We start from the raw sequence: 144,179 nt of genomic DNA on the forward strand, positions 1-144,179 counted from the left end.
ACCTCATCTCCACTGGATGGCCCATCTTTGCTCTTTATATCTTAGGATTTCGGCTACAGAAAGTGGTATTTATCCTCCTTCCTCCTCTCATTCTGTTTTTCATTGCTGCATCTAGCCTTTGCTTACTGAATAATGGAGACGCCCGTATCCTATCTCCATGTTGTGATGTTATCATCTGTAGCAAACTATATTCCATTAAGCAAGAGGATTTCCAAGAATCTTCCTGGTCACTGATCATCTCTGAGAGTCCCTTTCCTCCACGTAAAAATCATAACTCAGATCTCAGCACTGACTTTAATTCTCTTTTGTTCTCCCCCTTCAATTTGTCTCAATGCCAGTATGTGTATGCTGAGATCACGTCCAATTTGTTTCACCAGAAATACTGTCTGTGATTCTACCATTTTACTACATTCCTCAGAGGGATAAAACATGTCTTATTCAAAATAATTTGTTAAACTGACTGCTCCGTAAATTACAGCATTGTTTCAAATTTTGGACCAGGTAAAACCAAAGACTCTGGAGAATCATACAAACTCTCTGGGTAGGGATTGAGCCCAAACAGGATCCCCAAGTGTGATCACTCAGACTTGGGAAAATATCAAACCTTGGTCCTGGTTCTGAACCACAGCAACACGGAGGAAATCTTGGCACTCTTTAGGTAAGAGTCAGATTCACTTGAACTTCAAGGGTCCTTTGAGATATATTGAAGAGAGCAACAATTAGCTGGTGATTATGGTCTCCTGTATATTCCCAAAGGTAGAATAAAATAAAAACTGGTGTATAGGAGCAGCCGTAGTAGTAACTTTTGTTGCCTACATTAATAAAGGGTAGTATGAAAACAGCAGATCAGCTATCCAAGATCATAACATTAAAAGTTTTTAAAGCAGGACAGTGATGTGACAACTATTAATTTCAATCAGGCCCCTTGTCATTCTGTATTTGTTGCTTAGTGCTGTTAATGGCACAGACTTCAGGAAACATCTTGAATATAAAGCCACTTTCTGGGCTGGCGAAGGGCAAGCTGTTCAGTAGGGCTGTGTGAGGCTTTGGGTGCAGATTTGGTTCGGAGAAGATTCAGCCCAATTTGGCGGCCAAATCTCCAAATCCTAATTAAATCAGAAGACTAATAAAATGGTCCAAATTGATCGAAGCTCTCTGGATTGATTCAGAAAAGATTCGTAGAGCTTCAGAGAGATTTGGAGATTCGGGCAGTCCCTGCTCACTGCCGCAGGGAGCTGGACCCAGACTCTGTGCTGGTAAGTGCGAGAGGGAGGAAGGGACCATGGGCGGACCCCTTCCAGGCCCCAACCCCTGCCTGCTCCCTCAGCCCCCCTGAGTATCCCCCTGAGTATGCCTGCCTGCTCTCCCAGCCCCGTCAATGGCTGCCCCACTCAGCCCCTGCATCCCAACTCTAAAAAAAAATAAAAGCCTGTACTCATTGGCAGCTGCAGAAGCCATTGGGACTTCTGGGAGCTCTTAACATAGCCCCCCCACACAGTGCGGGCAGTGCGGGGCGGTGGGGGGCAGTGGGGATCGTCCCTCACCAGGCAGGAGCTGGTAAGTGTGGGTGGTTGTTTTTTTTTAAAGCCCCGGGGCGCTGGGGCCAGGTGGGGCAGCTATTGACAGGGCTGGGAGAGCAGGCAGGGGATGGGGTCTGTTTGATTCAGAGATTCGGCTGATTCAGCGGCAGCCAAATCTCCGAATCAGATTTGGCCAGATTGATTTGGGACAGTGATTCGAATCGCCAAATCAAATCACTGTCCCCTGAACTGGCCAAATCGAAGTCCAAAGCACATCCAAAGCTTCACACAGGCTTCCTGTTCAGTACACATGGTTGGCTCAAGGCTATGAATGCGCTAAAGTCAAATTGCAGCCTCTTGCCAACCACTCTGGCAGCCACAGTGATTTCAGTATAGTTTTTTGATGACACTGTGAATCTGAACTGAATTTGAACTTTTTTCCTGGCAATTTTCACGCAATCACGTTTTATCAACCAAAATGATCACAACATACCACATCTACTCAGACAACCAAACATTTATGGTTATACGATCAAGAACGAGAAGCGATGCCATGTGATTTGTGTGACCAGTCACAACAAAACAATACAGTTTGCAATCCAGAATTCAAATACAAAATAGCAAGACACAGAGTTATCTAAATGGGGGTGGTGGGGAGGGGGTTCATTAATTTATTTGAACGATGCAAAAATTGGAGTTTCCACAAAGAGAGAAACAGGGAAAATTCATTCATTGCAATCGTCATGTTACAGATTTTTTGCTCAGATCTCTCAAGAACCTGGCAAAACAGATATGTAAGGAAAGAGTGATCTCAGTGACAGGCAAGCAAAAGGAAAAGGACACTCTTATGGAATTTTTATTCATACTGAGCCTCACTTGACTTCTGCCATTGCAGAGCACAGTAGTGTCCAAACTGCAGATTTAAGGATAAGATTTCAGTATCTGAGAGTACTGAAACCTGCCCTATCAAAAGAAGGCAAGGGAAGACTCCTCATCTGTGTTTCAGACTTTGACTCCTTCCTGTGCGAGCCCATAGAAAACAGCAGCAAGGCAATGTGACTGCCATATGATATATAGGCACTCTGAGACAGCTTCACCATTCAGAAACAGCCTAGCCATATTTGCCCTGGTTCTGCCAATCTGACTCAAGACCTGTCTATGAATTCGTTGACCCACTTCTCCCTCATTCTGATGCCCACCCTGCCCACCACGTATGCCATAAATCCATCGTGCGGTATGCTGCACTGCTCTTCTGTAACATGAATTTATGCTAATGGCTGTCTGCATATGCTTATATCACATATCTATATTAAACTTAATAGTCTGTTACATTGCTTCTTAACCCTGTGTCCACACATGATTAACTCTTCTGATTTCTTTCAAAACCGTTATTAACATAGTGTAGCATTTCACTCAACATGTCACTAACTTTCCCTGCCTGGCGCGGGAGTTGGGGTAATTATGCTGCCATCCAGCTTTTACAAGTCAAACAGTACACAAGGAGTTATGAGTTTATTCAGGGATTTGGTGGGGCTTTTTTGTTATGTCTTGTTTAAAGCTAAACCTGCACTGACACAAGCTAAGAGATGTTCTGTCAAAGAGGAAGGTGATTTCTACATTCATCCTAACTGAGGCGTGATCCCACTGGGCCTAAATCTCAAAATGAGAGGAGGGTAGGGATTTGAGTGTCTGTATATATGAAGCTGAGTTTCAAGTTTCTGTTGACACCAAACAATAACTCATGTGTACGTGGGAACTTGTGTGCGTGAGGTATATGTAGGTTCCTCTCCTACCCTTGGAAAGATTCAGGGTTATTAATCCAGCAGTATTAATCCAGTTGACACTTTACAAAGTAAAAAGCATACAATATCACGATCTGCGTGTGTGTGTGTGTGTGTGTGTATGCACATGTGTGTGGATGCATCTACACGTGCAATTAACAGTAGAAATCAACTCTGGCACAGTTTGCATCAGTCAGTGGCTCCCAAGCTCAGTGTATACACATGTGCCTTGGACCACAGCAGTTAGAGCAGGGGTAGACCAGCCCTGGGCTGGCAGTAGGCTTGGAGGAGTCAGCCCTGGGCTCCAGGTCACGGCATCAGGCAGCAGAGGGGCTGGCTGGGGCACAAGAGTGCTACAGTACGGGGCTACCAAGAGGGCACCCCCTGCACTGTGCATCCTTGTGTCCCAGCCAGCCTTGGTCACTGTCTACATGTGCATTGAGGTGGTGTAAGTTACTCCACCTTAGAATAGTACAGGCAACCCTTGCTTAACACTCTTTTGCTTAGCGCTGTTTTGCTATAACGCTCATTTTACATTGATATCCGATTCCACTTCATGCTCAGTGAGTTTTGTTATAATGCTCATGGGCATCGTACACCTGGCAGCAGGTTTTGCTTAATGCTATTCTGATTAGCGCTCTGTTCTTCGGGAACCAATTCAGAGCACTAAGCAGGGGCTGCCTGTACTTGTCGTGGACAGTACTATCCTAAAGCAGATTTAGTTATTTTACCGTGGTCTAAGACAGGTGCACGTGCAGATGGTGATGCTTTAATGCAGAGCTAATTAGTCAACTCTGCAGTAAAGTGCACTGTGAGTTTAAGACTGGTGAAAGGCTCGTTTCTCCCTGTGACTTACATTACAGTCCTATATTCAGCTGTGCAACACTTCCAGCCTTGATGGCAACAATGGACTGTTCCAAACAAGCAAAATCTGCATTTCAGAGCAACAGCACCACAATCGTTGGTTTTCCATGTAAAACATAAGGTAAAAAAGCAACTGTTTTCTAAATCCATGAACCTATAAGGTTGTGCTGGTGGTGAAGGTTGTGTCATAAAGCTCTATCTGTATCCATTACAGTGCAGAATTGAGTGGAAGTTTGTATGCTTTCTGGTTTTATCTTGCTATAACTCATGGGAAGACAAACATGATCAGTCTCCACATGTAAAATACACATGGCATTGTAATTTAATGAAAGTCAGTTGGACACAAATGGGGAACTTGCCGACTTCAGGCAATTAATGCTGGCTATGTTAAAACTCAAGCAACTGGCTCAAACTAACAAACCGATCAATTAGAAATCCTAGCTTGCAGTTCAGTGCACTAGCCCACACTGTCTCTATATGTAATAACCATGTGGGAAGTAGGTTTTATAGAGGTTAAAGCAACAACAAAACTGCTTAACACCAATACTGGTAATAAAACAATAACTCAAGGACTTTGTAATATATCTCTCTATGGATCTGTAGATAGATGTGCGTTTAGTGCTGGAAAAATCTCCACATCCTATTTTCTTAACCCCAGTGAGATGGCCTCAATGTGGTTTTGATTCACTCTTTGCACCTTTATCACTCTGAACCTCCTGTGTGCGCTGCATGATTTCATGCAAGACAAATGCTCTTGAGAGATTTTTCACACAACATTGCATTAATGGGGCCATAACTTTTTACAGAGTTTTCAAATGGCTGCATGCTAATTTCAAAGTGTCTTTCAAATTTCCTGTTTATCTTGTTTTAAAGCCTTTTGACATCAGGGCAGGATAGCACAAAAAATAATAATTGTAGCGGTACTGGCAATAATTATAATGGCACAGAATTAGACTCAATAAATCCCTGTGGATGCTCAGCCACTGCCGGCCATGCTTAATACATTTAAATCTGGTGCTTACAGACATGAAAGTTGCTCATAATTCATACAAGCAAGATACTGGTGACTGGACTAATAGGACAAGGCTGTTCCAATACCTGCTCCCCTATAAAGTATCACAGAAAAAGTCACTTTCTTTTAATACTAAATAAGATCATCTTTAAACTGCCCCTGCCCCATTGGAAAGACTTCGCATGGAGCCCTCCAAAGCCTGAGAATTGCCTCTTTTTTTCTACATTTGCCAAAACAAATAAATACATACAAGTATACATGCTCTCCTGCACTCTGGCTGGGATATTATCAGAACAACACATATCAACTCTCTCTGCTGATGTTTTGCAGCACGTGTCACTGGGCCCGATTCTATCCCTCCTACTAGGTGTCTAAGTGAACGTCGGCACCTAAGTGTCATTCTGTTCTACCCTATTCAAGTCCCTAAAATCCCTGAATACATTTTTTTGGGTAACAGACCATCATGTCTCTCTTAAAATTGTTACAAAAGAGCAGCAAGGACCCACCCACCTGTTGTTTTTCAAGGACAGAAGCCGGGTGGAACAGAGTTGAATGTAAGTGGACACAGGTGCTGAAAAGATAGCCCTTGGTGCCTAGGAATGCGACAGGAAGCTTGCCACTGAAAGCATTAAGGTGAAATTTTCAGCATTTTGCCAATTTAATCGCTAGGATGGATAATTGCTAATATGGCTACCTGGACAGGCCTCCTCATGCCCTGAAAAATCAAACATGCTTTACCTACTGTTATGTAGTGCTGACCAACGATGACCTCCTCAACTATCATGTTACAGGGGCATGACTGTACCCACTGAGAGCGGTAGGCATGCTAACAGTGGCAATGCTGGCAATACCATCCTGTGATAAATATGCTTAATTAAGAGTAGAGCTAGGTTCTTTATGAAGGAATTCCCTAAAGACAGCATAAAAGTAAAGGAAGCAGAAATGGGAAGTAATGAGCACCCAGGACAAATTAAAGCCAAGCATATGCCCTTGCTTGGCTCTTTCCTCATCAGTTTAGATTTGTATTATTTGTGGATTTTGAAGTTTTTCAGCTTTGTTCTATGTTTGCTCAATGTGATGTTGACTCTGGAAACCTAGCATATCCAAAGTGGCATGCTCAAAAATGACAAGGGACAAGGATATTTTTAGAAGAGAAACTCTGTTTTCCAGCCTTCTCCACCTGCTGCTAAAGCATGGTTTTATCTGATGACCATGCTAGTATGAATTAATTATAAATATACACGTAAAATGCACACATACATATGTACCTACATATATACATGTGTGTGCGTCTGTGATAGAATATATAATAGAATATATATAGGTTTACTAATCATAGATGAAGACGTTTGCCAATGAAATTAGAGATGGGTTTGATCAAAGGTGCTCCATGTTCCCCCAGTACTGAAAAAGGGTTCTGATCCATTTCAGCGTCATATTTAAATATGAAGCACGTTGCACTCAAACCTGTGCAAGCTCAATAAAATACTGTGCAGTCTTTGTGCAGGACATACAGCAGTCATGAAATAGCTTGGTAGCAGAAGGGCTAAAATTGAGTGAAATACCTGAATATTCTCAGGATTGATCACATCATGTCGGTGAACAAGGAAAGGGAAAGGACTTTTACTAGTGAAAAAAAATAACTTGGCAACTCTGGGACGAGCTACAAGAAGCACCTGAATAAAATAAATGGGGAGCATTTTTCAGGCTATGGGGGTTGAATGAAAGCAATCAATCTTCCCTCAGCTGGAGCTGCATCGCTCTTATCCACAGCTCCCTCTAGTGAATTAGAATCTCATGGTAACTCAAGCCATAAACAATGCAGTCAGGCTAGAGCAATGAGCCTTTATTGAGTATATAATATATATAAATAATATCATAATAAATCCCTGAGCTAATCCTGCACCATGGTTTTCCATCCCTCCTTACTTGTCATGCCTTCTATTTCTTCACCCGCACTCTAATTTTCTCTTGCACTCAACGTATTAGTTGAATTGTCTTCTACAAAGGCTTTCTCTTCTCTGCACTAAAGAAACCATGCAAAACATTGCACTAAGAGGCAGGGCTGAAACCATCCAGATCCGGGTCCACTGATTTCAGTGCATCTCTGGATCTGACCTATACTTTCCGCCTTACCAAGTTTACCCCAGAGCCTGAAACCATCTAACAAAGAAGACTCTCATCTCCTTTTGAACTGGAATTGGTAGGTGGTGGTTAGCACAAGGTCTATGCTTATTTGAGCAAAAAGTCTATATTTAGGACTTCAGAGCTCATTTCTCAACTTGACAGTCCCCCCCCTACCAGGGAAGGTTACTCCTCAATGGTGTACTTATATTCCTATCTATATTAGGAGGGACGTGTGATGGCACTAAATTCATGAGTTTGAGTACACAGTCACAACAAGAACACAAGGACTATTGCTGTTACTACTGTTGCTGTTATTAGCATTACTATTATTAACATTATTATCATTATTTCATATTTGTATTGAAATATGTATTGTAGCAGCCTGGACCAGGAAGCTCTCGACAAAAGCCTTTTTATTATGGGTTATCCTATTGGTACCCAAAACTACAAGGTGTCATCCTGGAGTCAGCCCTTTCTTCAGCAGGATGGGAATTAATTGAGCTGCAAGATGTGTCTATTCCAAAGAAACCACCAGATATGAGAGGAGGCCATGGCAGGAGAGTCTGTCTTTTCTGCACACTAAAGGGCGATGTTTGAATCATTCAAAGCTAACTCTCAGGGTCTGGTAGAGCTCTGTTTTCTATGCCCTTGCAGCTGATGAAAGTGAAGAGGGTTGGGAGAAGGAGGAGAGGTGAAGCAGGTGGGAAGTGGGTGGTCAGGAGTTCAGCTACAGACTCTGCAGGCAAAGTGCTGGCAAATATCAGACTTCCCCCGCTTCCCTCCCCCTTTGGCCATGATCATCTGACATTTCCATCAAAAGATACCCCGGCTCTCCCCCTCCTTCCTCTTAGCTCCCTTCTCCCTCCCCTTCTTTTCTCATCCTCTGCTCTTTTTTTTTTCTTTCCCCCTATATGTGAATAGTGAGAAAATAACTGGAAACAATGTGCCAGTTTACAGCACTTTACACTGAGGCCCTTTTCTCTTCGCCTGTGACTCGTGAATGACTGAGAGTTGTTTTATTGTCAAAAAAAGGTTCTCAGAGAAAAGAACTTTTATTTTACCCAAAAACACAAGAATGGGCAGTGGGCAAACAGTCAGAGCCTTGTTCCCAACTGCCAGTCAATCCTCCGACCCTGGAATCCTTAATGGGGTCTCTATGTTGCTGGTCTCTCTCTCTGGTTTGGATCCGTCCACGGTGAGGGGGAAATGCTTCCAAGATAAGCCCTTCCATTGATTTTAATAATTCCACCTTTAATTTGTCAGGCAACATCTTGGGGGTTTTAGCATCAAACAGAGAGGCTCAAAAGCTAAATGCCTAATGGTGCAAGACCAAGGAGGTGTGAGGAGGGGGACCCTCCAATCCGTCCCCTTGCATAATGAACATTAGGATGCAAGAGGAGGGAAGAGCTAACAGGGGGTGCCCGTGTTAAAAAAAAAAAGCACTTGCTGAAACTCGTTTATACTAATACTTTAGCAGCTGATTCATACTTGATATCTAAATGTCAGCCAGTTATAGCCTAATAAGGCCTTTATTTAACCCCTTCCCAGAGGAAGAGGTGCTGAAGGGGGGAAAGAAAGGACAAGAGGAGGATTGGAACATGGTAAGCCTGAAAAGTGAATAGGGTCATGTAAAAAAAAAAAGGAAAAAAAGAAAGAAATGAAGTAAAGACAAGACAAACTGGGAAAGAGGGGAGGGGGGAAAATATAATTATGCCATTGGCTACCTAAGCGTTTGATATTCTCAGCAGCAAAGTATAAAGTGCGGCCTCTGGAGAATTGGAGAATTAGAAAGAAAGAGAAACGAAATTCCTACTTAGTTTCATCTATAATAGGCAACGCTCATCTACCATTAAGAAAGAATCCTACTTACTCATTATATTTTTGTGCCTCTTATTATAGCTAGGATTTTCAGGCTCTAATGAAAGGCACTAAAACTTAATGGGATTTGCTCACCTAAATTCTCTGAAAATCCAAACCTAATTTTGGTTGGATGAATAAATTGCTCGTATGTTTTTCCCTATCATCAACACCATCGGAGTAAAAAGCCGCCCTAGGTTCTCACGCTTCCTGTTCCCCTCTATTTTTCAGCCTTTTTTGAGAAGAAAAATTACATTGTTTTGCCTTTGGTGCAATTGTGCAAGCTTTGTGCCACTATTATGTTTTCACCTTTCCCCCCCTCCCCTCAACTCAGTGCCCAGGGCAGTGCTCCAGTTATTCTGCCCCAGTTATGCCACTGGCATCCTTGTGAAAATTAGTGCAGATTTGGCTAAATTCTGAGCCTCTTGCAATTTGCATGGGCTCAGTGGTAGAGTTTTCATATATTCATAGATGTTAAGGTCTGAAAGGGACCTCACAAGATCATCAGGTCCAGCCCCATTGCATTTGGGTGGGAAAGACAGCAGGGGTCAGATGATCCCAGCAAAATGGGTGTCAAGACAATTTTTGAATATCACCAGGTTGGCTGACTGTACCATTTCAGCAGGAGTCTGTTCCAGACCCGTGGCGCTTGATTTACAAAGAAGTTTTTTTTTCCTCTGCATGTAAAATCTGTGCCCTGTGCTATGCCACTGCTTGCAAGGTAATGCTGTGACTCGGATTCGAACCGAGGTTCCTGCGGCCACAACGCAGAGTACTAACCACTATACGATCACAGCAAGCTACTAGGGCTACAGAGCTGCTGCTCTTTGGCGGTGGCATCCTCTCAAGCTTTGATGTCTCCTGAATAGGCTCTGTTCCAGGGTGTTTCCACATGTCACTTTATTGCTCCTTCACCTTTTTATTGTTGAGAATTAGATACAGCAGAAATGCAAAATCATGAATGGTTGTCTCTCAGCTGATACATGTGGGATCATACGTGGGACATTCAGAGCTAAAAATCTGTACTGCCACTGCTTTTGTGCTAAAACAGCTAGCGACTGTAATCACTCATTTCCCGTGTTCAATGGGAGAGAGAGGGGCCTCATAACAACACATTCACTGATGTATTAAATAGGCACCGGAAAACGGGGTGAACAAATCATAAAAGTTTTGTCAAGAGTAAAATCTACCAATCTCCCACTAAATAATTACCAGCTCACTTAGTCATCAAGTTAAATAATAAATATGGTTCAGATTTCCTGGTGTGACTAAAATACCACCCCCCCACCTCAGAAAAAGTAATACCCCGGTTAAGTCTCTGTCCGAGTTTCTTTTCTAAATCCTGAAAGAGCTGGAACGTTATTACCACAAAAAATCAAAGCTTACTGGAATAAAACTTGCTTTAGGCCAGGTAAGTCTCTCTTTTTTTTTTCCCCTTTAGAGACATAAAGGTTGTTTAAATATCTTAATCCATTTTTGAAATGCAGAGCAGGTCTTCTCTACCTCACTAAACCCTCAAATCCTTAGTGGTCCAGATGCTTTATTTTCAGTGAATTTTTAAGTGCAAAATATGAAATGTTGCCATTTATCTGAACTAATGTGACCCTCCTTCCTTATTGTGAATGTAAAACACTTTTCAAATTAGAAAGACATATGCCATATGTTTGAATAGAAAAGTGGGAAATCTACTGACTAGACACAGCCTGTGTCCTCTAACTGGGTACATTGATTCTGTTTGAATTTTTATGCCGTTCTAGAGACTGGAGAACATACCATTCATTTAATTGCTGTCTGATGTCAGATTTCTTTTCTTGATGCATATCTCCAGCAGAATGTGCTGTCATGAGTGTAAGGAGTGGCCAGATTATATTGCCTTTTGCTCAGTTAAACACATTTTAGCACAGGGCGCGAGTAGATTTGGGTAGACCTCAGGCTGGAATGCAAACAGCTAAATGGCTCCCTTTTCAGGCTGGAGCATCACTAGAAATTAATGCAGTTGTAGCAATGCCCAATCTTTCAGCATAATTCTCAGGGGAAGGAGAAAAAAAATGGAGTCTCATTTTGCAGGTGCATTTTTGCCAACAGTACCTTGACATTGCAATCAGACCTGTACAGCTAAGACTTCAGTAGGCTCTGTAGGCACAGAGGGCTTTCCCTAGGTGGATCTAATGGCAGGTTCAGGTCCAAAGTGGGTACTAACATTTGCATGGCTGTGCAAATCTGAGGCTTTTTGCCCCTATATGAGCAAGGCCATAGTCAGCTACTACAGGTGCTAGAATGTGTTCCCATCATTTGTATTGTTTTGCTGTAGCCTAAATGAAAATGTAGGCCAAAATATCTACAAAGGTACTAGAGACAGCAGGTATCATGAATCCAAATTAAACCCTGATTCTCTATCTGGCACATTTCCCCAGGTAAATGCAACGATATTGGCCTAGCCACTTTTCCTTTCCTGTTCACACTTGTGATGATTTCCACAGTGAGCTTTTAGTTAACTGTTGCCGAGGCTGTAACTCACTGAAGGAATTCGGACTGTAAAAGCAACATTTCAATTATACGAATAATCACATTCAAAATGTTATTTGAATAATTTGAGTTCTTAAATTAAGCAGGCACTTTTTTTTTTTTCCTCAAGTGAACTATAAATTACATTTTCCGCTACATTGGCAGTAAACGGGTAATTAATATCTCAACTTTTCCTTCTTAATGTTGATTTAAGAAAAATAAAATAAGCCCAGAACATAAATGAGCTTTGCTCTCACAGCTCAGATCTTATTGCCCTTCCCTCTGAAGCTGCATCATTCTAAGCCAACTTCCTTAATATGTGCATAGCAAGGCAGTTACATGGCCTTGCATTTTAACATAAATGAAAGCAAGAGAGGACTAAAGCAGTCAGAGCCAAGATTTTTACGGCTTGTTTTTTTATTGCCAAAGAAAAGTGTTCTTCATCTCCCAAACAATGACATTTCGCATAGTATTTTTTGATGCAGAGCAAAGAAGGGAGTTTGGTGAATTTGCCGTAAAGTAAATATTTGCTATCTTTGCAGCTTTCTTTCTTGCAGCAAAATAACAACAACCAAAAAAAGCCATATTTTCTTGCAATTTCATAGCTGAAGAGAATACCCTTAGAAAAGCTTGATCCAGATCCTCAGCTAGTATCAATTTGAGTATTTCCATAAATGCTGGTTATGTATTCTGTATTCTGGCCGTGTATTCTGATGGATGGGGGGACTGTATGTGATGAGTGATACTGAAAAAAGTGCCAATATTTCTCAAAACAAAACAAAAAAGCATGAACCCGCTGGCTGTAAGGCAGGATCTTCACTGACTAAATCATCTCAGCCTGCCCGACCTGCTCTTGAAAATTTTCAAGGATGGAGGTCCCACAACTTCTCTGTATAGCCTCTTCCAATGCTTCACCACCCCGAGAGTCAAACAATTCCTCATATAATCTTCAACCTCAATTTCCCCAATAGTAAGGCCATTGCTCCTAGGGCTGTTCCCTGCAGCCACAGAGAAAAGCCCATCTCCATAATTGTCCTTCCATTATCAAATCCCCCCTCAATCTTGTCTTTTCCAGACTAAACGTCCCTAGCTTTTTTAGTCTTTCCTCATAAGTCATGCTCCCCTGGCCGCTAAACATTGTTGTTACTCTGCAGTGCACTCTTTCCAATCTGTCCAAATCCTTCTTGAAATGTGAGGGTCAAAACAGTACTTCAGACTGAGGCCTCACCGGTGCTTAAAAGAGCAGAAGAATCACTTCCATGGATTTGCAAGTGATGCTTCTGTTAATACAGCCCAGTATGCTGTTGGCTTTTTTTTTTCGCAACAGGAGCACAAGGTTGGCTCATATCCAGCTTCTGGTTGACTGTCGCACCGGGGTCCTTCTCTTCATTGCTGCAGCCCAGCCAGTCATTCCCCAGTCTGTGTTTGTGCATGCAGTTATTCCATCCCAAGTTCAGGACTTCGCACTTGTCCTTGTTGAATCTCATTGTATTGACTGCAGGCTAGTTTTCCAGTCTATTCAGACCGTTCTGGACCATAGCCCTGGCCTCCAGAGTGTCTTCAGCTCCACCTAACTTGGTGTCATCAGCAAAGTCACTGCACGTGCTCAGTTCCACCATCTGAATGCCATCATCATAATCCAGTACAATACCTTAGACAGCTAAATAAACTTTATTACCAGTAAATCAGAATATGCATGCATTCCTCACTCCCACCTAACATCGGTGAGAAATGTGATGTTTCAATATTTTTTTCTTGGGTGTTCTTTCCCTCTCTTTCTATCACTAAAATCTGACATTATAATCAGTGAGAAGACTCATGCTATCAGTCCCTAGATAGGTTTTAACAGCTGGGGGTCACGTGTTTTAAGTGTAGGCTTTTGACTCTAGAATTTACTTCTTTCCTATATTTTTGTATATGTTGACATGCAAACTGTATCAGGCCTTCTCTTTTAATGCTTTATCTAGAGGTTTTCTGGGTTGGGGTACCCATTCTTTTCTTGATAACATGGGATTAGTAGAGTATCTCGGTGACTGTGAGATTAGCTTCATTGTTAATTAGTTCCCATATATATTACAGGACGCAGCTCTGGGGAGCTCAGATGGTGGGGACAGACTGGGACATGCCTGGATTGGGCTGGGAGCATGGTCACAGCTATGACTCCCTTCTGCAGGGCACAGCAAGGAAAAAGCGGTTACATCTTTTGAAAGTGCAGCAGTTGTTCTTGCCTGACATATATATATATATATATACCTATCATCCAGGAGGCATTGGGATGCCTTTGACAGCTGTAAATATCTGGCATAGCTTGAATACTAGAGGTATTGCTCCAACTGAAGCACTCTGCAGTTTCATACAGCCACTATTTGGCCCAGTGGTCTGAAGTTTGATGTTGGCTATAGCGCCTTCAATGTAGAACAAGTATTTTGACTGCTATAGGGAAATCCTATTCCAAATGAAATCAGTGGGAGGTTCATCACCAACTTCAGTGAAGTCAGGATATTATCCCTGAGAGTACTGAAGTCGGAATCTAGGCTGCAGTTCAATGAGCTACTTAAACAATATCCCTCACTTCAAGCATGTGTACAGCCTTATTCCTTTTAATGTGACAATTCACATAGTTAAGGTTAGGCAAAGAACAAGTGCTCAGTTGTCAGCCTCGTTCTTGGGAAACATTGAGATTTTTCCACCTCCTTCAACAATTAACAAATGCATTATTCATAAATACATTTGATTCATTATTTGACTGGATGCATAGATGGTTAAATAATCATCATCAAATAAATTAGTCTCAATTTTTTACTATTAATCAGCAAATGGATTATTTACAGATAATGTGCTTTAATTATTCAGCTGCTTCTGGTATTTAACTGCAGTACATGGAAACCCTTATTCCTCAGTCAAAAGATTTTACTTTAAAGGATAACGGATTGACTTTTGGGAACAGTTTCCTAGTGAGTGCTAGTGTAGTGTTGTTTGGGGTGTGGGGTGGGCGTCATGTTTGGGTTTTTATTTTCTTTTTATCCCTACTTTTTTCATTTCAACTTGTTCTTTTATTTTTTTTTCCCCATTGTCCTTCATTAGAAGACTGTTGTGTCTACCACATAGATGATATACAGCTTGCTGAACTGTAATGGCAAACTGCAATTTGTTAGTACATATCAGGCCTTTCTTTTGTCCAAGTTGTTTCCTTGGCGTTTTTTCTCCACAAAGCTATATAATTAACCAGGGTCACTTTCCTCGTTCTGCATTTTGCTATTTTCCACAAGTATGGGAATGTACTATGCCCTCCGTGACTTGGATAAGTGCTTTATACAATCTCATCTTTGACAACTATCTTTTATAGTGTAGCACAACCAAAGACGTAGTCACTTAACCAGTAGGCCTTTAACTACTGTGGGATTGGACAAAAGGTAAAAGTCTTGTAATAGTGGTATCTATCTCTGAGTTTGCATTATCATTTCATAAGGCAAAACAGAAGGTGATATAAGCCCACTGCCATTCCTTAGTTTTTGACGGAACATATTCATCAAAAAAGCATGCAGTCCCCTGAGCTTGCAGCCATATGCTACAGGAAAATGTCACCAGTTAAAGATGTATTCATTTGCTGTTTTGAAAACTCTGTTTGATATTCATACATTCCAAGTGTTTTGACCTAGATTTCTGTAGAGGCATTAGATCCTGTACTGAACAGGAAGCTAGACAGCTGTTGCTTGTGTAGTCAAAGGAAGAATCTAAAGTAAAAGAAAAAAAAGAATAAAAAAAATGAAAACATTTATTAATGCATGCCAACATTTTGCACAGCCAATATGTTTAATACTAGATTAACTAATATAAGCATATGGGGATGCATTTGTTGCAAAGCTTTAAAGAAAAGAACAAAGAAAAAAGTTGGATGTATCTAAAGTTCACACGGAATAGAATTTGCACTTTCTCCTATAAATGAAAGCCTGGTGAAATGGCAACATACTTTAATTATAAGCTTCTTGCTAATGTCACAGCATTTAGGGTTTTTCAGCTATATGATAGTGTGAGCTTCTCAGCACACATCCTGGCTAATGTGAAAACCTACAGGTAGTAAATATCCTTTTGGGCTTCTACAAGCTTTCAGAGCCTATTTCACCTCTAAGACTTATGGAGGATTTATTCATTGCACATGTGGCTTCATTTCAGATTAATCCAGCTACAAGTTAGACTTAATAGAAAAATATCTCCTTGGTCATTAAACTGTGGTATTCAATCCTTAACAGTAGTACCTAGGCCACATTTTTATGTTAGTGAGTTTACACTCCTTTGACTTGAACAGCAGTGCTCCTGCTTCACAAGGGTTAGAGTTAAATAGATGTGCAGGAACATTGCTCTGCTAAACACAGGCAGTCCGTGCAGTTGTAAGAACTTGGTGCGCATTAGAAAGAGCAGGCTAAACTCTTCATTCAGAGGGTACTTGTCACAAATTTCAACCTCTACTGTCTTGATTGCATCAGTATTCCAGCAATAGGCAAATATAATGACAACTATTTTCATCCAAAATGCTATACAAAATTGTAAAAATGTTTAGATGGAAATATTCCAAGAACTCTATTCATATGCGCCCGTCCAATATTTTATGCAAACAGATTTCTGCCTCTGGTTTCTTTTCAAACCGTTCAGCTTCGCTCTTTAACAAAGTATGTGATTGATCAACTAAGTCATCCTTTTTTTCTGGTCTCTGCTTGGATGATTGAAATTTTTTTTAATATGAGATTCACAAATGAAGAAGAAAAAAGAACCATGCAATTCTTCAAGAATAAGGGACAGTTTCTCCCCACTATTGATACTCCAGTATTTTGATGAATGTTCTCAAGCAAATAATACGAGGCAAATTCAACATTCCAGTTACAAAGACCCTGAATTGTCTTTTATATAATTTGACCAGAGAATCTGCTATATGCATGCTATGCATTTGTGTTCTCCATAGGAACACATGCTATGATTGGACATGGTCCCAAACCATGCCGTTTGTATCTGAGCCTGCATTAGTTGTAAATTGAAAGTTTTTCTGCTGGGCTTCAATTTTTTTATTCAATCCACTATTAATTTAGGCTTTCACCATGAAGTGTCGCCTGGCATCTGAGTATGGATTTGAACTTTCCTGGGGCTTGGTAGCTGGAAATTGGCTTAATATCCCATCTTTAAATACAGTCAAGCCCAGAGACTTTATACCACAGATAGAGCAAATGGAGAATGAGGAGAGTTAAGAAGGGACATGGAAAGGTCATGACAAAGTCGGGAAGGAATTCAGGAGTGGTGAGAAAATAAGCATGAGATGGTTGGGAATGTAGGAGTTTACAGAAGGAATGTTAAGAGCAAGGAAGGTCATAAACATTTTTTTTAATTAAGGAAAAGTAAAATAAATATACTCTAAACACAGCTATCTAGCTACCAGCCATATCCTCTTCTCTGCTACTTATGAGTGCAGTATAGAAGTTTTGCACCTTTCATCCACAGGGCAAAATCTTTGTATTGGCTCTTATGTACGTGCAACTGAAATCCTAAATTCTGTTCCATATCGAATTCTGGAGCAATGAAGTTGAAGTGTGCCCACTGCGTGCAAATCAAACGTGCGTTTCTGCTCCCTCTCCCAAATCAAAGAGCAGGTTGCACTGCAAATTGCCATTCCTTCAGTTTTTATAGTCTACTTCTGCAAAATTGTTCCATATGGTTAACGTTAAAATTTATGGAGGGTAGAAATGGTTGGGCTGCTCTTTGTATTAATCCAAAATGTGTCACTGTGTCAGGAAACACTAACTGTTTACAGCAAAGCATTAGCTAAATAATGGTTTTAGTCCTTCACTAATAACAGTCCTGACACAACTGAAATATCTTATTACCCAGCGTGCACCAGTTAAGAACTCAAAGTAGTATGCTGTACTGCAGCCAGTTTGAACAGATGGATTTAGATGGATGCAGAGTCAAATATATTCCTTTTTGGAATTTGTCTGCCTAATTTACTCATGTTACTATTACAGAGATACCAAGATAGCTGATGAAGCTGCTCTGTACTGTATTTACTCTGCTGCATTGCCACACATAGATGTGATTCATAGACTCACAGGAATTACAGATGGAAGAGCCATATTAGATCATTCAATCCATCTCCCTGCTGATGCAGAATTGCTGTCTACAGCTACAGTACATTTTCTCCTGTTTTGTCTGGTCTAGTTGTAAAAGCTCCCTAACATGGGACTTCCACAGCTTCCCTTGGGAAACTACTCCACAGTTTAGTAATCTTCAATTCTCATCTTTCAAAATTGCCACTGTCAGAGACTGGCTAGAGAACTAGATGGGCCATTGATTTGTACTGTGATGGTAATTCCTCCCTTCCTAATCACTAGGTGTCCCTGTACGAAGATGCTGCACTATCAAAATAGCCTGGTGCTTGTGGGCACATCTCAACTTCGGAGCAATGGTCCTATTCCCCACTCCCCCACCCCTTGCAAATTATACTGAGGCTTTGCAAACCTAACCTTTTCTATAGTTTTCCTTTCTGAATACCCTGCCACACGTGTGATTCCCCAATTTAGTTTGCACAAAGCTTGTCATGAAGATTATCTCCGGGAGAATATCATCCTCTTTGCATTGTCCCACTGGCACATCAAGTTCGAGTTTCTTGTCCTTACAGTCCAGCCCCTGCATAACTTTGTCATCCCCTCCATTCTCTCTTTTTCTGCTTCTTCATTACCCCCTCACTTCAGTCAGTGATACCAGGTTTTATGCTTCTTTAGCTTATTTCGCCTACAATTGCTTTTATGTTCCCTGCAATGTCAGGAGAGCCTGACAAATAACTGATTCTTTTCTTTCCCCATGCCACTGTCGAGTCTAAGAAATGGGGGCAAAAATGGTTTCAGCTGAAATGAAGCAAAACACTTACAAATTTTCACAAACCAAAAAAAAAAAAGCAGAAAAAGAAAAACATTTGTGGAATGATGCATTTCATTTACATTTTGAGACGTTTAACCTCTTTAAATAATATTGAAAGAAAATGCTGAAGAAAAAGCTGATTCAAGTGTTTTGTGTTGTTTTGTTTTAATGTGTCAACAAAGTGTTTTGATTATCACCTTTTTGCACCAAAAAAAAATCAACAAATCTAAGACAAATGCGGACAGTATTTCAGTGTAATTGAATCTGCACTTAAAAATGTTGGACAGTGCTCTACGTTACAGCTGTACATGAAACAGCTTCCCTGAGCTGGTCCATAGGGTCACATTTCCCTGTATATTTACTTAATTCCTAAAGCCCATATTGTGACATCTGTGCAAAACTAGCTAATTAATGCTGGCAAATTTGAGAGGTAACTGGTAGCAGCCCGTATGCTTACCTATCATAGAGCATTAAGGCTTAACTACTAGTGGCATTTGTAGATTCTTCAGCTCCCACTTCAGTCACTGGGAGTTGTACTTGATTATAAAAAGCTGCTTTTTCCCCCATCTCAGAAATAACTAGAAAAGGAAAAACGACCCTGGATAAAAGAAGAATCAACTTAAAGGTTGATAGCAATCCTTCATGCAATGCAAGGGAATGTAGATAATTTTGTGTGTCTGTGCATTAATGAAATGATAAATACACATTTTTATGGTCACTTCTGGTCGTCTTTCTGAGGGCTGGGACCAGGAGTGAAAGTGCCAAGTACCAAAACAAACACAGTTAGGCTACTAATACCAGCTCATCTGGAAGCAATAACTACAGTCAATCACAGAGTATATCTTTATCTGATGAGATTTCCAGCCCCATTTTTTTAGACTCAAGAGGTTCAGATAGTTCAGATAAGGTTTGGCAGCTGAATTGGTACTTGTCCCAAGCAAATCTCCCGAGGTTCACAAGTCACTAGTAATAAATGAAAGTCATTACAAGGTGATGGTTGTTTCGTGAACTACATGAAATAAATTGGTGGTGCCAGTCCTGGTCCTAAGAGACATATGTCTATATTCCAAAGCTACCATGGGCCTGTTTGAGATATCACAATGGAACCAGTCAATGACTATATTGGGGGCCTCACGTGACCTCCCATCTCTGATTGTGCTGGGGGAGCATGAACTGGTACACAAGGGGTAAGTGGAGAGAAGTCTTCAAGGGCTCTTGATATAGCACCTTCATGCACTGGAGCAAAAGAGTCCTCATAGGGTATGTCAGCAGAAGAAACAAGCTGATTATTCGGGCACAGTATGTGTAGCGAGAAGTGCATCCATCTCATCTTTTCCCCATTAGCTTGTTCACCTGCTATGCCAGGTGTTCTCATTAGCCATATGTATAAATATTTGTCTAACTCTTTTTTTTTATCATTCTGGTTTTGTATGTGTAAAAAGAAATGGAGCCAATCTGTATGTGAAAATCAGCTTTTGGAGATTTCCTTTTGGCTGCTGGGAGCTGGGTTTCTTTTAAGAGCCCCTTTTTGCAGTTGGCTGCTGTCTCAGAGACACATTTCCAACAAGTAAGAACTAGCTTATTACAAAAAAGCTAAGATATTGATGAGTTATTGACCTTCCACATGTTGCATGTTTGACCAGTATGTCTGAATGACACCAGCACTAAGGAGTATAATCTCCTCTCAATGAATCAATATGGATCCCATTAACACTTGATGGAAGGATAAGAATGCTTTCAAGGGCCTGACCCTACATTCATGGTATGCACAATACTTCCATTGAAAGCAGAGGAAATCTCACTCATGCTAGGAGCATATACATCATATTTTTTAATAAAACAAATAGTATCAGACCCATAAAACGTAAGGCACGCCCAACTGATAAATGAACTTCAGGAGGTTCCAAGATCCCATTCCAATTAGTATATGAAAGTTTGGGTGCTTATTCAAAGCTTATCCAGCCCTCTCTTCTCTGGAAACAAAGGAAAATTCAAAAGTTCAGCCCTTCCTGTGAGGTTTCTACTATGCCAGAGGTTTCAAACAGATTAGGAATAATAACCAGATTAGGTACAGATGTACAGGAGGTTAAATGGAATGTTTCAAATTCCCAAGGAATGGTTGGATCTTAATATTTAGTTAACTCTTTTCTTCCCCTACCTTCCTTTTCCTACATCTAGTAATCTGCCTATCCCAGTTCTGCTTTAGAGAGGTTTATACCCCTTGCCTGGAGCCCCTAAAGCCAACTCAGATGCTAAATGCAACAACAGACACGGCACTGCCTTAGGTAGCCCAACAGTGAGCGAAAGACACTTTGATAGTCCTCGCTCGTCCGCCAAAGGTAAGTAAGCACCGATTCCTATTGACATCTCTAAGCACCAATTCCTATTATCAATGGGAATCTCATTTCTTTCTGTGACTTGGAAAGTTTCCCCATAAATCTGGACTCACGTCGAGATTTTCAGGCTAAAACGTCCCTTTTTGTTTCCCTGATTAGAAGGTCCCCTCCTACTATTGCAGGATAACTGAGAATCTGGCGATGAAACACACTAAGATAAAAGGACAGTAGGATCTGAGGATCCTCCAAATAGTATTTCACAGTGACACTTCATTATATGTTAAACATGGAGTGCTCTCCAGAAAATGAGGGACCAATGGCAAATGTTCACATAAAAATTAGTCTTAAAAGCTCTTAGGGCTGATTTTTATTTATATACTTATAAATCATATGTACGTCTATGCTGAGGCCTCTCACACTGCTAGAACACTATAAAGCAGCCTTTGGGTAACTTCTGGGCCCGTGACAGAAGAGTCTTTATTAAATACTGAAAACTACCGATAACCCTCCAATGCTTCCCATCGCTTGTGCGTGCAGATGATAGAAATGAATCCCACTTTTATAACAGGATTATGCAGATTTTTGTCCAGATGGATTCAGTCTCCTGCATGCAAAGGGTTCAAAAAGAGCAAACCTAATTCTGTGCACCCCTATTCTTCCATTGCCTGCTTTGCAAACTTTGGGGGTTTAGCCGAAACTGTTTGGATCAAGCCACAAGTGTTTGCAATTCAATGTAGATTAAACAACAACTTTCACTGATGACCTATTCTCACATAATTTAGGGGAGCAAAAGATATATGCCATTATCAGGTCACCTGTCAAGAGGGTGCAGTCCGTCCCCCACAGAACATTTTTCAAATGCCCAAGTGAAGTGTAACAACAAAGGCTGTACAAGGATGGGGGGGGGTTTCCATCTCTCAGAAGACCAGATACCTTTCTGGAATCTAAATTTTAGCTAAATGCAAGCTATTAGGCTCAAGACGAGAGGAATTAGGCAACAATCTATGGGCCTGAATTTTACAGGTTAGAGCACTTAACTGAATGCCTTTCCTGGCCTTTAAAATCCAAGAGTTTAGACCAGAGAACTAAATGTAACGTATATACAGACAAGATGCAAACACATGTGTGTTTGTCTATATGTATATGTATATATGAACCAGAACTTGCTGCAGCTTGCTGGGTTAGGGTGCCTCAGAGAGACAGGATCTTCACTTCTTCATTTATATACAGCAGCCAAAAAAAACCGAAAAAAAATTCCTTTCCTTTAGGGATAGAGAGGAGCTAAATAAAGCAATCGCCTTGTTTTTCTTGAAATGTCATCTCTTTCAGAAGAAAACGAAGAGTAGAAAAAATTTAAGTGTCTGGCCAAGAAAGGGGAGGGGACGTAGAGAAGGGATATATCAGTCATCCGCATCAGACAGACTGCACTGTGCACAGATAAGAGGGGTATGTGAGAGCACAGCCCCGGGACACTGGGGCAGGGGAGATACCTGCGGCTCACTACAGAAACTACCAAACAAATAAGGTCTTAGTGGCCCACGAGTAAGATCATGGTGTCAGTGATAAGACAGAGGGATAAGCCAATTCTCCCAGCCATGCTTCGGCTCGCCCAGCCTGACGGATTTCACGGGTCCAGCAGTTGCATCAAAAACACCCTTGGCCTTTGATGAATGAGCTGTTTGTTTTTCTTGCTGATGGCTTGATAAGAGGTCACAGGATGTGTTCAATATTTTTTTCTCTCTCCCTCTGTCTCTCGCTCTTTCTTTTTTCTTTTTTTAATTAAACAATAGGGCAAGAGAGAAAGCCCCGGCCCAGTCCCAATAGGTCTCTCAGGTCCCCCGTGCTGCCTCATTTCCTGCCTTTTTGAAGCAGACATCCCCCTTTTGTTTTCCCACTGCCTGGCCAGCGCGTGTCAGTGCTGCAGCCACCAAACAAATATTTTTTTGTCAGCCCCACCTCCCCTCCCGCCCCACCTACAGCCGCCCGCCACTGCTCCTGGACAGCCTGCTTCCTGAGGACAGGAGGTCGCTGCCGAGCCGCCGCCACCCTCGCAGGAAGAGATAGAAGGCCTGCGCCTGTACAAGCGGAAGCGACGGGAAACCCCTGCAGCTGCCAGATTGTGCTATTTGTGGTCAGCGGGCAAGCGTCGGAGGCGCTCCATAGGCCTGCAATAGAGCCTTCCTGTTAGGAGGGCCTTGGCCCCGCTGCTACTTGCAATTAATGACACATCAACGCCTACACACACTCGGGAAGTGCTGGGATCAAAAGATAAGCCCTCCCCTACTTGACCCGCCACAGGGCTTTGCCAGTTGAATGCATCTGAAACTTCAGTGAAAGTTGGAAACAAAGTCAATGCACCCATTGGCCTAGCTTGGCTGGTAAATGCTCCCCCCACCCATAGGCCCACCCAGTCTTTTTCCTTACCTGGAAGATGAAGCTTCACAGCAGCAGGCTTTGTCATTTGTTGCCTCCCTCCCCGTTTTCCAGGAAGGACGGAAGCTCATCTTCCCACTGGGGCCTCAACAAGCAAATGCTCAAAAAAAGCTGTGTTGAAAAGATAGATTTCATAGTTTTTTAGGGTTGGAAGGGACCTCAGTAGGTCATCGAGTCCGACCCCCTGCCCTAGGCAGGAAAGAGCTCTGGGGTCAGATGACCCCAGCCAGGTGCATGTTCAGTCTCCTCTTAAAGATCCCCAAGGTAGGGGAGAGCATTACCTCCCTTGGAAACCCGTTCCAGATTATGGCAACCATCACCGCAAAGACATTTTTCCTAATGTGCAATCTAAATCTGCTCTCCGTCAGTTTGTGGCCACTGTTCCTAGTAATCCCAAGGGGCACCCTGGTATACAGAGTATCCCCTATTCCTTGCTGCCCCACTTCCCCTGATGAATTTGTAGATGGCCACAAGATCCCCTCTCAGCTCTTGGGGAGGCTGAAGAGCTTCAGGACCCTCAATCTCTCCTCATAGGATCTTACCTGTAGGCCCCTAACCATGCAAGTAGCCCTCCTCTGGACCCTCTCAAGGTTATCCACATCCCTCTTGAAGTGCATGGCTTTCCACATCCCTCTAGAACTGGATGCATTACTCCAATTGCAGCCTTACCAGTGCTGCATAGAGGGGAAGTATAAAAGGGAAGATGTTTTAGGAGGAGAGTCATCAACTAATCCCAGCCTCTAGCTATGAATTTTGGACTCAGATTCTATGTATTCTCCAAAAATGTGGCCATTTGCAGCCAAGCTTGTTTGGTTCAAACTTCACATTTTAGGGGTGGAGGGAGGGGGTTGGCCCAAGCCTTTCTTGCTGATCTATTCCCTGTGTGGAAAAAGGCAGCCTGTATGGTGGCAGTGGCCAAAGAATGCAGCACGGAGAAAAGGTTTGTCTAGCTGACCTGCTTCTATGGGGATCTTCCTAAGGGTTGGGAAGTCTTTTGACAACACTACTTTTGCCAAATAGAAAGGTGTGCTCTGAACATCCGTCCAGTAACCACCTTGCACTGCAGTTTACAGTGGTCCTAAATTGTTAGAAACTGTAAAAAAGCAATTTGCCCCCTGAATGGGAAACCAATTCCCTATCTCCTTCCTTTTGATCACTTTCCAATGGCCCCTCCTTATAACCTCTTTGCAAAGCTAATGGACTGTTTTGTGCAGAGGTTCCAATGTACATCCAGAGGACTAGAAAGAGTTAAAGGAATTATTCATATAGGCAAATCTTAGCACTAAAATAAACCCATCTTCCTGAGGTCAACGACTCTGCCCAGCAAAGTGGAAGAAAAGGTGTAGGAGTCTGATGCTGATTAAGATGCCACATGCTGGGAAGGTATCAGTTTAAACACTTTAGACTGTTACCGGCTCAGCAGGAGAGATCTGAATCCGCAGTTGATGATTAGGCCATATTTATGCCTCATCTCAGCGAGTTTCTATCCACGGGCTTGATGAGCAGAGTGTATAAAACTTACACCAGCGTCTTCATATTAACCTGCGGGGTGATGAAAGGTTTCACTGGTAATTTGGATTTCTGAACATGTGGGTGTCCAATGCCCGTTTACCAAAGGATGTATTATGGGTAGGTGACAATTCGCCCACTCTGCCTCCTTACCCATTTGAGATGAGTCATGCAGCAGGCATGGTCATGTCTAATTAATACTCATCTTGTGGCACAGGCAACCAAAGTGATAATCTGGTGTCTGAGAATAGGAATTTTTCTTTGCATATATAGAAAGAAATATACACCCACACAGAGAACTATACACTTGCATGCATGCATACATACATTAAAGCCGTGATGATAGGTAAAGCTGTAAGCTATATATTTTCTGCTGTAAGAAGATTTAAGGTCCCTTTACATTCTGTTCAACACACACTTTTTTGGGGGTATTACACACACACACACATACACACACTATAAAGGATGCCATCCCTGGGGTGGGGGGAATGAAATCAGATCATATACGTTATTTTTTTCTTGACACTTCAAGAGTTTCACTAAAAAAAAAAAATCTGAAATTAAAAAAAACCCTGATTATATAATGTATAGTTTGCAAATTCTCCTTTTGTTTATGCTTGAGTGAGTTCACGTGTAACTGAGAAAAGCATCTGGCCCATTAAGTCCAGAAAAGTAAGACTCCCAAGTAATTGAATTCGTGCAACTTCTACTTATGGTCCTGTGTGCCTTTTTAAAAGATCCTCCCATTTTTAGCCATTAAGATTAAATTCTATAAATCTTTATTGTTAACATTATTAATATAGCATTAATATGGATTGTGTGGGGTTGCTTGTTTGTTTGGTTTGGTTGATTTTTTTTTTTTTTACTGCTGGCAGTACTGGGGATAATACAGGTGAAGAAAAGTCAGGCTATACCAAGCCTAAAACAGATAATCAGGTCAAGCAACATTTCAAGGATTTTTTTTTCTAGTTCTCTCTCACCAACTTTCCTCTGGAAACAGCCCTATTGCCCCACTCTTGATCTTGAACCAGTTTTTCTGGCTAATACCATGGAGATATAGCCATCTTCTTAGATGGCCCTTGTTGAGGAATGTAGTTTAATGAGAGTCAAGGAAATACAGGAGCAAAGAGTAGGAAAAATATCCTCATGAGAACTGGATATGGGTTTTTCCTTTTTGGGGGGGAAGGGTCAAAAACACTGCTTCATTGAAACCATAATTTGTTCCTTTTTTGTGGAAAAAGGGATAAATGTGAGAGACAAATATATGCTGTAAATCAAGGCTCTCTCCCCCCTCCCACCCGCTTGTCATATATAGTATCAAAAACTTCAAATGTGTATATGTGTGTGTGTGTACGTGTGTGTGTGTGTATACATATATATACACACACACACATACATATTTGAAGTTTTTGATACTATCTAAACAAAAATTCTTTCTTCTTTTCATTGCATATTTTTTTATTTTGTTTGGTTTAGAAAGGTAATGAAAAAAGTAAACTTTTAAAAGGGCCAAAAGACTGAGAGAACCATTTAAAAAAATGTATTTTTATTTATTTCCTTTTTTGTTTTGCAAAAGTCATCGAGATATTGACTTTATGTCCTGATTTAAAACTGAATTAAAAAAAAATATTTTTTTTTTCCAGAAGAGGAAAACTATATCCAACCCTCCTCTCCTCCCTATAGCAAGCAGGCCATGCACCATGTGCCTCCCATAGCATTAGCACAGTAGTGATGGACACTTTAGAATAGCTCTTATTTGTCTAGAAATTTTCATTAGATGTGGTGGTAGCAAATCACTGGCCCCCTCCATATAGCTAAATAAGAACGAGCCCTGGCTAGAAGCAAGCAACATCAAGAGTCCTACTATGGAAAACATTAAAAAAAACCCAACCATGCTTTAGTAATGCAAATATAGAGGAGAGCAGACAGGCATTGAGATGAACAACTATGAAATCTATATTTTGTATCTCTTTGTCTTCCAATTCCATCTGTTCCCTCTAACCACCTTGGAAAGGGCCTCTTTTTTTACTACTTTCTGCACTTCTGTAAGTAGAAAGAATATTTATTTCCAAAGCTGCACAATGAATTTGTTCAGGAAGTTCCTTCTGTGGAATTTCATAGCTACCCAAAATGTAATGCCATGTTGAACCCTTAAGCTATAAAATGAGATTGCCTTCCTTGTCAGGGGCTATCATGATGAGACAACAGGATCCCTATTAAAAAAAATTCCACTGAATCTCCTCCTACCAGCCTGGAATTATTCTCTGTTTACCTCAGGGGTTGCAGACTGGCAAGGGACCCCACCATCTGACTATGGGACATGCCAGGTCTTGCAGACTTGCTGTTGTAATAGAGCTCTTGCATGGAAAGTTTACGTTCCACACAGCACAGCACTGAATGGAGAATCATCCATGAGGCTTAGTGATGGGTGACCCAACCACAAATTTTCTTTTTTTTCTCTTTCTGGAAATGATACAGTCGCTTCTGTGTGCATAACTAGGCTGGAGGTTTCTAGGGAATAGATGTCACCAAATCTTTCATACTTCCATCCTCTGGTCTGGCCATCCATACAGTATTTCATCCCTTCTTTTTTTTTTTTTTTGGTGTCATTTCAACCTGAACTCTGCAGAAAAGTTCAAAATAGAAAAATGTGTGTATATGGATGTGTGTGCGTGTGTGTCTACATCCACATCTATGTCTATGTCTATGTCTACGTCTACGTCTATATCTACGTTTATGTCTATGTCTATGGGTGTGTGTGTGTGTATGTATATATAAAGGAACAGAGGTTTAAAATATCTTAGTTAACCCTGGTCCCTACCTCCCTATATACCGCTTTTCATTTTCTATTCTGGCCAGGTTCGTCTACAGACAACATTTCCTAACGTTGTCAGTTTATTGAGGCCAAATAAATTCATCTGCCCATGTCTAGTTCAACTGTCCTAGACTTCCTGTGATTTCTAGGAAACACTGACACCGGTCCCCTTCTCCCCTTCTACTATATTTCTAAGAGGCTGGATTCTTATCTCAGTTACCCTGGTAGAAATTAGTAAGGATGCAATAATTACAACAGAGTTCAGGCCCTGATTGAATGTTTTTAAAGGTTTGTGCACCCATTTTGTTCATTACAAATAGGCAGAAGCAAACTGTTTTAGTAGGCAAGTTGCATCAGTCACTTTACCCACTTGTATAGAAGGCTGCTTCTTTCCCTTTCCACCTGCCCATCAGGCAATCTACCCTTGCGTAACCAGAGGGAGGCATCTGAGACATATCTACATCTCCCAATAATTCTCATGAAGGAGCAAAAAACATGAATTAATAAAAATGAAAACCCTAAAGAACAAAACGTAAAGTCTTTACTCAGTTTCTATCTTGTCTCTGCTTCAGATATACTCTAAATGAAGTGCAGGGGGAAGAGCAAAGACTGTGTAATTGTTGAACAGAAACATCAGCATTTGACTAATCAGGATTCTCTCATCTTTATTGATCTTCAGGAGAGAAACCCTCAGATAGTAAAATTTTACTGCAAAATAGCAATTTATCTTTAACAATGAAGCAATTTGTACAAAATATTAGGGAAGTTCACTTCTGAGAAGCATCTCCCTGAGTGGTCTGAAGTATTCCTGGTGTAGCCAGTTGTATGGTACAGATCTCACTGTATTGCCTGAGGCGCTGAAGTATGCCAAGTAATAACCTATAAAGAGAGAAGCAGGACTCAAGCAACACAAAGATGCAAAGCAATATTTTCCCTTGACACCCAAGGTCACGGCATAAAGAAACGTGGAACAAGAGAGCGTCAATTTTCATTGAGGATGCAAGGTACAGTGCTGCTGTACCAAGCTAACAGAAATAATTTAACATCATGGCAAACTTAGAGTGTCCTCTCCAAATGTGTGTGTGGGTGTTGAGGAGAGGGAATGAAGCTACATTAAATTGTATATTTTCAGGGCTGTGTGAAACAAGCATCCCAAATTTAAAGAAACACATTTTCCTTTTTTTCTTTTCTCTTTTTTTCCCCTTTAAAAATGGTAACTTAACTATGTTCTATAGGCTACAAATACTGGCTCAAGGTTTGGAGTATGCAACTGAGAAAAGTAGATGTATTTTGGTGCTCTGCTTATGAGATACATGGGCTTGGCATAATTGCGAGCTTTCACCCAAAAAGTAGGCTCTAATAGAACTCTTGGACTCCAACTCTACTACATTTTTTGCCTCTATCAGTCTGGAATACCTCTAATGGCATTAGCAAACATGCACCTTTATATTTCCATACCTCACAATAGGTGCTAAATACAGCTAAACCTGGTGTTGAATAGGCTTTGCTAACTGTAATGGAGTCACCGTAGTATAAATACGGAGTAGGTTAGAAAAGAGTGGGGGGGGGGGGGGGTCTCTGGTCACTTTGTCCCTAGTCCAGAGCACACAGGTGTCAACCAGAATCTCTCAATACATTTTGGACCAGGCCTTTAAATACCTTTCAACTAGTGAGGAAGTATTCATAGTGTTCTCCATATGGCTCTCACTCACTTGAATTCTTTACCTAGCATTTCAGAAATGCAGCCTGTAAGGGAACGTTCCTTTATAGTTTAGGAAAGCACAAGGCGCTTAATTTTAATGGAAAACTCTTTTTTAAACACAGACAGATCCTGCTGTGTTTGACAAATATGTTCCAGAAAGAAGCTCAATCTAGATGTTATGTGTAACTTTATCTTATTCCCCTTTGAGCACTACTGTTCTTGCAAAGTGATCTCTCAACTGCCCAAAGTCATTACACTTTTTCCCTTTCACATTGTACCTCTGTAAATGTCAGGCATAACTACATTTTTATTTGCAGAGATACCACTGCTATGAATGAGTAAAAATTTCCTGCTCCCCCGCCTCCTTCTCTTTACCCTGTGCGCTTTCTGCTAATATGATTTGTTGAACAAATTGTTCCATTAATCTGGGGCTGTTTGACAGAGTGAGAAAATAAGTGCCAAAGTGAGAAGATTCACAAGAATCGGAAATCTCAGTCCCTCTTTCTCAAGGTAAATAGTTATTATATCAGAGTGTCAGACTGGTGAAATGGATGTGCTTTCATTCTCAGTTTGTAAATGTCACTTTTCCTCAGCCCATCAGGGTGACAAATGAGGTGTGGGTTACAGTACGAGTTCATTCCTTGACAAAGTTCTTGCTGCCTTGTTTCAATAAGATAGTATCCACCTCCTCTGCCCCACACCCAGAAAGGAGAAAACCCCCCCCCCGAAAACTCAGGCAAAAGAAATGAGACAGTTACCATTTGAAGAAGTCTCTGTTCAGTTTGGAGCCCTGATTGCAAATTGGGACTGAAACCTGAGAAAAGAATCCTGAAAAGCCCGGCATAATGCTGGGAGCTTGGTTTTTCTCTCCCCCCCCTTAGTTGTGTTTTTTTTTTCATCTAATTCGCAAATGACATACTCTTACTGATGTCTGTGTCAATATTTATTGAGCAAGTGGTCAACTGAACTCCGTTTTTAAGCTCTTGTAATTGGCAGTTGTTAATTGCCACCGTGAAACACGTTAACGGGGTGGCACCCCCTCATTTTCTGACAGATAATTGATAAGACATCAGGAGGCCTGACAAGAAGCATAAAATGACTGCTTTGATTGCCCCACAGATCTCTGCACTGGAGCAGTAACAGGACTAAAGACTCGAACTGAAACAGCCGGCAAAATTTCGCACAGCCCTACTAAAGGGGCACTGACAGCGCTCAACGGGGGGAAGTCGTTCCAGTGTGCAGACCTCAGGAAAGAAGGACGGTGAAAGACTTTTCTGAGCAAACCGAACAAGCACAGCTGCTGGTGCTATCCAAGCATCCTGCCTTCCTGGCCTTCTGAGTGATGTGCAGGGCACGCTTATTGCCCTTCTCTTAATTGGCCGAGTGGCAATAAGAGCAAGCTGCCATTGCCTGAAACCGAAATCTTCTGATTAGTGTTGGTAAAGCTGGGAAGAGACGCAAAAACAATTCACAAAGAAATCATTTATTTGCTGGATTCCATCCCTTTCCTTGTGTTTGTGAATGTTCTCATTATTCAAAATTATTTTCAGACTAATTACTGTGACTAATTCCTGGCCTGTGGGCTGTTTGCATGCAGACTCGTCGTATGCGTTACTCGCAAGGCAAACTGTTATGAGCAGTGCTTCTCAGAAGTTGGAATTTTGTTTGTGCAGGAAGTTGGGAAATTCTAATTAAAAAAAAAACGCTTTGCTTTTGGAACAAACAATAGAATTTTTCCACAGAACAGACAAGCCATGGACTAAAGTGGGAGGGCATCAAATATTCCATTTAGAACATCTCAAAATGAAACTGTATCTAGGAAGTCAAGATCCAACCAAGCCAAGATGCAACCAAGCTCCACCATGGCTTCCCAGAACAACTTTTGGCCCATAGCTCTAAGAACCATGGCTGGAGCTGCATTTTTTCTTCCCCGCCCTGGTCTTCTAGGCTACTTGTGATAGAACTGAGAGCTAAAGACACCAGTAGAGGCAGATCACTCCTGGCAAAGAGACCCAGCCTTAAAGGACAGGTCTTGGAAGTCTGTGTTTCATCAGAAGTTTGTCAAAACTGATATGTTTTTGCAAAACAAAAATCTGTTCCAGCAGACAGTTCTTGACCATTGTCTACAGATGATTTGGCACGTCAGCCTCTTAAGTTTGTGAGTGGCAAATAGGACCTCTGGATCTACTGCTTGAGCTAACGGCACAGCTAGCGGAAGAGTTATAGTAGACTCATCAACCCCTGCAAGTTGTCCAGTTCCTCACGGGAGACGGAGGGAACTCTAAGGGAGCAAACAAGCACTCACAGGACCCAGCTGAGGTTAAGCTGCCTAAACCTGAGCCAAGATCCAAGCATGTAAGCATTTGCCCGTTGCCAGGAGAAGGCATGGACAACTGAAGGCAAGTGAGTCTCTCAGATAACTGTACAGGAGGAGCTGCGGTTGTGGGTTGGGAGCTGATCCATGAATGTGTGCAGGTATTTGCTAGGTCAAGTTAACCCCTGCTAGGTCAGGTTAACCCCATCCCAATCTAAAGTTAGTTCACCTCTGACCAGAAATAACTTTAGATGAGGCGTGCCATTTTTACAGCAAGTTAAGCCCTGCAACCATTTGTATACCAAGCCATTTAGATTGTTCTAACCTTGCTTAGGGCAATCAAAATGTAACACTTGTACATTCCCTAAGTGAATGAGAGTTTCTTTTTCCCAATTGAAGAAATGTGCTTTGATTTAGGCTGCCAAAATGGATGCTCAAATGGAAGTCTGCCTCATCAATATATTTTCCCATATGTGCTTAAAAGTAGCTATTTTAACAAATATTTTTTGTTATTATTGTGCTAGAATATTTATGAAAAATAAAGCATAAAAAGGTACATGGATACAATCAGAGCTAATTTGTCTAATTCTCTATGAGTGTATGTAGTTCTAATGTATTTATCTTAGCAATATCCAGACACTATATAATACTGAATTTTGTGACATCATGCCCATCTCAAGCAGATAACAATCTCATAGGCATGAAATTATGCCTAAAGGATCAGGGAATAAGGGAGGCTGCTTTGACTAAAAGCCCTTATTAAAAGAAAATATCTGAAATAATAGGACAGAGAACAAGAAAAAAAAAATATCCACTAGGTAAAGGTCTTTCTGTACAAAATATTCTTTTTTTCCTCCCAAGCTTGCTATTGCATCTAAATTGTTCTTTAAAGACCTATTTTCTATTATACCAGCTAAAATAAGCTGGGCAGTTAGTCAACAGAATATGCTGCCCACTTTGCAAGATCTTTCATAATTTATGTCTAACCTGGATAGGAAAAGCCCTTATAAATTTCAACAAATGTCTCATTAATTAACACCCCTTCTCCCTAAGCCTCAGAGCAGCTGGTGAGAAGAATTGTGTAGGTTGATTCTGTAGATACAAACTAGGTCAACAAAAAGGATCCATACTCATTCTTGCAGACTGATATCCCTCTGGAAGTTATTAATAGTTGTTTCTTGGGTGTTTCAGCCCAGCCTCAAGACTACTGAAAGTCAACTATGTAAAGCTTCTATGCCTATGCACTTTGAATTTCACATTGCAGGAAGGCTTTGATACAATAAGGTCTAATGGGCCAAATCCTGAAGTCCTAATTCAGTGCTTGATTCAGTCCATATTCTATCTAGTAAAATGGGAGCCTCTCTATAGATTCAAGTTGGCTTTGTGTTGGGGCCTTTTTCTAATCACGCCTTGATGAAGTAAATTGATTGTTTAAGTGGTGACACTTCATTAGTGATCCCATATATTTATGGGCATTTTAAAGTCCTTGTTTACTATTTGCTCATTCCTTATTGAGACAAACTCTCATCGGCATCTTGATAAGCTGCCAATGAAGCAAGCATCTCTGTTCACAGCCAAACATTCCTTATTGAATAAAACACCCTGACTTGAATGAAATGTATTATTTACATAACCATGAATGATGCTTCACTGAGTGAAAATTTATATATATAAGAATGATGCCCTATGAGCTGATGATACTTTGAGCCAACTCTGAGGGGTGCACACAGAATGTGAAAATCAGGAGAGAAAGAAAAATGCTGGAGGAATATTTTGTTCACCTTGTATGCAGAAATGCATGCTGCAATCACTTGAAAAGACAAGTAGCATTACCCTGTTAATGTCAACTTGTAACGTATCAGGGTCCGGTAGAGGTGTAATGTAGGTCACGGGTGGAAAGCCAGCCAAAAGAGCTGAGGTTTTAGGAATGATCTGATGGTAAAAGGAGGCAGGACCCAGAAGGAGGAAAATGACTCCTTAGGCAGCAGTTTGAAAAATGATGTGGACTTGTGAATGAGAGGAGGAAACAAATGAGAGGACGAGGTGTTAGGAGGAGGCGAAAGCAAAGAAGCAAGCAGGTGCAGAGTTATGAAGAACCTTGAAGAGGATAATCTTGGCTCTCCTGAAGTCAATGGGATTTTTTCCATTGACTTCAGCGGGGTCAAGATATCACCCAGGGAGTGTTAATACAATGTGGAAAGAGATAGCGAGACAGTGGAGAGAATAGGACCTACATGGTCATAGTGTACAGCATGAGCATGTTGATGAATATGACTTTCTTATTATGCTGCTCTTTATGAAACTTACAGACTATAGGAACTTCAAGAAAACTAATATGTCATCTCATTAACTAATGCACTGGCCCTCAAAATGAGAGGTATTTTTCTCTGTGATTTCGAATGAGTATTGCTCTGGTCATAGAACAGAACTATCAGAAAGTTCAAGTCAACATAGTAATGGGAAAAAACCTCAGAATCAATATCAGAATGCCAAATAAACATGTTGGACTATGTGACCTCAAGTGAATGGCAGTGTTCAGTTATAGATAAATAATTAATTGTAAGCAGGGAATGTAATTGTCTTTTCTGAATTAAGTTATGACGACGTTTTTGTTCCAGATAAGGCACATTTACTCTCAAGTAACATCTTTATGAGAATTTCTCTGAGAACGCGCTTACAAAATACTCACTGTTTCTTCACCAAAGTTCTGCACCAGCCTACCAGTGTCATAAAAGCCTGTAGAAAAAGTGCAAACGTTTGCTGCTGCTTATGCATCTCTGCTTTACCATTGCTCGGGGTAGGCAAAATGTGGCCCAGGGGCCAGATGCGGCCTGCTAGGCCATTGTATCCGGCCCGCGGGGCCCCTAAAATTTTAGAAAATTAATATTTATCTGCCCCAGCTACCTGTCATGCAGCCCTCAATGGCTCGCCAAAACTCAGTAAGAGGCCCTCTGCCCAAAATAATTGCCCACCCCTGCCATAGTTAGACTATAAGTGCAAATTTACCCTGCATTCTGCCTGACTTCTGCCTAACATTGGTAAACGACCTCTCCCCACTGCTTTACTTGCCAAGCACCTAGTGCTAAGACTAGTCTGATAAGAATTATCACAATACTTTAACTTCATCTAACCCCACCATGTCAGTCACTGTAGAGAGAGAGCTATGTAATGCAGGGTGAGAAATCAATGGGGTTGCTTGCCACGCTTCAGCATGCCACTGCATATGTACTTAGGACAAAACCAATGGAAAGACTTTAATGAGTCAGTGATCAGACCCTTAAATCATATCCAAACAGCTGAATCTGCCACTGCTTTAAAGATGCACAAGTCACCCGGCATTCCCCAAAGCCCAGCTGCCTCCCTACAACACCTGTCTGACAAGACTACAGAATATAATGCATCAGCTTCGCAGTGTCTTAAAAAGGCTGTGAGCATCAGGTTGTTACCTAGCTCTGCTGCGGCAGTACATGGGACTACTAAAAAATCCATAATCAGGGATGGTGCTGCGATAAGAAATGCAAGTATCCCATCTGGCCAAACAGAGTAACTCTCAAGACATTAGCCAACTGCTATGCTATTGCTTTTCTTCAATCTGAGTCATCACACATTCCACTGGGTTTTAAATGATTGACAGGGGGAAAAAAGCTAAGAGAAACAGCTATTTCTTTACACTTAGCTGGTTTGTCAGGGCATTTGAAAACTTCTGGATGAAGGTGAAAACGCTTAAGGATTAAGTGGAGGGGTAGGAGGGCCCAATCAAAACAGCCTAGTGCTGTGAATTTAGAAGTCAAAGAGGTGCACTCAAAGGTGTTAGCAAGACCTTTACAAATGCATTGTATTTAATCCACAGTATTATTTAGTGGTTTAGAGAGAAAAAGGACCATCTGATGGTTTTCTCCAGCCACTGCCATATCCCTTCAGGGGTTCAAAACACGTAGCCTGCGTCTGACAAGGAGATGTTCCACAGAGTCTAGGGTCAGACATGCCCCAGATGCCCAGTCCATGCACATGACAGTAGGGCTGACTTCACCAGTAGGACCCTGCAATGACTCACTGTAGTTCACAGGGGCATGAGGGAGAGGAACGGATAGGACCCGGACGATAGGAAAAACTTCTTCATGGTAAGGGTGGCCAAAAGTTGCAATGGACTTCCAAGGGAGGTAGTGCTCTCCCCTACCTTTGGGGTCTTTAAGAGGAGACTGGATAGACATCTGGCTGGGGTCATGTGACCCCAGCACGCTTTCCTGTCTAGGCAGGGGGTTGGACTCGATGATCTGTTGAGGTCTCTTCCAACCCTAGCATCTATGAATCTATGACAGCAAGACAAGGCTCATGTAAACTGCTGAATGGTATTAAAGCAACAGTTCTCAAGCTTTTCAGAGTCTCTCCACAACTTCTTTTGAATGTGGTGGCATCTCCAATTGAGATGAGAGCCACTGTTGTGCTCAGCTTACTTTAGGCAATCAGCCAGATGCTGCTGCCTCCAGCTAAACCTGTCCCACGTGCGTGCGGCACAGACAGACTGGGAAGGGCTGTGGTATGCATGCAAACTCCTCCAGCATTAGGGTGCTCTGGTCAGCCCCAAACAGGCAGGAGAGCCTGCTTATGCCATTGCCCTTCCCTGTCTGACCCTGCATGGTGTCTTGCGGAAACAGAGGCAGGTGAGCTGGGAGCAGCATGGGTGGGGGGAGTGGACCACAAAGAGCTACAGCCCAAGCCAGCTCTTCTGCCTCCTTTAGTATCATTGGAGAGCCCTAATGCAGGAGCCGTTTTACCTGCCTACCACCACGGCCCCCACAGTGCTTGAATCACAACCCCTTGACAGGCTTTGCCGGCACCCGAGAGTGCTGTGTCACCCCAGTTGTGAACACCCGCACTGGGGTAAGGTTTGTTGTGTGATGAAAGTCCAGAAAACTTTGATTCTGTTCATAAATCTGCTACAGACATCCTCTGAAGCTTTGAGCACTTGTTCCTTTATGCCTCAGTTTCCCCATCTGTGATACTGGCAGGCCAGTACTTACCTAGCAGGATTAAATGATGAATATATGTAAAGCAAATTGCTTTTCTGTTGTTGTTTTCCGTCCAACAGCCTTACAGCATTACGATGAGACACTATAATTCTTCTTATGTGCTACGTCTGATTTTTCTTTTCTCCTTCATTTCCAATTCAGCCAATCTTCATACCTTTAAAGCAACAAATAAATACACTAAGAAGCAGCACATTTTAGCCATTTATGAATTGTCATGGAAGGTTAAAAAATAAAAGAAGAACAATTATTTTTCTCTGGATGGGGTAATATGACTGCAAACATGTTGAACTAAACTGCAAATGATGTCAGCCTTGTCAATAATTACCTTACAACAGCTTACAAAAAAAAGTGAATGCACATAAAATATCTGTGCTTGACAGCTTGCTAGCTAATTTCATCATTTCTATGGGGAAAAGAAAAGCATGGAGAAGATCTGAAACGCTCAACCTTTCAGGATGTACAGGAAAGTCTTGGCAGGTGGCAGAAGAAGTAGAGGGGAAAAAAAAACATATTTTCAATTAACCATGGAAACTCAAAAGACCATAGGAAAAAAATGGAGGAAGTTCTTCAAATGCTTGGAAAAAAGTCCAGTAAAATAAAATGGTCACAAAAGATGGGGTGGTGGGAAGCCATCCACATTAATATGTGAATTTTTGAACAGGTCATGCAGGGACTTTTTGAACTTGGAGCTTCATAGAACAACTTTATTCATGCATTTGTTCCTAAATGCAGCTCTCCCCTTGACATTTGCGATCATGAATAAGTACCATATGCTTTGGTGGTGATTGAAAATGCAGTCACATTTATATTAGCATCAAAATCATAACTTTGGTGATCCTATTTTAAGATTTGCACATAGAAAGATTCCTCCCCCCCTTCCCCTCCCCCACAGCCATACTTTACCAACCCGTATCCAGCCATTACAGTATCTGTGTTTGCAAAGTAGCCATTTCTGGGGTAAAAGACAGAAGATACTTAGCCCAAGCCCTGCAATTTCAGACAAGAAAGCAAAGAACAATAAAATAGCATTTGTAAGCATAGGAGGTATTTCCATTCCTAAATAACACACCTGCCCTCCATTTGTTTTGTTCCCTAGAAGGAACAAATGGAGAGCTCCAAAATGAAGCACTCTTAATATGCAGTGTAACATCTGTTCAGTGGGATGCCACCTTGAGAAGCAAAATAATCCAGCAGTGCCCCAAAGCTAGAAAAAGTCATAAGTGGCAATAGATCCACTTTATTCTGGGATGGCTCTCCCACCTGCAGAAATGTCCAGATGTTTTTCGGTTATACCCAGTCAATCTCTATTCCGGTACAAGTAATACTTGACCATTAAATCAGTGTTTTTGTCTCTTCCAGCACTGAATACTGCATCAAATTCTTCTTGAAACACTTGAAGACCACTTTGTAGCTCAGATGTTAAAGAGTATGGCTGTTGACCTTTTACAGGCAGTATTAGTCACAGGGAACATATCACACTAGTTCTTCAGGAACTACACAGGTTTCCTCTTTGGTTCTGGGCACCATCCAACATGCTGACCTTTATCTTTAAAGCCTTGTATGGCTTGGGTCCCAGATTCTTGAGTGAGCTGCCTCTAACTCCATCTGCTGCCCTGGGAGTAGAGGAGAGCTAGGCTTTAAACATCTGCAGTCGGGAGACTGCAAGGTATAGTCTGACCTGATCATTTATACAGGTGGAAGGGAGCTCGAAATCTACCCCATGGGTTACGTATCAAAGGTTTCTTGCCTCTGTAATTCTCTTCTGTCATAATCCAATAGAGCCTGATAACCTGACTCTGGTCTTCCAAAGGTTGGCATGTATGCAATTGCAGTGGCCTTATTCCCAATTAACGCCAGTGCATAAGTAAGGCTTGGATCAAGTCTAGCAACTGCTGACCTTTTCCTTCAGCTCAAGCGTTCATTTGAGGAAGGGGAAGTGAATCGTACACATGAACAGGAAATTCTTCAGCTTTGGGGCTGTTCCTTTGCTTTTGACCAATATGGTTTGGATTTTAATATACCAAAGAGCAAACATTTGTATGTGTGTTATGGGTAAGGATTGTAGTTTGCTGTTTTAATTTGGCACAGTAAATGCACCGCTGGATATAGGCTATATCACCAGGACATATTACCCGAATGAGAACTGCAGCAAATGTTTTACCCATCATATGGGTGTGATTTATCGGCTAGTGAGTCTTTACAGCAACCCTGGAAAGTTCATTTAGGTTAGCATTATAAAGCACTATTTACACGTAGCCCGATTTGGCTGCTTACTGCATGCTTTTGAATGGGACCTGCGCTCAGCCTGGGGTTTTGTGTTTGTTTGTTTTGTAACTTTTTTTTCGGGACCCACAAAATATTACTGGGTTCACCTTGTGTGATTTAGGAGTGTAATTAGCTGTTCCCATATGTAAGGTTCTTAGTCATTTTCACTTATCTCTCCCTTTTTTTTGTTTCCTCCCAGGACATTAATTGCACATGCACTTAATTTCAGGTACAAAATTGCCTCCATAATTAAGTGTAACTTTGATGAAAGGCTAGAATTTTAAAATGCGTTTCTCCTGTCCAAATCCACAAAAAAATACGTTAGTGGTACTTTTGTTTCTGAGGTTTCTTAACAAGCATGCCATACGATAGCCCTTTCTAACTCAGTGTTGCATTTCTTGGATTAAACAATGTGTTTCAGTCAGAAACGGCACAGTAGGAAATTAAAGCATGTTGATAGATTGGAAAGTTATTAAGCTTCCTTACAGTGTTAAACAAGGATTTACAAGAATTTGCTCTCCAGATTTATCAGGGATATATTTACAGTACTTGAGTGTGAATATTACTCATTGGAGATATTTAGTCGCATACTGTATCTCTCTGAAGGGAAACCATATTGCAATAAATGTCTCCACCATGTTCTCTAATTTAAAAGATAAATCTTTGAGTGCTGTTTAGTCACATATTGATACAGAGCATCTATTATTTGGGGATTATAAGAAGATTTTCATCTCTGTAATATTAATTTCTTAGCTATCATCATGGGTTTCTGGAGCAACTATCTTTCATCATCATCACTTAGGCCACCCAAAAATTGTTGAATTTCCTAATGTACAGTGCCAGCTTATACTACTGAAGTGGAGAAGGCAAATCCTACTTATATTAAGTGGTTTGATGTGGGGAAAAACTAGTAGCACACGCCAGAAACTTCTCCGTTTTTGTGTGGCTTTTTCCACTGCCTCACTTTGGGGCCTTGGGTAAAGCATTTTCTCTCCCTGTGTTTCAGTTTCTACATCTGACAAATGGAGGTACTCATTTTTATCTTCTCAGGGACATTGCCCAGCACTGTGCTTCTCCCAAAATCATTATGATTTATTCCTATTTCTATTGAAATTGAGCCGAAAGGTTCAGATCCAGCCTCCTAACTTGCATTGATTTCAAATCCCTAAATATCTTTGCAGATCTGAGCAAGCATTCCCTGAAAGTCACTGGTCCTGCATTGCCATCCTGAAGAGCTTGCATGTGTCATACAAGGGGGTGAAGTGAGCGGGGTAGAATTATAACTTAACAAAGGAAGTGTTATCATCAGTGAGAAGGCTTAAAGGAGGTTTGATCATGGCTTATAACTATCTATACAAGGAAGAGATACGGAGACTTTAATCTGATACTTAAATCCGTAAGAGCTGGAAGTGGAAGGTAGAAAAAAAGAAATCAAACTGAAAATAAGCAACAGATTTTTTTAACAACGAAGGAAATGAACAATTAAAACAGCTAGCTTACCAAACACTCGGGTAGATCCCCTGATACTTGAAGTTCTTTAAATCATGACTGGGCGTGAGGTTTTCAAAGTCATACATAGGACCTGGGAGCTAAAATCCCATTGTAAATTCCTTAGTTACTTGTTATTATCGATGAAATTGATGATTATAGATGAAATATGTACCAGTCATCTTCACCAATACTAACCACATCCATAACTGTAGGAATTACAATTTATTGCCCTGCAGGTTTCCTAAGGTGGATATTTTCCCCACTCTCATACAACCATAGAGCCACAGAGAAACTCTTCCTGTAATCCTGGAAACCTTGAGATTCTCAGACCTCATTATGCAAGGCTCACCCACACAGACAGCATCATTTATTTCTCTCCAATATGAGGGACAAATTTAGTGTTTCTGGAGGGTGAAGATGCAAGGTCTTGATTTATGTGCAAAAGAGGTGCAACAAAGGCACTACTAGAGTAGCGTATTTCTCCTAGCATGTCCTCCTAGCATGCCTCATCTGGAAGCCGGAAGGTTAAACGGTACTTCTGCTTGCCTTTTCAGTATTGGTCTCGTTAAGGTAAAAGCTAACAGAAGACATAATTACAAAGAAAAATTTTCTGTGCACAATATGATCAGTTGTCTGGTAGTAATTGATAAAGGAGAAGCCATTAATTTCTTTTATAGGTGACTAGGTTTAACCCAAAACCCAATGAAATAAATGGCAACGCTCCCATTCTCTCAATGTGGTCTAGTTTATAGCCTGTGTTCCGATATAACCAAAGAAGGAGCCCATGTCCCCTGGCCGGCTGGTCTGCAGGACAAGTTCATTGTGTTTTTATCCGTGTTTGTGCTTGTCCTTTTGGTTCTCAAACATAGACTCTGTGACCTGATTGTGCACTGGGGTTTTCCCCACTTCTCTGCTTGCTGAGGCCGGTTCTGAACTTGCTACCGCTTACGTACAAATACGTGCAGCTGCTTCACTTAAGCGTCTGGCCCCATTTGAGCTAGAAAATGTTGATTACAACTGAGCTGGGCTGCATACACACTAATAACCCCGGAGTCGCAGACTGCTGAGAGACAAACAATTTGTGAAAAATCATAAACTGACGCATTGCTGTCAGTTGCCCTTGGAGCAAAGGGAACCTGTCTGGATCTCCTTGGATATAGAGGGAATAGAAGACCTTAAACCTTTAGTTTCCTGTGGTCCCTCAACCCCCAGATAAATTAAAATATTTAATCAAAATCAAATGGCAGTGATCTTGTTTGTACAAATGCTTTATTATCTTGTGCATTTTAACCACAATCTGCCTGGTTCTTAATGTGACCTAAAGAACCAGTCGGCATTTATTACAAATGCAAGGCAGTAAGCTTCTGGCTCAGCAATTAATCACTGACATGGAGGAATTTCTTCTCTCCAGGTGGGGAACCCATCCAAAATCTAAGAAAAATAATCGGGCTAATTAATTCTTATCTGCAAAGAGCAATTAGATAAATGACCTAAAAACAGGCCTGTCACCCCTAGTGAGGTGCTCAGCTTCTAAATAGAATAATGTCTCTTTGCCAGGCCATCTCTGCAGTGAAGTGGAGCTCACAGAGATGAATAAAGGCATGTGGGGAAGGGAGGCATGATAGGGGAGTAGGTTAATTAGAGCTGAGACCAGCCTATGATTAAAAAATAAAATAAAACAAAGCTGTGTGCTCTCAGATAGATTTGGTACCATCCCCTCACCTTCATCTCTGCACCTCTGTGCATCTAAAGGTGCTGAAGAGAGTGGAGTCATTTCTCCAAGCCACTTGCCAGGAGCAGAGCAGCTCACCTGGCTCGTTTGCCATGGCGCGGCATCTTGCACCAGTGAGTGGCATCTCTGATGCTGCACTCTATTAACTTTGAACTGCACGGCTCCAGCACAGAAGGACGGTGCTGAAGTGAGATGCAGAGTACTGCGTTTCAATTAGCTTAGTCTGTCAGTCTTTTCTCCGTTAGTGAGGGGAAGGGCAAGGCCTAAATCTTTCCAGTGGATCAAGGTAATTGAAATAGCACAACAAACAAAAGCAAACATACACGTACTCATGCACAAAAAGTTTTCTTGGTTTGTTTTTTTATAAGCCTTTTGCACTGGCGTGAGTTTGCACAGCAAATCCAACAGCCCTGTTGAAGCTCTGGAGAGCCATCCAAGGCCGTAGTTGGTGATCGGTGGAGGGAAAAAGCCTACTGATACAGCACAATGTTCAGAAAACCACCAGGCAGTACCTATCACCGGTGCTGGGGTTCGCTTTCCTGGAGGTGCTAAATAAGAAAATAAAACAGTGTAAGACTGACTCAAATATCAGCAGCCATGGACTTAGCTGGTGGCTTGCTCTGGGTCTCGCACACAACTTCCTTGTTCCGTTTGTGCAAAGTATCGTATCCCTGATCCCCCTGTTCTGCCTGCTTATATCATGACACTACACCATTTCTGATGATAGGAGACAATGGGAGACACTGGAGTAATTGATTCAAGCTTATCTAAGTATTTACAGAAATAAGCCTGAATGACTAGACATAAAATACTGGAGCAACCAGATTAAGACAATCCACTCCAGCTATAGTTAATCAGGGCTTTAGCCTCCAAGGAACTGATCTGAGACTAACAAAGTGTTTTCAACCTCCAACCCCCATGTCAAATCACATTCCTCCTGCCTCCGAGCCATTAACACAATACTGAATGCTAATGTAAATAATAAGTCAGCAGGTAGTTCATAGATTTGCTGTGTTACTGTTTCCAAGATCCAAAGCCTCTTAAAGTGAAACAAAATCACCATCCTAAGAGCTACAGATGTTGGTAAGAGGACCTTTGTCTCTCATTGAAAACTTGTGTGACCAAAGTTAGTATAATTTATACAAAGCAGATGCCTACTCAAACACTTTCCTCAAAGCTGTCACAAATGCTAGATCCAAGCAGCTAACAATAAATTATGAGGGCTAATGGATTAGATCAAGATGCATGAAAATACCGGATTTATTCTTAAGAACTTTACTTCCTTTACAAAAAAGGCGGGGGGTGGCAGGAGGAGAGCGATACATATATCTGAGTTAAGTAGTTTGCTGCTTATACTGAATGAGATGCTAGGACACAACAAAAACACCATCTGTGATGAAAGGAGGAGGAGGAGACAAGCCATTTTATTTAAATTTAGATTTTTTATTTTTCCTGAAGGATGACATTAACATCGGGTTTAAACCGTAACTAAGCACTCAAAGATGCCGGAGAATCGGTCCCTAAGTTGCACAAGACAGTACGTGCATTCAACCCATGCTGCTAAGTTCAGCCCCAGTTGTAAACTTCCCCAGGGCTTTTTGGTATTGGGATGTTAACAAGGGTGTTGTTTTACACCTTATAGCATTAGGGTCCAGTGCCATGTTTAGGGCTAGAGTCAACTGTTCCTAAAGTTCATGGATGGTCAGGTCACTGCATTTGGTTCTGGCACTCTGCTGTGTGTCAGAGATGGGCAAAGATCAAACACACTTCAGCGTTCGGTTCTAGCTTGGATAATATGGTGCAGCTCATATGCTTTGTCTTCAAACTCTTGAATAGGGCAGGAAATCCCTGGAGAACATCTGTTCTTCAGAGAAACTCGTCCTACCTGAGTCCGTTCCTGCTGGGACTTCTGTGTAATACAGCTGAAAGGTGATCTTTAAAATTTTCACTGAAAAATTGAAACATTGCATGTGTTGGGGTTTTTTTTCATCCAGCTGTAAAAAAATTCAACCTGTGACCCTTCTTCTTCAAGACTCAGATTTAAAACTGTGGAAAAGCAGTAATAGAACTAAATAATGAAGCCAGTAATTTTAGCAAGATTTTTTTTTAAAATAGTTGAGTGTTAAAAGATAAACATTCAGGAAAGAAAGTTCTCTCTTTTTTTTCAAACTTGTTCACCCATCCTGCATGGTGTCCATGCAGTGGAAGGAGAAGCAAATACATGGAAAGCAGAGAACTTCCCAACTTAAGCCCTTTGGTCCTGCTTTTTAACTTACTTACACTCTTAGTAGTAGTATTACACTAACTTATACTGTGTGTGCAGCAATCTGCTGGCATATCCTACAGATACTTTTAGTTGGAGGTTTAGAGGTGGTTTGAAACAAAAACGTTCAATGGTGGGAAATTAGCCAAAGATATGCAAACATCCAGAATGGCTCAGTTTGATATAATGGTTTGGGGTTAGGAGAAATGCTTGTTATTTCATCTGCACCGGGTCACTCATGTTTAATTTATACAGAGGTAGGTACAGCCTCAGCAATATTAGGGTGTTTTTAATGAATAACTTATACGAAGCAGTCACCTACTAACAGGTCAGCCTCCCTTTGTGTTTCATTCCAGTTCCATTATTAAAGGGGAAAAAAAAGGCTTTTGATTGGATTAATGGAAATAAAACCACAGGGACTAAATTATAAAGTATCCAGTGGTTATTTGTAGCTCCTGCTTACAAATGGGACCGTGATTTTTATCATTGCAGACTCAAAGCTTTCATATGTAAGTGCAGCTGTCGTGGACTTGAACGCGGAAAAGGCTTTTTGCCTTAGCAGGAACCACATTTCATCTTTATCTCTCCATTTACGAGCTGATTAGCCCCTGTTTTTCAAGGGTATCACCCTCATTTGATTTCCAAGAGGCTTGGAGAGCGCTAAACAAAAACAGGTTGTTGACTTCGGCGCGGTGTCAGGGTTTTTTGGGGGGGGGTCCCTTCCTCCCCCTTTTTTTTCCTCCTCCTCTTTTTCCAGGGGTTATTTGTGTGTGTGCGTGTGTGGTGGGACTATGCTTCAGTGATTGAAATGATTGGAGATGACTCAAGCACTACAGGCAGGCCTCAGAGCCACATGCTCGGCCTATCTCATGTAAACATTGTCCTGGATGACAGAGCTCCTTTACCCCATCTGCAGCTGCAAGGGAATCCATTATTTCCCCAGTCCCTGGGGAGGGAAAGTTCTTGGGCATTATTACTCCTAGGCAAATGTAACAGAGTCTGCCCCGCACCCTAATTTGCCTGCCGTAATTATAGGTCGCTCACCCCTTTTTTATTTATTTTTTGTTCTTATCAATAATAAATGGAGCCAGTGAATCATGGAGCTGTAATATTTGAATATTATGAAAATGCTAATAACAAGGTATTATAGGCAGTGGCACCCAGGCCTTATCAGCTGGTCAGATGCTCTATTAAGCAGCCAGTGAGGAGTTCAAGCAAATTGGTTATGTTAATGTCCTGTACTACTTGGGAAAGATGAGGAGTCGGCAATTAATTTTTTTCCTTTTTTCCCAGGCCACAAGCCGACAGGGCAAATTTATATTCCTCCTTCTCCATGGGACTGGGTGCAGACGGTGCGAGGTGGAAAAGCGAGCTTCTACCGGGAGCTTTCTGCAATCTAATTGAACGGTGCTAAATAGACGGGAGAGGAAAATAAATAAATAAGTGGAACCCACAACAATGGGAGTGCAACGTTCTTCCCCATTCATTCAGCTGACAGTGCTTTTGCAACTTAAACCTGTTTTATTAATTATGTTTGACATTTCCTTAATTAGTTTCATTTACATCCCATCAGCCCCTACCAGACGATTGCCCCATACATCATTTCAGCGCAGGACTGAGATGCCTACAGAATTACAAAAAAAAAAAAAAAAAAAGCTTGCTACCGTCTGTGTAAACTGCACAGAATTAGTGGCTGAGGACTTTTGCTTCCTCTTCCCTTCCAAATCTATTCTTTACCGTGTCTTCTGTGTGTGGAAGTAGTTTTCAAACCTGCGAAAAAGAGCCCAGGTTGAGCTGATTTTTTTTTTTTTTTTTTTTTTGCTTATTCTCAAATCCTTTTCTTGGCTTCAGGGCCCATAGCCTCTCCCATGGGTATTTTCAAACTCTGTAATAGGGACCATATAAGAAGTCTGCCTATGCTCTTTCCCCTGACACAAAGGCGTGCTTCTAAGTTTTTGATCAGGCCCCAAAAAAGGCAGCTGTGCTGAGCCATCACTGAAGTTGCCAAGTGCCTTTTCCAGGATAACCCCACAGCAGAATGCACTGCAGACACACAGGAGCGTTGCCGTTTACAGCCAGTCTGTTGTGATTGATACCGTACATTTTATATGGTAACATATGTGCATTTGTATATACATTGAAAATGTTCCCCTCACCCTCCACCCTTTGTATGATGCTCATCTTAGGAACCACAACAAAATAAGTGAATGGCAGGCAATGTGCTAGCATCAACCCAACCGATCCGGTTGCACGTTGTAGCCTTTGTCCATTCCTTGAGCCTGATGCTTTCTGGGTCTGCACTTTGAGCAGTCTTCAACGGTGGTGTAAAATGGGTGTAAATAATTCCCTTTCTCAGCTGGGAACATTTTACATCTAATTGGCATTAGTGAAAAATGACAGAGTGCAGAAAAGAAAATAAGGTATTTTGCACGTTTGAACTATATCCTGAGTTAGAGACTGAACCTTCCCTTTTGCCTGGCACCCAGTATGAAATGGATTAAGGGCTACTAAGTTTCAATACTGCTGATAAAGCCACTGGCTCTTCTGGCTGACTTCCAAACTGGCAGCCATGAGGTGCCTTTTCAGTCTTCCCACTCAATGGCCATGCAGGAGTAATGGGCCATTATTAAGGAACACAATTATTTTCAATTCCTTAATACAAACACTGGGTGGGGGGAAAAAATGTCTCGTAGTTTTGGGATATTTTCTTCTAAGCATCCTCTTCCTTCTAGTTGCTAGTGCAGGAGTGCTGCACGGTACCAGGAATGGCTGTTGATTTAAAGGAGTTTTTGTACAGGGGCAGTGGACCCACTGCATGGTACTTGCTGGCATGGAAGAGGCCGACTGGGAGACGGCAAAGGAGCTGGTACTCAGCCATGTGGGGAAGTGACCCAATAAAGACTTGCATGCTAGGCTGGAACTAGTTGGGAATTTTCCCATGACTGCCCAGGGCTAGAAAGCTCATATAGGGGCTCCCCAGATGTAGACTAGGATGTTCAGAGCTTCAGTTCCCAGCTTCACAAGTGGAACCCTAGCCGCACTGGAAGACTTGGCTAGTTGGTTTTCTCTTGGCTGTTTTGGTACTTACTCCCTCTCTCTCTCTCAATTTCCTACCCCTCCTTTCCTCTTTCTTTACTGGTCTAGCAGGCTAAGTCCAGACCTCAGTATCTGCTGCTGACCCCAGTGCACTGAATAGCTATATATCATTAACTCTAAAATGCCTCCACCCCCTGATCCAACTGCTCCCAGATGGTGAAGGGTGAAACGACCTTGCAACTTGCCTAAAAGATTAAGAAATCTCTTGGACCAAAGGAGAGTTGTCAGTATGAGTTATGAAGTTGCACTAGGAATACTGAAAATACTCGCAATTTGTCCTAAAGTGAGAAATATCATCCTATTTGGGAAGCTTCCCAGCCAAAGCCAGGTCTGGGACCCCTTCCAGATTTTCTGCAAAGCAATGGCTATTTCGTTTCCAGATCATCTCAATCCTCAAGATCAAAGGAAGCGTGCTTTTCAAAGCAGGAATTAAGTGGTAGTAAAGAAGGCATGGTAACTTTATTGTAAGCAGGCACATGATTCACAGAGGAGTCGAACAGAAAAGTTTGGGGTATTTTTGTTTGGTTTGGTTGTTTGTCTCTTTCTTCCTTCCTCTCCTTGTTCTCTCTTATCTTTGATACGAGCATTTCCCCAAGACACTGTGAGAACCGGGGTGTGAAAGGAATACAAAAACAGATTGTAAGGGAAAAGGTTGATAAGATGCACTCGGTTGTTGGTGGGTTTTTTCTCCCCTTGTCTTTTTCAAGCATGCAGCTCAGGAACAGTTCAGAAGAAATTTAGAGAGATGAAGACTGGTGATGAAATGCATATCCCTGTGGGACTGCAAACAGCCCTGGGTGGTGTTCTGTGGGCTTTTGCTTCACACAGTGCTTCTTTTTGAGTTAGGTTGGCTGCTTTTTAATAATGTCCTCCTGGGTCATTGATGCTCTTTCATGGCATGTTAACCTCAAAGGGTTTAGATCACTCCCCAGCTTTCCTGTTTGGATTGCACTACAAACAAATGAACAACACTGCCCCCTCCTCCCCACCCCCTGCCAGCCCTCCTCCCAAAATGTTCAGTTCATTTATAAACATTTAAAAAAGCTCTGCTGAAATAGTTTAGGAGATTGAACAGATGCCATTGGGGCTTAGAGATATCTGAAATATCATCAAATGGTCAAAAATCAAAATATTTTGCTGTCACATGCTGTCATATATTGTCAGAGAACCTCACGCTCCAGCCGCAGTGAAGTTGAATCTGATTAAAAGATCAGCAAACAAGGCAGGTTTAGGGGAATTTGATCTCATCATTGCTGTGCTTGGAAATACCTGTCAACTTCTAGGTTGTCTTGCACTGTGACACTCTTCCTTATTCAGTTTGCCAATGGACATCCAGGGTGACATCCCATGCAGGGGATGGAAAGAGCAGAAGTGATGCATTAGGATTTTTATTTCCAAGTCCTGTATTATTAGCCCTCTGAGATCAAACCTCAGCATACATACCAATTACTAACACTACAGTCAAATAAATAATTTGATGTAAAACGATCCTCTTTTTTCAAGCGACGGGAAAAGTGAAATTACCGCTACCCAGGATATTATGTTGAAAAAGCAAAAACAGAAAGGAAGAAACCAAACTGTCTAATTTTAACATAGTGTTGTTATCTATGATTAATGATTTCCTTGGGTGTATAACTCTTATGTGAAAATGCCATGTAATCATGTACATATTTGATTAAATAGCTTAATTTGTGTTCATTTAAAAAAAAGAAAATAAAGCCAAATAAGCTAGATAATGAGTAGGCGTGTTGTAGGAAAAGCAGATGGGGTTTGAGGCACTAGCTGTGTTCAAAAGAAGCCACCAATTTCACTTCAAGAATATTTGCGTATGAAAGCTGATATTTTCTAGAAACATTCATCAGGAGGACACAGTGAAATTTTGCCAAAATCTGCTATTTTTTTCATGGAGATGCATACCAAGTTAAATGTGATCCATTGGCAAATTGCACTTCCCAAGAGAACGATCTTTTTCTGTTCTCTAAATGCTGAGGCTCGGGGCTTGGCTTTTTCATAATGAAAACTAAAAAAAAAGGCCTCTGAAAATGTGGCTTGATATTTTTTCTAGTTTTTAAACTTCTTCCTGATCAATAAGAACCTTTCTCTTCTCCTTTATCACCTGTGGAATTAAGTACTTATTTCTCTAAGGCACTAGACAGTTTAAAAAAAAAAAAAAAGAAGATACTTATACAGACTGGAAGAAATGGAGATTTCTTTGTAGGTAAATCTGTGTAAATCACCATGTCAAATAAATGGACACGGCTTTAATGAGGCTAATGAGCACATTGCTCTGTATCAAGCGCGGGGAATATTTTTAAGAAATTGATCAAATAAAGTAATAAAGAAAAAGGGACTTTCCCTCTGGGTTTATAAGCTTTCTCGTTACACATCATGTATGACACACTGACTGGCAGAATATATGATGGACTGTCATACATTGCAGAATGACTTCAATTAGGGTGATAAGATGACAAGTTCCCATAGTTCATATCTGGGTTGCCTTTTTTTTTTTTTCCAATGGGCTTTTATGTGACCTTTTTCTTTCTATTGTTGATACTGAATTTAAAGGGCTGGTGAAGATCGCAGGGGGCGAAAATGGACTTACCTGTGATTTAAAAAAAAAAAAAAAGATTTTACTCTTATATTTCTTTGCAAAGTCCAGGTAATTCACTGCTCTCCTGCTCTTGATAAAATCGTCATTGCCAGCGGTTCAACTTAGGTGAGCAACCGTACAATAAGAAGCCAGCGCGTGCAGCCTCGCACTCCCGACTGACCATTAAATTGCACAACAGCATAGGCAGCTAAGTATGCATGAATGACCTGACAGTTGTGCCACAATACACACAGCCCAGCACGCTTGTCAGTAGCCCTATCACCATCACGCATCATTTATGCAAAGCTAAAACAGCAATCTACTATGGGCTTTGGTGATGGCAGAAATACTTTCAGTTTAGTAGGAAAGAAATGAATTTCACTTGCAAGTCCTCAGGGGGTTATAAGAAAGGAGGTGACAATTAATGCAATACCGATTATGGAGGCCCACCTTGCTTTGGAAGGCCGTGAGAGGAGACACAAAGTTTCAGCAGAAGCTAGCAGCGCTTTGCTCTTGGAAGCAGCGACCACACAGTAGCTTCATCCTAGGTAGAAAGGAAGATGATGACAGTTTGAACTTGTGAGAAAAGCTATAAAGTACAAGGCAATAAGGAGACACAAGCATCCCTGAGGCTTCAGATGGCTGTGAGATCTCTCACACCCACATACACACCATATTTAAGATGCCTTGTTAGTATGCTACATTAATATCTTTGTAAAGTATACGTGTTTTGGTGGAGAAGACCAGTTTTTCCCCTGGGACCTGCGTGGAGTGCTCCATGTTCAGGATTACTCTCCCTATAACTAGAAGTTCAGTGGGCTATAGACAAAAGGATTTCCTTAGCATCACCTGCTCTCTTCAGGCAAGGAAGCTCTGTGGATTTACATCAGGTGAGGATCCGGCTCAGAGACATGCCATTGTGATATAGTTTGAGACGGTCCAGTGACCAGGGAAAGGTAAATGTTTTCCGGGGGACGATCAAATATTTTCCAAGTGGCCTGGCCTGCACATCCAGGTGTATTCTAAAGGATTTGCCTTCAAGTAAAACTATCACTGTATATGAGTCTCAAAAGCAAATCAGCAAGTGGAAGAAGCAGAATAATGGAGGCACTTACCGATGAACAAAGACATATGTTTGGTCTGCATAAACTCAGATGGGAACAATCCTGACATTGCCTGCTATGTATAAGACTAAGACCTGTCTTGTATGCAGCAAGCTATGTTTCTGCTCCGGTAGAACAGTGCAAAGACTATAACTCCAACAGGGTTACAAATGAAAGCCTCTCCGGGAGGAAACTGAAAAGCAAGTAATGACTCCATTTATTCTTAGCTCGGGTGACCTCCCAAATATCAATAGTCACAAGTAAGAATTTCCCTAGTATCTACCTCCTGGGATAAAGTCTCTTGTGAGGGCATGTTAAGTTCAAATGCCCAGGGAGAGCCTTTTACAGGGATGGGAGGGAAGGAAAGAAAGAAAGAAAAAGAAAAGAATAAAGAGGAAAAATCCTGCTGAGTTTAATCTGAACAGTGTATCCATCACCAAAAATGATACAAATCAGCTATTACTGGATCATGCAAAAGCAACTCCACTACCTGTGATCCTTTCTTTGCTTTCTAAACCTCTTTTCAGCCCAGCCTAATGAATTGTCAGAACTGTCAGACAGCTCTAAGGAATGACAAATGTCTATGATTTGCTGCTGCTGCTGCTACTTTGCTGAAAACACCTGATGTATGTAGTCTTGAATTCTTCTGTTTTGTATTAAAAGCAAGGGAAGCCAAAAGAACCTGTATATAGCGGCAGTGTTGTTGTTTTAGCAGTGCTGACATATAAGTCTAATGAAAAGAATATGCTAAAAAAAAGTGCAGCTGTTAAGGTAAAGTACTCTAAAGTTTGGAAATGGCAAGTGTGGGGCTGCAGTGACAACCTTAACTCTGCCCTACATTGTGTGTGCTGTTCAATGTGGCTTTTAATTATGTGGGCTCATCATATGTCTTAAAATTTTCTATCAGTAATGCAGTGTTGTGCGTCTTTTCTTTAAGTGTCCTAAAATGCATCTTGTATGGGGTGTCACACACACACACACACACACACACACACACACACATCTACATATATATCCATTCATGTACATACATATTCATATTCAGAGTAGTTTCATTGCCATAATTACGGCTATACCTGTGTGACTCATTATGGCTCAGGATATCTTTATTAACACGGGGCCTGATTCTTTCAGGAATCTGTCTGTTGAGTGAAATCCTGGGCTCATTGATGGTTGTGCAAGTTTTGCCACAGACACGAATGCATTTCCCTTGTAGGGCAGTCACATAGATCATGTCGACACAATAAACTTAGCATGCTTGGGACCCTCAGGCATGCTGCAGTGCTCTATGCAGGCTGCCTCCTAAACCAGAAGCCATGTGGCCAAGACCATGCAGTGCTTTTGGTGGGCTAATTAGCACAGTGTCAATTCACCCCATGATAACTACACAGCCCCAAGCCCACTTAGTGGGGGCCACTGCTAAACACCGTGAGCTTGTTGTGCAGGCAGGGCAATGGGCTCTCAGGGATTTGTAGTCTGTAGTGATGCCACACTTTATGGGCTATAGCAGATTGGTACTGTAGGGAGCCTTCCACATAGAATTGCCTCCCTATGAAGTTTCCCTACACCAACCTGGCTAAAGAAACTGCTTAGAGTGTGCAATGGTTGTGCAGTTGCACCCATACAAGTAGGCCCATCTGGCACACAGGCATTTATGCCTGTGGGTGTATCTGCATGTGCATTTACACCAGTTTAAATTTACTCTCCAGTAAATTATTGCGCAGTAAGTGGGAATAGCTTGGCGTGTACACATGCAAGCGTTAAAGCGCATTAAAGCTGTGTGTGGACTAACTTGGGACAAAAGGGACACACACAGTGTTACTGACTGACTTGGGACGGACACACACAATGTTACTGCACAATAACTAATCAGGCATAAATGTGATACCTGCATGATGCAGGGAAGTCGCCATATTTACTGTGCGGTAATTTTGGTTACTGTGCAGTAAATGTGCACATGTAGACATGCCCTGTATTTTCTAAGGACTGCTGTGGTTTTGTTTTCTTTGTTTCCCCTCCTCCCTACCACCCTTCCAGGAGGAAGATGACCCGCAGCAGCTCTAGCGCTGGCTAGATTTATCATAGAAAGACTGAAGTCACCTAGTCCAACCGCCTGGTCAAGGCAGGTACACCCCTATCCCAACCATCCATGCAAGTGCTTGTCTAACCTATTTCAAAAACTCCACAAACACGTTACAGAACTACAAAGCAGATTGCCCAAGGACACCACAAACACCCCAACCTTCTTCAGGTAAAGCAGTTCCTAGGCACTTCCATGACTTTGGGGGTGGAATAAGGGACGAGAGTCACCTTGTGGGAGTGTAGAAAGGCAGCTCTGTAGGTCTGATGAGAGTGGAGTCCTCCCAGCCATTATTCTGCATCACCTGGCATGACGGCCACAGCCAGCGACTGGAACGGTGGAGCAATGGGTCATAGGAATTAGAAAAAAAGGTTGAACTTGATCTTCCCCGCATGTAAAAAATTCTCTTTAGATGCCTAAATAGGAGGTAGGCATTTAAATACTGGAGATAATCTGGGCTTCTGTGACTTGACTAAGGTCCCAGGAAGTCTTTGAGGGACAGTGACGGGAATGCAGGTCTCACCAGTATTAGACTCGTGCTCCAACCGCCAGACCTTACTACCTTCCTGGCACTGACTGCCATCTTTTTACACCGAGGAGTGAATATGCCTAGTGACTAAGCTATCCTTACCCTAAATGTCGAAAGCAAGGCACACTGAGATGAGACAATGGGTGAAAATCTTGTCCTGCTACTGCCCTTATGGCTATCTAGAGGACTTCTGGAGTTCAGCTCAGTATTAGAGTTAAATTTCCACAAACAGGCACAAATCAGACACCCCCCCCCTTTCCCCCCACAGGAGGCAGACATATAAATCTTTCTTTGATCCCAGAGATGCACTGCAATTGGAGTAGTGTGTATCCAGGAAGGGAGGAATAAAGAGAAATAAGAGCTTACAGGTTTCCTCTCTCAGATTAACTGTAGTTTGGCAACGGCCAGGCACGGAGCACACTTCCATGATTTAACAAAAAAGAATTCCACTCTAAGTGGCCTAAAACTCGCTGATATATCATCACTTGCTGTTGTCAAATAAATAATCATGCGAAATCAGCTGCAGAGAAAAGTCTCCTGTAGAACAGAGTTCATGCATGACATATGATATATCTTTTCAAAGGGACAGATACATCTTTCTTACAGCCGGCATGCTGCTTCCTTCACTGCACCTTCCCTCCCGTCCAAATCACCTCAAATAAATGTGAGTTCTGCAGTGTTCACAGTAATTCCTTCATTTTTAAACACATAATGGAAATGTATAACTAGTCCTCATAAAAATTTATATCTCAATTCTTCCTTTTAATTTATAACAGGCCCTCCAGGCAGTTATTATTCAAACATTAATAAAATGCCTATGGATCACCAAAAGCATCAATTTCCACATTCACCTCTCCTCCTATTTGTACATATATAAAACCAGATTAGAGCTAATACCACTCCTGCGTCTAACAACAATTACGCCTTTAATAAGATAGGAGCAAATGATATATGGTCTTAATCATGTTAGGAATTTGGGTTCCTTTCATGAAACAAAGTTGAATTTTTTATGCCCTTTGTGTGACAATTGTTACTTAACGGCCTGTATGTTTGGATATTGCAGTTTATGCAAATGTTCATGTTCTATAAATTTTAGATTTATCTCCATTCATCATCCCATGTGTTCTAATATACACAGATTATGGCGTGGCATGTGAGTGTACACGCAGGCTAAAATATGATTAAAAAACATTTCATTTATTTATGCCAGACAGGAGAAGATGGATAAAATACCCTTAAAGAAAGGGTGTATAGATAGATAGATACAGATATATACATATATATGTATATATGAATTACATTATGATTAATTATATATATAATTAGGGCAGATCATCAGGTGCCATAAATCAGCACGGCCCCTATGGCTCTAGCAAGCCAATTTTAAAGAATGATGCAGTAAACGAAAAATGCAGACTGAACCTTACTCACAGGAGTAATGCTTACATAGCCATGTTTTTCCATTGATATTAGTCGGATGATTCACAAGAGTAAGGGTTTTTTGGTTTTTTGTTCTTGTCTCAGGCAAAATTATGCCTGTGAGGTCAACAAGGTAGTTCAGGATAAAATTCCCTGAGATTTGTCATTCTTTCTAGTGGGATCCTTAATCTTTTGAATCTGAGGAGGAGAAATTGGCCATATCCTGGTCTTGGGTATGGCACAGTCCTAGTGGCATCAGAGGAACAGCACAGATTATTTCAGTGACAAATCTGACCCTTTGCAGGGGCCAAAAAAAAAAGCTCAGAGGAGCTGCTTTTTTCAATCTCATCTTCGCTTATAGACATCTGATCCTCCACTGCCATTAAATTCAATGATGTTCCAAAGACATGACAGGAGAGGGAAAATTACCAGGAAATAGTTAGTGGTGGTCTCACTATCATTTATTTCCACAGGTAAACCCAGTTAGGGATGGGTAACCCATTTCAGTCCCTTGACTATGGGAACAACATTCGTAAGAGCTTCCCAACTAAAGCAGTACTGCTGGGGCAGTTAAGGAGACCTTTATTCTCTGGAGAATTTGCAGCAAATGAAATGGCACATGCTGCCTGTGCCCATGTCAGCGTCCCACTCCTGTGAGCACCGTACCAAAATTCTGGCTTTTTCACATGTACTCCACATTTGGGGTGGAGACCCCCACCCCGCAAAAAAGCCAAGGAAACCAGCTTGCAATTCTGAGCCGCCTTCCTGCTTGCTTCATTATTAGTGCTGAGTTCAGTTACTCTCATTTCTTCTGTTGATGAATTTGTAGCACCAGAACCAGGTCCCCAGCTGAGACTGGTTTGTCTTTGGTTATAATTGCTAATGTGATCCTGTACCTTTAAAAATCAAACTCCTGCTTCAGTCACTTTATATCTTTGCAACACTAACTGTCTTTCCACTAATTGGTTCTGTGTAAATGAAACAAGATGAAAAACACTGTGGCACCAATAAATATTAATAAGTTATTGTTTGTTTTCTTTACCTTGCTTATGAATTCATACAAAGACAGTGCTAAGACATTAACTCCAGTCTATTAATTGCCACCTGATAATTGCCACCTGATACTTTTCTCCTGGATAATTAGGTACCCATTAGTTCTAATCAAGTAGTTACTTAATTATTGCAGTAATTAGTCTAATGGACTAGCAAATTGAAGCTTTATCACTTTTGGATACTTAATGTTCCTGACAGAGTACTTCACAAGTGTCAGGGTTCCTGATTCAGCAACCTGTCATCTATGAACCCCCCGCTGCCACCTCCACCCCACCCACATTGTCACCCCAGCCTCTGTCAGAGATAACTTTGATATGTGAAGCAAGAGGCAACATAAATTCAGGTCCCCTCCTGTGGTTTTATTCACTCTGCTTTGTTGTCCCCCACATTCCATGGCAAGAAAAAAAAGAAGACAAAAACACAAAAAAAAACTTTGTTGGAAAATTAAATAACATCTTGGCATGGAGATTACATGCATTAAACTGTATAGAAGTGTGATTCAGAGAAAGGATTTAATGTTGGCAGGTGCAGACAAAAAGCAACTGGCAGGGGGGAAAGAAAAGAGTATTCTTGAATGCTCAGATACAGCAAGGGCTTGAAAAGGAGTAAGGTAGGGAAGTCGGTCTATTTATGGGGAGCAGAGGACAGGCAAGAACTGGTAACGGGTTGCAGAACTTTTCCTCTCCAGATCAGTGGTCAAAGCTAAGTCAGGTTTTTGGTGACCAGAAGTCAAGCCGTTTCCACTGAATGGTTGCTCGGAGAGTTTGTTTGAAATGAATGTCAGGGAATTCGCCGCCGTGGTTAGCACTCTTTGACAACCAAAGAGCAGATCTGCATCTGAGGAGTCAGAGCTGCCTCATCTCCTTCCAAGTGGACCCCGTAGGGCAGAACTGTGGGACTTGAGGAGTAATTTTCCATTGCTTTGACCCACATCTTCTATATATTACAGGGAAATAGGACACCCTGCTCCAAAGAGCTTTCCGTCTCAAATTTACATGCCCATATTATGTAAAGAAAGAAGTTTGTTGGTCCAGGGTTCTTACCCCTTTCCTCTCCTACAGTTCATAGATCACCCACATTTTCTAGCAGATCCTAACACCTTTCTAAGAGGAAACTGCAAAGCACAGATGTAGCACAGTGTCACGGTGTTAAACCTGGACTTTAACTCTCCCATTGATCATCTGATCCGGATTCTCTCAAGCCTCCTCATGTCAGATTTGTATCTGAATTGATCATCAAGCCTTTGAAAAGTGTCAGCTGCCATGTGCATTGCAATTCATAACATTTAGGGCCTATTGAACTGGAAAAAAAAAGATTGATCCTGCATGAAAATAAAGATCCCTATTCCATTTAACAACATTAGACAATGGGTCAATTTTTATGCTGTTCTAAATATATGGTAGAATTACTTATTCAGAAATAGCTCTATGTAGATAGACACTTAGATACACATACCTATAGATCTGTATAGATATATACATACTTCTATACACATATATGTGTAAACCTGTCCCTATATAGAAAGATATTTCTCAATTAGATATATCAGAAATCAGCAGGATACACTTTTGCTTCTCTTATTATTTATTACTGTCGTTGTTATTATGATTCTTATGCCTAGGATCCCCATCTCGGATCAGGATACCCTTACGTTGCACAACCCCAGAACAAAACAACGGACCCAAAAAAGCTTAAAGTCTTTCAAATCTGTTGTTGTCCTTTGCAATGTCTTTTTATGTTACATGATTATTAGGGCTACCAACATTTTGTCCAGGGGTACTTGAATTACAGAAGGTATACAACTAATTTCATTTTCTCACTGCCGTGGCTTCTCCTCATCTTCAGGAGTCACAGTACAGATGATTCGAACCAAATCATTGCTGCCCCATAAGCTGTGCCCAATCTCCACGTGCATTGTGTTTCAGAGATTTCTAGGGTCGGAAGGGTAAATCACCAGGCCCGACCCCCTGCTCCAGGTAGGAAACGTTTGTTGGTTACAAATGTTTGTTTCCCGTTTTGGAAACAATCAATAACATGCCATGCAGCTCCCAAGAAAGCACGCAGCAAAAAGTGCTTAAACACCTGTTTGAGGCCACTGAGCAATCAAGTCCCTATGAACCCAAAGCAAAAACTATTCAAATTACACATGGCCCATTAAGGAAATATATTACTTTAAATTAAAATTCCTAAGTATGCTTATAGCTCGCTCCCAGTGCTGGCACATCAGTAGGGGTGTGAAAGCCCATCTAGGACATGAGGTCCTTTGAAAGTAAATGCCAGTTTCTGAAAACCCAGAGTCTAGTGAAGCTTCCCTGTGAGAAAAAGTCCACAGGAGGGGCGAAGGGGATGATGTGATGCTGAAGGAAAGCCATCACATTCCCCTGCATCAGTTGCCCCAAGTGGTAATTGCCCTTGTAAAGCAAACAGAGCCACCTTAATAGCTCATTAACAGCTTTCATTGATTGGGCATCCATGACACTATAATCAAGCCCTTCTCCCCAACAGATATCCTAATGAATGAGCAAGTAGCAAAAAACACTATCAGCCTGCCACAGTGGTGGGGGTGGGGGTGGGGGGCGTGATTCCTTCTCTGAATCCTGAAGGTCTAAGCAAGTCACGCACACCAGCCTAGGTGAAACTAGGCCTACATACAGACATTCAAAAAGCCCAAGGCAGAATCAATTTAAGTTACGCCGCTTTCTGTAAGCGGCGTAATTTAGATTGGAAGCGAACAGAACATACGTTCGCCCTTTGGCAGGGGAGGGAGGAAGGCAGGGGAGATGGAAATCTCACACCAGGTTCTGCCCTTTTTAAACCAGTCTATTGGTGTTGAACTTCTGTTCTGCTGTGGGTGTCGACAGGTTTTCTGTGCAGAACCGTTCTGTTACGAGCACGGACTGGTTTCTAATCACTCGTACTGGTACAAGCAGAACGTCTGTACTGGCCGAAGAGACTCCACTCTTCTCAAAGAGCGGTCCCTTCAAGGGCAAACTCATACTCATTGGTGAGGTGGAAGGGGCATGTCGCAGCTACCCAAGCCATACCAGTCCTCCACGCTGTGCCTATTCTGAAGCAAAAGATAAAACTTCAGACTCCAGGGCTATCGATCAGCACATGCATTAAATTCACTTTAGAGAAGCAGAGAATGAGGGAGAGAGCAAACCATACATGACAGATGTTAGTCACGTTGCTTAATGTGCTACTCGAAGGTGTTCAGATGCTATGGTGATGAGAGTGATATAAGAACCTATATAATTAGAATAGAATAGAACAGACGAGAATAGAAAGGGAGTCCTGTGAGATTATAATGACTTTGGGGGGAAGCTAATGTCATAGGATCCATGTCACCAATTTTCCCCATGGATTTGATTTCTAAGCATTTCTGCAGATCTACTGCAATGACATGGCAACAAGCAAATTAGATGACAAAAGAGGGTGCCTTTTATGTTTGAAATACCACTAGAAACAGTCCAATGGTTATTCAGAAGGAGTCAGAGAAATCATTATGGCAGGATTGCTTAAAGTGTTCATGATGGTGTTGCATCCAAAAAAAAATTTTAAAAAAGCCCAAAAGGAATAAAGAGGCAAAACCCTTATCATCATTACATCCTTCCCCATTTCGCTTTATGCACATTCCAGCGCTCTAGTTCACAAGCTCCGCTGCAATCAATTTTAGCTTGTAACAATCCGGCAGTTTAAGATCTCTATAATAGTTTAGACCACTGCTGTTCAATGGCTTGTATAGCTTCTGGAAAAGACGACATGTTGTTATGAGAAGGGGCGTAAGTAGGGGAGCAAGGCAGGGAAATCTGGACTGTCAGACAGGCTGCTGCTAGTTTCTTCATCGGGTTCTAACCTTATTAATTTGGCTTTGATTATTCGTGGGTAGGTCTCATTCAAAACATTTTTTTTCCCCCTTTTTTTATTGCATTTCCTAAACTAGCTGCCTTGCTTGTTCTCCTTGCTTCTTGTGCATGGGCCCAAATGCAACAAGATTGAGGCTATAAAGCAGCCCAAAAGGCGTGTTCAGAAGAAAGAGTGCAGTACACAATAACACAGGGTGGCATGTTTCACGGTCCCAACAACTCTGTGACATGTTGTGAGCTCTGCGAATGTCTATGGGGGTGCTGAAGCAAAGGCGCTTGAAGTGTGTGCTTGTCAGAGCAGCGGCAGCAGAGTAGCTAGCGAGCTGGGAATCTTCTCACTTGCCGTGAACTAACTTCCACCAAAACTCTACTGAAGTAGGAGTCACAGGCATTTGTGCCCCCCTGAAAATCAAGCCCATTGCTCAAAGTCTGGATTTAGGTGCCCAGCTTCTGGCAGGGGAATTTGAGTTTGTATAAGGCGGGGATACTGCTCTTTACCTAGGCCATAAGAGTATGGGGAGCGTTTGGTTATGCCACTTCTGAAGAGCACCTCAGTCCTCATCCTTCACTTGGCATGAACTGGGCTGCTGGGGAACAACGGGAAGGAACAATCAGGTTACACTGCTATACGGCTCCACCCCAGAGCAGGCCCAGCCCAGCATAATAATTGAGTTACTTTCCCTCCGCCATGGTGCTTTCCTGGAGGTAAGGCATGAGACTAGAGGGACTTAATGCCTGGTAAATTCAGTACTCTGGAGACAATCCCTAGATTGTCCTTCTCCCAAAATATGTACTCCCCTCTTTAACTAACTTCTGAGGGATTGGGGAGAGGGAAGAAGGAGAAGGCTGTACACACAGGCCTGATTCTGCACTGACTTTGCAGCCCTTGATATTACGGAAAGCCCACACACACAGACTCGAGTGCTGAATATTCCTGGGCAGCCCTTCCCCTTGCTGGGAGCAGGAGAGGCTGGGGTAGGAATCACTATGCTGGTCTATCCATCTCTCCTACGAACTTTGGTAGAGTATTAAGGATTTAACTCTTCAATGGCACCTGCAGCAGCACTTGGGGGTGGAAACTGTAGTTTCAGCATAGCTTCTTCATCACGCTCAACCCAGGATAGCTTTCAGGGTGGTGCTGGCAGCAATCGTCCAGCAGAAATCCTACTCGTAGTATAAAGACAGGGATGTCCGTGAAGTGACATTAGGACAAAACAGGGGTGAGATCAGACTCTGGCCCCCTGAGTATGGCGTCCTTGAGCGGTGCAGGGATCCCCGGTTCTGTCTGAAGCAGCAGGTCAGTTCCCCCGGGGGTCCTTTTTTATCTATGCAGCTCCTTCTCCGCTGCTTGTCAGGCAGGGCCAGCAATATAACCCAACATCTTGCAGAGCCATAAAATGGAAAACAGGCAAGCCATCAGAAAAGTAGCAGCTGTTTTACACCACCACAAAACAAAATCATCATACACTAAAAACTAGATTTAGCAGCTTAAAAGAGCTGCTAACACAAAATTAGCTGGAGACAAGAGTGTGTTTTTGTAAGTGACATAGCTTCACTCAAACCCCCTAATTCATGTAAAAAAAACTTAGAAAAAACATTAAGTGCCTGATGGTTTTGGAAAGCAGAGGAGCTTTCAGCCATTCAGCTCCTGTTTGAAAGAATGCACAGATTTATAACATCTCCCCCCCACCCTTTTATGAATTTTAAATAAGCATTGTGTCAAAACTGCCACTTCTTAAATAACAATGGTGCTGCAGTCCTCCAGACTGAAGAGACACCAGCTTTTACAGGCAAGTTGGCTATATTTATTGTAGCTTGAGAGTCAGCGCAAGGCAGCCCAAACTTTTGCTACACATGCAATGTAACCATGAGGTATTGGGATCATTAAAGGCACTTGTAAGCGTGTGCAGATGCACGCACAGACACGTCAGAGTGGGTGTGTGTCTGCACAAGGTTTCTCTTCTCTGTTTCTCTTCCTGTGAGCTGCCCTGAGCCTTTTGATACATCAATATGATACATCAATATGATGTATCAATATATATCAATTGTATCAATATGATACATCAATCAATCAATAGCAATAAATCAATCAATCAAGATGTGAAGCCCACATCCAGCTTTGAGAGTGATTGTCTTACATTTATGAACCTGGATACACTTAGGGCCTAAGTGAGCTTATAGCATGAACAACTTATAGTGGCCTAAATAGCTGTCCCAAGGGTTATCCCATTAGCCCAGGATGAGCTGAATTCAGCATGCTCCATCTACATCCTCTCATTTACCCAGCGTGGCCTCTGTATGTTTCTCATACTGGAGGTGCTTGGGGAAGGATGAAGACAGAGGTTTCTTCGACACGGACAACACATAGCTAGCTTTCTGTTTGCACTGTGCTGGCAGAGTGGCACACAAGGCATGGAGCAGGGCAGATGATCTATAACTATGATGCCAGAAAGTGCTCATTACTGGTTATGTACATTTAAATTAGCTGGGTTTACACCAGCCTGAGATGGGAAGCTAGTTTCTTCCCTCTGTGTTGCTAACTGGAGTCTAGGTTCTTTACCCCTCTGCAGGTGCATCTACATGTTCATTAATGCACTGTAATTATGGTGCATTAAGTTTAGTCCCTGTAATCACAGGTACTACTACTACTTCTACTGCACATCAGGACTAGTGCACCCTTTTTCAGCGATGGTTGTGTGTAGTAGACAAATTCTACTGAACATTAGTACGGGGGTTTTTTGTACCACATCAATGTGCAGTAGAATTAGACCAGCTGTTCGTGTCTTGTGTAGACATGCCGTGCTTCAGTTTGTCTGGCTGTGAAATGGGGATAGCACTCCCATATAATCTCAATGGTTGTTCTGCAGGTAAGGCATATAAATATCTTGGAAAGCAGTCCTGTGTAGTTCTGTGATCCTGATGACATAGCAGTATGTCGCTTGCCTTAGTAAGTCCAGGTAGTTTCCAGGGGAAGTTACTTTCTTTCCCTGTCCTGCATTGCAATGTGTGGTCACTGTGTTCTGTAAAACAGGTGCCATGTTCCACCGTACAGGTGGCTCCAGGAAGCAAACTCTTGAATCTAAGTCTGACGCTACCTGCAGCTTTCCCATTGGCTTCAATAGTATCTGTGCACGAATCACGAGCATGTGCACGAATCACGAGCATGAGACTGGCTTTGTCTCGTAGGTCCCAATTTTGCAATTCGGTGCAAGCAGACAAACAGCGATGCTCCTACAGAGTCCCACTGTGTTACATACATTGAAAACATAGCACTACAAAGCCCCTTGAGATTCTTCAAGAAAAAATATGAATCTTTAACATGGCTTAATATGTTCCCAACTGAGTGCCTAAAGTTGCTCTCTTCAATCCCTTCTGAATAAGAGTGGCCTGATTTTCAGAGGCATTTTGTTTATGTACAATAATTGGGAACTTAAATATGAATTTAGGAGTGTAAGTTTAGGTGTCTAGGTTTGAGAAGGTTGCAAACTTTTGGAGAAGGTTAGGGCCAAGGCACACAAAGAAGTTAGCATGGGGCAAAATTCAGGTGATCTCACAGGCTGTCAGCTCCTCCCTGGGGAGAGCGGGCAGGGGTGGGAGGATGTTCAGGGGGGCTGGGGGAGCAGGCAGGGGCTGGGATCTGGTGGGGGTCCCCCCTTGGTCTCCTCCCCCCTCCTCCATCCCCTGCCCCCTACTTACCGGCACAGAGTCGGTCCCTGCGGTGGCAAATCTCCGAATCTCCTCCAAATCTTTCTGAATCAATTCAGACCTTTTTATTGGTCTCCTGATTCGATTCAGATTCAGAGATTCGGTCACCAAATTGGGCTGAATCTCCTCCGAATTGAATCAGGACCTGAAGCTTCGCACAGCTGACTACAGCTCTGTACTACAGATTGGGAACCGCTGGTTTAGATAGTCCCTGCTGCTGCTGTTAACATTCAGGGTGTGAACATCAGCTCTAAAACCTACAGCAAGGCTGCAAAAAGCCATGCAGCCTCTGCAAGCCCCTCTCCAGACTTTTAAAGTGCCTCAGGGGAAAACCAGGAGCAATGGTCATAAACTCCTAGAAGAAGGTTTCAGACTGGATATAAGGAAAAACTTCTTCACAGTTTGTATGACCCGACTTTGGAACGGACTCCTGGGTGGGCAGGGGGGGCCAGCACCTACCCTGATCTTCAAAAGGAGACTGGACAGACACCTTGCTGGGGTTATTTGACCTCAGCAGTCTGTTCTGCCCAGAGCAGGGGGGCTGGCCCTGATGATCTCACAAGGTCCCTTCCAGCCCTAAATGTCTGTGAATCTGTGAATCACTGCTACAGCCCAGAGAGAACGAACTGGGGACCTAAAAGCAAGTGAGGCACAGCGCTCAGCCGAGAGACTGCCTCTGCAGATCCGATGGATGGGTCTAAATGACCTGCAAAGACATTCTCGGAGCCCTGGGCCACCACATTAAGAGCCAAGACACCACTAGCACTTCTGAAGTAGTTATTAGTGACTGAAGTAGCACTTGTCAACTGCGACTTCAGTTTCAAGTAATGGTTTAACAGCGTCAACTTGAAGAAAGGTTATATCTCTCTGTGTCTGGTGTGTGGCTGACACTTAAAGGAAATAATTGGTAGATATAGAGCAGGGGCAGGTGCCAGTGGTGGAACAGAAGAGGTGGTTGGAAACTTGGAAAAAAACTTCAATGCTATTGTGTGAAACAAGAGCCAGGAATCCCTCCTAAGCTGCCGCATAAAAGGCATGAACAACCTGTAATCCAATCTCCGAGAAAGAGCTCTGTTCTTTCACCCATGAGCTATGCTGCTGTGACATTTTAAGTCATCTACAGTTGCAGCTTGCAGCTCTGTCCTAACAAGAGGGCAGAAAAAAGGTGGTGCCTTGCACTTCTTGGCGGTGTCTCTGGAGAACACATGGCATGCAATCTCCAGCCAGTTTTTGGCTCCAGTTTGGGAGTACCCAGGAGAAAGTGTGCATGAGGAAAGAAGGGGAAGAAAAGGAGGTTGGAATCAGGTGATCAATCTCATTTTACCTGTTGCTCTGTTGCGGGACACTAAAGCAGCCGACTTAGCGTGCAAATCCAGCAGCTGCTGGGCTGTCATCGCTTTCCAATTAGCTGTATGTGATTTGGGTAGGTGCTGATGGCTTGTGTCGGCAGGTGAGAGGGGCGTCTGAAGGGGAGGTTGCCTGCCACGGGGAGGAGGAGCATGCGTAAGGGGGCCTTTTTCCCCCTCCATGGTGTCCCCTTGAATGATGCTGCCTTGCCAGAATAAAAGTACTACCTTTATTTACTGGGGTGAGGGACAGATCCTGCTCCTGGTACACCTGATTGTAGGCTTAGTATCACTAGAGTGGTGTTACTGCAGCGTGGCTAAGGCCAGCTGGACTGCTTTACCCCTACATCTTTACACTGATTGTACACAGATAAAATTCTAGTCAAATCAGCAGCTTGAACTCATGAAGCTTAAATCAACCAAGCCTAGAGACTGTTACTGTGTCTCTTATTAATAACAGCTCTTTCTATCCTCCCCAACAGCCTTCCAAAGCACTTTGTCAGGCTGTATTATTTAGTACTTGCATTGTAATAGCTCCTAGGAGCCAAATTTGCAAAAGTTTCATTTTTGTCATGTTCTTCTTCTGATAATAGTTTGGTATCCATGGGGAGAGATAGGAAACACAGGCCAAGATTTTTGCATGGACGGGAGAGAGATCTGAAGCACACAGCTAGATCTGAGAGTCACTGTCATTAAGAGGACTTAGGCAACTGGTAGGGGGTACATGGGGTGCACGTGCCCCCCCCAAAGGGGCCGGTGTCCCCCCGACAGCCAACTCTGATGCTGTCAGTAGGGCTGGTGCCATCAGCAGCTTCTGCAGGTGCCTCCCCCCCTCCCCCCAGCTTCAGGGGGCACCAGTCGCTCATGAAGGAGGATAGCTGAATTTGAGCAGAGGAGGTCCCCCAGGAGAGGAGGAAGGGATGAAGAATATAGCCCTGTGGGACACAAGTGTTGGAAGGGGTGAGAAGTTTCCTTGAAATGAAATGCTAAAAAAAGTAGATCACAGCAGGTGGCATGGAAAAACGCTGAGAAGTTGAGGAGCTTCTGAGCTCTGGACTCAGTTTTCCAACTTCAGTGAAAAGTTAAGTTGCTCAGCTTTGCATTTGGCTATTCAAACACTCATATAAAGTGCCTGAAGTTGGCCACTTGAGGGTTGTCGAACTCATCAATGCTGCAGTTGTAGGAAAACCAAAACTAGTAGTTGCTTGGAGATCTCTCTTATCTTTGAGAGCATTTACTATGCAATGAGAAAAAAGGTCTTTTTTCCTGCAGTGCCCACAAAGTGTTTTAACTACCATACAATAGGATAGGTGTTGTTTGAATAACTTTTCAGCTTTTCTCTTGAAACTGGCTCACTAGAGGCAGAGACAGGAGCCATATGCAGTCCCAGGAAGAAGACAAGCCAGGAAAAGACCACAGCAGGAGGGCCTCTGCCTTGCAAGGGAGCAGCTCTGGGTTCTGGACCTGTCTCCCAAAGATGTTTCTGCATCTTGCGTTTAACAGTCCTTAGATAAACTAGATATACAGACAGCAATAAGGTGTTGTCTGCTGTACTCTAGGTAGGCTGATCTCAGGTCCCCCCTTCTCCAGGGCTGCATGCTTCTTACAGAGCCGAACGCCTTTTTGGCTTGCTCTTTCCCTGGAGACTCATTTGCTTTTCCCACTCTTGGATGCTCAGTAAGCTAACTGCAAGAGGAGAGTTGAAGGATGCTTTAGGCAATAGGTAGCCTAGGGCTTAGTACCTCCAGCACTTTACTAAAAATCCAAGGATCCAGGTTCAAATCCTGTAAGCAGAAGGGGCTGAGAGATGGATTTTCCCATTCCCTGGCCAAATGCCCAGCCACCAGGCTTTTGGGCTAAAAGGTGGGAGGGTGCTCCTTTTCCTTCTTCTTCCTCCAAGTTACTAGTCAACTAGGGGAAGTTGCCCACATGTCAGGAAGCTACGTGCTTACCCAAGTGATCCTGACCTGCCACAAAGCGTGAACAAACAGAGCAGAGCCTTCTGTGTATGTGCAAAAGGGCCAACATAGCTAAAACCTGCATAAATGCCAAAAACGACAGCTCTATTTGGATGCATACAAAAAATACTCGGGCATATAAGGGTCAAATTCCCCAGACTTTGGGGTTAAGGATATGGATTCAATGTATAGCCTAGGCTCAGCTCTTGAAATACGTATATATGTCTTGAAAAGGAACCTTGAACTGGCCATGGTAGACCTCCAGCATCTTTGTTCTGCCATCCTCTGAGATCTTTGCCAACCCTACCTTATCTACAGATCTAAGAACATTTTTACAGGGCCCCATAAGAGTGGTTTCCATTCACCCATTAGTTCTACCAGCCAGCTAATAATGAGAAAGAAACATTGTTTGAGCCTTCCCAAGGACAAAGCAAAGCAAAAGGAGCATCAAACCATTTGGGGACTAAGCATCTTCACGCCAGAAGACAAATCAAGCCACTGACAAAGCTGTCGTGGGTACTCAACAGATTGAATCGCATGCCTTTTACATCAGGGTTATGCAGACAAAGAGCTGTGTCACAAACAAGACACTCACCTGAAGTCAATGAAGTCTTCAGTCTGGTGGATGTTGGGTGTATCTGAAAGACAGTAGGACAAACTGGTATGGTAATATTCAATGACAGTCATTTTGCCACAACCGCTATAGCGAAGACAGTGTCTGACCCAAAGAGTCCTACCAAACCAACTTTATCTAAACCCTCCATAATAAGTGCATTGTCATATAGGGAGGCCATTATGGATGCTTGAAGCAGAGTGACAGCTTAATTCCTCGAAATGGTAACATCACTACTTGGGAGTACAAGGAATTTTACACCTCACATTTCGGAGAAAAGAATTTGACACGAGTAATGAGTATGTCATTAATAGGTAAAGAAAAAAACTCAAGAAGAAAAATCAAACTACAGAGAAATGCTGAAGCTGCTTATATTTTGGTGGAGGATACTTGCCAGACATGTCAGCTGATAGCATCCATAGAACTGGAAGACTGAAAATTAACTGCATTGCAACAAACAGAGATTTCACAACTGAAAGCAGCACACTGACATTTATATTAGCTCAGTTTGACATGACCTGATGGGTTGGGATTGGATGAAGAGAAACTGTCTGCAGCATCCACCCACCTCCCTTTGCTGGAGCTCCTGACTCTTCCTATAACGTGCGACTTTCAGACCTGCCCGGTGTGGGTAATAGATCATGTGAAAAAACATTGCCATTTTCAGCACTAGCTTCTGCAGGAGTGCTTGGAGTTTCCAGACCAGGTTAACGCTGAAGCCTGCACATCTGTTCACAGAAACGATAAAATGAATACAAGAGGTGTGCATTGATTTTTAGAGAATGGGCTACTGGGACCTACTGTCAGTCACAATCAAGGAGTACTTAGCAAAGCTGACTGGTGGAGGTACAGAAGTGACTTTGGACCCTTTTATTTTCCCTGGACCTGGGGTGTGCTGTGGCTCTTGGTCAAGTTAAGTAGCCTGGCAAACTCAGTCAGCAAAGGACATGGACACAGCAGTGCTGCCTCCATCACTCTGCTGTCCTGTGTACCTTAGCACCAAGCAAAAGGATCCTTTTAACATAGCCAGACAAGTTCAGTGCCCGCGGCCTTTGCACTACTCCGGGTGTGTACTGTTGTGGCGTTTCTCTCCTGTGCGCCACTTGTCTGATGAGAGGCACTAAACTGAGAAGTGGCTCATTTCTCGCAGACAACTAGAATGTGCTAACTGTCATACTTAGTAAGCACTCAGGTGTTGAGATTGTCGAGAGAGAAAGCACTGGGCCTTTATTAACTGCATAAGCAGTCAGATCAGTCTGAGTCTGCTCAGTCTGCATCTGCTTAGTCTCTTGGAAACACATAGTTCACGCTGGGCAGTGCTCAGACGCGTAACGCAGGTATTGCCATTGTGCCTCAAGTACTAACATCACATCATCAACGTTGCATAATCACAACTACACTGGTTACCTTGATCGCTGACTTCCGAGCTATAGTTCATCCAAATCCTTGGAAAATCTAATATTATGCAAGTCATTAGTACCCAGTGCCCTAGCATTAAGTACAGCAGCAACATTAGATAGATAGATAGATATAGATAGATATATATTAAAACAACAGTTGGAATTCTTTCCTTGACCATTTTCACCATAGAAAAGCCCTGAGAAAAGCATGAAAGCAAAAGGCTGCCTGGGTCAAAGAAATTGTTCACGGCTGGCTACAGTGCGGTATTTTGTTTCAGACACACTAAATAGCCTCATGCATCAAAAGAGAGGAAGAAGTGGAATATGCAAGGCACACTGGCCACAGCAGTGGACAAATCTATCGCCTTTTACATGGTCAGTGATGCTCGTTTCCCTCTCCGAATGAAGTCCTGCCTGTGGCACCATATGAAATGTAGAGTCCCGCAGTCATGCATTTGATTCCCTGGTTTATTGGGTGGCTGCAGGCAGCACATATTGAGGACAAGTGAAGTGGCACATCCTGTCTTTGGAAAAGGGTCAGTCAGCTGCACAGCAGTTTGTGCCCTTAGCAGGTGCTTCAATGTCAAAGGTATTAAAGCTCCTTATTTTCAGCTCTCTGCTGGGTGCAGTCTGGCTTGTTCCCCTGCCACCCCCCGATTAAGTTTATAGTCATTGACTACTAGCTGGCCTAAGAGTTGAGCTGTCAAGCTAAGTGCACAGCCAGCAGCAAAAATCCTTCCAGCTGGAAACATAAAGGTTTTAAGGGTGGCCACATGCTTTGGCTCTGTACCCTACACACACACTATATTGTCCTGCTTTGGTGGACTTTTATCTATCCACATAGAAAGAAACATAAAAAACCCAAAATCAACTCAGGGCCAAACCTTACTAGCAGGTCCAGCAGTTCAACTCAGATCTCACTTGGGTCACGCACAAATATCTCAACTGCCAGCAAAATTTGGCCCTGGATGTAAGGTCTCTTCCGATTTTTCAGACCGAGTGTTCACACCACTGGCTAGAGTTAATAGGAGCTCTGAGTGCTCAGCCCCCTGACAAGCAAGCTGCCTACATACATTAATAAGTATTAAGGTGTACAATATGCAACATTTAAACCATTATGTTTTTCACAAACACTTTAAGTGTCCCTCTAGTAATCTTCACAGCATCTCAGATAAGTAGGTGATTAAATGTCATTATCCCACTGATGGAAACAGGATGGTAAATGACTTGCACAAGTCCCTAACAAAAGTCAGTAGCGGAGCCAGTGGTAGGCCTCACAGGTCACTGTCTCTCAATCCACCAGCAGCTTCAGAAAATATCATTTAATGTTACGTTTTCCTCTCTACCTCCTTTCCTCGCCCTCACAGCCATTGACATAATTACATGTTCTGTAAGGCAACCCCTTTTCTAATAAACTCAGAAAACCTCCCCCCTCTTCCATGGGCTCGTGATGATATACATATAACTTTAGAAAGGGACACTCATTACTGTAGTCATTATAATATGTAAGAATTTCACAGCCATTCAGGTTTTGGGTTTTTTTTAACTGTCATGTTGCTGCTTCCAGTCTCCCACAGTAGCCAGGAGCAGAGATAAAGCAGAGATCTCTTCGTGTCTGAATAGTGGCATCTAAGTGCAATTCTCCAGAGATGGGTTTGAGTCTGTAGTCTGTCCCAGGACTATGTAGCTCAGTAGGCTAATGTGTTTAAGACCCACTAGCCAAAAGCATACGTGGGAGCGAATGGGATGGACATTGATTCCCTTGCAGCCAGGTACTTCCTTACACCTGGGTTGATGGAGGAGAGCCCCCAATGGCTAGATGCAGACATTCAAAAAGCCCGAGGTGGAATCAATCTAAGTGAAGCGGTTTTTCTGTGAGTGGTGTAGTTTACATCAGTAGCAAACCGAACACACGTTTGCCCTTTGGTGGGAAAGAGCTGAGGACAAATCTTTGAGCAGGTTCCACCATTTTTAAACCAGTCGACATGTTCCAAACTTCTGCTCTGTTACAGATAAAGACCAGTTTCTGGTCACTTATACTGGTTAAAGTGTAATGTCTGTACCCGGCCAACATGAGACAAGAGCAGGGCTCAGTCTCATGGTTTGGGATCCTTAGCTGTTCTCCCACCGTCCTGTCTACATTGAAGACACTGACATTTAGGACCAGCCTGGGTGGTCACATATTGTGTACGACCAGCACGGGAGATTTGGGGCAGACAGATGCATTTAACTTGCCCATGCTGGACTTTGACAAGGACATTGGCTGTATGCCCCTGCTCTTCCAGTGCATGTTGGAGCTACCACTGGGTAGATAAAGGCCTGGGAGTGACCCAGTGATACCACTGCCTACGTGTGTCCAGATCATTCATGTTTGCACTACCTGAGGTTGGCATTGGGACAGCTGCCATGCTACTGGCCCTACTCTTGCTGCCTTTACCATTACCTTTTACTTTATCCTGGGTTCGGATACACCACTGAAAGGACAACGCAAACCGGGATTCACCAGAAAGCAGGAAGGCCTCCAAGAGATCAGCTTCCACAACAAGGCCTACAACCAAGCAGGCTTTGCATAGTGTTGCCCTTGCTCATTGCCACTTCATGCAGCTCACAGCATTATGGCACCACTGGAAGATGGTATTTGTAGTGACACAGTGTCTCTGCTCACCAGCCTGAGACAACTCACTATTCCCGAGTGAGGACTCCCACTTACGGATGGTCTACCCCAAAATCTGCAGCACTTGCTTTCTCCCTTGATTTCCCATTCAAGAATCTACCTGGTCTAGCCCAGCTTCACTTGCAAAACATGAGGGGATCACAACTGTGTGATCCCCTGCATGTAATGCAGCAGCATGCCAAGCAAATACATTTTCTACGGCCCTCCTGAGGAAAACTTGAGCACGACAGCTTCAAGCTACCGTGTGTTTTTGCCTGGGCTCCCTGCGGGGAACCTGTGGAGAGTATTGGCTGGTCTCTGCGTGGCACAGCAGTACGTTCATCCAGTTCATTTCCCACATTCAGATCGGAGAAGGATAACGATTATGATAACGCTCTCCCATCCTGGGGCCGCTCATGAAATCAAATGGGAAGGGCTTGGTGGAGATTTGTAATGTGCTGTGTTCCAGTTGGCTTGGAAACAAGTTAAACAAGCATGGAAGAGACATTTTATTACAGAGCCCCATGACACTCCCAACACACTTTCAGAAGAAAGTTGAAAGGACAAATGTGAGAGACTCCTATTATGGGACAAATATGAGCAGAGTGGCCTGGATAAGTCTATATCATTATAACTCTATTCTGCCCCTGGTAAAGCCACATCTGGGGTGCTATGTTCAGTTTTGGGCCCCCCAGTACAGAAAGGATGTGGACAAATTGGAGCGAGTCCAGTGGAGGGCGACAGAAATGGTTTGGGGGCTGGGGGACATGATGTATGAGGAGAGGCTGAGGGAACTGGGCTTATTTAGTTTAGAGAAAGGGGTGATTTAGACTGAGAGCGGATTTAATTACAGCCTTTAACTGCCTGAAGAGTGGTTGCAAAGAGGATGGAGGTGGACTGTTCTCAGTGGGAGCAGATGAGAGAACAAGGAGCAATGGGCTCAAGTTGCATCAAGGGAAGTTTAGGTTAGATATTAGGAAGAATGTTCTCACTAGGAGGGTAGTAAAACATTGGAGCAGGTTACCCAGAGAAGGTGTGGACTCTCCATCCCTGGAGGTTTTTAAGACCCAGCTAGATGAAGCCTTGCCTGGGATGATGGAGTTGGGACTGGTCCTGCTTTGAGCAGAGGGTTGGACTAGATTTGGCCTCCTGAGCTCCCTGCCAACCCAACCCTCACTTTCTATGATTCTAACTCACTTTTCAAATTTTTTTAATATATATTTTACTGGAATGGAGGTCGCTTGTATGTGGCAGCTCATAGACTAGCAAGAGAGCAAGCAGCCTTCCTTCCCTTGCACAGCTGTGCTAGGCTCAGTGGCAGTCCTCTTGCTCAGAGATTTCTCTGCCTCTTATGAATATGTCTCCGAAAAAGAAGATGGGACACTAGTTTCCACTCCACCAGCCAGTAGATTGGGGCCTGCATAGTTGGTGGGAGAAACCTGATGTATCCTAACACCTGTAGCCATTCACATACCCCTGGCAGCCGTGGCTGTTGGTGCTTCTATTTTGGTGTTACTCTTTTAGTGTGAATCAGATGCTAGGCAAGAGGCGATAAAACACATGTGAAACCTCTCATTCCTAGAAGGTAGACTCCCATGTCATGGTTCATGGTTGCTCCCCGTGCCATATCATTCCTGTTGATTAACACTGGGCCTACCCTGGCAACTCTCACTAGGCAAAAAAGGATTCAAATATTGGCCCATCCTTGTCTTGGCCTAATCAATACAATGGAACTATAGAAGTTAACAAAAGTTAAAAAATACTGAAGAAAACCGGTAAGCGAGAAAGTTGCCATCGTCTTGGCCAATGTTAGAGATGGGCTGGGGCCATTTGCTTCAATGGCTGGGGCCACTGGAGCAAAAATCTTGAATCTCTGCAATTTTAGTGAAAGCTAAGGCTGTCTAGCTGAGTGGTGTAACAGCCTCACATCCTCAGTGGAGTGAGGGGGATGTTCAATGGACAAACTGATCTTCTCAAAAGAACAGAGACTTGATTCATTTTTCTGGGAGAAGCTCCGAGGACTTTTATTTAATCCAGCTGACTTTTTCCTTCTCTGGCTGGCATTGACATATACTGTATCACTATATAAATAGTATTGATGTACTGGTACAATAAATAGTATCGATGTGTAGGCAAACGCAGAACTAAATCAACCCTGATTTCTCTCATATCTTTCCTGCCTCCAATTCTCAAGCCAGATGCTTTTAATCCAAAGAAACTCCTTTCTGAATTACAAATAAGAATCTGGGTTTTGGGCGTCATGGTTAGGGGGTGAGGTTTGATGGGAAAGGGGAGTCTGCTCCTCAATTGACAGGTAGTATTTTAGGAGGGGGCATTGCTCTAGCATTGCAAAATCTATGCCAGCATCTGCCATTCCCAGAAATTCACTCCAGGAACTCTGCAAAGAACGGGGAGTGAGGGGTGGTGCAGGTGGCTTGCGAGAAGTATATGGTATGATTGGCAGAATTACAGTCTTCCCTCTTGGGGGCCACCAGTAGGTAAGGCAGGGCCATAGTTTAATTTGATCCACTGGTATCCTCTTAAAAATAATCAAATCACTGAGGATCTGGGACTAGCTCAGGTGTCTTCATCTGTGTTAAGGTTTAAGATGCTCTGAGACGTAATCTAAACAATTTGTCATCCCTTCCCCCCCTATTTCTAGAAAGGATAATTAATGCTATAAAATACAGTAGGCATGGTGCACCTCCTCTCCCACCCCCACAATGTCAGGGGCCCATCTCAAGGTCGATGATTGAAATGCTCTGATGCTGTCAAGTCGGCTCTTGTGTTGGCTGCCTGGATTTTACTCACAGAGCATTTTTGAAGGCAATGTCTGAAAGTCCTTCACTCGTTAGCTTACAAAAAGGGATATAATTACCCATCCAAACTGTACCATGTTTCATTTGCTACTAACCTTCCAATTCACCCAGGTAGGTGGCGATGATGGTGAATTTGCTAACTGGTGATTACCAAATTAGTTGCATGATAAACCTTTTTCAACACACTTTTTTGCAAAAATAAAATGAGTAATGAGTTGATCTTTTCCTCCAACATGCTGCAATTTTTATTAATTTAACTTAAGCCAATTTATTACGAGCAAGCGGGACCGAGAACAAGAGAGCGCTGGTGTGCTTCTGCACTCGTGCTGCAAAGGAGACAGCTTTGAAAAGCAAATTGAGAAAAATTCCTGGATGTAGTTATATTTTAAAATCCACATTAATTATAGATCTACTTATTCTTCGAAAAGACAGGAGCTGCGGCGGGGCTGGGGGAGGGAGGGGGTCATGTATAAATTGTCTCCCAAGGACCCTACTGAAATTTCCATAACATTCACCATATGACACTGATGTGTGAAAATTGACATGAAGATTTGAAAATTGGGACTGAGGGAGACCAAGCATAAAATAACTTCAATTTTGCGCTCTCTCTGTCTCTCAGAGGAATAGTGCGGCAGACTGACCAACACAACACAAACAAGCGAAGGGGAGAGAAAAAAAATATTCAGGGAGAAGGATAGGAGTTATTAAAGAGAAAACACACTCCTCACTCACAGAGAGAAAGGATGATCAATGGATTTAGTCACAGAGAAATTCAAGCAGAAAATTGCTGCTGTTTTTTATCTGAGAGGCAGAAAGTTTAACCAAACCAGAATTCTCCCAACTCTCTGCGAGGCGAGCGGGGAGGGCAGCGACTACCTGTCTTCCGGACCAGCAGGGGAGAGGCATATGCATGGACTTTACAATTGTAGGAGGCCCAGCCAATTGCTGGATAAAGTCCTCACCTCCAAAAGTCCTTAATTCTGGTAGATTTTATAATAGCAGTTTTCATTTTTCAAACCTCATAGTCTACACACCAGTCTCAGAGGAGAGAGTTCCTTGCAAGCGAAATCTTTGTATTGTCCCCCTTGGCCACAGACAGGCTGGACTTGGACAAAGCCAGTTTATTTGACTATCCGGGCCCTGACGTGAGTTGCTTCCCTGCTTTGACACTTTATCCCAGTATGCGTACCTTAGATATTGCATGTCACCTGAATCCACCTGCCCAAACTGAGGGCCTATCCCCGCTGCAGAAAGAGGATCAGGACCTTGACTGAAGGAGGGTTAGAAAGGAAATAAATAAATGAAAGATCAGAATTTCTGAAGAACAATTTGGGATGGATCAACTACCTTGGTAGCTCTGAGCTGACTAAATGATACCCCATTGAATGGAAAGCAGAAAACCTGTCCCACCATCACTAAAGCTGAGAGCCAAGCATGCAGAAGAATCCCTAGTGTCCCCGGAGGCCGAGAAGCCATCATCCAGGGCACTACAAAACACAGTGACACACCCAAAAACTAACCTGGAAACACTTTATGAAGAAACTTCTGTAGATCCCTTTTCAGCCAAGCTTTTGACTGCTGGATGTTGTCCCTTGTTTACTGTTGCCTGGGGTTAGCCCTTGTCCCCTCCAATTGCGGGATAACTGGGCAAAGAGAAGAGTTGGAGATTAGATCCCTGAAGTAGGGAGTCAGTGGAGGCATTTATTTCAAGTCCATCTGCCCCCGAGGGAAATGGTCACTTAAACAAATATTCTGGCAGAAAATGGCTCAGGCCCCTGACATTAGCACTCAGGGTCAAATCTCACCAGGGCTTACTCAGCCCTGCTTCTTTTTGTCTCAGGTACCGTGCAGTAAATCAAGTGGAGGGTTTTCTAATGAAACTCTAAAACCTAAGATCCTGCCGGCTCTAAATGGACATTACTGGTCCTCTGATTTTCTTATCCTAGGGCATTTCTCCTCCTGATGCTATTGTCCATTTTATGGAGTACCAGTTCATTGCCACCTGCCCATTCCAGAAACAGCTCCACTACAGCTCTTCCTATATGTGCATATGCTTTTGCTTTGGATGAAAGCCACTCTATAGAGGTGCAGTGATGCCATATTTGCTAGCATGCAACACGCCAAGGATTATAATACACACCTTGTTTTTGAAAGGCAGAATGAAAGAAAATAAATGTTTCCCAGAGTTATGGCTATGAATAGCAGGGCCAGAGCCTCATCTTCAGCGGACTCGCCCTCCCCACCTGCTGCTGAAGACTGATGTCTGGCAGTGGATCTATGAAATTGTAAAGCGTCAAACAGTCTCCAAGGTGGTGAAATAGGAGGGCAGAGACTGGGAACAACTAGCAGACAACAAAATTGCCCTAAGAAAGATTTGCTGGATTACCTCCATCAAGACTATTAAAAAGGAGACACAGTCGTTAGCACTGCTGCAGTGAAGAACATCTACTGGCTCCCTCAGCTGCCTGCATAGTAATGCACCAGCATCTGCTCGGTAAGGGATGCAGCCAAAGGAGAATGCTTCAGTTCTGGGCAGAACATCAGTATCCCTGCTTAAATATGCACCCCAGTTTTGGAGGGCTGATTTTTTGGGGAAAGGTGTGTGTTGTATGTGAGAAACTAAGATTTCACCTTTGAAATCAGTAGCCCTCCAGTTATGGTGTCCCCAAGGTCAATTTGAGTAGGGGAAGATATATTATATAGTACTGAGCACTGCACTATCTCACCAGACTATTTTTCTTGGGCTTGTGTGCTTTATTTTATTTCAGTTTGTGGTGCATTAGGTTCCTGATGCTTGCGTATATGATGATCTACAAGACCGAGTGTTCACAAGCTATGGATCTCATTTATTATGAAGTGAAGTATATAATCGTGAAAAATAGCTACAGCTATTCCCTCTTTCTCTAGGGTATCTCCGCACCAGTATGCATGACTGCACACATAGCCAGCACCATAGAAACAAATGGAAAGGAAATGGCAGCACAGTGTTCAAAGCTTCTTTGTACCTGTTGGATGACTTTCATCGGGAAGTGCACTTGATGAAGGGCTCTTTGAAGCATGGGCTTCACAACGATTCAGACATCGTCCTGAAAAGGTTTGTGCAAATAGAAGAAGGAGGGATAAGGGAAAGAGCAGGAAGGAAGAAGAGTTCTCCGTGTTGCAGTCTGAAGGATGCATTTATCAAAAGCACCTTAAGGATTTCCAATAGCAGCAAGAGAAAAATGCCCCCAAATTCACAGGCAAACAGAAAAGCTGCCGTCACTGTCTCTTCATGCTCTGCTGCACATCAAAACAACAGTCCATGAAACATCTTTGCAGGATTGGGGCCATAGTGGTCACTCTAGGCAGGTCGTGGTTACCATGAAATAATAGGGAACGTAGGTTTTGTTCCAATCAGTGGACATAGATATTACAGTTTGTGTAAAGGGTAAAGTCTCTGTTGAAGAGACTATACTTCCAATGAATTCCTGATCTGAAGTAGCACCTACCTCCAAACAAGCCAAACAGCCACAACCACAACTCTGAGGCCTTGCTCTTTGCTGTCTGATTTTGGAACCTAAAGGCTGAAGCTGGCAGCTGTTTCCGAGAGGTCTCCTCAGCCAGGGCGACTAGAAAATGATCTTTTCTTAACAAAATCCAAAATAGTTTCCAAAAAGTCACAATGCATGAGAAATATATGAGATCTGACAATAGTGGGTGCATCTACATGAGACCCTTACTGCACAGTAGCCTAACATTGCACGGTAGTGTGCTTATCAAAAACCATGCCAATATGTTACTGCACAGTGATATTAGGCTACTAAGCAGTGAGCATCACAAAAAAAAGGCGTGTCAGCGCTACTGCGCAATAACTGTAGTTACTGCACATTTAGTTAGTACGTCATTAAGCAAAAGCTAAAGTAAATGCAGAGTAACTACTGTGCATTAATGAATGTGTAGATGTGCCCACTGTAATGATAATGACAATGATAATAATGGTGTAATAGTCCATAGCCCTATCCCCTAAAAAAAAATACCACTTTTCTATGCCTTTTCTGGTACACTCTATTAGCTACAGTTTAGCACTTCCCATCTACAATTAGGAGCTGTCTCCTATTTAAATACCTGCATTTTTGTTTGCAATGCCCAAGCAATCTCAATCCCCTTACACAGCAGTTAGGCTGTTGAGTGCATTGGAAGTTGACTACGGTGAGAGAAACATTTCTTTCCGTGTTTTTCTTATTGCTTTCAAATCACCTGAGGAATTGTTTCAAGGATTCATTTTCCCATGGAAGACTGTCTTCTGTCCTCAGTTTTGCTTTAGTGCTTATGTTTGAAACGTAGTTGAATTTATTACATGTAGATCTCTCCTGACATTTGTGTGATCTTTATGGTTTTTTCCCTGTACAAATGCTAACGTGTGCCAATAATGATAATAAAAGATGATTCTTAAAAGACAATCTTTCCCTGTCTTTTTAATCACAGGGTAAATTGAATTGAATACTTTAGAGCAGACATTTAAAAGGCTCCTGACTGGTTCCATGCAGTTTGGAGATATTCTTTCTGTGAAGATTCAGATTAAAAAAGAAAGGCTCACTTACCTAAAAAAAAAAAAAAGTCTTTAGCAACCCGCTGGGGTATGAGTTGAGGGGGAAAGATAGTTTAAGCATTTCAGAGAAGAATTGGGCACTCATCACAGTTATTAATCATTTTCAGGGCTACTTTTAACTCCAGAGCAAAAGCAGCAAAGAGGTTTGCAAGGTATTCTGAAGATTTTTAAGAAGAAAAGTATTAAACTCAGCAGAAGAAAAAAACCCAGAAACCACCAAGCCCATTAGGTAGCAGGTAATCAGCACCTGGCAACTGGTCTGCATTACAAAGTTGGGAAGTAGATCAGAATTCCCCCTCCACCCTGAGTTTGGAGTTAGATCCATTTAAAGGGAACCACATCCTCCCACAACCCACAGGTGTCTGAAAAGTAAAATGTTACACAAAATCCGTTCACAAGAAAAACAGGGGAAATGTGTCAACACCGGCTGAAACATCTTTGGAATGAAAGACTTTGTTTTCTTGCTTGGCAATCCCGACTTGCCTTTTTTTCTATTGTATTGGAACAAAAATTAAAATCAAAATAAAATGTTGGTCTACTTCATCAACTCTCTTTATGCCACTTATAAATCGCAGGTATGAGCTCATTAAATCTTTGTAATGTTATGTAATCGTTCTGCGTGGAGTATGTGTAGCAATCAAAGATGTCAAAAACCCTGGCACAAAGTGGTAGGGACTTTGAGATGTGGTTGGAGCATTTCCAAACCCTAGCATAGGCAAAGAGACTAAGCAGGATCATGGAAATGAACCTCCTCTTTTTCTCTGGCCGTTGGAGACTTTACACCCAACTTTGAGCTTCCCAATAACAGTTGCAAAGCAGTATGGGAGCAAACAGCACTGACAAAAAGCATTTACTATAAGAAAATGAATCTTTAAGTTGATTCCACTAGAGATTGGAAAGCACTAAGGAAAATCCTGGGATAAATCCTGATCATGCAGTAGTTTAACTCAACTGCAGAACTGCTGTGTAAGGGAACTGAGGCTGCTTGGACAGTGCAAACGAAGATTTTGGTACATACATGGAAGACAGCTCCCATTCTACTGTAAGCTGTAAGTAGCACTGGGATGGATGCTGCTGCTGATTTTCCTTTCTCTCTTGTCTCTTGGGCTGAGCAAAGATTTGGTTTGCTCAACCGCCTACCAACGGGAATGTAAAATTTGTATTCAAGTGTTGTGATTTAAACCAGTCCATGTTACATTTCAACTCCTTGATCACTGGCTAGATTCTTCAATTGTCTAATTGGAATAGAAAAATATTTTTTTCTCCCTGGCTGCTCAGTTTGCTATTTACACTCATCCCCCACTCAGCCCTTCTGCTCCAACCATTTCTCCTTTGATTTTTCCCTTTTGCCTTTCTTCTGGGTGATTGCCTATACCACTTCTCCTGCTCCTGACTGTCACCAGGATGTTGCAGAATGCTCTTCTGTTTTCTCTGTTGTTATATTCACTGTCTTTTCCCCGCTCTTTTAATCTGAGCCCAAGGTGAGATGGACTGAGCGATGATGATGAAGCTTTCAGGATGTTAGAAAGTAAACTGCTGGAAGAGGTCAGCCGGAGCAGAAACCAATAAAGCACAAGAAGGAACATAGATAGGTATGGGCAAAACAATTGGTAAAGATCTGAAATAATCAGGTCAACCCAGGGCTGTGCACAAATGAAAAGATTCACCTCCAAACACCTGGGAAGTTTACCTGACCTGCTTTTCCTTGGTAGGAACATGTCTCTTGCCATGAACTGCTGCTAACAGCTTTACAAGGTGCTTTCATTTGCACATTCCCTGCTTCAAATGCACATCCGACCAGCAGAAGTGGGTGGAATTTTATTTCTCAAATGAAACCAAAATTGAATAATTCCTTCCCTGTCTCATCCACTCCTAATATAAGGTCAGCTTCTAGTAACCTTCTTTACATTAGGTAGCAAACTATGAACCACCAAATAGTGAATGGGACTGCTTTTGGTGTGTGAATTTATGCAACCTTCCATGTACCCCATATCTGTTCAGGGCTTATTTGTACTATGCAGCTTATGGTTTCAAGGGACAGGGAAGATGTTTTCTCAAAAGTGGTTCTCCTTCTGGACCTGAATTCTGGCTTGAAAAAGAGGATTAGAGACATGTAACAACTGGGATAAAGCCTATTTCCAGGATCAGTCCAGAACCAGTTAGGCTTGGGTTGAAATATGCATTGTATGTAGATGAATGATCATAACCTCCCCTAGATATACAAAGCACGCCCTATTGGCTCTCCACTGTGGGCACATGTACACATTCATGAACGTGTTTTTGCTACTGCACATTAAATTTAGTACCTCTAATGCGAGGTTAAAATGCGCATTAGGCTGCCCCAATGCGCAGGAGTGAAAGTGCATGCTTTTTTGGTGACACTTAATGTGCAGTAGCCTCTTTTTACTGCATATTCTCATATTAACACGATTTTTGATGTGACGCTCTAATGCTCAGTAAAATAGGCTATTGCACATTAAAGCACATGTGTGGATGCACCCTGTATTGGCTCCTGTTATCTGATTGCATTTCTCTAGGTGCTATGACACTTCAGGGACAGACGCTGGGTAACAACACGAACACAAGCAAATCTCCATGTATTTGCTCAGCCTTCCAATCCAGCATGCCTTTCTCCTTCTCTGGGAAGGCAGCCAGCCTGGCAGCTGCAGCCTGTGCCACCCCTTGGCAGACCTGCAGGGCACTTTTCTAGGCCTCTGCTAGGGCAGTCTTTATTAAAAAGAAAATTACAATATTAATAGGAAAATGATTTTTTGGTAATGACAAAGGACTCCATCCCTTCAGACTTGGAAGTAGTTATGTATCCAGCCATGCCACTCTCAATATTATCTCAGATGGGTACGTGTTCCCTGGAGGCACATAGGGGATAACCTTCTGTTCTATCTACCTTTGATAGGGTACTGCATGCATGCATATAAATCAATTAACACCGTCAGTTTATGCAAATTTTGTATTTAGATGGCCTGTGGAAATAAATGGAGGTGTTTATGCCTGTCTGGAAAAGAAAACACAGCAACAAGCTCCCCCCACTCCCATGTTGGGAGCAAACAGTCCACTTGCCAGAGAGAAAGCTGGCCTCATTTATCTACTTGGGCTTTCACTATTTTCTATAGGGATGTAGCAGACAGGCTGTGCAGATGAACTAACTCAGTGCAACACACAAAATTCCTTGCAAGACACTGGTTCTTAGGTTTTGCTAATGTATTACTCACGGCAACTTTTCTCGTCTTCATTTTTTTTTTTTTTTTTTGCTATGGATAAGATGATGGGGATGGACAGCCTTATCGATCTGGCGTGGAAGACTTAGCCTGCTTTCACATACCTCTGTCAAATAATTAAAGGGCGAATTTCCACACAGCAGCTAAGGAGTCTGAAGGCACACAATTTGCTGGAGATGTACCAAGGCCTTGGTTCTGCAAATATTTCTGTGGGGTCAGAAAATTGTCAACTGGCATCAACAAAGTTTGGATCACCTGTATATTGCCTAAAGTCACTGTATTCCAGCAGAACCACAAGGTTTAGGTATTTGTGGGTAAGGGTAGGTAAAGGTAAACTTTGTGCATATTCCTTTAGAGGCAGAAATGATGCATTTCAAAGCACTCATGCTCTTTTACTCGCAGAAGCATGAGCAAAAATAAGAACTGAGGCTTTTCAAGAGCCATGATCCTTTGCATACTAATGAAGTGCTTGAATACTGGAGACCACCCAACTGTAGCTTTGTAAATGCAAAGACAGCATTTCCAATGGATGGGACCCTGGGCTTGAAGCCACAAGGCCTGGATCTAACCTAACTCTGCTGCTGACCTGCTATGTGACCTTAGGCATGGCGCTTTGCCTCTTGGGCCATGCACACACAAGTTTGGACGTTTGGTTCCCCAGGGAAATCTAGCAGCGAGACACCTTGTGCCATTGGTAGTTGTCTTTGGGGAACACGTGTGTCCCACACCCTTTGGCATGCAGCAAGTTACCCAAGATGGGGTAGGGGAGGCTAGGGCCAGCACTGCTGTATTTGTCCCCAAGAAGCACGCCCCACCAACTCACTCCCACTCAGTGTGCATCACACCTGTGAAATGAGACAGCGTAGCTGCTTTAGAGAGCCCTTGAGCATTCACCAAAGAACAAGCTTGAGATAGACAGCCTATAAGCCGGCACTGGGACATGCACGGAGAGCCATGCTAAGTGGACTACGCTGCTTCAGCTCCAGGATTTGGTGCATGCTAAGTGTGTGGGGCTTGTTTCTTGGTAGCAGTCCCAAGCATAGCATAGCGACCGTTATGTCCACATGTATATTGGGAAGTAGAGCATAAGTAGACCATTTCTGCATTTCAATGCGTAATAAAGAGGTTGCAAAACAATGGGAACTTCGCCTTAGTCTAAGGCCTGCAGGATCATGCACTCAGAATACATTTTAGGCCTTTGAGCTCACTTCATAATAAACATAATCAAAGAATTGCTTTTCTATATAACAGAAATGTTGAGTAGGCAAGTCTATTTCCTTACTGACAGAATAGATATGGCTGTATTGTCTAAAGGACAACCCTGGTTAACTTCCTACAACAGTCATCAACATGGGCATTTTTACAATCATCTGATTGAGTTACCAGCCATGCCCAACGTCCCATGCCAACGTGAAGGAATAGCAGAGTACATGTGTTGAAACTTGTAACATGGCCCCATAAACAAGTGCTGGCTCCTTCTTGTATCCTGTTATAAATTGCAATCCGCAGCGTGTTGCCTGCACATGCCATTATTCCTTCCTCTAATATCTCAGACAGCTTGACTTCATTGAACTTAAATACTTTTCTCCTTTTTTTTTTAATATTGTTGGACCTCACTTATTTTTGCACATGGATTCAGTGATTACATTAGTCATTACTTCAGGGACCTTTTTAGGTTGAGACTAATTTAGTTCCTCATGTCATAGCATCCAGTTGTCTTCCACTTCCCCCAATATGTGGGCACTGCTAGGAGCGCAGATTGTGAGGCCAGCCTGAGGCTTCGGTCAGCACTGTTCCATGGTCAAGATAGTTAAAAGATGCATTTAGCTCAGGCACACATTGATTTGGTGTCAATGGTATAATACATTCCATGGTTATGTTTCTAATTCACCAACCATCATAGCACCTGATCATCATAGTGACCTAATTGACAGACCACAGGCCAAGTGGGCCTGATAGCACTTTGTGGTTGAGACTAGGCCAATGGACAGCCAGAAGGGAAAGCTGCCTGTTGACAAATATATAATAAGCAGGAACCAGTCTGGCTCTGTGGCTGAGGGGTGAGAAAGCTGTCCTGAGGGAGCATAAGTCCTTTCCTTGCTTCCATGCTCTTTGTGTATTCTGCATTACAGATTCTTCAGAAAAACCTCATATATAGATTTGGGGGAAGACCACAGGTTTCCTCTCATGGAGCTCCAACAGCTCGAAACTCTCTTCCCATCTAGCTGGAATAAATGCCCACACTGAACTCTTTATAAAGCCTTTGAGTCTTCTTTACAATGCTTCCTCATTTAGGGGAGGCCTCTTGGAAGACAGGAACCCCCTGTAAGAGGGAACGTGTGACTGGTAGTGGCAAAACTGCAAGTCTGTTGTATCCATGTAGATGTTTTTCTGCTCAAATCCAAAGGCCTGTTCAGCTGCATATAAATTATGTGGCCAGGAGAAGAAGTGTTCCAAGCATCTGGGGGCTTTTTAACACAGGTTAAAATGAACAGAGCGCTATATGCCTCTGTGTGACCAAGGATCTGCTGCCCACTGAAATGGAAGGGAGAGCTGTAGGGTTCTGCAAGATGACGCAGAATTTGCTTCCAGGTATGACCAGGCTGTGTATGACCACCTTCTCTGTGGTTCTGCAGAACTATTCATGTCCACAAATAAAGCAGAACATGTCCGTGCCTGACCATGTATGTCATCAGGATCTCACACGCTAAGTACAGACAGTCAAAAAGGCTGAGGCTGAAATGATTTATTTACAGGTTAGTCTAAGCTGTGTAGATGGAATCAAGAAGCAAGTGAACAGACATTCACTTTTGATTCCTAAACTGCAGCCAGATGCCTGCAGTGGCCCAGGCTAGAGGCCAGGGGGAACTAGAGCACACTTGCCTGCTCTGCCAGAGCAGACAGCTTGGAACAATGCTAGGCTGCCCAATCTGCAAGGAGGAGTTTGTGGGGAGATGCAAAGCATCCTGGGATGCTGGAGGACTGTGAGTTAACTTGAATCTGGAGGGGATCTGGGACACAAGTCCAATAAACCAATTTAGCCTAAATCAATTAAGTCTGATACTACATCTATCCAAGCATATCTTAAACCTGTTTTGGCCATTGTGAGAGTAGTTTATTTGAACTGAATGTTTGTTGTGTTACAGATTTGAACTGGTTTCTGATCACTTATACTGGTTTATGTGTAATTTCTGTCCCTGCCCAACATGTTTCCAAATAGCACAGCTTGCTTTATCATCATATATCTCATTTCCTTCTGGACACATCACAGGGGCCCTCTCCTGCAAGTTTCACTCATTTTGTGTTCAGAGACTTAGTACAATTAATAAGCCAGAGAATGTAGAAGAGGGTACATGGTAACAGTGCTCGGGGATACTACAGTAGCAATGCAAGCAAGCAAATTCAAGGACAGTTTTGATTTGCTAACACCTCAGTGTTCAGGTTCAGCAATGGGAAATGTTATATTTGGGGCAGCAAATTTTCTAAGTCACCTTCCTATGATAAAATTCGGGGTAGTAGGACTTTGAAGTCCATTTTATATGAACCTTCCTGATTTCAAAAAAAAAAGGTCACAAAACCCCCTCTCTCAGTGGCACTCTCCATTTCTCCTTCAATAGATAAGTAACTTTACAGTGGGACATCTGTATCATATTAAACATTAAGAGACCTATATGGCAATATTAGGGACATCTGACTACTCATCCAATGCAAATGCTATCAGGGAATGGACCTGGTGATGACCGCTTTGGGTTTTTTTCTGTTGGGAGAAGACTTTAGCCCTCGAAAAAGGGGACAAGGCAGCTTTAATAATAAAAAAGAAAGAAAGAAAGAAAGGTGCCTCAGTTGTCTCGGCAGCTGATCAACAAAGGAGCAGTCGTGAGCTGTAACCTCTTGGAGCTGCAGTCTGGAACATGACACATGTCAGGCTATGATAAATGGTGCGGAGTGTGTGCAATTTCAAGCGCAATGCCCTTGAGATGCGCAGGACCCCGATCGCAAATGTTATTGTTAAATTAAACCTTAAAGGAAGGATTGGAAAGGGGAGGGGAGGGGTGTGCATGTGTGTGTGTGTGTGTAGATATATAAAATAAGAAATGCACAGAAGAGAGAGAGAGAGAGAGAAAAAAAGGCAAGGTGAAGAGAAAAAAAAAAAAACTTTCTGTTTTCCCTTTAATTGAATTGAGAATCTCCAAAGTCTGTCTGAAATATAGGGCAACTCAGAGCAGGATTCTCTCTCCCTTACAGCATTTTTGTTGCTTGTGATCAATAACAATTTGATCATTAGAGATCAGCCAATGCAGATTGGCAAAACAGTCCTCTCGTCATTTTGTTTTCCTAATACTCAAAGACCAGGGGCTTTTTTTTTTTTTTATCATCATCTTCAAAGTTTTAGAAATCTTTGCTCAACAGCTCTGGAATCAGTTCATTTCTCTTTTTTGGTTTGTTTGGTTTTGGGGTGGGGGAGGGTTGGTTTTCTTGCTTGATCCTTCTCTTGGGGTCAAATTTTGATATTAAACCACTGCGCTGAGAAGGGGACTGTCCACAGCTACAATAGACCAGGATGAGCTCAGGGAGAAACAGAGCTTCAGAAACCCATTACCCCTTCAGGCAGAGTTATGCTAGGGCCATAAAAATAATCTAGCTGCTTGGGACACCCTGCTCCTCTGATGCTGAAAACCCCTACATCTTTTGGATGCAAAGGGGCTGGGAGCAGTGGCAATGAAAGACTAAAGAGGAAACTGGTGACAATAGCAAGGGTGGTGGAATCTCAAGGTGGACAGGCATGGCATAAGTCTCTTATATGGGAAAGAAAGTAAAAATCCTTCTAGGCAATTTTTGCACAACCCCCGACAATAGGAGCTGCTTGTCTGAGCAGCCTAGTAGTAGAATGGGCTGCCCTGATGAGTGTCACTTTGGATAGAGCCAGCTACACCTGAACAAAACCACTTCACGCTCAAGTGTGGAGGGGTCTACCACATACTTCCTGCTGGTGATCTGTTCTTTTTGAGGTCTTACATTATCGTGTCAGTGGCAACCATATGCATTAGGGCTGTGCAAAATTTTGCCGGCTCTTTTGATTCGGCGCTGGTTCAACTCATTTTGAGTTTGAACCAGGGACATCGAATTGAAACAAAGGGCTTTGAAACAGCCTTGAAACAAAAGGAGGCTAGTCAAAACATTTTGAAATGTGTGGCGTTTCAAAGCAGCCAGCAGCAAGGTGGTGGGAGACGGGGAGAACTAGGTCGGGCTGGGGAAACAAAGTTTCCTTTCCCAAACTTTGTTTCCCCAGCCTGACCATGGGGCTGGGGTTGGGAACTCAGCCCAGCTGGGCAGAGTTCCTTTCCCCAACCCCATGGTCAGGTGAAACGTCGAAATAGCATCAAAACCGCCTCACTGTTCTGACAAAGAGAAACAGTAAGGCTGTTTCAACTCAAAATGAAATTCAAAACAAAACACTGTTCCATCCAAACCTCGAAAGTGAAGTTGAAATGGAACAGTGCTGTTTTGCACCCTTTGGAAGGCCGTGTGCCCCTGGTGGATCACTGTGGTACTGCAACAACATCATTCATATAAAATCTACCATAATCTGCTCCCTGCTACCCTCTCCACCCCTTCTCTGTCCTATTTATTACCTAGCATTTTACCTGCCTCCCCCCAAAAATCCAGTTTCTCTCAGCACAATTACAAACCCCCACTTTTCCCCACAAAACCACTGGTTGAGATTGCTCAAGATGCCTTCCTGACCCTTCCCCCTGCCCACACCCTATGTGCAATGGAATTAGTGCAGGAAACATTAGGTGGAATGGAATTATGCAAAGGAGGGGAAAGAACAGGGAAGGGGGAGAGGAGCTGGGGCTGGAAAGTGTTCAAAGGGAAATGCTTGCATGACCAGCATAATTGAGGGGAAGAAAGAAGCAAATGAGCGACATCAAACCTCTGCCAGAGAAAGAAACGGGAAAAGACTTTAAACCATTAATCTAAAATAGCCAAACAAACAGTAAAAGGTAACAAAGGATAACTTCACAAATGGTTCATTAAGATCAATGAGCTGCTCTGAATGACACCAGCTTATGGGACCACAGTGCTGGCCAGGAATCAGCAGTGGTAGATCTACCCAGACCATTTAGACGGCTGAGAAGGAAGTGGTGCAGAATTATCCATCTTGGCCTTGTTCCACTTGTGGATTCCTCTCTGTCCCCTTCACACTCCCCAAATGGCATGACAGGGATGTAACCATGGATCAAGATCTGGCTCAGCACACATGAGGAGCCCTAGATTCTGAAAGCACTGAGCACTATTATTTTTAGAAGATATCTAAATTACCATCATACGGCTTGTTTTGTACTTTTTTACTACCGTTGCCTAGCGGCCAGGCAAAGTCAAGTCCTTTTTCAGTCCTTTGGAAAATTTCCCCCCATGTTTCTTGTTATTAGAGAAAATAAACATTAGACAAAAGGAGACTTTATCGTAACTATAAATAATTCAATGCAGATGGATTTATGAAAAGCACAGATTTTCAGAGACAGGGAGAGAGGAATGTTGTAAAGTTTAGACCAAGAGGAAAAGAGAGCAGAAAGGGTGAAGAGGAAAGGATTTATGGGATATGCTGGAGAAAATCTATAGGCATCAGAAGGAACTGCAAAGAAAGTAAAGAGGGAAGGGAAAAATATGAGCAACGAAAACAGCAAAAGAAACCTGCCAGGGGAAAGCCCAAATCTTTGAGCAGCCCATGTGTTTGGCTTATAATACTTGGATGATCTTTAGGGTTGAAAAAGAAAGAAATTTCCTACCACTTCTGCAAGCCTCCCAGAGGCTCCCTGCAGGCCTTCAGTAGTGCTCCATGTTTGAGATGCCATATTCCCTCCTAGTACAACTGGAACATTGTATTGGATCCCACCATCATACAGTGCCCCATGTCCTCATTATATACACGACAGAAGAGCTCCTTTCTTCTGTCCTATATGTAGAATAGCTCCACAACACATAGGGTTGGGTAAAAAAAAAGTCAAAGGTCTGGCTGGTTGGTGTAATTAGGGCATATTATTTTCTACCACCTATGACAAACAAGAGAGTGATTTGTTTGCCATCACAACCAGCTGCTTTTCATTCCCCAGACTGAACCACCAAGTTTCCATTTCTAGCTGGGTCACCTGGGGTGACCCTGTGGACTTCAGAACAAGACCAAAGAAGGGCCATTAACTACTCTGCTACCATGTCCCAACACAGGAAAAGGTGATTTTCCTAATTACTACAAACTCCCCACCAAAATCGCATCAGTTCCTTGGTGGTAAGAACTTGCATTAAGCCCTTTCAGCTGACCAACTCAATTGCAAAGTCCCATTGCCTATACTTGAACCCAGAGGTAATGGTTAACCACTATTTACATATTGCCTTTTTATTCAGGATGAAACATGGTGTAATCCAAGTGTTTTTCCCCTACCTCGCACTGTAAATCTGTGCTTTAGTTGCCACTCTCTAACTCACAGGGCTGTTCTGAAACTGCAATGGTTTCCAATACTTTGAGAACTCCAGGTGGGATGTGCTGTAAAAAAATGCAATGAATTTGACCTAGGCTCATCATTCACACTTATTTTAAACTGGAATAAGTCCATCAGCCACAGTGGAAGGCCAGTGAGTAGGTCAGGAAAAGAAACAGAATATCTATCACTTTGCCACCTCTAGTAAGGAACATTATCAGCTGCTTATTTTAGGGCAGTGAAATACTAAAGAACACTTTCCAAAGGCTACAAGTCACGTATCCTGCTGCTAGAATTACACAGGACAATCCTCTACTTGCTCAAACATGTTAACAGAGTTGTTAATGTGTTCAACCCACAAGACAAAGGCACTCCACCATAAACTCCACTCAAGGTGCAGTGCCACACAGCTCAGCACTTGGACAAAGGTTCAGTGCTGTTCTATACAGAATAGATTTCCACAGTGAACCACGGAAACTACTTATGAAATCCAATAAAATTCCCAATATGGCTTTGTTTTTCTATGGTGAGCCAGGAAAGGAGCTTTTCTCTAGCATCTACTTTCTATGTTTGCATAGCCCCTGATATAATCTGGACCCAATCTTGAATATTTATATTGTTACAGGAGTGCTCTAAGTCTGTATACAGACAAGTAGTTAATATCTACAGCAGCAATAAATGACACTCAAACATATGTGGAATATTTCTTGGGGTTTCCAGGATCAGGAAAACTTGCTTTGTACGTTGCAAAAGGCTCCTTTTGTACATCCAGCTCTTTGCATCAGGTTCTTTCAAATAGTGCTAATCAAACCAAGAGGAAACATGCTCATTTGGAAGTGACTAAGCCAGCCAAAGTCATTAGAGGGCTAAACTTGCCATGTAGTCATGGAGAAAAAGTTTCTTTTTTTGGCTAAAATGTTCTTTTGGAGATGTAGCCCTAGTATCACCATGGGAGCTGGGGTCTTTCAGAAATTTGGCCTCTATGGTACAAGTTCTGTGACAAGATGCAATAGCTTGTACCAGAGCAAATTCTGCAGTTGATTTGGTATTGGAAAAAAGAAGCTCACTGTCTAACACAATGATGTACATCAAAATACAATATTGTGCATCAGCTGGTAGGGTAGCAAATGGTCTGAAAAAAATTGATGGCTACTCCCCGTTAACAGTCAGTAAATTTCCCTAATCTCTTACCTCCCACTTTCCTAACATGATTTTTTTTTTTATTTCCAAAAGGGAAATCTCTCTCTCTCTTTCTCTTTCTCTTTCTCTCTCTCTCAATTATTCTCATTTTCTTTCTTTTTTTTCTTTTTTCTTTTTTTTTGAGTTTGCAACTGAGCTGAGATCCACAACACAGCACCTGCAGCTCTTGGAAGAAGAAGCCTTTTCATCATTTAAACGGCAGCTTGGGGGACCTGTTTTATTTCTTATAACTTTAAAGCCCTAGGCTTTCTATGCAGCAGTGGTGCCAGTATAAATGCTGCTGGCCCTGAATTGCACATTTATAATCAGAAGACACTTTAAGACTACCCCAAAGACCCTCAAGAATCTGGAGCTAAACCTGACGCAGAGACCTGGAACTCTGGGCATTCAGAGGGGACTAAAGGAGGTTCTCCAGCAGCATGATTTCACTAGGATGGGAGTGGGGAACAAAGCTTAAAGGACCAAAAATGAAATATCTGTGTTTCTAATTTCCAGATGTACATCTTGTCCATTGCTGGCCTCCATGCTGAGAGTACCCCTATTGTCCCCAGAGCTTCTGAATCCATTTATTTTCCATCTATGGCTTACCCACCTGAAGCAGCATTAATACAGGGTCATTTCAGCAAGCAGGGAACATAAACGTGCTCTGCAGCTTTGGGGGCACAGATAGGAAAATTAGTCTCAGAGGAAACCAAAGATGGAAGAAAAGTCTGTTCTTAAGTGGGCAGTGAGAGAAGAAGTGATGGCTGGGAAGAAAAGCATCATGCCTGTATTTAGATGAGGAGCAGGGTCTGGTTATTTCCATGCATTGGTATACTTTCCATGTATTTAGTTTTGTTATGAGAAATTTGGTGAGTTATTGCATGGTTCCACGTGTTGCTAGCAGTTCCCAGGCATGGTGATTATCCCCTCTATAACAGCTGTATAACCTCAATTTTTTCCAATCAAGCCCACATAAAGCCTCTGCAAATCAATTGCCTTTAAATAACTTCACTAGATTCCAGGCAATTACACCTGTACAAACAATTTTGTTGATGATGTGCAAGAAAGGATAAGCTCTCCTTTTACTCTGCACTGGTTCGACGGAGCTGAAAGAAGTAAAAAGCACTGAGAATTTATTTCTGTCGCTGAAGTCAGCAGACGGGGTTGAACATGTGCAGAATATCTGCTGAGAAAGGGCTAGAAGAAACCAGTTTCCACATAGGTACTAAAACGTAAGCCTTTTAAAGAACAATTACGCCCTGGCTAGTGACTATGTTCATAGCATCTCAATGCACGGGACTATACTGGATACTGAGAAATTATCCAGCAGAGGGCAAGGCAGCTCTGGGAAGAAGACCTCATTTCTTCTCACATCACCAATCGCAATATTTTGGGGGGATCTGTAGAAGGGCACATATATCTTATTTGTATAGGTGGAGTTAGCGAGAGAGAGACAGAAAGCTCTCCAAGCCTTGAGAAAGGAGAACTCAGCCTGGGGTGGAGTAACACTTAATCGAGACCAGAAAACTTTTGAGAAACAAAAGCAGAAACTTAGGGAGAAATCATCTCCCTGTCATTCCCCTGCTTTGCCATGCACTGCAGAAAGAAGAGACTTGTTCTCCTGTTAAACAATGCACAATGCACTTCCTACCAACTACACTCATCTCTGGATGGGGAAAAGATGGAAACCCATCTGCCCAGTGCGGAGATAACTGTGGAGGTTGGCCAATCCCTGAAAAGCAAGGAAGACATTTGATCAAGAACTGGGTTACAAGTGCATGCATTTGTACTGAGGAATGTCTCTGAATTTATTTCCCGATTGTTTGCCATCCAAAAGCTGAATAAATATATAACTAATCCGCAGAGAATTGAATAAAAAGATATTGAAAAAAAAAAAAAAGAATGAACTCCCCCCCGCAAAAAAATTTAAAAAATTTTGAGAGAACAAAACAGCTCCATGTCAGATTAGCTTTAAATCTTCTCAAGAAGGATGGAGACTCTTGCAACCAAAGCCTAGTTATTTCATGAGGCTGATGGGGTACATTTTCAATCTGCCAACTGGATGCATTCGTTTTTGGATATAAGGGGCATTTTTTACTTGATTTAGATTTAATGTCATTGCCTTTGATTTAGATTTAGAACTGAACAATCAACAAAAGCACAGAATATTAGGTGTTCCTTCAAGACCTATTCAAACCATATTCAAATAAGCTAAAGGGAGGCTTGTCAGGATTTCCAGGCTCAGACCACAGCTGGGAAGAAAAGCACTATTAACTTTAACAAACTTTGGGAAGGAAAACATTTTTCATCCAAAAGAAAACTGGCCTTCCATCTAGGTGAACTACTCTGTGCAAGTGCCTTGTCACACTGGACACTTGGCATGCATTTCTTCCGAAATCACAGTGAGCATTACTGCACCATACTAAAAGTAAGAACATGTTCTGAGTAGTCACATGGTAACACTTACTATGATCTCAACCTGCTCTGGACAGGACTGGAGCCATGTCAAACAAAGGCACCAGCACTGGGTTCTGCAGTGGGGACCTGCAACCCCCAGGCCTGGAGTCTGTGCCCTCCCCACTGCATGCTCAGCCATGCGCAGCCAAGGTGCTTCTGCCCTGGGCATGCCCGGGTAAGCCAGGCCACTGCTGCTGGGGTTAGGTGGAGGGAGGTATGGGGAACCAAGCCTGGGAGAGGATGCTGCTTGATTTGCAGGATCTCTGCCCCCACCAGTTTTGAACCAGTTCTGACGTATGGCTGGGGCTGGGACTGAGGCTGATAATCAGCTGATTGTTGGTCCCAGCCCCAAACCTGCACCAGGGCAGGGCTGGTTCAAGAGTCCCACGCAGTGCTAGGACTGGACCACTCCCAGCCCCTGCACTGCCCCAAGGAGTTGAGATGCGACAATGGAGTCGAGAGCGACAATAGCCAAACGTGTGTTACTTCATACAATCTGGAGATATTCCTCCTGCAGGAAGTCTTGACTTTGGTACAATAGAATCACACTTAGCACATGTTTTACTACTCGAACACATGGGCACTCATCTTTTAAGTGCACTTACAATGTCCTAAGCGTAACGTGTGACATGGCCCTAACAGCGCCCATGTACAGCCTTGGAGATTTGTGACTTCACACATGTTTAACAAATACTTTCAAAAGAGGAGTTGTTCCTTTCATGGTTTGCTCTACATTTTAAACAATCTGTAACTGATTGGTCACATAGGCTACAGTTAACCATTTTCTGATTAATGCATTTTGCACTGCAATTTCATCACAAATCAGATAACACTTGCCTATTTTGCAGCCAGTTTCTGATACATTCCCTTAATTCAGTGGTCCCTAATCTTTTTTTTACCATGGCCAGGCAGGAGTGGGACAGGGTGTGCAGAGCTGGCTGCCTCCCTCCTGGAGCTACCCCACTGCCTGGCTTTCACCCCGGAAGCTCAGCTGTGACCCCAGAAGCTGCTCACCTGGGCGGACAAACAGGGCTCCCAGCGGCAGGCTCATGCCACAACCCCACAGCCAACTCGCCATGGCCCAGTATTGGGCCTCGGCCTGGTGGTTGGGAACCTCTACCCTAATTTATCCCCTGCATAGTCCTATTGGATTTAACTGGGCTCAAAAAATGGCATGTAACTTGCACTTGCAAACTGTGGGTCAGCTCTTGGTACCATTACACATGTTTAATATGGCCTTATAGCCTAAGTGGCCCACTGACATCAGTGGGACCAGACACAGAGGATGTAGCCATTCAGCACAGCAGGTTCTGGTCCCTAACTGGAAGCCAGTTTTTTTTCCAGCCTGAACTGTATACCCCAAGATATTCCTTAAACCAAGGAAATAACCAAAAGACACCAAACACAACAGAATTCTTCTATCTTAAATTCATAGGATGCTGATTCAGTCTGAGCAAACAGGGATCTTTCAGGATGCCGTGCTAGCCTAAAGACAGACCAGTTAGGTCTTCTGTTGGCAAAATCTTATTGCCAAACATGGCCAAGGCTGTTGATTAACTTACGCACTTATGGAAGTAACAGATTACTTTAATCTCTGTACCACTTCAGCTAAGCTGGCCTGTGCACTGATGGTATAGAGCCAAGGATATGGCCATTTCCCAGTGCTATGTTGAAGAAGGAGAATAAGGGAGTTTCTCATGCTCATTTCCCTGGATGGGCATTCAAGGCAAAGGGTATCCTTGCTTCTAATCATGATGAAAACATTTTATTACCTGTGAGACTTTCCATTCGAAGTGTATGGGGAGTGGCTGGAAAAGAATCTACTGTAGCTCACAGTATTTTTTTTTCTGTCTCTTGCCTCTACCCCTTAAAAAGAAAACTTTTTTTCCTGGTGCTTCAGTGCTTTGGGGAAAAAAAAGTATCCCCTTCTGCCGACATTCCCTTTCGAATCTGGGAACCTCTATTGCCTTTTCTCCCGTAATAAATGATAATAATTAAAGGCAAATACACAATAATTAGTCACACTAGGTTTATCCATCTGGCATACCTGTATCACATCACTGTGTCTTTGAAACAGATGACAAGCACCATATTGCACAACATCCTGCTAATGGGTCTGAGCAGGGAATGGGAAGGTAAAGGGGTTATCAAAAAAAAAAAGAAAAGAAAAGGTCAGCAAGGTGGAATGAGAACATTTTATGTATTAAAAAAGAGTGATAACTGACCACCAAGTTAAACATCCCTTGCAAACAGCTGTGCTTTCAATCAGGAGTTATAAAAGTATGGAAATATGCAGTATCCAGTTTAGACTGATGTATATGTCTGTGAATTATGGTTATACCCTGGAATATTTTATCCTAAATGCAGCAGTACATAGGCATTCAGTTTAAGATGTTTTAACGAGTTCATATTGGATCTTACCCTGGCTGTTTACATGCTTTTAGTAAAGGTCACAGTGTGTTTTGGACTGAATAACCATCTTCTGTTTCTTTCTTATATATCACATAAATCAGACCTGTCCCCTCTATCCTGAATCACTAGCATTTGGGTGTGCAACTCACGCTTGTTAGAGAATTATTAGTATGATGTGGGCAGGGTACCTGGTATAAGGTATTTGTAGCAGTCTTTTTTTATATGTGCCAGGGACTTGTAGATGTAAGACAAAGATTGGCAAAGAGTTTTCAAAAAGTACTGCTTTTTGCCCTCTACTCCTGATCGTGTACCATTGCCATTTCCATTCTTTGAAAGATGGCATTTTACTTTCATAAATAATCACAGAGAGACAGTTTCAAAGTCACAAGTACTCTGATTTTTTTACTTTAGCCCTCTAGAAGTACTTGTATAGTCATTGAAACAGGGCACAGAAATCAGTAACTACTGATATGGGTCATCATCATTTGTATTGCAGTGCCAAAAAGCTCATTTTGGATCAACATCTCTCTCTAGTAGGTGAAGCACAAACACAAAGGAAAAAGCCAGCTCCTGGCCCAATGAGTTCACAATCTAAGGCAAGAAACAGGTGGATTTCTGTCTACTTCCAACTAACCTATATGCTATATGCCTTCAATACTGCATTGCTGAAAACTGTTCCTGATTAGACTGTGAAGTTAGAAAGACTGCAAAAATGAATCAACTATTTAAGTACACTAGAAGCTAAAAATCAGAATGATTGCAAATTACACCCACTCTCCACTCATTTCACGCTGCTGTAGGCGATGATGTAACATGCATGGCAAAGAATCAGGCTCTATAAAAGCAAAGTCGATGAACATATTGTCACATTATTCCCATTTTTACAAGCATTCTTACCTGATCTGTTTCCCGGGAACTTTATTTAATTTTTTTTTTTTTTGTCCTCCACAGTAAAAGTACCAGTGCTTCAGGAGTTGTGAAGTAGTTCTGTAGCCACAAATTACAATGTGTTTGGTGCGAGGGTTGGCAGATGGTACCTCCTTTGTTGGACAGCCAGACCTTGGGAGAAAAAAAATATTGCAAGCATTAGTAAGCTTCCCCACTCTAGTGCACAATGTCATCTGATTTTCTCCAGTGACATCCAGGATTTCGTGGAAGTATTAATCACTAATATCATTGCTTGTTTGCTTTCTTAAGGTGCCTGTCTAGGAAGACAGTAATATAATCAAATATGTATTCTGCATCGTCCAGAATAGCTCCACAGGTGCTGCCTGAAAAAGACATTTTACTTTCTATAGCACTTACTGGACCCTACATTTGGATTACTCTGAGATATCATGGGTTTTACTAGAAGCACAATACCTCTCTGTTCCTCCAAGAAAAAAACCCAGGTAATGTTTATGTTGCAGAGTGGGTGCTCTATCCAAGAAGCAGATGCATTTCAGTGACAGCTGAGTAATCCCTATGGCATACACTGCACACAAAATAGTGCCCAGTCCTGCTGTCATTGACATCCATGAGTGTTTTGAGATCAAATTAAGTAGTATCAGTCCAAATTGGTAAAGAAATTGAGGGTCCTTCGGAAGGGAGAGTGCCAGCTAAGCCTAAGATAGGGACTCTGTGCAGAAGACAGTAGGAGATGTAAGTCGGTCATTAATTTTTCCTATGTAAATTAACTGGGAGCAGCTTTTTAAAATACTTCCTGTAACATGTTTTCCACACAAAGAACCTTTTTCTTGTTTGCTTCTTTCTTCCTGTGGACAGTCCCCAATGATGACTTTTACAGCTCTTTTGGAAGCTGCTCATTGTTCTGTTGAGACATAATTAAAGTTCACTTCCATGCAGAATTAGTGTATTGTATGTATTTCATTTTTATGGTAATTGGAAGGGTTGTGACTATCTACATCCTACTCCACACACCCTAATTCCTGGCTACTCCACCCCCTGACCCCGTCCTCCCTGTCACCACTCCCTGAAGGAAACAGCTACTCATTCTGCCCTGGATCAACTTGCAATCTACTCAAGTGATGCATTTCCCCTTTGACCTGTGGACAGTAATATTGGTTTGTCGTGCAAACTTCTTTCATTGGGAGAAAGGTATAATAGAGAAGCCCAGGAAAGAAAGAAATGTATCACGTCATCCATGCATTGTCATCCAGCCCCAAACTAGATAGTATTATAATGATTTTCCAGGCCAATCCTTGGGCCTAATGCACAACTTATACCACTCCTCAGGGCTTTTATAGCTTGATTTTATCTCATCAGAAAGTTGTAAGTCCTGTTGGAGTCCCCGCCTGAATCATAACATAAGCATCTCTACAGACTTTACCTGAAATGCTAACCATAAAAGTCAACTAAAACAGAACTACAACATTTTGTCTCTCCATTTTTTTTATAGCTTCATAGTTCCTAGAAAGTACTCTAAACAGTTTTGCTGATTTATATTTTTTCCACCATAGAATGCAATTCGGTTTCAGCCGGAGAGCCCTACTGATTATATTTTCACAACTGTTATTAGCAAATTAAAGACAACATGGGATCCCACAGGAAAGTGCCAAGTTTAGTTGACTTGGATCTGCCTGGAATATTGTTGCCAGAGTTTAAGTCACTGATAAACTAATAGAAGGAATTAATCAAATATAATTACCTCATTACAAAGGACCACATTTTAGGATTTAGTTCAGAGAGATGAGCCCCAGAGTGGACGTGGTTCTATGCTAGAGCACAGGACATGAACTCTACTCTACTCCATACACTTCACATCTGGCTCCTAACCTCAGCAGAACAAAACTACCACATATTTGGAGTGAACACAATGTCTCTGGCCCATTGTTAGTACAGAGTCAAACTGATTCTGATCTGAATAAAATATACAGTTTAGATCTAGCATCCTGTTTAAATTAGTGTTGCTGCAATCTCTCTGTGTAGAGGGACATAACAGTCAACCCAATTTTTCATACTCGTTGATTAAAGCCCCATTTATTGGGTCTGCAGCACAGATTATAATCCACAGTGCTTCCAGAAATGATCTGGCCCATCTTTTGCCAAGTCTATATTTTATGTAACTGATAACTGAAGTGTTGCCTTTGCATTTTATTTTACTGTGTTCTCCTATAGGGTCCCACAGGGCTATTTCCTGGCCCTCAAGCTTGAATTGGCTTCTTTTGCATAAACCAGCATGAGGAATGAATTACCATTGCAACACTACACCAATATCTCTAGGCTTTGCTTGGATTTATCAAGAGAGTGATCCCCATGGCCCAGGACTGCACTCGTGTCCAGTAGATGTGCAGATGTAGCTATTATCATACAGGCAGTATTGATAGAAGAACTGTTGCTTCCTATCTTTAAAAACTAAAAGGATCGCCATTCTGGGTCAGACCTATGCTCCATCTGTGTCAGGGTCTAACACAGGTCAGCATCAGATCTTTCAGAAGATAATGCAAGAAATCCCTTCTTTGGGGCAATCTCCCACCCTCCCAGGACGATTTCATCTTAATCCCTTAGATTGAGTGACAAGTTTAAACCCCGAATCCTGAAGTTTTATCGTCTTTCAAAAATTTTCCTTTAGCCTTAAGTCTGGCAATTCATGTTACCCATATAAATGTCCAGTCTCTCTATAAATCTCACAAAATTCTTGGCTTCATCAACATCCTGTGGCACACATTTTCACAATGTTCAACAATGTGCTCAAGAATTTCTTCACAGGCTGCGGGGGATAGACCGGATACACTAAAAGGTTTCTTCCCAAACCGCACAGTGAAAACTTTCATTGGCAAACTGCTGAAGGTTTGGCTCATCTGAGTCCAAAACATTTTATGGAGATGATGATCCCTCCTATTGAGACAGCCGGTGTATTACTTTAGATGCAGTTATATTTTTCAGCACTACTCTGCATTTGTAATGTTCTCAGCCTATTCCATCTCTAGGTTTTGAATGAGAGCGCATCAGAGCTAAAAGCACATCACTCTGTCATCTGAAACAAGAAGCACATCTAGTAACCTGAACCGGCAGCAGGCTCTCATCCTCCCATTGCTGGAGGGGGACACCACACTTGCCTATGATTATCAAATTATCCGTGCCATTTTCCCCCCTCACACAGTAGACATTATCAGTAGAAAGTTAGAGATGGGTGAAGGGGAGCTGTAAACAACAAGAACTGACCTGAAAACAATGGGAATTGACCTGAAATCTTGCCCACGAGTCAAAACAAATATCGTTGACTTTCTAATGCAGTTCTAGTATCTCTTGCTCCACTGCACTTCTTGTTGTGACTGTGACTGTATTCAGTCCTGGTGTCCACACGTCAAGAAGTGCTTTGAAAAATTGGGGAGGATTCCAAAAAAAAAAAAAAAAAGGAATAATTAATGATTTGGAATATGACCTATAATAAGCAGGTCAAGAGTTTCAATCTTTTTAGCTTATAAAAGAGAAGGCTGAGAAGCGAGGTACTCAGTGCCTACAAAATAGCTACATGGGGAACCGTATGGACAACAGAAATGAGTAATAAAGATTTCTTTATCTAGTAAAGGCCTAATAAGACCCAATGCCTCAATGCCTGGAAACTGTAATTATAAAAAAATCAGACTACAAGTAAGGCATGGACTTTTTAACAGTGAAGGTAATTAACCATTTGCCCATTTTACGAAAGGTTGCAGTGAATTCTCTACCACTTGAAATTTTAAAGTTATGCTTGAATGCTTTGTTTTGTTTTGTCTTTTTCTTGAAAATGTATTGTAGGACAATTTATGGTCCGTTCCACAGGAGGTCAGACTACGTGGTCACCATGGTCACTTTCGTGTTAAAATCTATTAATCCATATTTATGTTTAGGCTCAGAAATGCAAACACAGGGTGCTTGTACACGTGACAGAGGTTTACTCCTTAGGGCTTTATTTTGTGCCCCTTAAATTGAAATGAGTTTTTATCTGAAAACCACCATTTTCGTTTTTCCATCTTGTCATGGTGAGGGTCCTGATCCCTTTTTTTTTTGTTTTTGTTTTTGGGGGTTTTTTGGAGCTGGAGCCTGCCCATAGTCAGGGGATGAGCTGCTGGTAAGCAGAGTGGCCCCTGATCTGCAGGGGATCCCAGTCTTTTTCTCCATGGCAGGACCACCTGGGCAGGCTGCCAGTGGGCCAGGTGCTATCCTAGCTGAGAGGCAGCACCCAGCCCAATCCACCTGTGGGCTTAGGGAACAGTTTGATCGGGCTGGGTGCTGCCTCCAAGCTAAGGCAAAACCTGGTCCGCTAGCAGCCCAATCAGGCAGCCCCGGGGGGCACCACCCTGTGGAGGGCAGGACCAGGGACCTCTGTGCATTCAGGGCCATTTGGCCTGCCAGCAGCCTTCCCAGGCACAAGAAAAGTGGGCAGGCTCTGCCAAAAAACCCACCAAAATAGATAAAATAAAATAAAAATCAGGTCTCTCACTGCTTCTGCCTTTAGCACGTGCCCGCTGAAAGCAGAAGTGTTAAGGGCCTGATCCTTTTTTTCTGTGGAGGTTCCCCACCTCTCCTGCAGCTGGGCGGTGAGATGACAGCTGCAGTACATCAATGCAAGCTAGACTACATCCAGATGTAGTTTAGTTTGCAATGATGCAAACTCATCTAAAAACCCCCAAACTGGCGCATGGGTAATGTGTGATGCCATTAAGTCACACAAATAATATTTTCATCATGTGTACACCGTGATGACCGTCACATGTACAAGTGCCCCCACAAAGCAAAATCAAATGCACACAGTTCACAAACAAGGAAGCATAATCTCAGCAAGCATTGTTTCATGGTTTCCAGCTTAGTTGCAAGATATTGAGATAAGGTCTAGAGAAGTCACTGAACTTAGAATCATAGCATCATACAAGGTTAAGGTTGGCAGGGACCTCGGGAGGTCACAGCTAGTCCAATCCCCAGCTCAAAGCAGGACCAGTCCTAAAGCTTTGTCTAGCTTGGTCTTAAAAACCTCCAAGGATAGAGATTCCACCACCTCTCTGGGTAACCAGTTCCAGTGTTTTAAAACCCTCCAGGTGAGAAAATTCGTCCTAATATCTAACCTAAACTTCCCTTGCTGCAACTTGAAACCATTGCTCCTTTTTCTGTCATCTGCAACCACTGAGAACAGTCCAGATCCATCCTCTTTCAAACCCCTCTACACGTAGTTGAAGGCTGCTATTAAGTCCCCTCCCAGTCTCCTCTTCTCTAGACTAAATAAGCCCAGTTCCCACAGTCTTTCCTAATAAGTCATGTTCCCCAGTCCCCTCATCATTTTGTTCCCCTCCACTGGACTCTCTTTACATCCTTTCTGTAGTAGGGGGTCCAAAACTTGACACAGTACTCCAGATGTGGCCTCACCAGTGCTGAATAGAGGGGAATAATCACTTCCCTTGACCTGCTCGCAACACACTTACCAATGCAGCCCAGTATGCCGTTAGCCTTCTTTGCAACAAGGACACACTGCTGGCTCATATTCAGCTTATTGTCCACTGTAACCTCCAGGTCCTTTTCTGCAGAGCTGCTGCCCAGCCAGTCAGCCCCCAGCCTGTCCCGGTGCATGGATTTGTTTCATCGTAAGTGCAGGACTTTGCGCTTGCAGTTGTTGAATGTCATGAGATTCCTTGTGGCCCAATCTTCTAATTTGTCTATGTTTCTCTGAGTCCTAGGCCTACCATCCAACATATCTACTACTCCCCCCAGCATGGTGTCATCTGCAAACTTGCTGAGGATGCACTCTATGCCATCTTCCAGGTCATTGATGAAGACATTGAACAAAACTAGCCCCAGGACTGACCTCTGGGGCACTCCTCTTGATACCAGCTGCCAACTAGACATCAAGCCATTGATGAGCCCGATGCTTCTGTCAGTTTTCTAGCGACTTTACCATCCATTCTTCCAACCTGTACTTCCTTAGCTTGCTGGGAGAATGTTGTAGGAGACAATATCAAAAACCGAGCTAAAATCAAGGTACACCACATTCACCAGTCTCCCCACATTCACAACCAGTCATCTCATCACAGAAGGCAATCAGGTTGGTCAGGCACAACCTGCCCATGGTGATTCCATGCTGACTCTTCCTAATCACCTTTTTCTCCTCCAAGTGTTTAGAAATGGCTTCCTTGAGGATCTGCTCCATGATCCTCTGGCTCCATGATCCTCCTGGCTCTTCTGGGCCAGAATAGCTGATCTTCTTGACAGGGCTTTAAACTGAGACCACTGGGGGATGGGCAGTCTACTAACAGTTCTAGCCCAGGTCATGCTGGCTGCACTACCAATAACTTGACCAGCCCAAGGGAGACAGCCCAAGGAAAGGTCCCACTAAACCCCTCAGGGAAGCACTGGGAGAATTAACTGCCTGTACACAAATGCCAGGAGCTTGGGAAATAAGCCTGAGGAACTGGCCCTTCTCCTATGTGAAAATGATTATGACCCGGTAAGAATTATGGAGACCTTGTGGGACTCCACCTACGATTCGTTGGTGACAATAGAGGGCTACAACTTGTATACGAGAGACCATGTCGGGAAGAGGGGTGTGGGTGTATCTCTCTACATTAAGGATCAGCTCACCTCCCTGAAGATTAAGTTTCCAAACCAGGAAGGGTGTCTTGAGACCCTCTGGGTCAAAATACAAGGAGAACATGGGGAGGGTGACTTATTTTTAAGAGTCTACTATAGACCTCCTCACCAAGAGGAAGACCTAGATCAGGAATTCCATAGAGAACTCATCAAAGCCATGCACTCCCAATCCATGATCACATAGGGGACTTCAACTTCCCTGACATCTCTTGGGATGAGCACACAGCCAAATCTGACAGGTCACATAGCTTCCTCACGTGCATTGATGACCTCTACCTAACCCTGGAGGTCTATGGGCCAACTAAGTGAAAGACATTGCTTCATCTGGTCCTGGCCAAAGGGGAAGACCTAGTGAGCAATCTGAAGATTGAGGGGAAGCTTAGTGACAGTGGCCATGAATTGGTCACTTTCTTAGTCCACCAAAGAGCAGGCAAACCCCTCAGTAAAGCAGAATTCCTTAACTGACTGACTTGCAAACTGAGAGAAGACTGACTTGCAAACTGAGAGAATTAGTCAATCAGGCAATTAAAGGCCATACCACCCCCAGAAAAGGGAGTACACAAATAATGGTCATTTTTTAAAAACATAAACCTTGAAGCACAGGGCAAAGCCATACCTTCTCACAAGAAATGCAGTCAACGGGCAAGGAAGCCCCCATGGCTGAATAAGGAATTCCTAAACCTTATTAAGCTCAAAACCAGCTGAAAAACAGGAAGCATTACCAAAGAAAGGGGCTTACCCTGCATTTGCCCACACCCGTAGAGAGCGGTCGAGAAAAGCCAAGGCACAAACTGAATTTAGGCTAGCTACCGGAATCAAGGACACCAAAAAGTCCTTCTTCAAATATGTGGGAAGTTGGAAAAAACAAGGATAACACTGGACCCCAATGGGCCCAATAGATTCAATGGGGCAACTGACTTCCAATGGCCAAGAAAGGGCCAATCTCCTAAATGACTTTTTTGCATCAGTTTTTCACCCTCCCAGAAGGATCACACTGTCAGGAATGGCACAAAGCAATCTGGGAGCAGGCAATGGGCCTAAAATTGATGTGGACCAGGTGAGGGAACACCTTAAGAATCTGGACATGCACAAGTCCATTGGCCCTGATGGAAGGCACCTGAGAGTCTTGAAGGAGCTGGCAGACATCATTGCATCCCCCTTGGCAGAGATATTTGAAAAATCATGGTACTCTGGCAAAATCCTGGATGACTGGAAAAGAGCCAATGTGGTCCCTATCTACAAGAAAGGAAGGAGGGATGATCTGGGGAGCTATAGACCCATCAGTCTGACATCCGTCCCTGGAAAAAATCCTCAAGAAAATTGTCAAGTGAACCATCAACACCAGACTGATGGAAGGCAAGCTTCTGAATGCCAGCGAACACAGCTTTGTGGTTGAACAACCTCATCTCCTTCTTTGACCAGGTAACGTGTCCTGGACAAGGGAGATGAAGTGGACTTCATATATTTGCACTTCAAGAAGGCCTTCAACCTAGTTCCCCATGATGTCCTCATGGGTAAGCTGGGGAAATGAGACCTTGATCATCATACTGTCCAATGTCTGGGCAACTGGCTATGGGGTCGGACCCAAAGTGTACTAGTTGAGAGGAGCAAATCAACGTGGCACAGGGTGACCAGTGGAGTACCTCAGGGCTTGGTACTTGGGCCGATACTCTTTAACATCTTCATAAATGTTCTGGATTCAGGAGTCAAATGTGAAATGGCCAAGTTCATGGATGATTCCAAATTATGGGGGAAAGCGGTCACACCGCAGAACAGACTGGGGATACAGGCCAACTTGGACACGCTCTCAATGTGGGATGACCAAAACCTGATGGCCTTCAATGCAGAAAATTTTAAGGTGCTTCACCTCAGTAGGAAGAACCCCCATCTTACACCCAACCCAGATTACAGGCTCGGCAGTGCTATGCTTGCTAGCACCACAACTGAAAGGGACTCGGGGGTCTTGATTGACCACAAGATGAATTTGAGCCACCAATGTGATGATGTGGCTGGCAAACCTAACCAAACTCTGGCATGCATCCACTGATGCATCTCTAGCAAAATCAGGGAAGTCATCCTCCCACTTTACTCAGCCCTGATGAGACTGCAGCTGGAGTACTGCATCCAGTATTGGGCCTCTCATTTCAGGAAGGATGTAGAGAAGCTTGGGAGAGTCCAGAGGAAAGCCACTCATATGATCCAAGGCCTGGAGGGAAGGCCATATGAGGAGAGACTGAGGGACTTGGGACTCTTCAGTCTGGAGAAGAGAAGGAGAACTTGGTGGCAGCCTACAATTACATAAGAGGGGTCCATCAGGACCTGGGAGAACACCTGTTCACCAGAGGTCCACAATGAAAAACAAGGTTTAACGGCCATAAACTCCAGAAAGGCTGATTTAGACTGGATATAAGAAAAAAGTTCTATACTGTCCGTGTGTCCAGGGTCTGTAACAAACTCCCCCCAGAGGTGATGCAAGCCCCTACTCTGGATTCCTTCAAAAAACAGGTGGATATATTTCTCACTGGGGTCACTTGATCCTGGCTGACTTCCCACCTATGGTGGTGGGGCTGAACTCAATGATTTCCTGAGGTCCCTTCCAGCCCCTAATGTCTATGAAATCTATTAAATGATTTTTCCAGGGACTGAGGTTAGGCTGACTGGCCTGTAGTTCCCTGGATCCTCCTTTTTCCCTTTCTTAAATATGTTTGCCCTTTTCTAATCATATGGGACTGATCAAATCTGCTGATCGCTGTGAGTTTTTAAAGACAAGAGCTAATGGCTCTGCAATCACATCAGCCAACTCCCTCAGCACCCTTGGGTGCATCCCATCTGACCCCATGGACTTGTTCAGCTTGTCTAGGTAGTCCCTAACCTGTTCTTTCACCACTGAGAACTACTCCACTCCTCCCAAAACTGTGCTCCCAGTACTGTAGTCTGGGAGCTGCCCTTACCTGTGAAGACTGAGGCAATAAAGGCATTGAGCACTTCAGCCTTTTCTGCATCCTCTGTCACGAGGCTGCTTCCCCCATCTACTAAGGGACCCCCAATCCTCCTCTTGCTACCAATCTACTTGTAGAAAACCTTCTTGTTTGATCTTGTATGTTCTTCCAACCAAAATCATTAAGAATGCACCGATCAACATATGACCCTATTTTACAATGTATGGATTGGCACTGGATTCAGCTTCATGAATAAAACCGGAACTATACTGTGCCTTTTATAGCCTTTCTGAACACACTGAGAGACTCTGGAGTCACTGAGGGAGTAAGACATAGGAGGATCTAGGAACTTATGTTTTATATTCAGTCATGTACTAAAGTCTAGGGAAAAGGTATTTTCATGATAAAAAAATCTTATAATGACCTAATAGGCTAGGAACAGACATTACACATACACCAGCTTAAGTAATCAGAAACTGGTTTAAACCTGTAATGCAACAGACGTTTAGTGCACATAAACCAGTTTGAAAATGGCTGAAACCAGTTTGAGATAAAACCTCAACCTGGTTGAACGTAGTATCAGATTTAACTGATTTGGTTCAAACCAGTTTATGCAATCTTTGTCTTAGACCCCTTGCTGGTTTAAGATAAACCAGACTACCCCAGCATCCCGGCATGCTCTCTGGGCTGGGCAGGGGTCCTCCCCTCTGGTCCCTGGCTGGAGCTCCCACAGAGACTGCAAGTACAGCAGGGTCTGCCTGGCTCCCCCTGCCCTACCCTCCCTTGCTGCTCACTGCTCAACCAGGAATCCCCACCCCGCCTCCCTCCCATCTCCCACAGCACAGACCCCAGTCCCATAGACCCTAGGCATGTGGTAGGCTAGCTAATGCTGAGAGGTGTCTGTGTGTGTGTGCCTCGAATTTCACTGGACCTGGCTAATCAACAGGTCAGCTGGTAAGCTGTTTAAAAGGAGTTTGAACTAATGGAGAGAAGCTATTGTTTTGTTGATGAGGTGATAACCACTGTTATCAACCCCCTGCTGGCTTGTTTGCCTGTCAGTTTGCAGCAGACACTATAAAGAAGCAGGAAGAGGGAGTTTGGAAACCTCCGTATCATCAACAGGTGGATGCACTGCACACCCCACTTGCCTCAGGGTGCTAGCAGGGGGCTAGGGTCTGGCAACACTCCCGCCTCTTGAGCAGCCAAAGGGGAAAAGCCTGTGGTGGTGCAGGCAGACCTCCCTAATCAGAGGTCCTGCCAGGGCCTGGCCATGCTCCTCGTAGCTCAGCTCTGTACAAGGGAAGGGAAGGCTGCTGTAGCATCCCCTGGCTTCTAGCCTGAGCCACTGTAGGTATGTGCCTGCACTTTTTCAGTCCAGAAGGGATGTCTGTAGAGTTGCAACTGGTTTAGCCTGGCGAGGCTAGACTAACCTGAAAAGACTGAATCAATTCGGCTCAGGCTTTTTGAATATCTGTCCCTAGCCATAAGCAACACCATACCTGTCTATGCCATTCACCCAGTGATCACAAAGCACCTCAGAAACAGTCAATCATGTCATTTTTTGGCATAAGTAACAAGTAGGGGTATTATATATACCCAGTGGCCTGCAACCATTGCTTAGGTCACTCTGTTGTGCCCCTTAGATAAAATTCACGTTAAGTATGCTTATATTTATCACTTTTATCAGAGCAGCTCCTAGAGGTTTTATCTGGATTGGAAAGCGTGGCTATCATGCTTGGTGCTGAATATATATATTATAAAAACCTTCCTTTGCTTGAAGGAGCTTTCGATGTTAGTGCAATGCCGGATGTAATAGGTGGATGAAATAAACAAATGGAGCTGTTGGAGAATGAACAACATGACCATGCTTTTCTGTTTTGTGTTTTTCATAGATTAGCTGTAGGCACAGTCTGGAGGTTTGCGAGAGTTTGGGAGAGGGATTGTTTGTTTGTTTTCCTTTTTGATTTCCCCCTCCTATTAGGCATTTCTTCAGGGGTATGCACAGGAAATTAGTTCATGATTTCACTCCTCCACGGAAGATTCCTTGACCATGTAGAATTCCTTCTTGATGCTGCTTTAGGCCTCTGGTATTAATATGCTGGACTGCTTTCTTCCTCAGAGACTGGCTATTTTGTTTCACAGAATTATTATTTTTAAAGACTTATAGGATTCCAATCCCACGACAGTATGGGGAATGGGATGAGATGCCAATTTCCATTGCTAAATATGAAGTTGACGATTCATGAACTTTCTACCAGGAAGCCTATATCTAAATGATAAAGACAACCTATACCAGGCGATCTTTGGCTAACATCCTCTATTTTGCATTGCTTCATATACACGTAGGGCACCTTTCTTGTAACAAGGTCCTCTGGCAATCCGAGACCAACAACTAACGTCAGACAGAACACGGCTATGCTTCAGACGTGCGGGGTGGGGTGCGTTATATCACACCTCGCTATAAATTTTCAGGGCCACGCCCTGCAGGAGGGGGATGGATGGAGGAGGAAAAAAAAGATATCATGAAAAGGAAGAAACTTCAGCTCCATTATCACTTCCTTTCATCTGCTCAAAAACCCTCGCTGTAGGGGTTGTCATGGTGATGCAGGTTTGACCTCTCACTTTTTACTCTTCCAGGCGCTAAAAAGGTAAAAATGAGCCATTCTGTCTTGAATGAAAATCAACCTCCTTTGGCTCAAAAAAAGGGCGTTGAATCACTTTTTCCCTTCGTCAGCGGGAGGGTTTGGGGGCCAGCCTGAAAATAAATAAATAAATAAATCAGCTCCAAGTGCTGGGAAGAGAGACGGGTTGTTTCCAGGGTAGCAGCAGCAGTGATAGGAAGAACAGCAGGATCAGGCCTCACTGGAACGGCCCGCTGTCCAAGTTTCCCAGAAATCACAAGGCTCACGTCCTGCATTCCCCCACCTCTTCGCCCCCTCAGGCTGTCTCTGCGGTCACTTGTTTGTTCATTTGGTTTGGGTTGGGGTTTGTGTGTATGGAAGCTCTTGGGCAGAAAATCAAACTATTGATTGAACTGTGAGGCAGCCTCATAAGCCATTATTAGCATCCTGCCATATGCGAGACTGTAAAGGGTAAATTCATTTGTGTTTATTAATATTCTTGAGACTTATGCTTCAGCAAACCAGCTGGTTTTGCAGGTTGGCAGGAGCAGGATGGCACACACATTGTCCTGGTCCCTGGATCTAGTGGGTAAATTGAGCAGCAGGGCTTCTGCATAGAGAGTGGACTCTGATTTCTCAGAGATGTGTATCTTGACTAGCTTACAAATGAGAGCAGGCACCCTCTGTTCCAGTTTGGATCCAAGTCCTCTACCATTTCCAAGTCCTCCCCCTCCTACCAGTTCAACACAACAGCAGGGCAGCATCACTTGTGGAATTACTACGACGGCAAGCCAGGCCATCGTGACAATGGATGGACCAAGCTGCACAGCATTCGGGACTCGAGTGATTCATCTGGAGAATCTCCGATGCAAATACCCTTGCACGGCACAGAAATCTGTCAGCCTACTCCTGTATGTGAATTACCCATAATTACAAGCTAGGAGAGATCCACTCATTTCACATGACTGAGCCAGGCTCAGCTTGGATATTTATAACTTCTAAAGAGCTAATAATAAAGTGGGCATAGACAAGTCTAAGTATTACGCACCAGTGCATGCCGAGCTGTGGCTCTAGATGAACCACAAAATCACAATGTGGTAGTTTAGGTCCAGATCCCAGAAGAAATATAGGAATCTCAAAAGAGAACCGGGCAGAATTTAGGAACCTCAATGCAAAACTGTGATCTTCAAATCTCTGCGCAGCTGCTGCCTAGCCCCACAGGAACCAAAGGGCCAGAGAGACCTCAGTTTTCCATACTTTTCCCAAGTGCCCTATCTTGTGCTTCTGGACATGGTAAACAATCACCGAGCCCCAAGGCTGCTGATCACCCATGGCCCGTGCTTGTACAAAGGTTCCCAGTGATGCACAAGGGAGGCCTTCTGTCATCTCTCTGCCCTGAGAAGCGTAATCCCCTGGACATGTTCACAGCACATCTACTGCACTTTCTCCCTATACCGTATAGGGAGGCTATGCACTTGACACAGGGCTGTGGAATTCACTATAGGGGCTATGCAAAACACAGCTGTTGCGACTGTTGGCCTTTGGACAAGGCTGAGGTGTTGACATAGCACTCAAAGGGTGAAGTTACATACGACACTTATTCATGTTTTAACTGCCATTACTGTGGTCTGTCTACATTTGTGCTAAGTGCCTTCGGAAAATTTCGAAGTTATGCCCTTTGGGGTGAGGGTTAACTTTGGGTTCTGCTGTCTAGTTCGTGTTAGGGTGACTTGAATCTGTCTCACAGAGATAAAACGAGCAATTTGCAGTCCTCCAGCATCCCAGGAGGCACTGCTTCCGGCTCCCACAACACCCAGAGCAGGAATAAAGCCCAGGTATAAAGCCCATGCCCTTGCTCATTAACCCTCTCCTGGCAAGTGACAGCTGTACAGGCAAGAAACAGCATCAGCTCTTAACACGCAATTGCTCAGAGCATATTCTAACTTTAACACCGCTGCTTAACATTCAACATGGTCTAGCGTAATGCGAAACTTCACCCTGGTTTCTCCGATACAATATTAATGTGTACTAAATCTTTAGCTGTCATAGAATACCCCTCCCTGTACAACTTCTCAACCAGATTACTACTATGGAGGGGGGGAAGGAGAAAGACTTGGTCATCTGACCAACCCTTTAACCCCCTTGATCTCCACCTTGCACAGAAGGAAACAAAGCAGCTTTGCAAAAGTCATTCCCCCCCCACATGCACAGACCATTAGCTTGGGGTGGTCTCTGCATACAGAGTCTTGCTTACATAGCCCCTTGTTTATTTGGGTGGCATTAAAATATTCCCCCTAAAAACTAAGCTCTTGGCGCCCACAACAGAGCAACAATTTCATCTCTGGCAGTGGCCAATGCTGAGAGATGCATAAAGATCTCCTAATGCATACAATTGTGTCATAATATACCACATAGGAGAGAGAGTGAATTTTGTTCTGGTCTCAGCTGCTAGCCAGCTGATGCCTGAGGTATGAAGATTAATAGCATGAATACCAATACTTCAAGAGCATCCTGTGGAAGTGCGTTCCACAGGTTAATTATATTTGCCACATGAAAGTATTGGATTGCAGTTACCCTGGTCTGCATCCTTGGAGAAGTGGCATCAGATTCACTCATCTCACACAGGAAAACATCTTCTAATATTAATCGCTACAGGAAACAAGCAAACAAAAAATCCCTGCTGTAGCCCTATAGGCTTCATTTTGTTATATCAGAGATGAATTTGTCCTTATTTATATCAGAGGCACGCGACAAGCTAGTATGATTGGTTTATACTATAGTGCTTTGGAAGTTCAGGAGCTGATACATGTTAGGAAAGTGCTAGCATAACTGTATTTGTGATCCTGTGTTCATCCCCAAAATGCGAATTAAAATATACCCCCCCATCTCACTCCTCCTTTTTTATCCTGCATTTTCCCACAATTTCAAAGAGCTAAAAGTCACCCATTAAATAGTTGCCAATTCTCTTCTGTGGTTCTGAAGTATATTATAAAGGACTAAATCCATACAGAAGAAAAATAATACATCTCTTAGAGAAAGGCTTTTCACATTTAAATGCACTAGATACCAGCTATTCCTACTCACGGGGCATTAAAATACATGCTGTTTCTTAAGCCCTGCTGCACCTCTAAGTGAACTAGATCTCGAAGCTAAAATAGCACATATTTTGCAAAGTGGCACAATCTAAAAACCACCGTCTAAACATCCCTCTCCGGGGCTTCACCTGGAAAATCCCGCTGCCTCTTTGAAGTGTCACAATTTCCGTGTTTGTTTATTAATGGAACGAACTTGTCAGTAATCGTCTCCCCACCAACTTAATCCTTGCTCCCTAAATTGACATCTCTACCGCTTGGCTCTGCAACAATGGGGAGTATTTCTGCCAAAGACATTTCACCATCGGCCAATCAGCATGCTTTCGGGCTAGCGGGTCACTTGCAGGACCTAATCAGCATTCTTCAGAGCTGCAAGGCCACGGAGATCACAGTGACCTTCAGAGCTGCAAGGTCACGGAGATCACAGTAGGCAGCGCCGTTTTCCAAAGATGGCACTCCTGAGAATGAAGGAAAACTTGGCAAGAAAGGAGCTGGTGGCATAGGCAGGCAGGCTGCCCAGTGCACAGACCTCCCCCAGCCCTGCACTTCCATTTGTGTGTGTGGGAGAGGGCGCGCTTGCCGGCTCCTTGAAATTCCAGACTGCAGTTGCTTTCTAAAGCAATTTGCAACGCCGGACTTCAGATAGCAGGGGATATTTTTTTCATTGTTCACCCACAACAGCATCAAATATGCTTTAAATATTTATGCATTTAAAAATGAGCTCCAGAATGGCCCCAAATAATGTAACAACTGCAACCAACAGTGATTTGAGTCTGTCGTCTTAGGGAAGTTGCTTGGAGCTGGTCTGCGTAGGGAAGTTAGCATAAAATACACTGGGGAGTGAAGTAGCTCCCCAGGGCAATACTCTTAGTCCAAACTGAGTGTGTCCTTGCAGGGAGATACTGCAGAGCAGCTAGCAAAGGGGCTGTGAATTCACCCCCTAGCTTACTGCGCACTGAATTTCTCATGCAGACAAGCTCCTTAATTTCACTTCCTTGATTTGTAAAGGAGTGATAATAAATGCCTACCTCTCTGGCAGGGGGTGCTGCAAGATGAATCAATGGTCGCTATATGCCTTTAGATCCTCCAGCAGAAAGCATGATAGGCATGCAAATCATTATTAAATACTTGTTATTTACACCAGCTTAATTTTGGACATAGACTCTAGTTATTTGCAACCGATCTTGGCCTACCAATTCCTGCACCGCTCTAACTTGCAGCCAGAGGTGACAACAGTGGAAACACTTTTCAAATTTGAAAAAAAAAACAAAAATAGACAACCAGCTTCCCATTCAAAAAGACTATAATTTTGTCTCCAAAAGTATTCCTTTTCAACAATGATTGCACCACTTTCCAAACCTTTCCTTTTTAATTCTACCTGTGACTCTTTTTGCACTAAATAAAATTAAATGATTCATTTATAATGAAGACGCAATAGATTGCTGTCCTGAAAAATGAATGCTAGGGTTGTCTCACTTCTGTATTTCTTAGGAGTCCAAAGACTCCATTGCTTAAGCAAGTGAAGCAGAATCAGACTCAGAAAAACTGCTTTTTCATTTCAGTTGTTGCTATAATAGTCCAAAAAGAAATGCTATAAGACAAGAAAACAAAAAAGACTACTTTTAAGAGGACAACAGTTAGAGGTTTCTGTTTCCGTTTGGACTCTGGTCTCTAAGCTTTCCTGTTAGAGGAACTTTTTAAGAGACAATTCATACTACAACTTTTCATAAGTTCAGGAATCACTAAGTTCACACTTACTTACATTTCCCAGCCTACTCTTCTCCCCCATCTCTGACCCAGAATATTTTTTCTTTAAAATATTCTCCTTGTACAAAAACAACAGCTATGGTACAAGAGGGAAGAGGGAATGACTTCTGAGATGATATGGCAGAAGGAAAATAGAGATAGCAGGAACTTTTTCAAGGAAACATGCATGCACTGGAAAGATTGATTAGCACATGAAACAGAAACCACTTGAAACTTGTGAGCAAGTAGAGGGAAAAAGTCCATACACTTCTGGAGAAATTGGTAAGATCTATTCCTACTCTTACAAGCAAAGTGATTCAGGAGAAACATCTTTCTCGGGTTTTCTTTCGCTCTTTCTTTTATTTTTTTTGAAATTCTTCAGGTATTTCTAAGTGATCTTTCACATATTAAAGGCACAGCTAATTTCAATCATTGCCTGCTTTCTTGAGAGCTTTACATCACAGGACAATTTAGGTTGCTTCTGAACCATGTAACGTAACTGCCCTCCACTGGGTATAACAGGCAAGTACAAGTTTTGTGTTGAAGCTTCAAAGCACAGCAAAAGTCTGAATTTGGGGGCTTATTGTGGATTTCATGTCTCTGGTTCTGTCTGTTCACGGTACGACATCCCCCAGGTTAGTATAATCGGAGTTAATGATTCTGAGCAAAGAGATGGGGGAACTCTCTCCCGTTCCTCAGCAAAGTAATCATAACATTGACTCTCAGTTCTTCAAATCCAGCCCCCCTGCTCCGTAGCTTCTTTTCATAACATTTGCTGTCAACGAAGCAGAAGTATTGTTCTGAGCAGATTCATTCTTTTGCAATGATTGGGATCCTCTGTGCTCACTCTCAGAAGCAAGCATTTGGCAATCCCTTCCCACATATTTGTATTATATCAGGAACTCCCAAGCAAGGTGCTGAATACCGTTTTCCATCAGTAACTGCTGACTGAAATACTCCTAGGAGCTGCAGGAGATATGCTAGCAATACCGGAAAGGCCTAAAGGTTTTAATGCTTTTTTCCTGAATTAACAGTGACTAACTTGATAACATTCTCAACCTGGGCAGATCCAAGTGAAAGGATCCTTTTCAGGTCCTAGTTGGTACCCAAGCTGGTGAAGGATTTTCTCAGCTGTTTCCTTCCCACCTGTCTTTGTCACCCCTGAATACTCCTATGGGTAAGATAATTTCCCTAAGGGTAGTGTCAGCACTACCTTCCATACAACACAACTTGCGTGGAGTCTCAATGGAGTGAGCCTGGTTAGTTATTGAGGCTGGTTTAGGTAGGCAGTTTTCCTAAGACTCGTGTGGGCTCTGAATAGAAGACCATTGTGTTCAATAAGGTCTCAGATCTCAGTTGCCTCGAGATTTGGTGTTTTGCTTTTGTTGCGGCCCTTGACGGCTGGGATCCGCAACTCTTGTCTGATTGTCACTCTCCATCAGAATCAGGAAGATGACTGGCGGACTGTTGGCTAAGAAATATCTATACTGAAACCCCCATTGCTTTGAGCTGCAGGCAACCGATACTCATGTTGCCTTGTCGCAGGGCCAGACCCCGCAGCCCTGCTTAAACAAAAACCCACTGACCTCACACTTTTTTCTGCCTCGGTAAGGACTGTAGGGTTTGACCTTTGGACTCTTAAACCATATGCTAACTTCATTTAATTCTGATTTTAAATGAAAACTTCTGTCTGGCAGAACAATGCCTGTGAGTGTAACTCTGGATTTTGAGCTGGGTGGAGAAATACCTGGTTCCTGCCAAAAAGGCAAATTTTATTTGCTAGTAACTTCTGAGCTTTGATAGATAGATAGATAAATAGATAGATAGACAGACAGATCTGTCTATATCTATATATGTGTGTGTGTGTACATATATATGTAGATATATATGTGTATATATATTTCTATATATATACATACATACAGATAGATAGATAGATAGGTAGATAGTTAGATAAATCTATCTATATGGATATCTGTGTGTGATATATAGATCTATATCTGTGTGTGTGTGTGTATATACATATATATGTAGACACGTATGTGTGTATTTATATACAGACAGACATATACATATATATATAGATAAATACACACACACATCCATCTATCTATCTATCTATCTGTCTAAGTCAATGATCAGATCCTCAGACTCACCCCAGTGTTGCAAATTATGCCCAAGTTACCTGTGGGGGGGATCAGCAAGCCTCCTCAGCTCTGCAGTTTTTAGGCAGAGTTTGTATTAAGCATATAACATTTTTTTTTTTTTTTTGTAATTTATGAAGCATCACATATTATGAGACGATCATGGCCGCTGATGTAATGTGCAATAAATTTGACATAACCAAGCCTTTATCATGCCTTTTTCTCCTGATGTGACAATGCAGAACATAAATTTAAAAGAAATTTGCTTTGAAAGATAGAAGCTGAGTGGGAGGCAAGAAGAAACAAGGAATGCTCAATAAATATAGATATGTTCAACTAATAGTTTTATCTGGCTATTCCCCTCATGTCTGATTATGGTACACTCCATTGTAAAGCAGCTTGTTACTATCAATTGCATGAAACCAGGGCAAAGGGGTTCTCAGGGAACGGCACAACGTGCAGCTCCAGACTGAACGGGGATGAAGAGGGCATGCTGGAGCTACTGGGCTGGCAAAGGCTGCAGCCACAGAATTGATGCCTGCAGCTCCTGGTGAGAGAGCCCTGACTGCTACATGCTCCTCCCGTCAGCTGGTCAGAGAGCAGCAACCGTGTGGGCTGCAGGCACAGCTGTTTGCTGTCCTTTGCTGGAGAAAACCTACTGAGTAGTGACAGTCAGTGGGTCAATAATCAACAACATGTAAAGGTAATCTTAGTCTGTAACAACTATCTCCACTTATTCCCAGGAAGAACACCAGTGACGTACTTTAGACCTACATAACGATGATAACGTTCTGAGCTTGATCTAATATATGTACAAGAATGTAATTGTAGCATTACAGCAAATATATGTGTGCCGTATAATATGATAGACGCTCGTCTCTGTACTCATGAGAGCCAGCCAATACGCTCTTCTATTTCAGAAGCTTTGTTATAAATGTACAAGGTCGGATTCTCAGCTGGTGCAAATTGTCATCGCAAGAGAGCTTTGTCATAGCCAGACTTAGCTATGACAATTTACATAAGTTGAGGAGCTGGCCTCAAGCTCTGAGGCACATTTTTATTAAATGTGAGAAACCAACATCGATGGGGGAAAAAGCCTGAATATTAAAACTAACACAAACCATGGAGTGCAGAAGTTAAAAAAGGAAAGCTTCCTTGCCTGCATAACACAGAAGGCAGGAGGAGGAGGAAAGACAGAGCTTGAGACAGCTTACAGCCCTCTTCTGGCTCCCAGATCCCAAAGCTGTTCTGTGTTTATATATATATTCAGCAGTGAAGAATTAAAAGAAAAAAAGGGGAGAGAGAGAGAGAAAGGGTGAACTTTCCCTTTAAGTTCTTGGTGTCTGTTTCTGTGCCTTTTGATTAAAGTTTACACCAGAAGCTCAAACAGAAAAAAAAAATCCATATGAACAATTCCCATCAGAAATGATGTAAAGTTCAATGTCTTGTCTCTGGCAAGAGACGAACTCAATTTTCCCAAGCAAGACAAGTTACAGTTGCAATATAGTGTCCAATGTAATCACTGCAGCTGTGTATAACAGGGACATCTACTGGCAGAAAGAACAGATCCAGCTGTTTAGTTTATTGAATGGAAGAAGTCTGCAGTTGCATTAAAAGATCATCCGTTTCAATGACAGCACGGGGATAGTAGGGGGGGTTACTAAATGGGATAGGTAGGAGGTGGCTGTATATGTGAGACTGATTTATACATCTGTGAAGCTAAATTAGGCCTGTACTTAGCCCAGGTTGGGCATAGGTGCACTGCCTGAGCAACACTGGCTGGAGGTATTATTTCTGATGTTTAAGGACTATTGCCTCTGAATGAGATGGAGGAGCATATCAAGAAGTGGGTCTTGGACCCCCATTGGTAAACATATTTCAAACATGCCCCGGGTCTTACTGTTGCTGCCCATTACACAAGGAATCATAGCTATCTGTGCAGCTACCTTAACACGTGCTCTGTGGGGTCATTAGTGCTCAAATCTGCTCTGGCTTCCCCCACTTCTGAGTGGTTGAAAATCTCAAAAAGCGAGAGCACAACTGGAGAGGGAAGAGGTATAGATGAAATGGAGGTACAGGGGCTCTTCAACAAGGGAGAGACTCTACATTGCATTGGGAGGTGTGGGGGTGAAAGAGTCAAGGGTAGCTTGCCAGATTGGGAATGAGAGCTCAGAAATGGCAGACTGGGGTGGTGATGCTGCACTATACTATGGAAAGCCAGCAACCTGTAAACAGGACCAGTAACCTATAAATAAATTGGCAATGTATAAAACCTATAAAGTCATTGGACACTCTAAAATTACGTTTTATCATCATCCACCCCTTGGATATTACATTTGCTTCTCCAGGGCACTCAGCAAGTGCATTTGTACAGAGCACGACTTCTACCTGTTCCTGAAGGTAGCTACCATATGAACCAATGCAAGAAAGCCTTTTTTTTTTTTTTTTTTTTTTTAAATGGGACAGTCTCTCCAAATGCTTTAACACTACAGCAAGCATCAGGCACACACAAACCCTTTACCATGAAATATTCCATTTAAAACATTTTGTCTACACTGTATTAATTTCCTCCTGAATTTTCACTCATTGCTGACGCCCTGAAAGTTAAAAAGAAAGCGACTATTTGACCTTTTAAAATGTTTACTTCACACTAGCCGTCTCATTTCATTTTATCAATCACATGTCTTCTGCTAATGCCATGTGCAAAGTCTAAAATCTAAATGATATCAGTAAGGCAGTACGAGAAGTCTTAAGAAACAGGATAGACATTTCTACATGGAAAACAAAGTGAATGAAAAATGAGGGAGTTATACTGCAGGACTGGGCTAGAGAGTTCGGTCAGAGAGAAAAAAACCCATAAGAAATAATGCAGTGCGTGGAGACTTTTGAAGAACAAGTCCTGAGAAACAAATGGGAGGCTCATGAGGACAAACAATCTCGTTCCTACTCAACCTGTCTTGTGCAAAGAACTAAGCAAGAATATTTGAGTGAGTTACTGGAAGATCTCCCAGTTCATCTGAAGATTGCTTGATATTAGCAATAACAAGACACAAGAAAGAGAATACAGGTATGCTTGAGATAGGGGTGCAAGCTCAAAGCAGTAAGTACATACAAAATATATAGAGATGTCTGTATGAAATAGAAACACAATGTGTGTCCTAGGTGTCTAGCAGGCTACCTTTTCCTCTATGCCTTGTTCTGACAGTTAAGATCAGCTGGGGCACTCAAGCTGACAGTCTTCCTCTTTCTCTATATTAGAGATGACAGAGACACAGACAGGCTAGACAGACAGTGTCTTAATTTGTGTATCTGGGGTCAGGACACTCTCAGTGAGGGCCTTTGACTCTGGAATTTGCTCCTCACTCTGATCTGACAGGGCTCAAGTCCAAAGAGCCATCAAGTGCTGCCAGGAGGAGGAAATGGTCTCCACCACCCATACACACAACAAAGAATATGCTCCCTGTGAGGAAAAGGGATCTAGGGGAGCTCAAGGCTTGACTATGCACAGTAAGCTACAGTATAACTATAAAGCATGCTAGCTACTCCATGCTAAGTCCCTGAATGGACAGGTTTAGCATACTCCAAGCACAATGCAGCATCTTTTCAAAGTAGAGTGAGCTACCTTATGCAAAGGTTGGTGTTGTGTACACAGAAAACGTCCACATGGGGAGTTTGAGTGACGTTGGTAGCGCACACTAAAGACACAGTCTAGTTCACTGCACACAAACGAACAGTTTTAATCCACTTCAAATCCTGCTGCAGCACATGATGGAAACCTTTGAGGGGGAAAAGAGGTGCAGTTAAAGGGAGCCTGTACACACCATGGGTTTTATAGTTTCATAGTTTCATAGTTTCTAGGGTCGGAAGGGACCTGAGCAGATCATCTAGTCCGACCCCCTGCCACGGCAGGAAAAAGTACTGGGGTCAAATGACCCCAGCAAAATGTTCATCTAACCGCAAGATGTTCATCTAACCTAAAATCATTAAATTAAATAGGTTTATAAAATTTAAACCTGTTTATTTTGGAGCGTTGTGTCAGTGTTTTCATGCACTAGGCTTTTGAATGAGTTAAGCCCAGTCTCCGGCCAGCACCTTAGGACGGCAGGAGAGTTCAGTACTGCTCCCTGGCCCTTGCCCAGTGCCCATGCCCATATCATAGGGAGCTGACAAACCTCACAAGATAAAAAAAAAAAAAAAGCAGAAACAATTCAAAAGCAAAAGCAATTTGAAGGGGTGAATTATAAAAAAGTCACAGCCATCTCATGGACAAACAGGCTCATTACATGTCTTTGAATGCCTTTGTGTTTGCACACAATGAATCCATGGCTGCGATGCTTTAATTCCCAGTGAGCCAAACTAAACTACATCTGAGGAGTTTTAGTTTAATGCACCGGAAAGACTTTTAAAGTGTCTGGAAATCCCACTCGTGCAAACAGTCACGCAGTTGCAACACAAGAAAGGGCAAAACACATGGCATATACAAAGGCGCACAGTGTGTATCACTGGTACTGTGATGAGTGAGTAATAATAACTTCTATTGAACACCTTTCAGGTATGACTATGACGGCACTTAACAAGCAATAATCCCATTGACCTAGCTATGACTGCATTCCAAAACACTCTTGAGTCATGAAATGGCAGAAGTCCGGTTGTAGGAATCTGCACTACAACATATGGCCCAATTCATGCGTATCCTCTTTCTTCCTTATAATGGGTTTTAAGAGAGTGGATCTAGGAAATACCTGCAGTCAGGAGAATTTCTCAGGTGGCACAAGGCCTAGCATAAAGGCTGTCTGTTGTGGGCAGCTAAGTATAAGTCAGAATCAGACTGCACCCCATCCAGTCCTGTATCCCTCTGTATCCTGCATCCTCCCTGCTCCAGCTCTGGCAGCTGGGAGGACAGAGAATCAACTACAGCTCAGGAGCAGAGGCTGGAGGTTTACTGCTGAGGAATGGAGAGGGAAGAATGTCACTTCTCTTTTTGACTACTGACATTTATGTCAAAGCAGCCAAAAAACCCAACCCACTGGTTTTCAGCAGGGAAAAAAAAAGGTGGTGACATCTCTCCCATGGAACCATAGGACTTCCAGCTGCTTGCCCTGAACCATGCCCTGCTGCCACTCCTCTGTCCTCCCCACAGTGCCACTGCAGGGAACACAGGAGGGACAGAAGTGGGGAGCGGGGACAGGAAGGGAGCACCCTCCATCCTCCACATACACACACACCTTAAACAGTGCCTAGGCTCATGCCCCTGGCCCTAACCCATTGTTACATCCCTAGTTAGAATAGCCCTAACATAGCAGAGTGAACTGGCTCCGGCTTAGTGCTTGAATAGGGAAAGTACAACCTCTTATCAAATACTGTGCTGAACATAGGTTCATAGATTGTGAGGCTGGAAGGGACCTCGGAAGATCATGGTGTTCAGTCCCCCGCACCAAGCAGGAAAGATAACTGGGGATCAGGCGACCCCAGCGAGGCGACGGTCCAGTCTCCTCTTGAAGATTTCCAGGGCAGGCAATTGCACCACCTCTGGAGGAAGCTTATTCCAGTCTGGACACCCTGACTGACTTGAGCATGATCTTTCCTACAGTCTTACAGGAGCTGCCACTTGCAGCATTCATAAAAATTAAAGCTGGTCCAAGAATTTGCTGAAAACTTGCAAATGTTTTTCATTTCATTGTGAAGATTTTTTTGTGTGTGTGTGGTTCTCCTTGCAATTTTTTTTTTCATATGCCATTTTTAAAGAAGTTATTCAAACTATTTCAAATGCTATTTAAATATGTGTTTGCTTCCCTCCCTACCTTTGCAACTACAGTAGAAATCATGTCAGGGGCTTTATTGTTATTTCTCCTCACTCTACAGCTATTTAATTTCTCCTTTTGCCATTTAAGCTTTTCCTAACTTCCTCGGGGTTTGAAAAGTTACAAAAGGAAAGTTTGGGGAAGAAAAAACATGCACATACCCTTGACATTTTTCCTAATTCAGTTAGCGGCAAAAAAAGGACGAAGTGGCACATAAGGAAAAAAGGAGAGAAAAGGAAAAATTCAGAAATGTTAAATATAGACAAGAAAGAAAAAATACGAAAACTTGCTGTAATATGTCCAAGATTCTTTTTTTTTTTTTTTTGTACAAAAAAAAAGTCATTTTGTGACTAAAGAGTTATGTTACAAAGCCGTCATTAACATTTACGTGCACACTGGAACAGGAAGAAAATGTGGGTTTCTCTATAAGTATTTTGTCTTTCATCAGAAGCCACCCTGAACTATTTTTGGGAAGTGCAGCATACACAGCTAATAAATAAACGCACTTATAATTCTCTGTAAGTATACTGTCAAAAAGGGCTGGTATACTTGTACATTTAGCCTTTTAATATGTAATATTTTTACAGAGGTATTTTAAGTAATGCTCAGTTAAGACTGTCCAGTCTATCCCAGGTATCAGTACAGCCTTTCTGTTATCAACAGAGTCTTCCCTAGGTGGTGCAATGCATGACAGGAGACACTTAGCTAAACAGCTAACTCAACTGTGAGCTAACTGCACATGGCTTTGGCACGATGACCAGGTTCTCAACATCAAGAAGTTCAAAGGAAAAGTGCACTTAGCCTGTGTCCACACTACAGACTTCTTTGGCAGAACTTTGTCAGTCACTCATGGGAGGAGACATGATCCCTGACCTACATAATTTTGCTGGCCAAAGTCCATAGTGTGGGTGCAGTTCGAATAGGGAAAATGTGTGTCTGCCAGAATAGCTTGTTTCACACGAGCGGGGTTGGGATGGGGGATACACGAATAAATTATGCTGGCAAAGGAGCAGTGTTGTAGCTGTAAGTAGCATCCACAACAAGTGTTTCACAAGTACAGTGTACCGGTATATGTACCAGCAAAGGCTTCCCAGCATAGAGTGGCCTTATGTACAGCTTCTGGGAATACGATGTGACATTGCCCCACAGAAGCAGCTTGCCATAGAGGTCAGAGGACTCAGGAATGTCACAGTGGCATTAGGGATGTGCCATTGCTCTATGAAAATACCCTAACATTTGGGGAAGGAATAAAATTGAAGTTTGCACATGCTCAGCAGATGCTTGCTGAGTCTGGCCATCCAATTCTGTAATGCTGCCTCTGTGCTCAGCTTGTTGCAACACAAGAGCACAGGGACTCTCCTGGCACTTCCCATTTTCAGAAGGTCGGGGTTTCATGCCCAAACTCAACACAAGGCAACACTTGTATGCTCAGTGCCCTCCTGCTGCTGACATCCAAGCCCTGAGGAGGAGGAGGAAGATGAAGCAGATTCACAAGAAAGCAGAGGCTTTCAGACGGCAGAATTGAGGAGAAGGAAGGAGAAGTACGGGCATAGGTAGGAGTGGAAGGAGAATGTCCATGAGGAACATAGTCCAGAAAGGACCTTTCGTCTGCTGTCCACAGAGAGCTATGAAAACCACTGGGAAAGGAGTAGCACGTGTCTCACCTCCCTCTAGGGGCTGATCCACATAAAGAATAACGGCCTGTGTCTGCTACAGCTTACTCCAGACCCCTGTGCTAACATTGCTCATGATCCAGAGCCCAATGAAAAAAATACTATGCAATCATATAACTAAAGGTAATATTATATGAGGGCAAGCTGAATGGTGTTCCCTACCTTTCTGAGCACTCTACCTTGTAAATGAAAAAAAGTTCTTCAATCTACATTGCTAGGGGGATTATCTTTACTTCTTAAATACCTATTATATGTGTTTAAGATGATCAATATTGCAGGCCAATATTACATCTCTGAGGTCAGTATGCATATTCCCATTTTAAAGATGGACAAATTGAGATGGAAACTTTCTTAAAGGACTTAGCCAGTGTTATAAAAGGGTCAAGTTATGAAGTTTTCCTGCTCTGACCAACCACAGTAATAATGGTGGGCAGTATTTGTAGCAGCTCCTGTAAGTGTTGGAAGGAGGTACTCTGATATATGTGAAAGCACTTTGTTTTGAGGAATATAAGTTAATGAACCTGCGCAAACTCCCCCAAACAATTCAAGAAAATATAACTTCAGAGCTTACAACCAGATTGTGCATGCAGAATCTTCCATGTGACCTTGGAGGAATATTACACAACACTTTGCTGTTGTATAGAGACTTTAAAATAGTTCTTGCTTATAATTCAGCAGCACAGCACACATTTGTAATCGATATAGTAATTATGATTACCTCCATTTTGCAGATAAGCAAACTGAGTCAAGGAAGTACAGCAATTTGCCTATAGTTACCCATAACACAGACTAAAATACTGGAATAGAGTTCAGAGTCCAGATGCTTCTCTGTAACTACAGTGGCTTCCTAAACAGAGGCAAACATTCCTGTATGAGAGCCTTCAGAGAACTCATTTGACTTATAAAATGCTCTAAGTGCTCCAATAGCACCTTACCTCCAGGAACTTAAAAGCTATTTGGGCATTTGATTTCATGATTCATTTACACAGCAATCTGAAGTGTTGCTTTGATGCACCCACTTTGCATCCAATGACTGCACAGCAAGCGGAATTATATTCAGTGTGTCACACTCCAGTGGACAGAGACGGTTTGTAAAGGCTGATAAGCCTTGTTAGGGTTTGCAACTTTGTATGAACTTCCGAGATAAATACTGTGTTCATGAAATGCCAAATACTGGCAGAACATTGGTATGAGCGCAACTGAGATTCCAGTTAATGTAGTGGCTCGTAGGTACGTTGTGCAGTGAATCACAGCCTCAATAGGCATCCTTTTGCTATGAAAAATGTTGTTTTATGCCCAGCAGTATTTCCTATAGTACAGTAAGTAGGGATCTAATAGAGCTAATGGCTTGGATTTAAATTAATGAAGCATGAATGATGTGACTACAAGTCTGTATGGCTAGTTGTGGAAACATTTGTCAATATTTGCTTGAGATTTTCGCTTGTATTGCACCTGCAATTGCTAGGGTACCATGTGCCTAGATACATCCAGACAAGGGATAATGACTGGATAGAATGCTAATTTCTCTTGATTTTTAACAACTAAATGACAAACTCATTTACTGATTAATGTGCAACTTGTAATTATTCTAGGATTCTCCCCTGTATACAAGGAAAGTTTAATAGCCATGAAATGCTGGGTTTCTTTACATATACTTAGATGACTGAGATCAATGATAGTTTTGCTTTTCAGAATTAGCAATAGAAATAACTATAAATGGGGAATGATATTCATTTGCTGGAGACAACACTGTCTTGCACTTAAAGTGGAGGATGGTAGGGATAGTATTGCAGGGTTCTACATCATGATTTAATCTTGAGTCACTCTGGGATTTTATGCAAGTGCTAACTTCTCTGCACTTCTCTTTACGTAGCTGTAATATGGGGGGTAATCGCTGCGTATCTTTAATGGACATAGCGTATGTACTTTCTAAGTACATACATCATGGGCAAAAACTGGACAACTGTTCGGCTGCTGGTATGAGACAACTGTACAGCAGAGGGACCAGCAGCTTCTCATCGCCTCCCTGCATTTCCATTTCACGCTGTAGATACTGAGATTCTCATATCTTGTATAAACTACGGTCTGTCTGGAACTGGGGCCTTCTTGTTGATCTGTGTTTGTACAGCACCTAGTGCAGGAGAGGCTGAGTCCATGATTATGTCCACAAGTGCCATTGCACTGTCAGCACTCGAACCCCCAAACCAATCAGAGAGCAAAACGTGCAATACTTCTAGGTGACTGGATCACATCTGACTCAGAGAAGTAATGAGTAATAATAGTTGTTATGCCGATGGGTGCTGATTAGCTTATGTGAAATACACCAGTCTTCTTATTTAAACTTCCTTACTATTGCAAAAGCACTGCCGCAGCTGGTACTAACTGGCTTCATGGTAAGCAATCAGCAGAAAAGCTAAAGCCTGAATGAGCCAGGGAAGCAGCTCAAACTGGGTTAAGGCATGATATCAGGATGTGCAATCTTGTAGTGCCGACGTGCATCTACACTGCATAAAGGAACTTGCTTCTCCAGAGCTGTCAGGCTGGCAACTTTCAGTAGCATTAAATTAACTACAGAGGGAAACCATACAAGGACTCTCACCTCACCTCACCTCACCTATGTTATCCCCTTTTTGCCTGTTGTGGCAGGCAGTCCTTGTGCTCTGTGCTACTGGGAGTAGTAACCTGTCTAGATAGACAAGAGAAGGGGAGCTTCTTGCTTGCCCTTCCACTGCTGCATGATCGTAGCCAGTGCATTTTGCCTCCAAGGATACCCAATAATGCACAAGGAAATACTCGGCTTACCAAACCAAACAGGCTCAAAAGAATAGAGCACTCTATTCCAGTCCGACATCTTCCCTACAGACACACCCAAGGAGCCAGCCCCAGCCATTAGACAAATCAGTCAATAAATCCATCCGTCAACGTGGGGTCCTCAGTTCATGGAAATTGTCTGGCTGTGGTGTTGTATTACTAAACATCTATATAAATAGTAGCACTTTGAATGACTTGTCATCTCTTACAAATTGCACAGAGAAATAAAGGCTATGAGACAGAGTGGCATAATCATGAGATGCAATTACATGGAAACCTTCTTTTCCTCACCCTGACATTTTGCTAAAACTACACCAGGTTTGTTTTTTTTTTATGTGGTACTGAGGCCTTGTTATAAAGCCCCCTCTAACTTCTTTTCTAGACATCCAAAATATCAAGCAGGGAAAAAAAACAATGTTTGTTTAATTAAGGCCCTTAATCTTAATTTGAGCAAATCTGGACTATATTTTTAAAATGGTTAAAATCTCACAATAACCCTTACCTTACGTAAACACAGTCAATGATCCATGTAGCCAAAGACATCCTACTTAAGCCCTTCTTATTTTTACTACTTTTTCCCCCCCTAATAATCAGCATTTATTGCCATTCACTATTAGACTAAGTTGCCACATGATGTTAAAATGAAAGGGCTGTTTCTACTCAGTGAAGTATTAAGTCCAAAGACATCTGGATTCCCAGTAATATGGCCCAGTCTTGTTCTAAACAATTCTTGAGGAGGAAAAAAAAAAGCAATGCTAGGTATTATAATCTAAATTATGGAAGTGTGGTTAGATACCACAGTGATGGACCCTAATAAATGTAAGTAAGTAATATTAATAATAGAAACAACACTGTAAAGCTAACAAGACATTTCCTAGACTTCAATGGTGCTTTTTATGTTCCTTTGCATAATATCATACTAACTTTTTGCTAACATGAAATGGATATGAGACTTTTATAATGTCAAAGTCAGCACCACCACAGGCTTAATTATATAATGAAACATTCTTGAAGTCCTCACATTAGATCACTGATGCTTAGTGGAAAAGCATTACCTAGCAACAGTTACTAACAAATCACAGGAAAAATAATAGAGATTATATGCTACATCACTCTATAGAGTCAAAATTGATAGCAAGATGTGTTTGCCCTTTCATTTCATGTGGAAAATCTATTGTTTACAGGCGCTAGGGTGTAAAAGATGCACTTCAGAGAGAACAGACCTTGTGATCTTTCATTAAAAAAGTAGTGTCTAGAAGAAGCCAAAAGGTAGTGAGAGAGAGAGAGAAACAGAGACACTAATCTGTCCAGAAATACCAAGCTATTAGGGTGCAGTGATGATTAGAGAAAACTGACCTCTTCTTTCTCTGAAAAATGGCTCCATCTGAGTCATCAATTCATAGGTGCTTAGTTAGACAGATGATCCAGTAGTTAAGCTGGTAGTTCAGAGGTCTAAATTCAGTGTCTGGCTCCAGCATGGATGTCCCATGTGACCCTGATCCCAGATCCTGTAAAATATTAGGCATCTAATTGCCACTGAAATAAAGACAGCTTTGAGGAATGATGCCTCTACATTTCAGTTTTCCATCTGTAAAATGGGGAAATGCTTTCTCTACCTAACAGGAGTGTGGAAAAGACAAACAGGTCGAGGGTAGGGACATTTACAAAGCCTGAGCCTGAACTGATTCAATCTTCGCAGGTTAGTCTAACCTGCAAAGCTTGAGCCCCTTTGGAGATGGACGGATGTTCCCTTTTCATTCTAGGATCCGGCTAAAAGCTGAGGGGGTGTGAAAGCAGCCCTCCGTTCGCTGCCACAGGACTGAGCTGGGGGGGTGTGGCCAGGCCCTGGCAGAACACTCTAATTATCTCCCCCCGCCCCTCCAAAGCTACCCAGCAGGAAATGTTTATCACCCCTAACTTGGTGTTTACCACCCATTAAGAAAAGAAAGCCTCTCTCTATTAACTAATGGAGCTCTTCTTAAACTGCTCTTCCAAGGAAGGACATTAAGCTACCTGTTGATTAGCTCCAAAAAGCCTGTCTGCCTGCCATCTCCCACAGCCAGGACCGTAGTCAGCATGTGGTCTGCTAGCTAATGCTGAGATGTCTGTGTAAGGCAGAGGGGAGCGGGGAATAATCTCTGTTTAGCAGCAGGAAGCCAAGCAGACACTCTGTGCCTGCAAGTCTCTGCTGGAGCTGCAGCCAGGGATCAGAGGGGAGGGGCCAGCCCTGCTGTGGAGCAGAGAGCCCTGCCCAGCTCAGAGTGCATGGCGGGATGCTGGGGGTGTCTGGTTTATCAGCAAGGAGTCTGGGACAGACATTGCATCAACCAGTTTGAGCCAAATCAGTGAAGGCTGATATTATGTTCAACCAGGTTTATCTCAAATGGGTTTCAGCCATTTTCAAACTGGTTTATGTGCACTGAACATCTGTTCTGTTACAGGTTTAAACCAGTTTCTGATCACTTAAACCAGTTTATGTGTAATGGCTAATGTCTGTCCCTAACCCCAAGGTCCTGAAATGCTTAAATACTATGATAATGGGAACCACATAACAAGCAAGATATGCTACTACATTTAGCCATATGTAACAAGGAAATCTATGGGAGGGAGATCTGGGATTTATTCTAAATTATGCTTCATTAATAAGTTGTTAACTAAGTTCCATGCAGAATGTCTAGAGCCAGCTAAATAATGCGTGTCAGACCATTGATGTGACAAATTTCACAACTCGCCTCTCTTTCCATTTCAAATATCTATTAAAAATTAGTGAGTTTGGTTAGTCATTCAGCTTTAATTACTGGTGACAGTCTAAAAGAAAGGAAGACCAAAGATGCATGTTCAGATCCTAGAGGGATTTGTCATTTCCTGACCCAGACAGAGGGGGAATCATCCTCTGATATAGAAACCGAGCCTGCTTTCCAGGAAACACCATGGAAGGAAGGGAATGAAGAGCCCGCTGTTATCATTCCTTGCAGTAACTTCTCCGACTCTACCTTCTGCTAGTTACTTTTGTAGGATTCCTTGTACAATAGGATTATTATAATTGAGGCAGAACTTCTACAAGGGTTCAGTACGTTTGTTGCTTTGAATACAATACGGCTGGCATAATGAGCAGTAAGAAAAGCAGTGGAATAGAGCAGCGTCCTTTACTGAGAAAAATGTGTCTGTTCAGAGCTGGAGGGCTGCTCTGGGGGACACAATTGTGACCTGAAGGAATGGGAATTTTTACAAAATAATATCCAATGTTTCAGGGCCTGATGATTTAAGGCCTTTGGCTACATTAATAATGAACGGTATCTCCTAGCTCCCTGTGTGATGATCAAGAAGTCAAGTTTAGCTCCAAGGGGGACTCTGTAGAGCTGGTGCACGGAGATGCTACCAAGGTGTCTCGTGATATGCTGTGTGCCAAATCTCGCAGCAGGTTCTTCAGGTTGTTTATACCCCTCTCGGGATGCTCCTGGTCCCCACACTGAATGCACAAGGCAGCCAATAAAACTCCACTCCAAAACATTTTAAGATAACAGCTCGCTGCCTGGGCTCCCCTCTCTCCAGTATAGTGTAGCTGTCCTGATTCCACCACGGGCCTTAGAGCAGAGCAGTAGGTTTTACATCTGCTCTATAAGAGAAAAGGGGCTTTTACTGACTGATTGAGCTTAACCAAACTCAAAGGCCCTAGATGCACGCAGTATATCACCTTGAGTAGGTCAGACAAGATTGAAGTTTGATCTCAATAAAGATTTGTACCTTGTGCAAATACTGTTCCCTTCATATGTGGCCTAGCTGTGGTGCCTGCACTCAGGGTCGAGTGGTACTTTGCTAACCACACACATAATCCTGAGGACTTTAGTCTACTCAGAATAAGGTGTCAGTCCTTGAGAGGGAAGGCAGCAATGCTGGACTCCTAACAACCAGCTTCTGAGTGACACTCATGTACACAAACAGCCAATGAGGATGGACTGGCCCTGGGTACTAGAGAGGATTCCTCATTTCCAGTTCTGAAATGACTGAATAAGCAATGCTGCTTAGCTCCAGGAGCAGTCCCTCCTCCCACTTCATATTTAATACAAAACTTTTGCCTCTTTAACACTTCAGTATTTCTCCACTTGCAATAATAAAGTGAATCTGATGTCTCTGACTGATGGCTCTCTAACCTACCAAAGCATGTGTTTATCATGCATTTCAGTTATCCAAAATAGTTCTGACCTGAGGTTACAATGCAGGCTGAGACTGTTTCGAAGCAGGTTAAATGGATGATAAGCAAACATTTCATTACCGAACCTCAGCGTGCTGTAAGGATGTTCAAATCCCCCAGAAAGATTTTCAACATATCCTCCAGAGAAGCATGATGCTTTGGACCTAGGAGGTTCATTCAATCAGAACCCTGCTGGCATTTAACAAATATCTCTGCTGACTGCACCTTGCATCATCACTTTGTGAAGACTTTGGTGAGCAGGAGCCACTAGAATAGGCAGCTTCCACACTCGTGATGCATCACAAGGGCTGAGATTTTTTGAAGTCTTAACTTAATGCCCTTTGCTTTCATTAGTTTCCATACAAGCAAAGGAATGAAGTTTGGAAAAGGAAGGAGCAGTGATAGGGCCACTGGAAAAAATCTCCTTCCCTCCAGCCCTTACGTACATTTTTGAGCCTGCTGTGTCCAACTGCTTCAAATGTCAGCAGCAGACTGAATGAGCAGAAAAAAACATCAGCGTTTCTGCTCCTGGTGAGGTGGCAAAGGGAGGACAGAAAAATAATCAGATGGGATTTCAGATCTGCTGCCAGCTCAATCCGGAATCTGCTCAAACAGCATTGTAGCACGCTTGCTGTATTTTTATCGTCTTTGGATACCTGCACATGTTGTGCGTCAGTAATCCATCTTGGACAGCGAGACAGACTTACCCTCTTGCAGGAGACAGGGTAAATACTAATTGACATGAAAGCAGTCCTCATTTTACATGTGGATTACAATGAGGACAGGGTATATCACAGTGCCAGTTGCTAAAAGGAGGTCACATACCATACGCGCACATTGCTCTCCCCAGATCGTTTGCTTCTCTGCCTCCCTGCTCAGTGTCCTGTTGATACTTTAACCCTCTAACACTGGCATTTTCCACACTGTCAGCCATCTTAATAGTTAGAGAGAGAAGGATATAAGTGCCCTAGCAGTAAACAGTTGCTGCTACTTAGAACTGGTGTCAGCAAACTTCAAGGAGAGAGATCAAGAAAGTCCCACCTCAGCATACCCATAGCCTGCTGGTTAGAGACCTCTGCTAGAACTTATGTAGGATCACACCCCCTAGTCAGAGGAAGGACATGAACCCAGGCCTCCCACATCCCAGATCAGCATCTTTCTCTGGAACTGATATGGGTTTGGGGCACTCTTGTGGGGGATGAGGGTTTGAATGCCATCAGAGGTAAAGTTATCCACCAGGGGATTATGAGAAAAGTGGGCACTAGCACCAGTGAGTTAGACACCTAAGTTCAGAAGCAGGACGAGGTGATCTGTTTCTTGAGTGAATAGGGCTAGGTACAACCTGAAGCTGAACTGATTCAGTTTTTGCAGGTTAGTTTAAGCTGACAGGTTAAACTGGATCCTTCTCCTGAGGCAAGGGTCTATATTATAAGGTTTCCAGTGGTTCAGGTGAGAAAAAGGATATTTAGCGTGGAGAAGAGAAGAGTAAGAAGGGATTTGATAACATCTTTAAGCACCAAAAGGGTTCTTATGAAGAGGATGTTCATAGGGGCTGGGCAAGGAGTAACAGGCTAAAACTGACAAGGAAAATTTAAGATGGTTATTAGGAAACATTTTGTAACTACAGAGGTATTCAAACACTGGAACAAAATCAACAGAAAGGCTGTGGATTCTCCATCACTGGAGGTTTTCAAGTGCATTTTAGACCAACACTTAGCTGGCATGGTTTTCCTATGATGTTTCTCTACGCTTATATAGCCCAACTGGGTTTGGCCCTAGGAGCCTAGTTTTACCCAGGTCCTTTTCAAAATGTCCAGTCTTATCTTGTGCCATGTTTAAAGCTTTATCTGAAACTCATCGGCTTGAAATAGGAAAATAATAGACAGAGAAGCAAATAAATTACAACTGCATCCTTATTTCCTCTTTGTGTTGGCATGCATCTTGATAGCTACCACTCCGTCTTACAAATTTGTTACGTTATTATTTCTAAGACACTTCACGACCTCAGATAAACACACAAGTGCTGCTTTGTGGTAGCCAATGAAGTTATTTCCCTTAGCACCTCTAGTCTTACCCTTTAATAGTATAAGAGCAAATAGCTTTACAGGCACAGACCTTTGGCACCGACGTGCTGCGGTTGCATATACTTCTGAGTTTTTGGTTCATTTCTATCCAAGGTGATTATTCATTTATGACCAGCGCTGCTTACTCTTTGGCCCGAAATTAGGTACATCTTCGAGGGTACTTCTAGTAAGTAGTACATAAAGCACTTTATCCAGTGTACTAGGACTCACATTATCCTAGACTTCTTCACTCTTTTAAAAAAAGTGTACAAGAGCAAGTCTAATTATGCTTTGCTAAGTACAAAATGTCCTTCTATTTAGCAGATGCTTGGGCCCTACTTTGACCTAACACTGAGTGTTTCAAGTAAACTGCCAGCAGCCCCGTCAAACTGTTGTGGGTAATTTGGAGTATGAAATGTGTTAAATTATTCAAAGAGCTGAATAAGCATAAACAGGCAGTACAACGGGAGAGATATGCATACCCAGCGAGGCTAGCATGACATTTAATACATCATATTAGCACTCCTGTTAGTACAAAGACCATGAAGCTCTGTGCAGTGTCCTGTATGTACACAAACAGAACACAATAACGCTCGTCAGCCACTGCCCTTCCTCATTAACCATTTATCTGTGCGCAAGTGTAGTCTGAATCAATCCACATGTGACTACAGGAAGAATTCAAGAGGAAAGTTGGGATGCAACATTGCACCTTATCCCCGAAATGCAATGAGCCAGATTTTAATCTTGCCTATACTTGACTGGCATACAAGGTCACTCACCTGATCTTGGCTGCATTATTCCTGAAGAGCACCAGTGATGCAAATGAGATCAGAATGCGGCTTAAAGCGCTTTGAGAGCAACACTTGGAGTTAGACAGATGAACATGGAGATAATATGGGGCAGAATACATCCAGGAGCCCAACTCATGCCCATTTCAGAGATGCGATCACTTGATCTGAGCCTTAGATTGCTGTGTCCATGTACAAGCCGGCACCAATTCGCAGCCAAACCTGCATTCCACTTACCAAAGTAACAGTCCGTTATTTCACGTCCTTACGAAGAAAGGTTTTTTTTTAGGTTAAAGAGTATTTTTGAAGCCCTCAGGGGATGAAGGAGATGCTTGTGTGGACAGAGTTTCATGATGGCTCATTGCAAGGGGGAGGGGAGTCTCTCTCTCTCTCGCTCTGGACTTTGAAAGCTTTTCCTGTGGCAGAAAAAAAAAGGCAGCAATATGAAGACGTTTGGACCTGGCTGACCAATCTTTATTGCTTGGTTTGTCAATGAAAATAAAAATAATACTTAAAAAAATCCATAGAGTGAGCTCACAGCAAATAAATGGAAGGAGTTCTCCAGGGAACAGATGGAAGCCCCAGCAATGGAGTTAAAGTAGACTGGACAAAGCACTCATGGACTGAAAATACTGCAAGGAACATGCATGCATTGGCAAGGGACGGACTTTGTTGACCTAAAAGGCCTTTCCCTTCTTTTTTTTCCTTTTCCTTATGATTCTAAATAACAAAGGTAGGATTACTTTCTGCTTGCAGGAAATCTGATTGTAAATGGTTCTGAAGTTAGTCTGCTGGCTGCTATATTCCCTTAATACAGAACCACCGTTTTCCGTAATATTCTTCCTCTCCCCCGTCCCCCACCCCGCTTTTTCTTTCTTTCTTATAATGCTCTTTTAAAAGGCTGGAAAAAACATTGGTATATTGTGTCCATTCCTTTGGGACAAATAGTTTTCAGTATGTTTCTTGGCTGTGCTTTTCTGTACTCTATTTAACGACACTGGACCAATGAGTCCAATTTCACGGGGAGTGTTTCTAAGTTTTGTTACCACTAAGAGTTAGCAAGAACTTAAGCAGCAAAAAAACCAAAAAAAAAACAAACATGGTTTGATTTTCAACGGTGGACTCCAGGTGTAGCCACACACTCCCTTGCAATGGTTGCAAACCAATGTTGCATTGTATTAAAAATAGTACGCAAATTAGAAACGTCTCCATATAATTTGTATTTTGAACTGATTTTTGTCAGTCCTGGAAATGGCTGTAAAGGAAAAAATATTGAACATCAAGAGTCAATTAAAAATCATCCCATTATATCTCTTATATCTGATTTTTTTTATTTCTCAGCAATGCCACAGTATCCAAGGGCTGTTACACTGCTGGCCAATGGAACATACTTTGATCCTAAAATGAACATGATGCCAGCCAATGCATTCAAACAGCAGTAGATCCAACTAGCATGTGAAACTGAGAAATGGCTTTGAAAATTGGAGGTCACAATTATGAAGCCACCTTTCCCCACTTATGTAGCAGTTCCACACAGCAGCTTTCTTAAGTTCCTTCTCCTTATTGACATGATATACTGTATTTCATATATTCTTATAAAACCCAGTGGATTCATAAGTAAATGCAGATTAGTTCTTTTTAAACATTTTTCAAGTACCAACTAAATCAGGTCAACTAATAAAATCTAAAGATGACAAATTTGCAAAATGTCTTTAATGGAAAAAAATTAATTTAAATGAACTACTCTTAAGATTTAATGAAGTTTAAGAAGAAGGTGGGAGAATACTTCAAAGTGCCTTCATCCTCCAAGGAATGAAACTCCGATTTTGTGCTGATGGGCTATCATTTCTTACTGCTAATAATTTCTTCAGTTTTATCACTACCCCAAGAAATGTATACATGAGAAGGAACCAGTTTGAGATGTTAAATACTGTACTGTGCTGGGCAAGACTTGTGTTTCTGTATATGGTGTGCTATGATTGTGTTGTTATTAGGAGGTTGTCTAGTAGGGTGTTGCAGGAAATTTATCTAGGTTTTTTTTTTTTTTAATAGGCTCTGAGTTTTGTTACTGCAAAAGAACCAAATACATTTTGTAGGTCATTATTTGTCATAAAAATGAATCAATTTGTGGCATTTTTAGACATGCTATATGAAATGGAAGAGAAGGAAACAAGCCCCAAAGCTAATAAATTGAATAACTTTCTCTTTTCTGTCTTCCTGTTTTCACTGACATGGCAGATTTTGCATGGTTTGTTTTCACGGCAATAACTAAGCTGCAGTTACATGATGTTTTAATATGCCAATAGCAGGTATCAAGGAAGCCCCTGCATACACCACATTGTAAATTAGATCGTTAAAGGAGAGGCTGATTGAAATAACCAGGACCGATCAAAAAAAAGTGAGGGGAAAAAATATTAAAAATGTAAAATCTCCCTAAGCCATTTTGGCAGCCTAGAGCTCCTGTCTAGTTTCAAACTTTCTTTTTCTTCAAAATATATTGGTTTTCTTTTTACTTAACCCCTGCTATTCCCCCCGCCCCCTCGCCCACACTACCACCATTAAGCGGTTATGATGGCATTAGAAAGCCCAAATGGTTGGTTACCGTGTCTTTTCAATGCTCAATAATTACATTTTAGTTGCATTACATATTTTTTTGCTGAGTGACTGAGGCTTATTATAAAAGCACTCAGCAAACACCCAGACACAGAAAGTTCTGTCAGGCCTTAAAAAGGGTCATAATAGCATAGGTCCAGTGTTTAATGCTTTGCTTTTGTGATACTGCCACCATGAACTGGCCGAGGGAGGCACAGACAACCAAATTCCTACCTGGAGGTGACGATTCTTGGTATAGGGGATTTTTCAGCTACCGAACGGGCTTGCCCCGTACGCTTGTGGAACTCGCTGCCTTCCTCTACCTCAGTTTCCTCATCTGTAACATGGGATTGCAAGTCCAAATGTTCAAAAGCGCCCACTCCCGTGGTGTGCTCCCCTAGCCATTCAAAGTGCTCTATTGCAAATGAGAAAGTGCTCTTGAGAATGGTGACCGGGGTACTTATTTTCAGGATTCAAAATATGGGGGAACTTGGGTGACCCCCCAGAAGCCCCTCCATAAGAGATAAGAGCCTCCCCATAAGGCCCCCATAAGGGTCGAGAGCCCCTGGCCCACCCCATGCCTTTCGAAGCAGCTCAGGCAATGGCAGTGGTGGCTCATTTGGGTTTCCGCTGTCACGGCTGCAGACCCCGCCCATAAGGGTTGGTGTGTAATTCAAACCCTGCTTATTCTCTTCAAGAGGAAATTTATCCCACACTTTGACTCAGTTGTAAGGAGAGAGGTGGGGTGAACTGCCTGGTTAAAGGTTTTATAGCGGAAGTGTAGCTGAAGCAAGTAACATAACAAGGAGTGGGCAAGTGATTTTTCAGGGGGCGAAGTGTTGGTTGCCACTACCACCAGCTCAACCACAGCCACTACCCTAACTACCACTGCTGCCCTAGGCACAGAAACTGCGTATCGCACCTCTGGTTACAGCCCATAGCCCCGGATGGAAATTTATGAGTATAGTTACCTAGGTCCTTCCAGATGCACAATAATAAGACTTTTGGATTGTACCACACCATTGTATATGATGTACCTGCTACAAATAAACAGCAAAAGTGACATCAAAACAAGTATAGAAATTATAGAAATAATATAGATATTATAGAAATATTGTAGAGATTATTATGAAGTTCATTGGGACTTTTTGTTGTTTTTTCCTTCCATCTGTAAAGCCCAGATCCACAAACAGAGAGATCAGAGACAAGAAATATTAACATTTGAAGATGGGACACCTCCATGATTAACTTCTTTTATAACTTTCATAATTTTGAAGTCCAGCATCTCAAATCCTTCCAGGGCTAGAAGTGAAGGGTAGGGAAAGTTTTAAGAAGAGAACTCTTTTAATTCTGTCCTTTCAGATCTGCAAATTAGGATAGGATAGGATAGGATTTTAGAACTGTTCAGAAATAGTTTGATGGATCCATATTCCATCCAAATATGAAGTTTCTGGAGCACCAAGGCTTTGTGGAATTGAATGAATGAATGCAATTGATTCCAATTTATGTACCTGATGTAATTGCAATTTGTTAGGTCTAACTTTATCTCAGTGATACCATTTGTCCAATAAAAGATATCATGCAAAGACGCCCTTGCCTCTCTCATCCATTTATACAGAATTTTGGATTGTAAAAACCACCAGTAAGATGCTTGTGCTTCATTTTGACTTTTAAAAAATAAATATACTTTTTTTTAAATTTAGAAATGAATTCCCCATTAAGGAAACTTTTGAAGTTTTGCATTATACGTAATATAGCACAACATACAAGAAGCCAAAGTTTAAAGGCAAAATCCAACAAATGATTTTGTTAACATCCAATTTAAATAATCACAAACAACATGGTCTTCCCCCACCCATGCAGGATTTAAAAATATCATCTATTATCCCCCATCAGAAGGAAAACAAATTTCAAAATCAGTCAATCCTTTGTGAAACCTAACTTCCATCCTCTAATATTTTTATGTCTCAAAAATGTACTGCTAATCCATCTTGGATAATCAGGGTAACACATATACCTGAGTGTGATATTATGTGTCCGGGACAATTGAAAGGGGATTCTTTAGCTGGGCTTAAAAGGTGGGAATATTTCCATCCTAGGATTTATAAGCTATTCATTGTTAGAGCTGGGAAATTAGAGTTAACGCTGGGAAGGTAGGCAGGCAACTGTCATGAGCATCTGACAAATTTATTATATGCTTCCGCAAATCGTCACATGATTTGCCACACACATATTGGAAGGCATTGTAAATACATAGCTTAGCCCTCTATGATTTCAATAATCTTCCAGGCTGTTTCTGTGTCTTTCAGTTTCTATTACAAATCTGGAAGGGAATGGGATTCATCAGAACACAAACGGCCTTTATTTCTAGCTGTTAAAAACCTGATGATGAGCAAGATTTCCAAGGAAGAAAAAGAAGTCATTTTCCTAGCCATGTGCAGAGTTAATGTCTACAGTAATTGCGACTAAGTACAGTAGAGCAGAGATTCACTGCCAGCTGGGGCCAGGGATTAAAAAGGAAACATCTGTGCTGAGATTATAGGAACAGAGGAAGTTTTAGGAAGGAAGGAGGGTAGAATGCCCATATAGGTCCACCTACCTCACCCCATTTATTTCATTTCCTTCACGCCATTGTTTTCCTTTAGCTAATTCTCCATGCTAACTGCTTGGTGTATAAAGAAATGCCTCCTTCATTCCTGTACCTTTTTGCTTAGGTTAACATTGTGCCTGCTTTGTTTTCTCCAAAGCACAAGCTTAACTTTAAGCACATGTTCACATCCATTCCTCTTCACCAAAAACATAGGTTTTTAAGGCTCATTGAAATCAGTGGGACTTTGGCACGTTGAAAGCTAAGCACATGCTTCAGTATTTTTCTGCGCAAGAATAATGACTTAAGCATTTGTGCTTTGTGGGCCAGAGTCTAGCAGGATACTTAATTCTGTGCTTAACCTGAATACACATGTTGATGCCTATGAGCTAGCCACAAAAGTAAAGTTATATATAGTAAAGTATAGCATCATATAAAAAAGCAACTGGGAAACATTTACATACCAGTGATGTGTACATCCTAAGGCCCTAACTTGGATAGATGAGGACATTATATACCCTCAGATCCCAAATCTATTTTTTATTTTATTGTGAGAAACAGGCACCCACTTTGTTGTAGATAAAAACTGTTCTAATAAAAAAAATTATTCAGTAAGCAAAGAGCACATTAAAAACTCCCCTTTCTGTAGGCACCTGGACACTTCCCTACCTACTGAAATAAAAGAAAGGTACATGGGAAACTTTTTATTAATAACATAATGAAGTCCTTCATTGCAAACTAACATTCAGTGAAATGTAGCAATGCATGAAATTACAAATGTCTTTTTAAAAAGTGCCTCCTGCAAAAGAGTAAGCGGAGTGGGGGGGAAATCTATTTTTTTTTCCAGCTAGTCAGCTTAAATTCTCCAAAACAGTGCGTGTTGCTTTTATCCCTCCTAGCCCTGAATGCATACAAACTGGTGTTAGATTTGCAGAAACTGCCTGTTGTACAGGACAGGTCAGAAAGAGATTAGAGAGCTCTTTAAATTTCATATATTTCCATTCCCTGCCCCCTCCCCCCCGCCCCCTTTCCAATTCCTTTTGAACTTCTGTTCTCAGGCACCTCCGTAAGGTGCAAATTCAAGGATAAAGGAGGTGGGGGTAAGGGAGGGTGAAAAGCTGGAAAGGGAATTACTTCCTTGAAAAATAAATAAATCAATAAAAAAAGCACAGAAGTATTACTTTAAAAAATCCCAGAGACAGCACACACACTCCATTTCTGCTAATCGGATTGTGATGTGTTTGACTTTAATATGTGCAGCCAGCCCCTACGCCCTGCCTTGTGCACATGTCATGTCCTTTTAACATCAGCAGCCATTGGCCTGATTCTTAGTCTTTGATAACATGTTCTGAAATAGTATCGTGTCATTGGCAGAAGCGGGGGGGAAGGGAGGAAATAACCTGCTATTGTGGCTGTGTTGAAACAGTACAGACAATTCCCTTCTAATCTCTGGCCCTCTCATTTGATTTCAATTCTATGTTTCTTGTTGATATGTCCAACGGAGGCTATGGTGACTGTAAAACAAAAGGCTGGATTCAAACCAGGATTTGCCCTTAATCCTCTCTCCCCCTCCCCACCCCCTCCTTCTCTCTCTCACTCTCTCTCTCCTTTCGGCAGATTTTCAATATCATTAGTTTCCCCGAGTGTGCACAGTTTTTCTCTCCCATTTGGAAAGGAGAACTGCATCAGGCTGCAGCAGCTGATGCTAGGAAAACTTTCAAGGGTTCAGAGTGGAGAGAGAATCTGGAAGCCCTTTAGTGGAAGGATTCAAATGCCAATAATGCCAGAGGAGGGTCAGTAGTCAGCGATGGGAAGACCTGTGCTTATTCAGTCCATATTATGGCACAGTTTCCTATGCAAGACAGGAGTTGTGACGAAGCATTGGCATGTATTTCTCCCCAAACCCAAAACCAAGTATGTAAGTATGTTGTCTGCACGAGGGAGCACCGTGTGCACACCTAGATTTCATAGACATTAGAGGGCTGGAGGGGACCTCGTGAGATCATCGAGTCCATAGGCAGGAAGTCTGCTGGAGTCAAAAGAATCCCAGCACGATAAATATCCAAAGGCCTTTTGAACGAGTCCATCTCTCTCCTTGAAAAGGTCTGCACTGAATAGAAGAGAAAATGGCTTCCTGTCTCTGAAGACAGAAAAATATTCTTTACAGATAGAGGCACAGGTATGTTTATGCAGGAAAATAAAGGCGGTATTATCTTTCTTGCTAGCCTTGATCTTGATAGCAATAGCAGTACAAAGATGAAGCCCCCTGGTCATTAGCCTGTGTCATCCTGTCATCACTGCTATGGTTACCCAGACTGACTGGATTAAAACTAGGATGGGCAGGCCTATCTGGGTTGTAATCACACTTGAAATTTTGCTGTGGAGACACACTTAAGAGTCAAGAAAAAACTCATATGCCATAGCAACATAACTAAATACACAATCACAAGCTAAATCCTAACAACATTAAAAAAAAAAAAAATTAAACAGCTGAGCCCATACAGTCTTATTCCTTCTGCAGCTATGAATGAAAATCATTATATGACCTCACATCTCAATGCAGCCCACAATATTTTGCACTGATGTACTAATTCTGGTCTACAGGTGAGATGGAAAGGAGCCTGTACCTGTAGACTCCAGCTTTAGGAGAGTCCCTCCCATAAAGTAACTCCAATGGGTCCAAGGGCCACGGCCCTGAATTATGAAGGGCTATGCAGGACAAGGAAGGGAAGGTGGTCAATTGTCTTCACCAAAGAGATTGTGACATCAACACCAGTGACTTCAGATCTTTTTTTCAAAAAGCTAGTTGGCCTAATAAAAGATATCACCTCTGCCATGAGCTCTGATTACTAATGTAGTAAAGCATTTACAGTTAAGTATGCCTGAATAATATCTGGTTTATTTTTAGACAGCATGTGCTGATTGCAAAAGTAAAAAAATATGCAGTGAGTTATGGGTCGCACCAGGACAGCAAAGAAATGAGTGTTGGATGTTACAAAAGAATGAACAAAACATTAGTTCTTAATTATTAGGGCATCTATTTGATTTGTAAAGTAGAGCAAAGCAAAATATCATCAGGATGAGTCCAATTCTAGCCAGAAGCTACCAGTAGGTGTTTAGGTTTGGGGAATGGCTGATACTCCAGAATTTTTTCTGAATCAAATGAACTTTGAGGGTTTGCCTCATTGGGCTACAACATTCACTTCTTTCCCCACAAAAATGTTGTAGAACAAAATGGGAATATGAGAATGAGACATCTTCCTCAGGGTACTCACAAAGCAATAAGAAGGCCAAATCATCTATCAAGATAGCCAAAAGACTTATAGAAAGGGCAAAAAGGATTGGATACAATCTTCATCTGGCTTTGTTGAACCATTGCAATACCATTTCTCAGTAGTCCAGCCCAAACACTGATGGGGCAAAGAACCAGGGCACTTCTTTTCCTGAGGGATATCCTGCTGCAGTTGGATGGATAGAAAGCATACAAACACAGAGTCTGCTAAGAGAATGACAACACAGACAAGCAGCATATTACAACAGAGAGCTGAAAACCTGATGGTTCTCCACATAGTGGAGGCAATCTGGATTCAACCCTTCAGCAGATCACAGAAAGAAATGCCAAAAGGCTACTGTCCAAGCTGTCATGGGGCCAGTGTCCTATGAAGTAGGTACTCTGAGAGTCAGTGCTTGAGAAGAAAACAGATAGTTGCAAAGCAGTAACATCCCCACAAGTCAACTTTCCCCACAAGTCAACCATCTCAAAACCCCCTAAAAGTTCAGTTCCATCTTCGTGTTAAAATGGGGAAAAGGTTTATACTGGACTGCTTTGGGTCAAAGCAAGACTACCCACCCAGACTGACTGTACTTGGGTCTTAGGATCTGGAGAGGGATGGGTTTCCTAAAGATCAATGCTGCACCTACTGGCAAAGTCCAAGGTAAAGAGTACGGAGGTGATCACAGGAGAGATGATGCTCAGCTAGGACAAAAAGGGAGAACCTAAAGTCTCCAGCAGCGGAGTCGCATCAAATCACTGCTAGGTACCAGGAGGAGCAGTGAATTACTGCTACTTGTGAAGACATTTTTACAGTGGCACGAGTTGCAAGCAAACAGACATCCTAGCTCATTGTCTCGCTACAAATGCCCCAAAAGGTTGCCACAACCTTAGACAATCACAGTTCATGATGCCTTAGATGGGAGGACATCTGTTTGCTTATGGCATCCCTCCAGAGGATTCCCATGGTGTGTATCAGGCTGCCAATCCCTCCGACTCAGGCATGCGTCTGCAAGTCTGAGAACCCCCAAGCATTTACAGATGCACACCCCAACGCAGGGTGCAGCCCCCAGGTACGTGGTCCCACAGGATCCAGGCCCTCAAGTCCCAGGAGTGGCTGGGGCCAGACCCTGCAGGACAAGGGCCCCAACAGTATCTGTAGATGGCAGTGAAGCCAATCATTGCCATCTGCCACTCCAAACACAGTGTCTGTTTATAGTCTAAATGCCCTCTGAAAGAGCAACAAGTTACTGTGATAGTTTTCCCCGTGATCCTTCTAGGGAGAGTCCAATGTGGATCACTGTTAGCTATCTTCCTCCTACCCTGTCTCAAGGCACTCAGATAACTGATACCTTCTTAAACAACAGACAAACACATAGATGTAGTTGTTTCTAGTGTCAAAAGCATGCTATCTGCTGACAATACTATGGACACAACCCTAGTCTTACTGAAATCAAACAGACCGAGGTCATTGACTCTGCAGGGCCAACACTGCATTTCAGATTTCTGCTGCCATCCTGTACAAAAGATCTACAAGTTTGATGATGCTTTGAGATACCTCTCTGCACAATGCAGAGTAATTCACAGGCTTGTAGGCAACAAGTTCCACGCAAACTGCAAGAGCACAATATATGCTAGTTAATATTTCACAAACAAGGACAAGACCAGTGCAAGATTAAGTACCACCAGAAAAAAAAATATATGTGCATGTGTAAGACCTGAGCATCCAGTCCACTTGTCCACCCACAAAATAAAAATAGAAATAAAAAGATCGAACCAGTGGAGACTATCCAGAAGACCTTTGAGTCTTTAAAATAGTGAGGAATCAGTCAGATGCAGCTTAAAACATCAATTATACCCATTCCCAATCTGGGCTTGATTGACAAATGTGCACATCCTGAACTCTTAAACCTTGTCTTGTAATCATAATTATGTGGCACTCGCTGCTACATACAAGTTCTGCTACAGTGGATTTAAGTGGCTTCTGAATGAACCATTGATAATCTCTGTACCTGCAAGTTCAGTCTTCATAGATCTGTGTACTAGCCACAAGTGCAAGCTACCAGTATATAACCGCTAGCAAAGCCCTGTAATGTAGCTGACTGGCAAGGGAATAGTTTCCCTTTTATCTCTTATTAAAGGGGATCAGGTGTTTGCCCATGAGAACTGCACTTTAAGCTACATGTATTATTTTTTTTCCCAGAACATGCCCATAAACCAGAAATGTGTCTGTTTAAATAAGCATAAAATTATGAGTATC

At 42.6% G+C, this 144,179-nt stretch overlaps 1 long non-coding RNA gene and 1 other non-coding gene across 4 annotated transcripts; both read right to left on the bottom strand.

Moving 5' to 3' along the window:
• Window positions 1–9,886: 9,886 nt before the first annotated feature.
• Window positions 9,887–9,958, bottom strand: TRNAH-GUG (transfer RNA histidin (anticodon GUG)). The gene has a single exon. It is a non-coding gene; the product is annotated as a tRNA-His (tRNA).
• Window positions 9,959–12,138: 2,180 nt separating this feature from the next.
• LOC149852097 (uncharacterized) lies at window positions 12,139–97,555 on the bottom strand. Of its 3 annotated transcripts, XR_016439314.1 has the most exons (5): window positions 97,402–97,555; window positions 96,937–97,098; window positions 67,797–67,839; window positions 36,697–36,859; window positions 28,411–28,538 (listed from the first exon to the last, which is right to left on the bottom strand). It is a non-coding gene; the product is annotated as an uncharacterized LOC149852097 (long non-coding RNA). The 3 variants fall into 3 exon arrangements; XR_016439315.1 differs by lacking the exons at window positions 28,411–28,538; window positions 67,797–67,839; window positions 96,937–97,098; window positions 97,402–97,555 and adding exons at window positions 12,139–15,400; window positions 37,966–38,118; XR_016439313.1 differs by lacking the exons at window positions 67,797–67,839; window positions 96,937–97,098; window positions 97,402–97,555 and adding an exon at window positions 37,966–38,118.
• Window positions 97,556–144,179: the final 46,624 nt, after the last annotated feature.

The sequence above is a fragment of the Crocodylus siamensis genome, chromosome 15 (assembly GCF_052110815.1).
Source record: "Crocodylus siamensis isolate JL-2025a chromosome 15, ASM5211081v1, whole genome shotgun sequence".
Taxonomy (NCBI): domain Eukaryota; kingdom Metazoa; phylum Chordata; order Crocodylia; family Crocodylidae; genus Crocodylus; species Crocodylus siamensis.